The sequence below is a fragment of the Lissotriton helveticus genome, chromosome 11 (genome assembly GCF_964261635.1).
Source record: "Lissotriton helveticus chromosome 11, aLisHel1.1, whole genome shotgun sequence".
NCBI lineage: Eukaryota > Metazoa > Chordata > Amphibia > Caudata > Salamandridae > Lissotriton > Lissotriton helveticus.
Window position 1 is genome coordinate 1,125,147,561 of NC_136072.1, and position 144,179 is coordinate 1,125,291,739.

Here is a 144,179-nt window from a genome sequence, read left to right on the forward strand (position 1 = left end):
CCTTTTATGCTAACTCCCTCTGTACCTCTCCTTGCATCCTCCTCTTTACTTCGATTCCTGCCGTTTTCTCTCTTCTCCGGCTGTTTGCTTTGCTTCCTTGTTGTTGCTTGTTTGTATTATGATGCTCTTCATATATTTGGGTTCGCATTTTCCCCATGTCCCCGTCAACATCCCACAGTAAGAGTCATAAGCGATCTGGGGCTTCTATAAAACTACTGCGGTTTCATGCAACTCCTCACGACCTCGTGCTGAGGACTCAGCGCACGAGTCGCTCCATTGCTTCCCTGCCTTTTTTTGTACTCTTTATAATGAAATATCGCTGCCGCACATTATTTTTAACCTGTAGTTTGATTGTGTTTTCTCCACAGAGACAGGTATGCATGTATTGCGCAAATGTGTATTTTGAAGCTCAGCTGCGGTATTGTCTTAAAAATGTAAGTTTCCAAGTCACTGACTCACTGTAGGTAGCCTTGCCTGACACTGCAAATAGTCCCACTCGTTGCCTTTCAGGCTAGCTTTTGTTTCCGCTGTGCTTCCCCCCCCCCATCTCACGCCCGAGCACGTGCACACGTACTCCCTGTGCATTATTTCACTTCAAACAATGAGGCTGCTGTTTGGTTTGTAGTTTCATTACCCGTCCGCATGTATACGGCGTGGCCCCTTCTCAGCCTTCCGCAGTTGGAAAAGAAAATATGCTTGCCTTCATAAATCCAATTAAAAAGGAAGCAGCATTTACATTTCACCCCCACTCCCCAGACCCACGTATAATGGCGCACGATGTCAGAAAACATGACGCGTGTTTTCACTTTGTGACAGAAACCATTACATTTAAAAATCCGTTACAGTTAGCTTAGTTAGACACATGATGAATGCCTCCCTAATCCTGCCATATATTATTACAGCTAAAAGGCGCTCGATGAAAAATATTTTGCGGTTATCAGCATTTATGGGCAAATGTGTTTTTGCAGTGATATATTGTATCTTTTATTTTCTCTTCATGTTATTGAGATGAAGGAACACACACACCGATTTAGTGCTTTTTAAAGGCTAGCATTATAGACGTACATGTTTATTACTGCAGGTTCCTAAGTAATGCGGCGCAGTTTTACATATGGGTGTGTGGGTCTCTATAGGTGGCACAGGCTGATGGGTGCTATGGCGACATCTCTTTACCCTCGCGTCGTCACTGTCACTGCCGTCTCTCTTACCTTCTCCCATGCCTCTCTCTCTCCCACCCCTCAGACCTTCTCCCTACCCCCTCTCTGCCCCGGCTGCTTCACACCCTCATCGCCGCTCCGCCCCCAACCCTGCCCGCCTTGTCGCATTTCTCCTCCCCCCTCCTGTTTTAAACTCTTAACACGTTGCATTCTGGAACTTTAATTTCCGCATTCCCATCAGAGACCCTCAGGTCACAAAAAGCAGAATGTCTTTGGCCATCATCTTGATCGGTATATTGAGAGAGGAGCATACAGGCGCCGCGCTTATCCAGAGGAGGCGGAGAGCGAGGCCCACTGCCTGCATGCGCCATCCGTGAAACGTGGACTTTGGTCGCGGCTTCCCACTCCAACACATCGTGTGATTCTGAGCAAATCATTTCCTATTGTGCACTAATCTGGTAGCGAATGTGCCACAGATGTTTAAGAAGGTAGCAATTGGGGTCATTGCTGGGTGAGGTTGTTGTCACATTGCATGCATGAGTGAGTGCTGCAGATCAGGTGCAGAGCGTAGTGTACAGCATCAGACGCCAGTAGCGTCATAGTCGTCATATAAACATATGCAAGGACGGTACAGAGGGCTGGGTATAGCTCATCGCTTTATTGGCTTGCTGTCTGCAAGATAGCACAGCGAGTTGAATACTCCCTGCTGGCAAATATAGTGATCTGAAAGTCGCCATTTAAAATCCTGGCAATGCCGACCGAGCCTGTCATCCTTCTGAGGTTGGTAAAGTGAGTGGTAAAAGCAACATCTGTTATTTTACAGTGCTTATTTTATTGATACATTATTAGGGTGCTTTCAAACACCAGGTCTCGTATGAAACGCTCTCTCTATATGTGCAAGCATTATAGACATACATGTTTATTACTGCAGGTTCCTAAGTAATGCGGCGCAGTTTTACATATGGGTGTGTGGGTCTCTATAGGTGGCACAGGCTGATGGGTGCTATGGCGACATCTCTTTACCCTCGCGTCTTCACTGTCACTGCCGTCTCTCTTACCTTCTCCCATGCCTCTCTCTCTCCCAGCCCTCAGACCTTCTCCCTACCCCCTCTCTCTCTCTGTGTACCCTTTCTTTTTATGGCCCCTCTCAACGCTCTGCTATGTTGTCTCCATCCCTCAACTCTCTCACAGCATCACTCAGCTCAACCACAGCATCACTCAGCGCAACCACAGCATCACTCAGCATCACCACAGCATCACTGGTTCAAATATGTTCTCTCAATGTTTCAAGCTTTATTACAAATGTCAAAAAAGATGTTAATATTTCACTTCTGTTCTTGGATTTTCGTCACAATAAAATACACTGAACATAATCTTCACAAAAGTTATTTACAAAAGTTTAAGCTATTGCCATCATAAATTACAATAACTTTTTAAAAATCATTAATTATTGAAAAAAACAATTAAAAGCCATTATTATTTGTAATTTCAATACATGTAAGTCACGTAAATACAACACATATTGCATTACAAATGCTATAGGTGTCACATTTGCGAAAGTTATAACTTTTGGCATTTTAAATGACAAAGATATTAATTTCGCTATTTTCAAAACCAACACATAAATAAAAAATGTGTCATTTAAAATACCAATAGCTCAAACTTTCCTAATGCGAGACCTATTGGCAACGCCAGTGCTTGTTTTCTTTGACGTTTGGAATTCTTCCAGCAGAGGGAGACTTGGTGGCTTTTCCTCCTTCTAGTGCACCAGATGCTTATAGATGCTTTCAGAAATATAACTGTCTAATTGTGTGTCATGTGGTAGTGTGCGCCATCTTCCACAGCCACCACATTTAAATGCTTTATCATTGTAAACAAGGACGGCAGGAAGAGTCCACTTGGCATCTTAACTGTTGACCTTAATGGATTTGTTAAGGAAACCACAAAGATTGTTTCCAGGACATTGGCATACAGTATTTGGGGCATTGCCCAGGCATGTGCGTGTCAAAAATGAGTGCCAGGCAGGTCTTTGGGAACACAAATACTCTGCAGACAAATTGATTTTACCAAAAGTGATGCAAGATTGGAAGAGAAAGTTCTCTGCAATTTGTTCGCCTCGACATGAGTCGCCTGGTGCTGTGTTTTTCTCCCTTGCTCATTCTCCTCTGCAGTGACATTTACTCGCAAGTTGAAGCTTGGAGAGGGCCAGAAGTGGAGGAAGATAAGGTCTGCATCATGGTGAGCCTGTAGCTCTTGGTCCACATGCTTTTCTCCATTATCAACATTTCCTTTGGCCTTACTAAATTGTTAAACACTCTATTTGTTGGTCTTCCTACCTACAACTAAATTGCTCTCAGAGATCGAGTCTAGATCCAAAATGAATTTCACACCTGTAACTGAACATGCAACTAAGGCCTTGTGTCCACAGCACTTCCCTGACCTTTGCCCATTAATCAGAGGGCCAATGAACTGGAATAACAATGCTTGCACTGCTACATCTACTAAGCATCTACTGCAGAAGCCCATTCATTCGGTGAGCTGATATGGGCTTGTAGGGCTTTTAAAAGCCAGCAGTATAGTGCAATGAGCTATCCACTTGACCCTGAGAAATTCTGGAGGTGTTAAGCAACTCAGCCTTCCATCGTTCGAGGTCAGTCAGTTGTGTACCATAAATTGAGTTAATGACAACAGCAGTTATTTACAACACGTAGAAACGTCAGGAGTGGTGTATGAAATGCCAAACAAATACAAGTTATTATTGAGAACATCTCTGGGTTCTACACACTTGGAAGCCGTGCGATCCCCACCCATGTAATGATTCCCAGTGTTGCTCAAGACACCCCAGATCCCGGGCACCGCTGTGCCTCGCTGCTTGCTCCATCTTTTCCAGGCATAAGACTGTCCCTTAAGTAAATCCTCGCCCAAGTAACCCCTTAACCCAAGGAAATACTCTAAATTGTAATCAAGGCTTTATGTATAGGTGGCTGTTCTATAGTGCTTCTATGTGTGGAGGTGGATCTAGTGGTGATCACAGGCTAACCAGCAGAACAGCGATTAACTTGTTGATGGGTGACTAACACTGCAAAGATGAAAGGTCATTAAATGTGGGATTATTTGTAATCATGATCTTTATGGGGCAGGTGATATGGCGTGTACTTATATGGGAATAGCTTGCTTCTCAAAGAAACATCATGTTAAAGTCTCAGGCATACATGAAGTATTACTATTGTCAAGATACTCAAACATCCTATTTTGTCTAGGAGACAAAATATCTTTTTAGGTTGGGTTGCATGCAGAATGTGTATGTTGTAATGTTTTTTTTGAGTTCGACTTATTAGTATGTGTTTCATAAGCACTCAACAAACAGCCTCTTATAGTATTCTTTCTAAAATCAGTCATAAAGGCACATTAGATTCTACCTGTAGAGAGGACCACTGTGCACAGCTTTATGGTGTGATTGAGTTGGTTATATGAGGCGGTTTGGTTAACGGGCAAAGTTAATTTAGTCAAGAGTATCTTCAATGGTATTAGGCGAGGGCAGATCACTCACAGCAAATTCAACAATACAAGTCTAGACCTTTGTCAAAAGAAACAAAATGATGTCACTAAATTAGGTGTTTAGGGAAGTTGATAGTAATGGGAGACTTGCCAAATGTCATCTACAGCATAGGATCCCACATGGGCAGATACCAAAACCAAAGAAGTGAAATACATAGATGATTCCAAATTGGCCACTAATCACCAGGAGATAGAAATGGCTATTTTCTGAAGCCAGATATTAAAAGCAACTAGTAGCCTTACTTACGAGTATAGCAATATCATGAAATAAGGTTAGCCTTCAAAGGTGTCAGCAAACTGAAGGCTGGAAGTCAGCATACAACACACCAAAGATTTCTGCATTAATCAGCTAGCTGGAGTTGGAGCTGCTGGTGGAGTGTGTGGCCCCAGGGCAGGGGTAAAATGCTCCCTCTGCTTTTATATGCCAATGATGCAGTCCTTGTATCCAAAACCTACAGTGGTTTATAACGCCTAGTTTAAAGATATGTGGTATCCTTAGGCCTTGTCAATAATTTAACTGATCCGGCGGTAATGTGAAATGGAGGGTCTTTGTTAGATTTAAGTCAATCTGCATTAACAGCCAACCAGTAGAAACAAGCATTTACAATGCAATGGTTTTGCCTTTGTTAAAGTTAGAGCGATTGGCATTGCTCTTGACATTATTTTTATTTATGTTTTTTTTTTAACATAAATAAATGGCATTGTCATTTACAATGCCACTAGCTTTATCTCTCGCAAATGACACACACCAACACCCACAGAGAGCCCCCCCAACACACACAAACCCCCCCCACACACACACCCACACAGAGCCCCCCCACACACAGCCACACAAAGCCCCCCACACACACCCACACAGAGCCCCCCCACACACACACCTTCTGGCCCATGATCTTTTCTCCTCATCAAAATAACTGCCACACCCCTTTCTTTGTTCTGAAAATGTTAGGTAGCAAGCCATTTCAAATCCAGAGTCGGGCTAACGCCACCCCTGCGCAAAGCACAGTGAAGGGGCGCACGCCACAAACATGTGGGCCTGGCGTTCCGTTAATACCGAAACACCCACCCCCTTAATGAAAGTTGTGGCCTTACTTTGTTTCTACTGGGCCAAGGGGACTTCCAGCCCACAAACGTCTTTTAGCACAAAAAACCTTGTGTGTGTCATGGAGCTAGAGTTCAACCAGTATATCGGACTTGGGAGTGAGTCCGACCACCTAAATGGGGCCCCCACACCACATGAATGCCTCCTCAGATTCTCTCACAACGACCGGGCACAACTGCCCCATATCTCTCCAATCATACATTTCTGCTAAACGCAGCGCCCAGCCCTGAGGTCGGCGCCCCCTCCACAGGACATCGCACAGTGCGACCGCACCAGTGGCAATGCCCTAAAGCCGGCCCACGAGGGCCAGTGCCTGACTCCCGGCGCTGGTGCTTCTCCGCCTCTGACCCTGTGGGCTGCAGGCAGCGCCGCCCGCCCGGCAGCTCGCGCACACAGGCTGGTGGATTCTTTTCCGCCTCCGGGCAGCGTGTGTGGGGTTTTCTTTTCAACTTGAAGTTTCCTGTCAGTGAAATGAGAAAGGGGCGGGGAGGGGGCTGGCGCGGAAAAGGCTGCGCCGGGAGCTTGTTGCTTTGTTTTCGGAAAGCGCACGAGTGTTTCCCGCAGTCTTGGCGAGCTCTCTTCGCATTCAGTTTTAATTCTGTGTGCGAGACGTCTTGACTGGTGATGGCGCCGAGAACCTGACCCACATTTGAATGCACCAACAACCCTGATAACCCAGCTCTTTCTTTCTCCATTTTCTAAAAATGCCCTAAAGTGTCCTCCTTTTCGTCTTTAGACACGTCTACCCCGAACGCCCTGTCTTTAAATAAAAGATTGTATTGTCGCCTGCTTTTACCTCGCTCTATACAAGCAACGTTTAATTCTGCTCTGTAAGTTACTCGGTGCCTAATTTGACAAAGAATAATAACATTCGGTGCCACCCGAGGCTTACGGGTTTCATTGATGGGATCTGCAGAAGGGTAAACCTGTGTGACGGTATGTTTTGTGTCGGTTGTGGAACGGCAGAGAAAGCACGCAGTGACCTTGCCCAGAGAAGTTTGCCGTGAATCGTCTGCCCCGCTCCCGTGCTGCACCACCCCCTCTCCAGCTGCCTCTAAGATGGCGCGGCCGGGATCGGAAGCCGCGGATCTGTGCGCGATGAAGGGGCTGATGTGCCCGCGGCGGCGGCAGAAGGGAGGAGGGCGAGGCGCCTGGAAAATATTAAGAGCAGCAGCGTGTGACCTCCCGTGTGGCTGGCTGCCATGGCCGGCTCATCCCCGGCAGCAGCTCCTGCGGGGAGGGAGGGCGGGAAGAGGCGGGGGCGCCCACTCCCGTTCACCGTACAATGATGAAAGCAGGATGCGCGCGTGTGTGGCGCACACACCAATGGCTTTTAAAAGGGAACCGGCAAACATTTCGCTCACCTTCCGCACCCGACGCTTGAGCAGTGCCTCCGCTGCAAACACTCGCTCCCCAACAGCCGAGAGCTCCATGTCCGTCCCGTTCCCTACAGTGCCGGCAATGCCGGACCAGACTCGGGGGCGTTCCCGGCGTCGCGTGACGTCGGCAAAAGCCAAAGAATGTCGGGAACGCCCCCGTGTCTGGTCCGGCATTGACGGACAGGCCCCTCGTCCAATGGCAAGGCTCCATTTACGGAGCCAGCCAATGAATGAGGAGGGCCGACCCAAAGCACACTACAATTCTCATCAGGTTTTCGCCTGCGCGAAAAAGATGCGCAGAGCGCATCTTTTTGGCGAGGCAAAACCTAAAAATGGATTAATACCAAAATATTGAGGTCATCTTTGAAGAGTTAAATTGGTCCCCTCTCCGGGCAACTCCTAACATTGTGGGAGTCATTCCTTTGCAAGAAGGGTGGGCAATATGCACATGCTCCCCCTGATTAAGACTTATAATAACCCCTTCGCCGCGGGGGTAATTACCCCGCTGGGCGGGTGCACAGCGCCCTGGTGCTCGTGACGAGCTCAGCTCGTCATGAGCCACGGTGGCCATGTGCTCATGACGAGCTGAGCTTGTCACAACCACACCCGTTTTCATCGAACGCTCAGCACAGCGGGGAAATTATACCCGCGTGCGAGCGTTGGAGCCGTTATGACGAGCTCAGCTCGTCATGAGCACACGGCAAACGTGGCTCATGACGAGCTGAGCTCGTCATGAGCACCGATAAGGTTAAGACGATGACAGTTGCGGGTGCAACACACAGTGCAGATATTTGGGGTGGTATTAATTCAACCTTTGGAGACAACAGAGAACAAATTCCTGATGTTGGGTCTGTGCCTCTGGGCAGGAATCTCTATTTATAGCTGTCGCCAAGAGGTGGGCTCCAGTTTATCTCTCAGTGTTGCCTATATGGACGAACCCTTATGCTTCTTTATCGAGGGAAATTATCAGGCACGTGCTGAGGCTTCTAAATACTCGCTTTAGTCCCTGATTGGGTTATATTAGAAATATGGTAGTTTGATTAGGCTCCTAATACATCAGGGATACCTCTCTGCGCTTCCTGTCAAGGATATATATCTGACTACTGATGGGTATTGGGCTTATACCCATTCAAAGAGAGGGGAAAACGAGCTGCTTAAACCATTGAGGGCTTACATCATGACCAAGTCTTGTAACTGTATGTAGCCATTTCGTGAATAGGTCATGAATTTGTTTCAGTTTTATCAACTCGCTTTAGAACGGGGTTAGTGTCCGGTCAGCTCTGCTTTCCCGCAACCAGACATCCTGAAATTAATATTGTATTTTGTCTAAGTGATTTTACTTCCAAGCAATCTTGTATGCACTTTTTTAAAACAATTTTTCCAGTTCGCCAAATTAAGTTTTAGCGCCCACTTTCGGTTACAGAATTGATTTGGCATTACGGAGCACTTTTGTAAATTTGCTAACTTTATCCGTTCTATGTAAATGTAAATTGATACTTGTATAGCGCACTACTCACCCGCAAGGGTCTCAAGGCGCTTTTACGAATACCGCTGTGGAACCCATCCTGGCTTTCCCTGTGAGGTGTCCACTCCTGTGCACCCCCAAGGTGGAGGCCAGGCATCCTTAGTGTTGTGGGGGCCATTGTGGAGATTAAGCAAGCTATTGCCCAGCGTTGCAGAGTGGGACCCATGATTGGAATAGGCACCGAGGCGAGAATTATCAGGTCCGTGGAATTTGAGCCCAAGACCCGCCGAGGCGGGGAATTGAACCCTGGTCCCGGGCTAGACCTCTGCATCAGGGTCTGCCGCTCTAACCATTGAGCCACACTTCTCCACATTATATACATTTGTTTTGCAGTCTCCAGGTTTCTTTCAGAGGCTGTAAAGTCAAGGGACAGTTTAGAGAAATTACGCAATATATCAGATTGTAGTGTAGGCTTGTGAAAGCTTTACACTAGACATAAAATTAGGTTTTGGTTTCATTTGTCCTCTTATCAGATCACATTTTATGCACATCTTTATTTTTTCTTGTACAGTTATTTAACTTTGGTTGAAATAAACTAGTGATGATGAAAACAACATGACCAAATTAGAGAAAATGCAAAACAAATTCCAAAAATCTCCTTGGCGAAGCAGCGGTTTATTCCAGACTGTTTCCACTCACGAAAAGAAATAGAAAGCAACTCAAAGAACAAGATATAGGCCCAACCGCCTGTGCTGCCACAGCAGCCAGCTTCTCGTAGACCATGTGCGCATTATTCATAAAACAGATTTCCATCAACCCCGCTACCTGTTTTACCTAAGGCTTGTCCTTCCTCCCATCTGCTTATAGCCTCCATATCATCCACAACTTCATAAACACAAAGATTCAGTAGTCTGTCCGGTTGAAGCAGAGTGAAGAGAGAGGCGGCGGGACAGCCTTGCATTAGTCCAACACATCTGGCCAGGACTTAGACCTTGTTGGTCCTCAGAGACCAGGGTTTCTGGCTTAAAGTCAGACCCAAGAGCTCCACTCTTGTGCACTAGACCTTCTTTAGACCCATCAGTTCTGGTCCAGATCAGTTCTCTTCAGAAGAAATCTGATGCTTTCCGTCTTTTGGGCAGCTGCAGAAGGTTATCGGTGATAGATGCTGGATCCTGTGCCACAGCAGGGCTGTGAGTAGAGTTTCTTGGGGACGGTGTTACCGTAGGTGTGTGCAGCCTGCCTCCTGGGGTTTTAGATCCAGGAGTGCCTGGGTGTGCTGGTGATGGGGTGTAGCTCGCTCGCAGTGCTTTATCTGTGTATTTACTAGCAGTTCTATTGACCAATCGCTGCAAGGCTGGAGAAAGTGCTGGACTCAGTCCTTTTGGGGTAAGGCTGAAAGTATAAATAAATAAAAATCAATACAAACAATAACATATTAAGAAAACAATATATCAAAAACATATAAATGTAAGCAAATTGTACTCAAAGAACAAGGGCTCAAGTTAGTTCCCAGCAATAACAGACTTACAGCTTAATACCCTCTATAAAAATCAATGCTTTGCATTAACCGGTAATCTTGTAGTTAGATACGGAATTGTATGTAATATTTTTGAAAAAAAGTAAAACACTATAACTTGCCCATGGGTGTGTAATTAATAGGATTTCACCATGAAGTGGGCCATGCCTCAGCACACCCTTCAGACTATTTTTTCGGCCTCTTTGGTCAGCCTAATATCTTCAACACTGAAGATAAACAGATCGGATCCAGAGAGATATCAAAGTTAAAGCTATCCTTTTGGTGGTACTAGCCGTTTTACCAGACTGAATGAGAAACACATATACGGTTCTGTGCATATTCGGAAGCAGAGGATATGAAGAGATTAGGGTTCCCTTTTCTACCAAGTGTGTAGATCAGTGTCTTTAGATCAACCAGCAGGGTCTGTAATAGAAGTATTTTGTTTGTCACATAATTTCCCTACAACATTATGAAAATATACAAGCAGAACTGGGCATGGTAGGGTGAGACTTTTAGAAGGTCTTCCGGCATCAAACTCTTCCATCATGCTGCAGAAACTGGATACTCAGCAAACGAGGACAGTGCACTTCATTCAGGCGTAGTAGAGTCAGCGTTCTAAAGTTCTCGAAAAGGGGAATCTTTGTACCTAGCAAGTTGAAAGATTCAATTCTGCAAATCATATAAGCATACCAGCAGTCAAGAACAAGATTCAAAAATCTGTCTCACGGTCAACGTGAGCCCATGAGTTAAAATACATAGCTCCAGCTCTTCGGAGTCCAAATGGAAGCTATCTGCAGTTCTTATGTAGTACAAAAAAAAGTGACACGTTTACTTGGCACACTCACCCACCCACAAACAAAAGATTTTGGGATAATTGTTCCCAAAACTCAGACAGCAATGCCCCATAAATAGAAATAAAAATAAAATAAATCAATTCCTGCAAGAAGTCTCCAAATATATACCCTAACTCGGCGAGAGTAACACAGTATTTTCATTAAAAGCATTAACATAACACAGGGGGTGGACTGGTGTGCCACACAGAAACGGCCTCTTTATGTGGCATGGGGTTGTCCTAAGAAATTTCGCTGAATGTGGGGCAAATGGGTCGGAGTGATAGAAGACTGATATGATCTCTAGCTTAGAAGTGGGGTTTGCGGATATTGGCCATCTGTACATCAAATCTTTTATATCAATGTGATATGCGTGTGTCTTGGTCATGTTTTCTAAAAGGTATTTCTAAATGGTGCTGTGTTCTTTGTTGCAATCAAAAGTCAATAACATTGGTTATCAAACAAAAAGCATTAACATAAAAACTGGGAAAATGTTACAGTGCTTTAGCTGTTGGGGTGGTGTTGCGCCAACACAATGCACCCTGCGCTTCAGATTGGTCTACAGTTTTGCACTTCAAGTTGGAAGGCAAAACAGTGAAATACCACAGTTACACTGTGTGTGGACAATCTAATTGCACAGACACAACAGAAAAAGGCTAAAATGCATAATAATCAGCTCCAAGCAACAGGGATAAAGAACAACAGCATGCATCTTCCCTGTCACTATCCCGAGGGATGCTGCAAAATATGTAACCATTTCCAGCTTAAGCAACTGTCACTCAAGTCAGGAGTTATAGGCAACAAGCACATTCATTTATGCTACTCTTTTAGAACTTGAACAAGTTCTTTGGAAAAAATGATCTGACATATTCTCCAATTCTCCCCTCTAGAACCGCAAAAGAATTTAACAGAATTATATGCAGTTGTTTAATTTGTCACCTAATGAAACTGTGTCAACAGGGCAAACACTCTACAAAAGAATGAACGTGCAGAGCAGATCTTTCAGAGGGAGTGGGCTCCTGGAGCACCGGTCTGTAAACTGATTAAAACAAGGTTCCTAATTATAGATTAAATCAATGCATGAAAGGTTCTACTTTTAAGAGCAGCAGCCACACTGGTAAATAACAAGCATTTGCAGCAAAAGTACAATGGTTTGCTAATTAAGGAGGCAAAGATGTACCTGGCCAGATTTTCTGTGACTCGTCTTAAAGCCTCTTGTTTCTTAGCTCTGTTCTTGGCAGCTGCTTCATTGGCCATTTTCAAGCCTAGCCTCTCCCGGCGTCCGGGCTCCAGGATCTGAAAGCAAGGGAGGACAAGATGAATCCTGGAGTACTCCCTGTATAATACACTTCCATCTTCACAGTTTTTTGGGTATATACAAAATAACACATATGAAATAGCCACGGTTATTTGCATCAGCTAGGACACTGCTTTACTCTAACTTTCCACAACTTTGGATGACCGCAGATTGAGTTGCTTTTGAAACTGTGCCAGTGCATGGTTATGCCACAGAATTAAATATATCTATTTCTACACTAAGCAATCCTCTATCGCGGTCCATTAATTGAAAAGCATATGAAGATATTTTGTCCATGAGGTCAGTCTACCTTACAAGAAAAACCAATAAGACTCAAGGAGTAAAAAAAATAAATGGAATAACCTACCTTGAAGGCCGGTCCAGGTGACTTGTCCACATAAGGTGTCTCGGACCCCTCCAACCGGAAAGGAGTGCTCTCAATCTCACCCCAGGTCATAAGTGGTGAATCTTCAACACCTGCAAAAAAGGAGAATCATGTTAACATGTCTGAAATAATTTCTTCTAATAAAGCATACAATCGGTCAAATCCAAAGCTTAATGAATATGGTGTATCCGGACTCAAAGCCTCAAATCCCTCCTGATTACCTAGCTTGTAATCACTTATTCTTTAATTTATTTTTGGATTTTGTATTGTGCTAGATGTGGTATTTTGGTTACTTCAGAGCACCAACAGAGAAAACAAATTGGTAGTTTATGAGGAGAAAGGACAGTTACGGTTCCATCAGGTAGGGTGAGCATTTCCAATTTTCATTGATAATGACCCCTGTTATTTATGGAATTTTGTTGGATTCAAATGTCCTGAACATCTTATATTTGGATTCATATCTCACGTAAGAGTTAAGGGTGTTTGTAGTCTGGAGCTTTGAACACACAGCTATCTGCCTCCATATTTCATCATCTTGAAAGACTGACAGCATATCAGATGGGCGCACAGATTGGGACATGTGGTGTTAATTTGGGCTCTGCTATATTAATACTGCACAGAACCCTACATTTAATTTAATGTCACTCCACAAGTTAAGTCTTTCTTATGGGTGCAGACAACATTTATTTTAGATGAATTGAGACCCACAAACATGCAGACCCATATCTTTGTGAGCATATTAATGGAAGGAGCTTGTGTCCCGACTGCCCTCTTCACAAAAATGTTTGTCTGAATCCCTTTGCCCGAGAATGCGATTAAGGACTAGAAGGACCCATACTCTTCTTAATAATGGTAGTAACCACTTGAAAATGTATGGAGATACTTTTTGTAAACATCCAATGTTTCGTCCTCACATCTGAAGAAAGCCTGCACTCCTATTTCTTTAGTATCCAATTGTAGAAATCAGGAGGCTGAAATATTCAATGATGGCCACCACCTTTACCTGCTGAGTCTATCTATGTGTGAGATCAGTTGAATTTTTAAGGCTAATAACACAAATCGAGGATCAAGATTACCCCTCAAATGTTGGTATATAGAGGCTACAACTCCTTCCACCAATTCAATCAAAGCATAATGGACCCCATAATGTAAAGGGTGCACTTTCCCTGTTTGTGCCTGGCGCATCTTAAAACTTTGTGCCCGGCGCATCTTAAAACAGGTGTGCCGGGCGCAAGCAGGGAAACTGCACCCTATTACATTGAATGTGCTGTCTCCCCAGGGCGGCCATAAATTCGAGCTGCCCCCAGGGCAGCGCATTCATGTGAAAACCGAAGCAGCTGCTTTGAAGCCACTCTGTGTTTCACAGTGCAGGGGGCAGCTCCCCTGCACTTTTAAGGAGGATTAGAGATCCCCTTGCAGGCTGGTGCAGAGATTGACTGCACCTGCCTGCAAGCAGATGTTTGGGAGGGGGGGGGTCAATAGGACTCCTGTTACGCCTTCCAGAGGGCAGCCATCGGGGGGCACACTGGCAGTGCGCCTCCTGACTACTTCTTTGCCTCTACGCTCACATCTACAATACGGCACAGGCGCAGAGGCAAAGGGATTCCCTCATTTACATGGGGCCACGCGCTGATGAAAATGAGAGAAAGCCCTCTGAAGATAGCGCTGGTGGAAGATGTGCGCTATCGGTATTACAGAAGGGGACTCATAAGTGTCTACGGCCCCTTCTGAAATACCAAAGTACCCCAGGGGCGGGCAAAGTGGGCGCAACTTCTTGTTGCGCTCCCAGGGGCTCTTCCATAATACGGCCCCATGTATATGAGAACTGTACTTAGCAGTTTATTTGTGAACCTTTAAGCACTCCGCCCACAATACTGAAAGAATGGCCAGCGTGCAGTAAAAAACGCTTCTATCACCTGCTGCCACAGACAGTAGCACAGGAGAGGCTGGCATCTCTTGGGTATGTCTAATGTGCTGCCACATGAACTGTACTAGGGATCATGGAAGGGGAGCTCATGAAGGCAAAGTTTGCAACCAAGTATCACAAAGACAGATGGAAGCCGTTAATGTGGGCACTAATTAGCAAGAAATAGAGATTCCATGGCGAACTTTGAGACAAAACTTCTGAATCTCCCAAGTCCACACAGACACTATACTCAGTGAGTATACACAGTAGGCATAATCATGACTGATCACAGCTCACCCCGGAAGTATTGATTAGATTATCAGTTGATGGTTTCCATTTTGCTTATGTTGGTTCAAAATACTTTTTCACAAACAGCATCCAATTCAAAATCAATAATTCATTGGAATATCATTTTAATGAACCTGACTCCACGTCACTGCTATGAGGTTATTACCAAGAATACGAATTTTAAACCTATGAGACCTAAACATTTTTATAACATACTATGAAACCAAAAACCAAGTGGCCATTGAGCAACATGACCCCAATAACTGAGATTTCTTTCACAGAGTAGGCCTAAAGCAAAGCAAATGATTTCCTCTGATGTTACCAACGCCCTCCCGCAATCAAGAAGCGAAGGGACGATTTATATTTTGACCCGTCGCCTTAACTGCACCTCTCCTTGTCAAATTATGTAAGGACCACAAAGCTAGTGTTTGTTTCTTTTCATTGATTAAAGCAGTGCCAGGAAACCCTGTCATAGCGGTTCCCATAAATGCTTTCTGCAGTTTGGTGCAGGGCTCCGTCAACATGACAGAGCCCTGCTCCAAACTGTTTTCTTTTAAAAATGAAATCCTGCAGTGGGATTTTCTATTTGAAAATAAAAAATAAAACGCCCCCACCCCCTCCACCATGGGAGTCATCTCCTATGGTAAGGGGGGCATTCTTTGTGTTTTACTGCCCCTTACCGGCAAGTTGTGACTGGCAGTTAAAACAGCTAAATGTCCACCCTTCCTAATTGGACAGACAGACATCTAGCCAATTCACCGACCCTTAATCGTTTGAAGAAGTTTGCCCAAAACCAAGATGGAGTAGTCTCCGCCGTGATCAAACTATGGTCTGCCCGCTTTTATATTCGGCAGGGGAACCATAATGTTGGCGCCAAGCACACACTGGTGCCATTGTGACAGAGCATGCTTACCACCAAGGATGGAACAAGGTCTTTTGTGTGCATCTTTCCTGAATGGGATTGCCCAAGCTATCAAAAGTTACCCAAGTGTTGGATGTAAATTTTTTCAGACTTTCTTAAATGTCTTCATAATTATGTACTATACGACTTTGCATCGATTTACAGAATCAAATAGGCCTCTTTCAGCTACAAATGGTACCAAATTCTTTGGTGCAGAAAGAGGGATCTGGAATTTACAGGCGTTTAAAAGTCTGTTGATCAATATAGCTAGCCACGATGTTCTCACTCCTGTTAGGAGGTCATGACAACACACATAGGAAGCAGAACCATCCTTTCCGGGACATGTGTGTGCCGAGTAAATTCTCCGTGAATGAGGTTCTGTTGGATCACGCTTGGAGACAAGGCAACCAGTACCTTCACCACATCATTTATGAGTGCTGCAGGTATGGAAACCAAGCGCTACCATTGTAAACTAAGTGTGACGGTCTCAATAAGTGTCTTAATCAAAGAGTAACTAGTTATTGGGGGACATAGTGGCCAGCTGCAGGCTCTCTTTGGGAATCGATACCAAAGGGGATGATGGACGGAGCGCTTGAGCAAATCAAACACTCACCCCCAGTGATTAGCTCACTCCACCACCCAAGTTCAGACATGGCCATATGCAAATCAGTCTGACCCTGTGCCTCATGGGAACAGTCCAGTCGGGACTGCCAAGTCATGCCTTCCCTGGACCAGAAACAAGCATCCTGGGACCGGATTTTGGCTAATCAGCCGTCATCAGCCAGGGTATCTTGAATCCAGTGGCAAAGTGAGCAAGAGACCCATGTCTGGGCATACCGTGAACCCGAAACCGGTCCCAGGATGCTCGTTTCCGGTCCAGGAAAGACATGGCTTGGCAGTTCGGACTGGACTGTTCCCATGAGGCACAGGGTCAGACTGATTTGCATATGGCCATGTCTGAACTGGGGTGGTGGAGTGAGCTAAAGAATGATGATGGATTAAACCCAGATCAGTTAATTGGGGGTGAGTGTTTGATTTGCTCTAGGGCTCCATCCTTCATCCCCATTGGTATCGCTTTGTTCGCCTTAAGTTGGCAGGGTATGCCCAGACGTGGGTCCCTTGCTCACTTTGCCATGGATTCAAGATAGCCTGGCTGATGAGGGTTATGAAACCGGTCCCAGGATGCTAATTTCCGGTCCAGGGAAGACATGGCTTGGCAGTTCGGCTGGACTGTTCCCATGAGGCACAGGGTCAGACTGATTTGCATATGGCCATGTCTGACCTGGGGTGGTGGAGTGAGCTAAAGAATGATGATGGATTAAACCCAGATCAGGTGACTAGCCCTCCGTCCATCATCCCCTTTGGTACGGCTCTCTGTGGGAGGCAACTGAGGTGGTTACAAAAGTCACCTCTTTAGGCTTGTGTGAATTGTAAAGCTAGTGCTCAGTGCTGGTTTATGATTGCGGGAGACTGAAGCCCTTCATATGTTCCTAGAACACCCATAGAATCTGAAGTGCACCTAGAGCTTTCTTACACTATTAATTTCAAACTTGACGTAACAATGAACTGGATAGTGATAATAATTTCTAGGGCGTCTGTAATCCACCTAGGTTCGGACATCATCTCCCTTACAACATGGGTAATGATATTTCTAGTCTAGCAACTAATCAGGGCCAATAATCAAAGGACTTTCAGCAAAGGCAATTCTTGATCATGAAATTCCAGCGAGGCCCTCAAACAGAAGATGGCCAAACAACAAGGTCTTCCAGTCACAACCAAAATTATTATGATTTGTCTTGGTGATCTGGAACGAAAGGATTTTCTAGCCCTGACCAAAAATGGTAAACAATTGAGTTCTTTAATCTAATGACATAACTGTAGAAAGTGATCAGAGGCAAGTTACTGAAGAATAGAAAAGAGCATTTTAAGCACCTTGCTGATGCATGACACATAAAGTTACTTTTCTGCATTTCAATTAAATTCTTTGTGCATCTACACATACATCATAAATCAAGGTTTCTTCTCACCAGGAATGGGAGATGGTGTGCCTACAAATCCATATCCTTGGACCTTAGGAGAGTCTTGGGGGATCAGCTCCTTTCCATCAGGCCCTACCTTCCCCTGCTTGTACTAAACAAAAACAAAGAAGAGACTTCTTGAGCACAGAAACTGCTAAGAGAACATTCTATAAAATTCAGTTGTTTGTCATAGACTGAAATTATGCAACAATTGAAGGCCAAAGTATGTGACAGCACTATGCATCAAGAAAAGGCAAATTATGCCACATGATGTGGCAGTTTCTCCTGTTGTATTAGCTAGCTATTTCTACATTTGAATGCACGCTAATGTTTATAAAGATTTCACTTCATTAATAGCAATTTAAGATCTAAATAGAACAGTCAGGAACTGAAAGGTGGCCAGATAAAAAAGAGGAGGAAAAAAGATTTAACAAGCATTTGCAATGCAATAGGTCTCGCATTACTGAAAGTATGGGCTATTGGCATTGCATTATCATTTGCATCACCAATAGCTTAAACTTCCACTCACTAAGATACCTACTGTGCTTCGATTATACACAGCAGCTGGTTATGCCCTTTACATTGGTGTGCATGGAGTTAATTCTAGTCCCCCTTGCTGCTTTTGCACCCTGCTGGAAGCACTTGCAGGGTATGACGTGCTTTACAAAACCAACACACTGAGGTAAATAGGAAACAAATATATTGTGTGGGTTTATAAATTAAAAATGCCAAAAGATAACTGTGTCATAATGGGAAATTCCAAAATAACTACAATCCTACGATATATAAGACAACAGACACTACCAGCGTCCCATGCCCACACTACTCCAATGGGCAAACCCTTTAGTGATCTAAACGCTGTACATTAGTAGGCCTTATGCTAAGAACGGATGACATTTTAGTAACGAGGTGTAGGCTGGTGAACTAAATTCAAACAGGAACAAGGGTGTGGTGTGCAAAGAACCAGATTACCTTGCATGAGGAAAGAACCTCCTTAAAGGAGGTCCACTAAAGTTATACTGCGGAGAACAACCACACGTTGCCGTCAGCCTTCGTGAAGGTCCACCTCCACTCCTATAAATGTATCGGGAGTCCCACTAACATTTGTTGCCTGCTTTACTACCAAAAGTTTTCACGAGTGGGCTCACCCACTCTTTCAGATCCACGGCATGCAGGGGTGAGTTGCCGGTGAAGAAACAGCAGGGAAAGGCCTGTCAGCCCGATAATATCAGTGAAGTTGCCGGCTTAGGGACAGACACATGCATTGCTGTAAAGTAAAGAAGAGCTTCTTCTACAGCTACAAATGTGGATTATGAGTTATTATTTCTACTCACCGTGTACTCAGAAAGACACACAAAATAAACACAGTCTTAAAACGGAAGACAAGGAGTGAAAAACAAGCTGCAGAGCACTCGTAGCCCTACCTTAAAGTTTCCGGGATGATGTCAGTTTTTAAGAAACATGCACCTCTGCAGAGCCGTAATTTGTTGATTGGTTGGCATGCCTGTAATGAAGCTCATGGTTTCATAATTAGCAGCTCCAATTGACTTAGTTTCGAAACTCATACGTTGTTGTACAGAGATTGTCAGCTGCCATTACGCACCACAAATAGATGCTGCGAGGTATCCCGAGTTCCGTCAGAGTCTGCTCGTTACCATTTTGAAATCTGCCTACAATAAGCATGCCAAGAATCATTGTGTTTCATTATGTGGCTATAAACTTCAGGGCTTTGCATATCTATTCTCGCTGATTTCAAATAAAAAAATCTGCTTGATACCATTATTTTAAAACTAAGGTATTTTCAGGGGATGATGTAGTTGTCTGAAAGATTACATAAAATATTTTGTGCGCACAGCTTTCACCTGGCGACATGCATGAAGTGGCCCTTGAATAAGACGCAATATTTGAAAAGAATTCCCAATTTCTTGCCTGAATGGCTTTTCCAATACCTGATGGTTATTGCAGCCTCAAGTGGGCGGGCCGGGGTTTGACTGCCAGGGCTTCCACGAGTAAATTGTGGGTCAGTTTAGGGGCACTCCTGTGGGCAGCTGTAAGTGGAGCTCCATTAAGAAAAATAAACCTCTGAGGCTGCAAGGCAGCGCGCAAACTTCAACCTCTCTGTTCTCCACCAACAGCTGTTAACGAGAGAAATGCGATTTAAGCACTGTGTAAACAAGCAACGTCCACACTGACGAAATGCAGCCAGTGAATTGGAAAGCAAAGCCTGTGCGCCAAATAACCATCACACATAATTGAAGCTTGTATAATTTCCATAGGTACATGCCCAGTCTCCGGGAAGCTGAACATATCTGTAATTTAAGATCACTGGGAGCATGTTCCAGATGTGATTTTCCATCCTGGGGTGCCCTCGGAGTAATCTGCTTTGTCCCCTCCAACTGATGAATGTGCAACAGAGCCTTCGGCACAAAATTATCACTAGCCAGGGGGGTCCTACTTTGCTGAGTTTAATAGTCCACGACCTACGCCATTCTTCAGTGGCTGGTAACACCGTCCACGCTCACTAATCACAGAGCGACAAGAAACAAGAAACAAAAAACTGGGCAGAGGGCGTAGGGACTGTCAGCAGAAGTGAATGAGCCCAGGCAGGTTGTGATGGTGGGGCCAAGCAGCACTGAGAGGAACCGAGCAGAGCAGTCGGCCTGAGGGAGAAATTAAAACAAAAACACAATTGGGGCAAAGGGCATTGTAAATGTGACAGATACATCATGATTTTCAGCCCTGTTTACAGAAACAGCCTTGCTAAGCTCAGAGCAAGAATGCTCTGCAAAAGAAAAGGAAACCATCACTAAACACGAGTAGGAAACCAAGGAAAAAAAGCCCCTAGGGAACAGATAAACAGGACAAAGGGTAATGATACTGTAGTTAGCCCCTGCTGCTGGGAGGAACTAAAGAGACAAGTCACGTTTAAAGTACTTGCACGGGTGTCTCTGTACGTGACGCGGGCTGCATAACTAAAAGCTGCCTACGGAAATAATAAGCAAAGCAACAAAGGTGATTGGCCCATGCTGCCGTTTTTGCTGGGGTGCGTCCGTGCAGTTAAAATGATGGCGGACCAGAGAGGGAGCATGTCTTCAAGGAGTTCTGCCTCCTGATTGGCTGCTGAAATAAACACTGAATAGAAACCTGTGGTGCGCGCGCACCACAGAGGAGCCGACGCGGGAATCGAAACCAGTGGTGCGTGCGCACCAGAGGAGCGGGGGAAAGGGAGCGCGAAGACGCCGAGACAAGGTAGGGGATATGTGTGTAAGGGGGGGGAGGGGGTTCTCTGTGTATGTGTGTGCGTGAGTGTGTGTATGCTGGGGGGGGCTGTATGTGTGTTTGCACGTGTTGTGAACAGCCTGCTGGAATCAGAGCGCGTGTTGACGCGCGCGACCTGATCCCGGCAGCTGCTTCGTGCATGCGCGTGCCAGTCTCTTGTCCTCTCCCTTTCAGTCCTTGAAAGCGAGAATGATTGCAATAGTCTCGCTCTGCGACAGCAGGCCTTTGGCCTGCAATCGCAGGGCGAGACCTAAAAAGGAGTGGCCAAGGGAGTGCAAAAGTAGAAGGAGGTAACTGATAAGAAATGAGAGAAAGAAAGGAAAGAAGGGAAGCAGGGTGTGAAGGAATGAAATAAGAGACTGAGGAAGGAAGTGAGAAGGTTTGCGGCAGAATGACAGAAGGAGAAGGAGATGAGGAAATTTATGGCGGGACTGAGGTAGTTGAAGGAATTTATAAGCAAAGAATGAATACATTGAGGAAGGCAGATAGGGACTAAGGACAGACACAAGGGAGTTGAAAATGGAAGGAAACATTAGGTAGAGCAGAAGGAAGGGAGGAAACAGAGCACCAGAATAGAAGACCAAAAGTCAAGAGATAGACAGGAGGGATCGCAAAGAGTAACAGAAGCAAAAGTAAGCAGGGCAAAGCTTTGTGCTGTACCTGTGCATTGAGGGCAGCTGCTTGTTGTAACTGGGTTTTGCTCAAGGCTTGACTGAAGGGGTCTTTTAAGAAACGGGTGTTCCGGTGGATCACGTCTCGGGGCTTCTTGAATACATCATCAAGATCAGGCACACCTAAAATGAACATGAGAATATTCATAAGAACAGTATAAAGGGTGGCAAACAAGTGAGAGCGTTGTAGTCAGAATGCATCTATCCTGCAGACACTGCCAGCCAGTCTCTTCCCAGTCAACACTTGCTGACATTTTAGTGGCCAAAAAAAACACGACCCTTCACTACTGGTGTTAAAATGTGCATGGCTCACAACTCTCAAGCGAGGCCACGAATAATAATAATGATTATTGTTATTATTAATATTTATCTTACGCGATTTAATCATCCCCGAGGGGATCTTTCGGCGCCTGGGTAGCAGACATCAGGTAGAGGCATGCTTGTTAGTGACGGAACAGCCAGGTTCTAAACAGTTTCTGGAACTGTCCAAAGTTGGAGCATGCTCGGATGTCCTCTGGCAGTCTGTTCCAATGGACAGGGGCTAGCACTGTTGTATTGCCCGCTTCTTTATCCCTCAGTTGCACTATTGTCTCGTCCTATTCTCCCCGGTGCCCACTTTGCCTTCTGTAAACACCGCCAGCGCCCCGACTCACTCTTCCCGCCGCTGCGTCCCCTGCGGCCCACCCCCGCAATCCCATTTGCACCCCGCTCCCACCTCCAGCTACTCCTCCCTCCCACATCCCCACATATGGAGGCCGCGCAGCAGACACATGCAGTGGGCGCCGAAGGCACACCTAAGGCAAACCCGTCTGCGCCCGTCCGTGCCTGGACTGCGCCCAGCGCCAGGACTCCTGGACCCCGCAAGCGCGACGACACCCACATCCGCTACGACTCCAGCACCCTCAACGCATTCAACACCAGACAATCAGGCACCTGCTGCCTAGCCGCCCCGAAACGCACCCATGGACCCTTCTCCTGCCAGGACTGCCGCTTAACTAGCATCCGGCCCGCCAAACCACCTATCAAAGAACCCAACTACCTCAGATGCATCCTACTCAACACCCGCTCCGCATGCAAACACGCCATCTAACTCTGGGACCTACTGGACTCCCACACCCCAGACGTCGCCTTCCTGACAGAGACCTGGCTGAACCGCTCCTCAGCACTCGACACCTGCTTGCAGGACACTCCCGCGCCGCACGGCCACCAGCTGCCCCGGTGCCCTCTCCCCTTGCTGCTGCTCCCAGCTTCGCTCTCCTCGCAGGTCCGCCCTCCTCGGCGGCCTGCCCTGCTGCATAGCTCCGCTCGCACTCTGTGAGCGCTCCCCCCCCTGGGCCGGCTCCGCCGTCCACGGTAGGACTCTGCTGCCCGTTTCTCTGTATTTTACTGCTGACGTGTTTTTCTCCTTTTTCCCTCATTACTGTACCTCCCACTTGGCTGTCCCCCCTGTGCCCTCCTGCATTTTGTCTCCTTGTTGTGTATCCCACCTGGTTGTCCCCCTGTGCCCTCCCCGCCCCGCTCCCCGCTTCCCGCCGCCGTCCACGCGGCCACGCCCTCTTCCTTTCTGTGCCCTCCCCGCTCCCGCCTCCCAGCTGCCCTCCCGCGCTCCGCCCCCCCCCCCACTCTCCACTTATGGCAGAGTGGCAAACGCGCAGCGTGCACGCGCAGCGGGCGCGCCAAAGGCAAGCCTGTCTGCGCCCGTCCGCTCCTGGACCGCGTCCAGTGCCAGGACCCCTGGGCCCCGCAGACACCAGCCCACCCGCCGGACCTACGACGCCGCCACCCTCAACGCACTCAACACCGGCCGAATCCCTGGATGCCACCGAGCCACCCCGAGAGGAACCCACGGACCCTTCAGCTGCCACGCCTGCAAGTTCACCTGCATCCGGACCTGCCTCGCACCAGCACCCGCCAAGCCGAACACCAGCAGCAACCACCTGAAGTGCATCCTCCTCAACACCCGCTCCGTCCACAGACACGCCGTCGAACTCTGGAACCTCCTAGACACCACAGCTCCTGACGTCGCCTTCCTCACGGAAACCTGGATGAACGACTCCTCAGCGCCCGACATCGCCATCGCCATCCCAGAGGGCTACAAGATCACCCGAAGAGACCGCGACAACCAGACTGGAGGAGGCATCGCCATCATCTACAGAGACACCATCCACATCAAGACCAACACCGACGACACCCTGCCAACCGCCGAGCACCTGCACTTCCAGATTCACACGGACCCCAAAACCACCCTCAGAGGCACCCTGATCTACCGACCCCCGGGACCACGCACACAGTTCAGCGAGGACATCGCCGACCTCATCAGCCCGCATGCCCTCCCCTCCGCCGACTACATCCTCCTGGGGGACTTCAACTTCCACCTGGAGAACAACAACGACCGCAACACCATCACCCTGCTGGACAACCTCGCTAACCTTGGACTCAAGCAGCTGGTGACCACCCCCACCCACCTCGCCGGACACACACAACGCCGTCTTCTCATCCAGCAAAGACATCGCCTGCAGCCACGCCACCGGACTCCACTGGACGGACCACAGCTGCGTCCACTTACCTTCAAAAGAACGACGATCTACCACCACCAGCAACAGGTTGCTCGAAGAAGCTGGAGAAAGATCACAGCCGACCAGCTCGCCGCTTCCCTAAGCCAGCACCCTCCCACCAGCTCAGCGAACCCCAGCCAGGCCGCCGACAACCTCACAAAGTGGATCAGCAACTGCGCGGACGAACTCGCCCCACTGAGGACCCCGCCCAGCAGACCCGGCAGCAAGAAGGCCCCATGGTTCACCGACGAGCTCAAGAGCTCCAAGAAGAACTGCCGAACCCTCGAGAAAGCCTGGAGAAGGGAACCAACACCGAACAACATGACCACCCTCAAGCTTGCCACCCGGAAGAACCACCAACTGATCCGCGCCACCAAGAAAACTGCATTCAAGGACCGGATGGACAACAACGCACACAACTGCAAGGAACTCTTCAACATCGTGAAAGAGCTCTCCAACCCCAACGCCGGAAACAACGACATCACCCCATCGCAAGACCTCTGCAACTCCCTCGCTTCCTACTTCCACAACAAGATCGCGGACATACACAACAGCTTCAGCACTCAACCGACGCACGCCACGAACGATCCACCGCCCCCCCACCACCACCCTCCGCGCCTGGACGCCGATCAGCACCGAAGACACCGTCCGCATGATGAACTCCATCCACTCCGGATCTCCCACCGACCCCTGCCCTCACCACGTCTTCAACAAGGCCGACGCTGTCATCGCACCCCACCTGCGGGACATCATCAACACCTCCTTCAACACCACCACCTTCCCGGAGAGCTGGAAGCACGCCGAACTCAGCGCCCTTCTCAAGAAACCTACAGCGGACCCCACCGAACTCAAGAATTACCGCCCCATCTCGCTCCTCCCGTTTCCAGCCAAAGTCATTGAGAAGACCGTCAACAAACAGCTGTCTGCCTTCCTCGAGACGAATGGATCCCTCGACCACTCACAGTCTGGCTTCCGAGCCAACCACAGCACCGAGACCGCCCTCATCGCTGCCACCGATGACATCCGAGCCCTGATGGACAACGGGGAAACAGCGGCCCTCATCCTCCTAGACCTCTCCGCAGCTTTCGACACTGTCTGCCACCGCACCCTAGTGCAGCGCCTCAGCAACGTCGGAATCCAGGAGAAGGCACTGGAATGGATCATCTCCTTCCTCGACGGAAGAACACAGAGAGTCCGTCTACCACCGTACAAGTCGGAAGCCACCGAAGTCATCTGCGGCGTCCCTCAAGGATCCTCGCTGAGCCCCACCCTCTTCAACGTCTACATGAGCCCCCTCGCGGCCATCGCTCGCCAACACAATCTCAACATCATCTCCTACGCTGACGACACCCAGCTGATCCTCTCCCTGACCAACGACCCCGCCGCCGCCAGAGCCGACCTTCACGAAGGGATGAAAAACGTAGCCGAGTGGATGACGACCAGCCGCCTGAAACTGAACTCAGACAAGACTGAGGTCCTCATCCTGGGCTCCTCGCCCTCCGCCTGGGACGACTCCTGGTGGCCCCCTGCCCTGGGCCCCGCACCCAAACCGACAGACCACGCACGCAACCTGGCCTTCATCCTGGACTCCTCCCTCTCCATGACCAGACAAGTCAACGCCGTCTCCTCGTCGTGCTTCAACATCCTGCGCATGCTACGGAAGATCTTCCGTTGGATCCCCACCGAAACCAGGAAGACGGTCACCCAGGCCCTCGTCAGCAGCCGACTGGACTACGGCAACGCCCTCTACGCCGGAACCACCGCCAAGCTCCAGAAGAGACTCCAGCGGCTCCAGAACACCTCAGCCAGACTCATCCTCGACATCCCACGACACAGCCACATCTCCGGACATCTGAGAAACCTGCATTGGCTCCCCGTCAACAAAAGAATCACCTTCCGTCTCCTCACCCACAAACACAAAGCCCTACACGATCAAGGCCCGAGCTACCTCAACAACCGCATCAACTTCTACGCTCCCAAGCGCCATCTCCGATCAGCCAGTCACGCCCTCGCCGCCGTCCCCCGCATCCGAAGAACGACAACAGGAGGAAGGTCCTTCTCCTACCTGGCCGCCAAGACCTGGTACTCCCTCCCGACCGACCTGCGCCTGACCCAGGACCACCTCTCCTTCAGGAAGAAGCTCAAGACCTGGCTGTTCGAGCAGTAGCAGCACCCCCCCCCTCCCCCCCCCCCCCAAGCGCCTTGAGACCCTCTGGGTAAGTAGTGCGCTCTACAAATGCCTTGATTGATTGATTGATTGACATCGCCATAGCCATCCCGGTAGGCAACAAGATCACCCGCAAGGACCAGCACCAATGGAGGAGGAGGAGGAATCGCCATCGTCCACAGGAACACTCTCAAAGTCTCAACTAACACCGACGACACCCTCAGCACCGCCAAACACCTAGAATTCCAGATTCACACCAATCCCAACACCACCCTCAGAGGAACCCTCGTCTACAGACCTCCGGACCCTGAGCACAGTTCAGGGACTCCATCACCGATCTCGACAGCGCACACGCCCTCGCCTCCACGGACTACATCCTCCTCGGGGACCTGAACTTCCACCTCGACAACAACATCAACACCAACTCCACCACCCTGATCGCCAACCTCGGACTCAGACAACTCGTCACTACACCCACCCACTCCGCCGGCTACACGCTTGACCCCATCTTCTCCGCAAGCTCCAACGTCTCCTTCAACCACCCCACCGAGCTCCACTGGAAAGATCACCACTGCATCCACTCCACCTTCCGGAAACCCACCACGGACCACCGCACCCAACAGATGCTGCGCTGCTGCTGGAGCAAAGTCACCGAAGACCAACTTTCCACCACCCTTGCACGGAGCCCACCGCAGACCCGACCGACCCAGACACCGCCGCTCACAACCTCAGACAGTGCCAGCACCCTCGCCCCGCTCAAGTAGCCCTCCAACACCCACACAAGCAAGAAAGCCAGCTGGTTCACCAAAGACCTCCAGACCTCCAAACGGACCTGCCGAAAACTCGAGAAAAAAAACTGGATCCGTGAACGAACACTGGAAAGCTAGAACGCCACCTGCAAACACCACCACTTCATCAGATCTGCCAAAAGGACCTCCTCAAAGACCGCCTAGACAACAATGCACACAACAGCAAAGAGCTCTTCAACATCGTGAAGGAACTCTCCAACCCCAGCTCCAACACCAACGACATCCCACCTTCACAAGTCCTGTGCGACTCGCAGGCCACCTTCTTCCATCGCAAGATCGCAGACATCCACGAAAGCTTAAATGCAGGGACCACCCCGGAAGCCACTGAGACCCCCGCTCCTACGACCACCACCCACATCAACCGCCTGCTCTCCTGGACCAACATCAATGACAACGACCCATCAAGCTCATGAACACCATCCACTCTGGATCCCCGGAAGACCCCTGCCCACACCACATCTTGAACAAAGCCAGCAGCACCATCGCACCCCATTTCCAGAAAACCATCAACAGCTCCTTCGAGACAGCAACCTTCCCGGAGAGCTGGAAGTATGCAGAGACCAACGCCTTACTCAAGAAACCCAAGGCGGACCCCAGGGACCTCAAGAACTTCCAATCCATCTCCCTACTCCCGTTCCCGGCGAAGGTCATCGAAAAAGCCACCAACAAACAACTGACCAGCTTCCTCGAGGGGAACAGCATCCTGGACCTGTCCCAGTCCGGGTTCCGCAGCAACCACAGCATGGAAACTACCCTCATCGCCGCCACCGATGACATGAGGACCCTGCTAGACAACGGAGAAACCTTGGCCCTCTTCTTCCTGGACCGGTCAGCCGCATTCGACACGGTCTGCCACCGCACACTACGAACACGCCTCTACGACGCCGGAATCCAGGAGAAGGCCCTAGACTGGACATCCTCCTTCCTCTCCGTCAGAACACAGAGAGTCCCCCCTTCCGCTCCGAAGCCACCGGGATCATCTGCGGCGTCCCCATAGGCTCATCCCTCAGCCGAACGTTGTTCAACGTCTACATGGCTCCGCTCGCCCACGTCGCACGACCTCAACATCATCTCCTACGCCGACGACACCCAGCTGACCCTCACCAAGGACCCCCACACTGCCAAAACCAATCTCCACGAAGGAATGAAGGCCGTTGCCGACTGGATGAGGAACAGCCATCTGAAGCTGAACTCGGACAAGACAGAGGTCCTCATCCTCCGATCCACCCCCTCGGCCTGGGATGACTCCTGGTGGCCGACTGCACTAGGAACATGCCCAACACCCACCGACCCCACACGCAACCTAGGGGTCATCCTCGACTCTACCCTCTCCATGACGAAGCAGGTCAACGCCGTTTCCTCCTCCTGCTTCAACACCCTCCACATGCTACGTAGGATCTTCAAGTGGATCTCCACCGAAACAAGGACGGTCACCCAGACCCTCGTCAGCAGTAGACTAGACTACGGGAACGCCGTCTACGCAGGAGCTTCGGCCAAACTCCTGAAACGGCTCCAACGCATCCAGAACGCCTCCGCACGCCTGATCCTCGACATCCCTCGCCGCAGCCACATCACACCCCACCTGAGAGACCTGCACTGGCTCCCTGTCAACAATAGGATAACCTGCAAACTCCTCACCCACGCACACAAGGCACTCCACAACACCGGACCAGCGTACCTCAACAGCCGACTCAGCCTCTACCCCCCCGCCTGCCGGCTCCGCAGACCACGCCCTCGCCACCGTCCCCCGCATCCGAAGAGTGACCGCCGGCGGCAGATCATTCTCCCACCTAGCCGCCAAGACCTAGAACACCCTCCCCATCTGCCTGCGGCAGACCGAAGACCTTCTGACCTTCAGAAGACTTCTCGAAACCTGGCTCTTCGAACAGTAGCAGCTTCCCCCCCCTAGCGCCTTGAGACCCTCACGGGTATGTAGTGCGCTTTACAAATGCTATGAATGATTGATTGATTGATTGATTAGCTGTGAGAAAGCGCAGCCACCCATTTTGGCTCTCCTAATTCTGATGGGGCAGAGCAGGTGTCGGTTGCTCGATCTCAATTGGCATGCGGGGATATATGGTTTTAATTTCTTCATTAGATAGGTCGAACCCATCCCTTGAAGTGATTTAAACACTAGGCACAGGAGCTTTAAAACTGCTTTTTTCCTGATAGGAAGCCAGTGTAGTGGTCGCAGAATGAGAGCTGACTGAGTACGCGCAGGTTGATTGAGGGTTAGACGTGCGGCTGTATTTTGGACAACTTGCAGACTGGACAGTAGGTCTTCCATAATCCCTACCAGTAAAGAATTTCCATAATCTAGTCTACTGACAAGAAGTGCCTGTGTAAGGGCTTTTCTGGCCAAAGGGGGGGATCCAAAGAAAGATCTTTCTCAGCATTCGCGTCAAACAGAAGCATGTGCCAGAGATGGTTTTCACATGCTCCTCCATGGAAAGTCTGCCATCAATTATGACGCCCAGGGAGGAGGAGCTTCGCGCGTTTCCAAGATGGACGTGTGAGCTAAGGGCTCCCGAGACCCTTTCCGCCTCCCGCAACTGTCCTGCGATTGATCCTGATTTGGACGATGGGTACTTGTTATTGATGCCCTGCTGACGCCCACATTCTTTTCGAAAATCGATTTGGCCGCCGGACACCGGACTTACTGCACTTTGAACTTTGAGGCCCACATCGTATGCCAACCGGGGGCTCGAGTCCCCGAGGTACCCAGGTGGTAATCGAACAACAACGGCTGATACGCCACGCCCTCTACCCCTGGGTTACTTTCGGTTTCGTTTTCGGTCGTTGTGGTCAGCGACTTGCAGCCGATCGGCACACCGGCTCTGTTATTGTGGCCAACCTTCAGTCAGCGTTGGATCCCTGCCCTCTCGCCTTTACGAACTTGCCACGACGGTAATCACTTTGACCAGATCCTAAAGGTCCCGTCGGAGTTTGTTGCCCATCATGGCGGGCAGGGCGGTTGTTGAGAAGCGCACCACCAGAGGCCCGTCCCGGGAAGGGGTTGCCCAATCCCAGACTATCGATCGCTTTACTTGCCCTAAGGGATCCCCGGGCGGGTCGAGTGGGGCCCTCGAGGAAACTGGTGACGGTGCTCCTGAAATTGAGGAGCCAACTTTGAAGGACGTTATGGGCGCCATTGTAGGTGTCCGGACCACCATGGGCCAGCAATATGAAACCTTGGCAGCTAAGATAGACACGGTGGCGATCGAGGTCACCCTCATCAGGGCGGACTTGGGGAAAACTAATGACCGGGTCAAGTCCCTTGATATCAAGACTGCGAGTCTGACCGCGGATGTCTCGGATCTTCAGACCACAGTTCGCAATCTCCGGACGACTAATGATCTGTTTGCCCGTCGGAGGATTTCGAGGGCCGGGCCAGACGCAACAACGTTCGCATCGTGGGTGTTCCGGAGACCTCCGCGGCCCTGCCCGTAGACGTCCTGGTGGAGGACCTAGTGTTGAAACAGCTGGCACCGAAGGGCCTCAGTAAACTTTTCGCTGTGGAGCGGGCTCATCGAGTCCCTGGTGGGAAGCCGAAGTTGGGAGCCGCTCCGCGGCCGATAATAGCCAGGATTTTTAATTTCCGGGACAGAGACGCTATCCTGCAAGCCTCCCGCACGAATGGACCCACCAAATTTGAGAATGTATCGATCAGTTTTTACCCGGACTTTACTCAGGCGGTGCAGAAACAACGAATGGGCTTCATGGGAGTGAAAAGACGCCTTAGAGATATGGGACTGAAATATGCTATGCTTTTCCCGGCCCGCCTGAGGATCGAGCATGAGGATCGTGCGTTTTTCTTCGATCGCCCTGAGGTGGCCAGTGACTGGTTAGACACTTTGCCGACGCGCCATGATGGCCCGGAGAGCTCGAGGGGTGCTGAAGGCGGTTTGGCGGTACAGGAGTAGTGAGTCTGCATCGGCGAACCTGACTTCACAGCAGTGGCTCAGAAACTGTGTTTTTATAATATGGATACCCGGGGGTGGGGGGGAATGGGGAATCTTCCTCCTCTGGGGACTTTTTCTCTCTTTTTGTAGGTTAGTTTAATGGGGCGACAGGCACACTGCAAGTTGGGGTGGCTTTTCGGTCTACCGCAGGGGTGCAGGGAGGGGGGTTTGTGTTTTGTGGGTTCACTGGGGTTGGTGGGGGGGTTCTTTCTTTCTTGTTTGTATCGAGGCTGCGCTTTGTTCCATATTTGCTGCTATGTGCTTGTTTCATGGTGGGGGGGCAGACTGTTTACTTCTGGGATGGGGGGTAGGGGGCTGAGGATGTTGAGCTGGAACGTTAACGGTCTTGGTGACAGGATAAAGCGGGGGATAGTACTGCAGTATTTGAAGCGATCCTCCCCAGATGTGGTTTTGTTCCAGGAGACGCACTTGGTGGGTAATACGTGTCGGGCATTGAATAGGCGAGGTTACCGTTTGGTGGCCCATTCCGGCTTTACCACTGGATCGAGGGGGGCAGGTATCCTGGTTAGGAACTCCCTCCCCCTGTAGATAGATGGCACGGTGTTGGACGACAAAGGCCGCTACGCGGCTATTACGGGGAGGTGGGAGGGGAAGTTGATCTCCATATTGTCTGTCTATGTTCCGCCTGGTCTGCAGTCTACTACATTCACCGATTTGGGTGGGGTGATTCTGGGGCTGCCTGATGGTTTGTTGGTATTGGGTGGCGATTTTAATTCTGTGGTTAATGGAGAGAGTGACCGTAGCCCCCCCAGGCTTCTTCCCGCATCGCAGTTATGGCTGGGGAAATTTTTGGATGCTTTTGGGCTGGCGGATTGTTGGAGACAGCTGCACCCTGGACAGCTCCAGTACACCTTCCACTCGGGAGCTCATGGGAGTCTCTCGAGACTAGATTATATCCTCGTGCCGGTGGTGCAGTTGGTTTCGGTACGTGAAATCAAGCATTTGGCTAGGGGGATTTCCGACCACTCCCCGCTTTGGCTTCAAATCGATGTACAGCTGGGGGCTGGGGGTCGGATTGCCCCGATCAATCCATGGCATTTTCAGAATCCCAAAATCAGATCGGAGGTGGTCAAGTGTATGGACTTCTACTTTGCTGAAAATGAGGGATCGGTGTCCTCCCCGGTCTCCCTGTGGGAGGCCTATAAAACTGTGATCCGTGGTCAGACTCTGTCTTTGATCGCTGGCAAGAGGAGGCGCAAAAATGAGGAGGTGGTGAGCTTGGAAACTGAAATTGCTGGGTTGGAGGAACAGTTGGAGTCTGGGGTTACACCCGAGCGATTGCACTTTTTAGCTCTTAAGCAATCTGAATACAGGGCTTTGGTGACTGACGCGGCTGAGGCGATGAACTGTGTGCAACAGGGGCGTTTGTATGATGTGGGTGATAAAGCGGGAAAGCTGATTGCTTGGCTGGACAAACGAGACAGACTGAATCGAGTGGTGCCTGTGGTTGAGAAAGTTGACGGTACGCGAGTGGTGGACCTGATTGAGATAGTCGAGGTGTTTGCCCGGCACTTTCGGGTTGTATACGCGCCGGTCTCGAATATGCCAGAAGAGGACTCGCACTTGTTGCTTCGTGATCTCGTGCTGCCTAGTCTCTCGGAGTCGGACAGGGTGCTTATGGAGGCGGACTTTTCCACTGATGAGGTTGCACTTGCTATACGCTCCCTTCGCTCGGGGAAGGCCTCGGGTCCGAACGGTATACCAGTTGAATCATACAAGCTATGCCCGGACAAAATGGCGCCGTATCTTAGTCGGATGTTTGCGGCATCGCGAGACCTTGGGTCCCTTCCTAGGGACCAGAGGCTGGCGTCCATTGTGGTTATCCATAAAGATGGCAAGCCCCGCGAGCGCTGCTCATCGTATCGACCGATATCACTTTTGAATGTGGAACCCAAGATATTGGTGAAGCTTTTGGCAAATTGATTGGTCACGGTGATTAGCGATTTGATACACCCGGACCAGTCTGGTTTTATTCCTCGTCGGAATACTGCGCTCAATCTCCGCCGTCTTCACGGTGTCCTTGCGAGGGCGGGGTCTCTCAATGAACCGGCCATCTTGGTTTCCCTTGATGCCTCGATGGCCTTTGACACGGTCGAGTGGCCGTATTTGTGGGCTGCTCTTGCTAAATTTGGTTTCGGCCCAAAGTTCATCGCGTGGGTCAAGCTTCTGTATGAGCAGCCGTTGGCTCAGGCTGTGGTTAGCGGCAGAGCCTCGGAGCCCTTTGTTCTCGGACGAGGCACGCGGCAGGGATGTCCTCTGTCGCCGCTTCTATTTGCGCTCGCGCTTGAGCCCCTTGCCGCGTGGCTCCGCTGGGAACCCTCACTCATGGGTATTTGATGGTCCCCTGACTTCGAAGATCGCATATCACTATATGCCGACGACATATTACTGTACCTGACCTCCCCCCGTAAGTCACTAGGAGTCCTCTTCGACGTTTTGAATTCCTTCGGACGAAACTCCGGTTTAGTTATCAATTGGGCCAAGTCTTGTATTTTCCCACTGACTGGAGACTCGCCCTCTCTGCCCCGCACTTGCCCGATACCGGTTTCTAGAGGAGCTTTAAGTATTTGGGGATCTATATTTCGCTGGACCCCATGGTGCGCTACGAGCGGAATTTGTTACCTCCGCTTGTCCGGCTTCGGTCGGACGTTGCGGCATGGTGTAGTTTACCCTTGTCCCCATTGGGAAGGGCTGCCCTGTTTAAGATGATGTCTCTTCCCCATTTTCTGTATGCCGTCCAAAACATGCTTGATCTGGTGCCAGCCAGTTACTTTCGTGAAATCGAGGGCCTCCAGAGGAGACTAGTGTGGGCTGGACGGCCCCGCATTGCGTTGGCGAAGTTGACGTTGCCCTGGTACGATGGTGGTATAGCATTGCCTGATATTAAAAGATACTACTGGGCGTCTCAGCTGAGCGCTGTGAACCATGCCATGTACGGTCCAGCTCTGAATCCTGCATTTGAGATGGATCGGTGGCTGTTGCCCGGGGGTGATTATTATAGGGCGCTCTATTCTCGAGGCGCCAGGAGAAACCTGACGGGTCCCACTGGAGTGGCAGTGCGAGTGTGGGGTAGTGCGACCACGGCTACGGGGTGGGCGGATAAACTGACAAGAGCGACCCCATTGTTTGCCGCTGAGAGACTGGGGGAGCTATGGACGTCGAAGGGTTTTGATAGATGGGAGCTCATTGGCATTAGTAAAGTGGGCGATCTCTGGGCTAAAAATAGAGTTAAGACCTTTGCTGAATTGAAGCAGGAATATAATTTGAATGACACGGAGTATTTTCGCTACTTCCAGGTTCGACATGCCATTGAATCGGTTTTTCCAGCCGGATCTACTATCCCGGAGTGTTCTCCCCTGGAGGACAGGGTGCTGGACGGGCATGTTCCGGACAGCACTATCTCCCTTATCTATAAAAAAACTCATCATTGAACGTTCGGACCTGCTTGTTCAGCTTCGGAGTGCTTGGACTAACGATGGGCTGGAGTTGGATGATGAAGACTGGCAGGCTGCGATATCCTCTCCTAAAGAGGTCGCGATCCCGGCGCATCTGCGACTCGTACAGCTGAAGATTCTGCACAGAGTCTATGTCACGGGTCCACGATTGATGCATATGGGTTTTTCTGCAGATGGGCTGTGTAGGCGTGGCTGTGGTGTGCTTGCTACTTTCCTCCACATCATATGGGAATGTCCGGAAGTGGTGTCTTTTTGGACTAGAGTGCATGCGGTGATGGGTGAGGCGACGGGCGTTGAGTTGTTGCCTGAGGCCAGGCGCTGTTTGTTGAACATCTGGGAGCCGAATGACTGCACTGCTGCTCAGACTCAATGGGTCACGCTAGGGAACATGGTTGCGAAAAGAGACATTGCTCAATTGTGGGGATCTCAGAGGGCACCATCAGTTCGCAACTGGGAAGAGCACATGGACTGGTGCATGTTCAGAGAAAAAATTGTGTATGTCTCCCGTGGCAGGCCCAAGAAGTGGGGCAGGATTTGGGACCAATGGAACTCATATCGAGGGGGATATGTGATCCCCCCCTTACTGAACCTCCCGACACTCCTTGTTCTCCTTGACTGTACGTTTCGGTTTCCTAATTTCCCGTGTTCTACGATTTGTTTCTTGCTGTGTGTCCCCCCCCTTATTTCTGAATTTGTAGAGCGCATGGTTACACTTACAGTGTGTCCCCGCGCTGTCAGAAGAGCCATCTACTCCGTCAGTCAGACAGGACGGGTTAATCTTTAGGGAAGAGGAAAGTTTTGAGCTTTCTACGGAAGATGAGCTCCGATGTTTCCAGTCTTAAGCTCAGGGGGAGAGTGTTCCATTTCTGTGCCGCCAATGTACGAAAGGATCTTCCTCCCATTCTGGCTTTCTTATGTCTGGGGACAGCGAGGAGGCCTGCCCCTAACGAGCGGAGTTGTCGAGTGGGCGTATAGGGGCAGAGAAGGTTCCGCAGGAAGGCTGGGCCCTTGCCATGTACGATCCTGTGACCAATACAAAGGACCTTGAAATCAATTCTTTCATTGATCGGAAGCCAATGTAGGGTTTGTAGGGATTTTTTTGAAGGGGCTCTTCTGGGCAGCCGGAGGACCAGGCGAGCGGCAGCATTCTGAATTGTCTGCAGTCGCCGCCGGCTAGTGGCATTGGCTCCCAGATAAAGGGCATTGCCGTAGTCCAGTCTTGACGTGACAAGGGCGTGGACCAGGGTCTTCCTAGATGATTCTGGGAGGAGGTCGATGGTTTTGCGGAGTTTCCGTAGAATCGAGAAGCACGTCCCGGCTACCCGTCTAAAAAATTGTGTATGTCTCCCGTGGCAGGCCCAAGAAGTGGGGCAGGATTTGGGACCAATGGAACTCATATCGAGGGGGGATATGTGATCCCCCCCTTACTGAACCTCCCGACACTCCTTGTTCTCCTTGACTGTACGTTTCGGTTTCCTAATTTCCCGTGTTCTACGATTTGTTTCTTGCTGTGTGTCCCCCCCCTTATTTCTGAATTTGTAGAGCGCATGGTTACACTTACAGTGTGTCCCCGCGCTGTCAGAAGAGCCATCTACTCCGTCAGTCAGACAGGACGGGTTAATCTTTAGGGAAGAGGAAAGTTTTGAGCTTTCTACGGAAGATGAGCTCCGATGTTTCCAGTCTTAAGCTCAGGGGGAGAGTGTTCCATTTCTGTGCCGCCAATGTACGAAAGGATCTTCCTCCCATTCTGGCTTTCTTATGTCTGGGGACAGCGAGGAGGCCTGCCCCTAACGAGCGGAGTTGTCGAGTGGGCGTATAGGGGCAGAGAAGGTTCCGCAGGAAGGCTGGGCCCTTGCCATGTACGATCCTGTGACCAATACAAAGGACCTTGAAATCAATTCTTTCATTGATCGGAAGCCAATGTAGGGTTTGTAGGGATTTTTTTGAAGGGGCTCTTCTGGGCAGCCGGAGGACCAGGCGAGCGGCAGCATTCTGAATTGTCTGCAGTCGCCGCCGGCTAGTGGCATTGGCTCCCAGATAAAGGGCATTGCCGTAGTCCAGTCTTGACGTGACAAGGGCGTGGACCAGGGTCTTCCTAGATGATTCTGGGAGGAGGTCGATGGTTTTGCGGAGTTTCCGTAGAATCGAGAAGCACGTCCCGGCTACCCGTCTAAAAAATTGTGTATGTCTCCCGTGGCAGGCCCAAGAAGTGGGGCAGGATTTGGGACCAATGGAACTCATATCGAGGGGGGATATGTGATCCCCCCCTTACTGAACCTCCCGACACTCCTTGTTCTCCTTGACTGTACGTTTCGGTTTCCTAATTTCCCGTGTTCTACGATTTGTTTCTTGCTGTGTGTCCCCCCCCTTCTCCTGGTATCTCTTCTGTCTCTTAACACTGTTCTTTGTTCGCCTCTCCCCGCGCCATATGGAACTGATATTATATTGCAGGGTACAGCCTCGACTCTTTTTTCGATTACGTTTTCTTGTTTATTTGTATAAAATGTGAAACCTTTTCAACATCCTTTCATCCGTAGCATTTTGAGTAATGTCATGCGATATCGCTGCCGGACCTTCGGTTGTCGGCTGATAAGCTGTGTTCTAATGCGCTACTGTTATTTTGTGTGAATGGCCGGCCCTGGCGGTTGTAGGCCTGTAATTGTATTCCTTTCTTGCTAATAAAGGTTTAAAAAAAAATATATAATAATTATGACGCCCAGATTCTTCGCCCACTTTTTTGGTGTAGGAGATTCCCCACGCTCTACTGGCCACCAATCTGGGGTCCATAGCTCCTCTGTTTTCCCGAACAGCAAGATCTCTGTTTTATTGGAGTTAAGCTGTAAGAAGTTCAGACTCATCCAATTGGCTATTTTTAGCATGCAGAGATTTGAAGTCCTTGCCAACTCATTACTACTACGCAAGTTTTAAATGGTTGCTTAATGTAGGTGGTGTTAAGATGGCATTAGGGGCCCCTTCAAAAGAGAGGGCAATTAATTAATAGATATGAATGCTGGGTTGACCCCTCATTCCTACAGTGAGCACAGGGAATGATAGTGATCGTTCGCATTATCAGGACTCTGTGGTTCGAGTAAGGTGTCCTCGGCATGTTTCTGCAGAGGACATCCACCTGTCACTGGTGTTTTTTTATCCTTTTGTTGTAAATATTTTACGTTTTTTGAGCTGTCGGGGAGCATAAGACTCACCTGGGGGGTAATACATCAGGGAGTTCCTTGCCTGGTACCTCCATGTATCCACTCCTGCCTGAGTGCTCTGAATGGCCTGCCGCTCGGCTGAGGGCAGTGCCATGATCTCCTGGTGCTTCTGCAATTAACAAAAGAAAAGTCAGAATAACACATTCAAATCAAAACCTCTTGCAGCTAGACTCCATCTTCAAACTACAAGAAAACCAAGCTGTAGGGAAGAACACGCTTAACACAGCAGTAAGTTGTCTCCATTCATAGTGCCCTCTGAGAGAAGCATCTTGACACTCTTCGAACCCAGAAACTTTCTGTACTCCCAGAGTAAAGGGCTGTCTACAGTATCCAAGGGAAGATATATAGAACAGTAGGCAAATATGTCCAGAATCAACTATATTACACATGGAGGTCGATGTACATATGCCTGCAGTAGTAGAGTGACATCATATTAGCTTTAGTGCCCAGTGACATCGGGGAATTACCCACAACCCCATTTCCCCCAGGTATGACTGTTAGCCCCTCAACATCCTCCATGTTGCTGCTATCAGGCTAAGGGAAGCACAGAGAATTGAAATAGTTTGATTTCAAACTATAAAATTACAGAATTATCAGTTAAACGCAGACAACATACTGTGCATTCACTAACCCAAGTATTTAAAGTAAAGAAAGAAGGGCATGGGCATTCTTACAAGCAAGATACAATCCTTGAATGTTTTACTCCTCTGCCTCATGACCCCATGCACCCTAGGACAGCCACCATTTACTCAGCAGTCAACCTTCTTCCCTACCTCATTGACCCTTTACACTCAGCAGCGTCCCTATAAGTACGTCTTGCAGCCTCACTCAATAAGTCCTCCATCTTTAAGGGCTCCCTATCTGCCTTGTGCAGTAATGTCGACACTAGAATTACCCAAGGGAATATCACATATGCCAGGCAATGCCCCCTCCCGTGCTGCCTTCCCATCTGATACATGCAGCCAACCCTTGTGACAGTCCCCATATACTACGTGACAACCCCCAGCAAGTAGTACTTCCTATCTGACCCATGCAGCCAAGCCCACACAACAGCGTTTATCGACTCAACGATGCCCCCACCTGTAGGGACTCCTCCTCTGCCTCATGCAGCCAGCTGTTCCTCATTTTTTCACGGTCTTCAGCCACCTCCATGATTTGCTCAAAGGATGCATTGTCCTCACTGGTGTGTTTAGCTAAGAAGTCGTCCAGGCCTGGGAGGGAAGCCTTATTTTCATCCCTCTCTGCATCTCCTAGATGGAATATGAAGAAACAAGAACTGTCTATACTGCAGCCCCACTATGTTTTCATTGCTGTGCATTAATAGAAGGTCAAGGAGAAACCAGAAAATCCAGACATACACAAACGTTCAAAAAACAGACTTTCATACATCAAATAGAGAACAGATATGCCATGCAGTAGGCTATCATTGGGCTTAAAAGAACACTTTTCACCATGATGCCACACAGGCCTCTACCAGTTTCCAATGCGCAGAACTCCTAACATACGTTCAACATGACCCAAATACACTGTAGAGTCAGCGATGACATTACTCAAAAGCACTCGCCAACGAGAGGTTCCGCATACTTACTTTTATCCTTCAAGCATCAGGACTTTGTTTTCAGGCCAGAAGAAGCAGAAGTAGTTAGCAAACTCTTCCGCCCTTAACTCTTAAACACCACATCCATACACCCAAAGCTAAAAGGAAATGTTACTTCCATAGAAATTACAAAAGGAACACAACATAATTCTTGCAAGACATCATGACAAATGCAATTCGATTCTGGTCTCTAAAGGTAACCCGGAATCGTGTATAAAGTCATATGCCTGCTGAAAATGCTATACACCCAAACACTAGGCAGACCCAGCACAAAATATATTTGTATAAGGACTACGTAAAATACAGTACACTTCGCCCGATTCTAGAAAGCTCAATCGGGGGATGTCTACCATTCCATGATCATCACATTAATGAGTTCTAATAAGGGGATATTGGTTGAATCTTGAGTTTTTCTTTAAACAGTGGGGCTGTCCAAAATAATAAACCTGTAAGTGAGACAAGCCAGTCCATCCGGAAGCCAATGTAGCAGGCTAGCATTACTGGGAGCATCATTTTGCTTGTTGCAGGTCTTTCAAGTGAACTATATTTTGCAGGCAGGACAGGATACTATTATGCACCTTACATGTCTACATGCTGAGTTTATAATTACAATCATGTGGTTTTCCAGGGATGGCAGATAAATGGTTAGTCATGGAAAGTCCTTATCCTGCTTTAGCGTTTAATTTGATAGGCTCCATCAGATTTTGTTCCTCCACAGTACGTTTTAAAAGTTAGTTTCAAATAGACAGACCTCCAAGAAATGCAGCTGGGGCTTAATCAACTGCGCAGTTATTAAGGCTGACTTGATTAAAATAGGATTACGTCTGTCTTGAACAGAATCAGGTTCTGTAACACAGGATGCATACACTCGTCCATCTTTGGAAAGCTGGAAGGTGGGGCGTGGTATTTCTCATGTTGGACTTAAACTGAAGGAAAGCTTGTGTGTCATTCGGCATGCACCGAACACTTCTGATTAATCCTAGAAATGGGTAAGATCCAATGAAACTATTTATGTTACAAAACAAGGGTGAGATCCGGGACCCTGGGAAACACCACTGCTCAATGTGTTTGGTTCAGCAACAACGTTTCCTTGAGCATCAACACAGTGCAGGCTCTTCAAACACAGAAACGTTCTTTAATTGCTCTAGGAGAGTCCACAATATTGAAGGGAAGTCGTATGGCACAGAATCAACAATATTACACATGGAGGTGGATGTACAAATACACGTGGTAGTAAAATGATATCTTTAGCTCTGATGCCCATACCAATCGTGCGTCACTCACATGACTTCCACTTTTACAAAGAGTACAGCAAGCTGCTTTCAGTAGCAAATTAGCACAACATTGCCGTGCAGTGAGACGACACAGCGAGGTTGTTCCTGTTCTCAGGCAAAAAATAACATTTCCTGTTATTGCCACAAAGTCCGCTGCTGACAGCGGTGTGCGAATCTGTGAGCCGAAGTCACTTTCCCGTTTCCTGAAATACCGCGTTTTTACTGTCCAAGAAAAAGTAGCGCTTTTTATCGTCAGACTGACTCTAAAACACTCAACTGGAATCTAGGTTTACTGGTAACGTGCGCTACTTAACAAGCTATGCCTGCCAACAACTCTGTGAGGAACTTCCACCTTATGACCTGCCTAAGCCAATATTGTATAGAAATAAAATAACAAACATTATGTTAAATGAAGGAAAGGTCAGATACCACTATATTGTATTGCTCCAAGCTCCAGGGCTCCTCATAGTTGTGTTGTTGCCGGGCAGTGAGCAGCAAACATGTCCGCCCTTCTCTGTACACGCTGCCATCAGCGACGGGGGCCAGGGACAAGTGTTAGGACGTAAGTCCGGGAGGAAGAAACCGCTGTAAAATCGAAAGGAACTCTGAACTATGCGATTAGGATCTCTTTTTGTCTCGGGCCTGTCCAAGAGCGTTACAGATGGGGAACATAACTTATGTGTTTTCTCTGATGGAAGAAGCCCATTTATTTCTAGATAACATCAAGAATGAAAAGGGCAAAATGACTGTAGGGTGCAGACTCAAGCTCTATTTTGGAGAGGTGCAAAACCGGCCCCAGTAACAACAAGCGCGCACCATCTGTTTTCACTCAGCTGCGTGTTTATATTTGCATCACACTTTCACTTTAAGTGCAAGCGCGATGCATATATAAACACGCAGCTGAGTGAACACAGGTGGCCCGATAAAGATAAGAATTTGCTTTGCGACAGCAGCAAAGCAGACAACCCTGTCCGGATAGCCGGACTAAAGGGAGAAAGGGCAGTGGCCTAAAAACCTAATTTCCAATGGCAGGCCACCGTGTAGCATAAACGGTGACGCCAGCCAATGAAAATGTGGGTCGAGCTTCAAGTCCCCTTCTCAAATCTACTCTCTTACAATATCTCTCGCCCAGCGAGCAGCGCTTTGCGCTGCAACGCCAGGCGAGACTGAAAAAGGGGACATTTTAGGATAGTTTTATCTCTATCTCAAATACAGGATCTGGGTCTTAAAGTCCACGCTCCTCACAAATGCAAAAAGAACAACTGATGAACAGATTGCAGAACAATGTCTTACAATCACCTCAGTACAGAGATCTGGGCCTAAATCCATTGTTTTGTTGCTCCCCATGCCATTCCAGTTTGAACTCAATCATATGCAAATCAGTCTTGACTGTGCTCCCTATGGGAGCAGTCCAGCCCGAACTGCCAGGCCAGGTCCTACCTGGACTGGAGACAAGCATACTCGGGCCGGTTTCGGGGTTTCACCCCTCATCAGCCAGGCTAGCTTGTTTGAACCCAGCCATATGCAAATCAGTCTTGACTGTGCTCCCTATGGGAGCAGTCCAGCCCGAACTGCCAGGCCAGGTTCTCCCTGGACAGGAAACAAGCATACTAGGACCGGTTTCAGGATTTCACCCCTCATCAGCCAGGGTAGCTTAACTCCACTGGCATGAAGAACACGGGACCCACGTCTGGGCATACCCGTCCCACTCTTGGTGAGAAATGCAAAAAGAACAATTGATGGACAGAATGCAGAACAATGTCATCTCTATACTTCTTCCTTCCGTGACGTCAGACGCCGGAAGGCTGCCGACCGGAGCCGTGTCAGATCAAACACCCGCATCACAGTAACAATCCTGAACTTATGCCATTATCGGTCTGTGGTGTTTATATCGGCACAAAATATCTCGAGACTATCAACTATACATCTAAGTCTCTGAAACAAGTGCCGTAGCTCCGTGACGCTTGCCTTTATCTACATAAAGTAAGAAATCCTTTGGTCTTTATTTGTGACCATTTTTAATTAATCCTGTACCCTGAGGACACTAAATAGAAAGAACCATCACTATATAAATTATTATTCTCTCAAGTATTAAGGATCACATCGTTCCTTTCTTCATAGCAGAGCCATCCATACCTTGCTGTGTGTCCTTTCGGTTTTTAAGTGTGGTTATTTCCTGAAGAAGGCGTATGCTAGCCGAAACGCGCGTCGATAATTACTACTGTATTATGTATTTTTATTTTTAGATGATTTACTATGTGGATATTATGTATAGTTTGTAAAAATGAGATTTTATTTGTTTTATCTTTCCTACTTACTAAAGTTAGTACAGAACATATAATAAAATACGCTGTACTTTTTAGACATTTGTTTCCTCAAGTTTTTTTGTTGAGCCCCCCATGGAGCAGTCATTATTATTCTTAATTGCCTAGGAAATATATTTTCTCACATTGCAGAACAATGTCATACATTCACCCCAGTACAGAGATCTGGGCCTAAATCCATCTCCTTGTGTTTCTTTTGTTCACCCTACGTTGGCACGGTATGCCCAGGCGTGAGTCCCTTGCTCACTTTGCCACTGGATTCAAGCTAGCCTGGCTGATGAGGGGTGCTACCCCAAAACTGGTCCCAGGATGCTGGTTTCTAGGCAACGGAAGAAATGGCTTGGCAGTTCGGGCTGGACTGTTCCCATCAGGCACAGGGTCAGGACTGATTTCCATATGGCTGGGTCTGTACTGGGGTGGCAATGTGAGTTAAAGAACGATGATGGATTCAACCCAGATCTGTGACTGGGGGTGAGGGTCCTATCATCACCATTTGTTTGCTTTCTACGCTCGTCAAAGGCTTAAACAATTCTCTAGTTTCTCAATACCATGCGTGCGGAGGTCCTCCAGCATTGCCCCCTTTATTCCATTACAGAATTCAAAGATATTAACCTGACCTTCAAGACCTACACACACATGGAACCAGGAAACTTGAGAGCTCTGGAGAGAAAGGTTAGCTGCAATTTCAATAAATATTGTCAGTTTGTCCCTCGTCCAGGAGGCCTCCTTCCTTATTTTACACAACTCTGCAGGTGAGCTCACTTTGCAATTCACAGTGTGAGATCTCTTCGTTACTCGCAGTGTTCACAACCAGCCCTTTACACCGCAAAGCATTCCTCTTCAGAAGAATCCTCCCTCACCCCCACTCCATCAATCTATGCTCCCACCAGACATACCCCATAACCAGCCTCTCCTATTTCACTCTGTGCTCTCACTCTAACGGCTCTCTCCTCACATTGTCCTGAAGCAGCCGCACTTTCAACAATTTGGGCTTTAATGCCAATGTCTTCCTCTTCTCCTTATGTTCTCCCAGAAAGACCTCCAATTCCTCACTATGTGCTCTCACCCAATGTACATCTTCTTTTAACAGTTCACCTAACTAACACTTTCAACATCCATACAGTATCTTACAGCACTCCATACCTTCTGTCCCAACTTTGTTCCCACTTCTGAGTTTATTCATCAGGGATGGGGAGCCAAGTTCAGCCTCTGGTGTTTCAAAAGTGGCTGGGGTGACATCTGCATTGGGGGCAAAAAAGATTTTGTGAGCAATTTTTTCCAAAACTAGGACTAAACATTTGTTTTTGATGCAGACACCCGGTAGTAGATAGATCTGGGGTCTCCGACCTTTTCTGTAGTGAGAGTTACTTCTGATCAGTGAAAATCATCGAGAGCTACTGAAGGCTAAAAGACCTGAGCATCGTTACCAGACATCCTCAGCTGGGCTTCATTGACTTTAAGCCTAATTTCCATAGAGCCAGATATTATGGTTTGAAGAAAATACTTTGCCTAGGGGCACTATGACAGGGATGGCATGTGTGTCAGGTAGAGCGTGATCTTTGGGGATGTATGAACATGTGTGTGTTTGAATGGGATATATTTGTATGGGTGACTGAGAGCCTGTGTCTTATGTACATGCAGCACAGGGCATAGCGTTCCCCATATGCGGCACCGTTACATGCATCACACAAATATAAAATATATATTTTTTAATGGAAGAAATTGAAAGTGCAGAAAAATATTCAGTAATTGTTCTGCACTTAAAATTTCTCTCATTTAAAAAAAAAATGGCTGTATTTTTCAGTTATACTTATGGCACAGTGTCTACTTGCCACTGGGAGCAAGAGGCTTGCCGTTTGTAAATGCAACACTTTGAAATGAGAGAAAATTCAAATAAAGAATTAACTTAATCATTAAGGTAACTTTTCAATTTCTTTTTCTCCCAATTAAAAGCATTCATAAACATCATTTGTTCACAGCTCCAATATTGAGTTGACAAGAATTTTGTTTTAAGAGTTAAATACCTCAGCACTTCAGTTGTTCATCTCTGTGCCCCACCCCCAGCCTGGGTCATAAATCAGGCTGCGATCTGTAATAGGCCCTGCTATCTGTAATGTAAAATAACCACAGCCTTCCCTTAACTTTAAAATGAAAATAAGACCATGTGCTTATTTTTAATATTAACCCAAGGCTGTGAGTGTCTCTGAAGGTGTCTGGGAGCTTGCAATCAACTGGTTGTAGACACCCGAGATAGATACAACAGCAACAAAGATGCTAGCGAATTAATTACAGAACCCACATCAGTATACCAGTTGAAGCGAGCGTGATCTTTAAAACTCTACGTCTTATCTCTCAGGACCCCAAATACCAAATGGACAAGATCTGCCATTGCATAGCGAGAGGCCAGCTGAGTCTCAAAATCTTGCTTTAAATGGAGGGAGTTATAGATTCTCTGTGTTTGAGCTACCGTTCCAAAGCATGTTGCCCTGGGCACTCTGCAAATAAACAATGGCCTCTAATTATGGTATAATAAGACATTAAAAGATGGCCTCCAGAAACGGTCTTAATAGTGGTACAAAATGATTTCCACCCACAGAATACGGTATTAGCCATTACATGGTTGCCTCTAAATAATGTGCCAACATCCACTAAAAGATGATTTACAGTAACAGTCAACAAACAAGGGTAGCAGTTTGGTATACAGAGTATTTGGCCATACACTGGCACACCAACAGCTTGCCTTGTAATGTCCACATATTGAAAAGGGTACAACTGTTACTAATCGAGTCTTATCAAAGTCCAGATTAAATGCATGATCTTTATTTCTGTATATTATGAGTATAACACCTGTCAAAGTATGAGGCACTATACACACATAAAATTATCTAATCTGTTCATCCAAAAGGGTAAAAAGGGAATAAATAATGCACAAAATGTACTATGTAAGGGTGCTAAATATTTCCACAATCGTTTGGTATTTACCGCTGTAAATCTTTACTGTATAGCTTTATCCTCAGTAGATTGGCAGCCATAATTATGTGTCAAAACAGGAGGCTAGCATTATGCATGAACCTATATTCACTTCTTCTGAGCAGCAAACCATTAAAAGCTTCCAAATAGAACTTAAAACATCACAATGAGAACTAAAATGTTCAGTCCCATATATAGGGTGTGTCCTCCATCTTCCTCCTCTTTTGTTTGCTGCTTCTGAGCAGATCAGCGTATGGAGTACTTTTAAAGATTTGGAATGTATAGTATGCCTAAGAGTGTTTGATTCGGGGTGATATTACCCAATGTATGGGTATTTGAGTGTCTGTGTGTTGAATTTAAAGCTATTTGGGTGTTTGAAATATAAAAGAAATGTATTTCAGTTTAAAAACAGTATAGATTGGTTTTTCCATTAAGTACAGGGAGTAGATGTCTGTTTCTATTACAGAAAATATTTCAGTAAACTTGGATTCAAAAGCATATTTCTTAGTTGGGTAAACGATGGGGAGCGTATGGCTGGAGAGCAAAGAGCTGTTACATTTCCATGTAATTTCAAGGTGCGCCAGCATCAACGAGCAGGTATTTACAGCGTGTGAGCGTTTCAGATTGAGCAAGGTCGTGCTGACGTCAGAGCGTACAGTGTATTACTACACTGATGCTCGACGTCTATTTGCAATACTAAGCCTAAATTTGAAAGGAGATTGACCTTGTTTAGGTAACGCAGCTTGTTTCTGGCATTTGGTGTTGTTAAACAACACAGAGGCGATTTTCTACAGGAATGAGGGCCTGGTCAAACATTTAGGCTTGTTTTTGTGGGCGATAGGTGTGCAAGGCTGTTCACTAGGCAGCAAAGCGCTTAGTAGTATGTTCATTAGCCAGGAATGGTTACTCATGCATCGATATAGCGGAGGTGCATCGGAGAAATAAAAAAAGAAAAAGTGGAATTTGAGGAAAATACTATAAAAAATAGGAACGGTGTATAGTGGGATATTGTTGGTTTACAATCGAAAAGTTTGTCAATATCGAATAAATAATTATGGATGCAAATCAAAGGAAGTACAGGCAGCTGTATAAGAAACAATACAGCAGGTTTGGGTAAGAGAGAAAGGAAAAATGTAGATGAGGAGTATATTTCTGTGTCGGATGATGACGAGTCGAATAGACGTCTGGGAGAAAATGCCTCAGGAAAAAGAGACACATGGATGAAACATCCAAAAACAAAGGGGCCAAGAGCAGCATGCAAAAAGCAGGTGTCCGAAGCGGCACTTGGAGAGGTCAGTTGAACGCTGAGAATGGGGGAAATCTCAAAGAGGAGTTGAAAATGTAATGGGACAGATCAAGTGATGATCTGGATGTATATATTCTAGATCTGGAATATAAAAGACGGATTTGATGAAGAGATTGAAGTGGGTAGCAAGGAGTAAAGAAACATTAACAGTGGTAGATCCATTTGGAGAAAAAAAGTTTGACCCACAGGAAATAAGACATCCCAGGGGCAAAGATTGGTGGGCCTTAGACCATGTCTCAGAATACATAAGGGTGAAATTGCGTAAGTCCTTGGAGAAGGAGGAACTAAATATTATGTGGGCTGAGTGTTTTAGGGCCATCATAGAAGGGAAAGTGACTTTGACACCAAACATAGACCCCGATTTGATTAAATCTGTGTTTAAGATGGGAAAGGATCCCAAAAAGGGACTGGAAAAAGTGTTACGACGTCCTGGGCCTTTGGGAAAGATTTTTGATTCATTTTGTGGAGGAAACCTTTTTAAAGGGCACTGATGTAGATTTAACTCTTTCAAGAGAATGGTGTCAAAAGGCAATTGGTTTTCTGGGCAACACAAATGAAGGCCTGTTGGCAGAAAGGCGTAAAACCTTACTGATGCAGATTTATCTGAAGTTATGTGAATTGGCTAGAAAAGAATCATCTAAAGATGCAAAAGCTTTGCTGTTTGGGACGGCTTAGTGAAGTCTTTAACCAAATATGTGAAGACCTTCACAAGCTTAGACAAGGCGCAGTATTCCATGTGCAAAGTTTTTGCAAATACTAGCTTTTATGGCAGAGCTGGTAGGAGAGGACACCCGACTGGCCGAGCAGGCTTCAGAGCCTAATAACACATTACAACATACCAAGTGTAAAGAGCATACAGGGGAAACCATGGAGTGGGACAATTCTACTTGCACAAGGGCAGAAACCAAGATGAACAGGCAATTGCAGAAAGGGACATAACCCTAATCAAAGTCAAGGATAAGGTGAGTACGAGGATTGTTTCTGGGTTTATCTCATCAGGTATTTCAGAGATCAATGAAAGTTAATAAACGATGGACGCAAGGGTGTTACAGGGAATTGAGGGTTATAGAATAGAGAAAGATTTGGAACCATGCCAATCGTACGAGCAGAACGAGATGGTGTTCCAGACTACTTTATTCCTAGTAGAAAAGAAGGACAAGGGCTGGAGGCCTGTAATAAACTTACAGTTGAATCAGTATGTGACATATCGACATTTCAAAATAGAAGTGTTATGTGGGAATCTAGGACCCTATGTAATTTTCCCGATTCATGCCCATATATAGGTATAAATCACCCAGTCCTAATATAGGCATAGGAATCATTGCCTTATTTAGTCTTAGCCTGTGCAGCCCAAATATGGCATGGCTACTTCCACTAAACTCCGAGAATCCACAACGATTTCTTGGAAAAACCCGCCTTCAGCAGTCAGGGACTTCCCCCTGCTTGAATACTAATTTATCCAAGAACTCTAGGAGTTTTCAAGGAACTGAGGCACTAGTGACGATATTATGTCCAATCTTACGTCAAACTCGGCACCTTCAAAGTATAAATAGGCCTACATTTGCCCAGTTAAACACACGGTGGTTTAGGAGCAGATCGGCTAACTACTTGCCCGACGCCCTGCTGCTGCAAGTGCCGAAGGAAGCCGACCCTCCAACTGACGCACTGAGAAGACGCTGTCTTTTCTCTTGCCGAGAAATCCAGCTCCGGTGTTTCCAGGCTACCCTTGCGGGGTGCTGGGAGATCGAGTCCTGAGAGAGAGATACAAGACCTCTATCATTCTAAAACCAAGGTACGGAGCGGTTAAGACCCTTAGAGAATTCTTGGAACCGATTCTTGGCAGAAAATTACTAGACTTAAGCTACACCACACTTACTCCTCCCTCGTACTAGACTTAGGTTAGGTACACAGGGGTAGGCGTATTTTAGAAGCACCAGTTGAGTACTTTTAGCCACTATTTTATCACTGTATCTATTTTATGCATTTTATGTATTCTATGTTTATGGCTTAGAAACCATATCATGCTCTTACAGTACTATTTTATAATACAATTCGTATTATATGCATTGTACTTCTTAACTAGCATTTCAATTGTAGTAGTGCATTTCTTATGCTTAAGAAATAAGACTGTTCAATAAATACTTTTATTGAAAACGCCCGTCTCTCTATTTCTAAGCAACTCTGGTGAAACGAAGCATGCAGGATTGACTGAGTGAAATAGCCGTCTATTGTTTCTGTGACTCTAGAGATACGTTTCATTCTGGGGAAACAACGTTGTCATGTTATATGGTTGTCAGGGACTAATCCCTTCTTGTATTTTGAAGAAAGTTTCTAGTGACCTCCGAGTTAGCTGGCACTCACAATTAAGTCTAATATATTCGGCAGAGACCTAGTCGACTTAAGTCCTATGTCTAAGCTGCAGGATATATTATTCCAATGCGCAGAGCCTATTGGGAATATAGGAACTACACTACAGAAGAAATGTATTTATTGAGGGATTTGCTTCAGGACTTAGATTGGATGGTGAAAATAGATCTAAAAGATGCTTATTTCACGGTTCCAATAGCGAGGATGAGTCAGGGATACTTACAGTTCAGATGAAAGGGACAGTTGTATCAGTTGCAAAGTCTTCTTTTCAGATTGTCAGCAGCATCTTGGTGCGTCACGAAAGTGATGCGTACAGTGGTAGGCTTCTTGAGAGAAAGAGGAAGAAGAATGATTGTCTATTTAGACGATATAGTGATGATGAATCAAGATGTGGAGGAGTTGCAGAAGGAATTGGATGTCGTGGTAGTTAAGGGCGTTGGCTCGAGTGAATGGTCGCTTATCGTCAATTCAGGCACTATTTCCGGGGCCACTGCATTACAGGGTTCTTCAACAGTTAAAGACTCCTGGGCTAGCAAAGGGGTTTATGGTACGGAGATATGGTTTGTCTGAGTAGCGATGCGAAAGAGGAATTAGTGTGGTGGAAGGAAAATTTGGGAGCCTGGAATGGTCTGACAATATTCGGAGCAAAACCAGAATTTGTGTTGGAGACCTATGCAAGCAATCATGGATGGGGAGCGTCCTGCTTAGATCAGGAGGCAGAGTATGGACTCTGGAAGAGAAGATAGCACATATACATTGTTTAGAGTTGCAAGCAGGTTTGTTAGCCTTCGGTTTGAAGGAGAGTTCAACGCAATTGAAGATGGACAATTGGCAGCGGGTACATATATATACACACAAGTTGGGAGGAATCAGGTCAAACAGATTGTCTGCATTAGCAAAGGAAATGTGGGAATTTAGTTTGGAACACAAAATAGACCTGAAAGCAGAGTACTTGCCTGAAAGGCAGAATGTGGTAGTGGATTGGAGTTCCAGAAATGTGAGACTTCCTCAATCTTCCCCCATTATACCACTGCTCTTAGATTTAGGCTGCAGACCATTGGATGAGATGGCACAGTACCGTCTTGTAGCTTTCTGGCGTCGCCTCTGGACGACGCAAGAACTTAGCTTATTTGCTCACGAATTAGGCGAGGTCAGAGCACTGTGGGGTGCCCAGAAAATTCCATGGCTACGGGAGGTCAAACATATACTGTACTCTATGGGCCTCCCAGAACTATGGTTACATCCCGAATGCTCTAGCTTCCCTTCGAAAGTGGAATTGAAAGAGCTTTATTGGGCTGTTAAAAAATCTGTATTGGTTTCTAACTCCTCAGTAAATAACCTAACGGGACAGTTTCTTATGCATAAGATTACCCCATTTCTTGAATCTTATTGGGACTTGATAAGCAAGACACTCGATCGCAAGCTGTACCATCAGTTCCGGGTGGGAACCTTGCCGATCAAGTCCTTTACTGCAAAGTGGGCAATAAACTCAAGCAACAAATGCCCCTTCTGTCCTGATCAAGTTGAAAGTCTAGGTCACATCTTTTTTGCATGTCCTGCTTATCGATCACCTAGACTAAAATGGTTGAAACCAGTTTGTAAAACACTTAACTGTGGGGGTAGCCAAGCAGCCCTGCTCAAATTGCGAGACTCACGCACTACTAAATCAGTGATTTGTGTCGCTAAATTCTTAAGTTGGTTATGGCTAATTCGTGCAAAGAAACTGTAAATCACTTTTAATAGTAATTAGTTTTTAATGTTTGTATAATGTTGCACTTAATCTTTTATGTATCTGGGGATTTAATGTATAATGTTGTAATATTGGAAATGTTTTTTAAAATAATTCTGATGTCTTTTATGAATTTTTTTATTCGAAATAAAGACTAATTGATGATGATGATAGATTACAGAGATTGGAAATGGAGGGAGGACGTTTTCAACAAGATCTTGAGGCTGCTGGGTCATTTGGAGGCAGATCTGTTTGCTTACAGACTGACTTATCAGTTGACAAATTATGTGAGTTGGAGGCTGGATCTTTGGGGCAGAGCGATAGATGTTTTTTTGCAGAATTGGAGGGGAATAAAAGGTAATCCTTACGCACCCTTTTTTGATGAGTCAGAGAGTGTTGGTTCAGGTGAGGAGGCAGAGATGTCAGCTGGTACTAGTAACTCCTTTTTGGAAGATTCAACCTTGGTTTCCATCTGCAATGGAGTTAGTGGTAGAGGAGACATATTGAATAATATAGATCAGAGGCCTGCTATTAGGCCTAGAGGAGGAGGAGCTTCCTTTGGCAGAGTTGGGTTTTCTCAACCTACTAGTTTGGAAGATATCAGGCATTCTGGAAGACTCACAGGACTTTCGGAATCAGCTTCTAGTTTACTAGATGAGTCATGGGCTCCAGGAACAAGGAAGAAGTATAGAGGAACATGGAAGATATGGTTATGTTGGTGCGTGGAAAGGGGCTTGGATCCCGTGGAGGTAGATGTAGAGATGGCGAGATTTTTTAGCAGAACTGTTTGAGAAGGGAATGTCTACAGAACAGTAAATTGTTAAAGATTAGCTGTGCCAGCAGGACATTCATTGTTACAAGGTGTATCTGTGGGTAGAGCCCTTTCGTCTGCAGAGAGAAGGGAATTCCTTTGAAGGGACCACCTTTCCCAAAGTATCAGACTTTGAGATGTGGGTTTGGTTTTGCTATTATTTGAAGGTTGGCCAAGCAACAAACATTTGGAGGTAAAAGAGTTGATCTGGAAGTTGGCTACATTGCTGTGTCTTATTGCTTTTCGAAGAGTTTTGGATGCTAGGGCTTTGGAGGTGCCACAAATGCTTTTGTTCAACCAGATGGTTTTTGAGATTTGTAAGCGAGCTAAAACAATGCCTGGATCAATTTTTCACCAAGATTTGATATGTCACCTAATTTATGTGTGGTACAATGGTGGCAGGAGTATGAGACAAGGATGTTGGATAGGAGAGGTGAAGGGGTTGACCAGCTGTTAATCGCTGTTGTGACCCTTTTAAAGAGGTAATAAACGCTACAGTTGCAAGGTGGGTAAAATCAGCTATGAATGAAGCTATGTGGATGCGTCTAAGTTTACAGCTCATTCGGTTAGAGGAGCTATGGCAAGTAAATTCTGTATGATGGGTGGTCGTTTAGAGGACATTTTGAGGGCAGCTGATTCGTCATTTGCTGAAAGATTTAGGAAATTGTAATCTAAAGCTGTGATTGTGATTCCAAATGCTTTTTGCTTTTTGAAACACTTTGAACATGCATAATGCTAGCCTACTGTCTTGACATAAAATGATGATTCTTATAGGTTAACTTAATAAAGAATCAAGATTTTACCAAAGACTAGGAGGTTATCCCACCCACCCTGCCATACAAAGAGGATTGAGGGTAGGGGGTATATGATCATTTTATGGTTAGGTTTACTGCTACGAGTTGGTTTGGTTGTCATTTATGCTGTTGTGAAGTTTAAGGATTGGTTTTATATTGCAATTTCATTTTTGCAGATAATCAAATGGGGATAGAGTCGATGTGAAATATAATACAAGAGTGTTCAAAAGGAAGAACAAACAAAAGAGGAGGAAGATGGAGGACACAGAGTATAGATGGGACCTAACATTCTATTTCTCATTGTGATGTTTTAAGATCCATTTGGATCAATCAATCAATCAATCAGGGGTTTGTTAAAGCGCAACTACTCACCCGTAAGGGTCTCGAGGCGCTAGGGGTGGGGGGGTGCAGGTTCCATTCCATCAAGGAGGGGGTCTGTCGAAGGGCCAGGTTTTGAGGTTTCTTGCGAAGATGGGGAGCGATGTCGTCTGTCTGAGGTGGAGCGGAAGGGCGTTCCATGCTTTGGCAGCGAGGAAGGAGAAGGAGCGGCCTCCCGATCTGGTCTTTCTGGTGCGGGGGACCACGGCGTAGGAGAGCTGGGCTGATCGTAGGGTCCTTTGGGGTGCGTGGAATTTGAGTCGGCTGTTCAGGTATGCTGGTCCGGTGCCGTGGAGGGCCTTGTGTGCGTGGGTGAGCATCTTAAAGGTGATTCTCGCCTCGACGGGGAGCCAGTGGAGTGTGCGCAGGTGCTGGGAGATGTGGCAGTGTTTTGGCAGGATGAGGACCAGTCTTGCGGCGGCGTTCTGGATGTTCTGTAGCTTGCGGATGAGGTTTTTGTTTATTCCGGCGTAGAGTGCGTTGCCGTAGTCGAGTCTGCTGGTGACCAGGGCGTGAGTGACTGTCTTTCGGTGTTCGAGGGGGATCCATTTGAAGGTCTTATGAAGGAGGCGGAGGGTGTGGAAGCAGGAAGATGAGACCGAGTTGATCTGGCGGTCCATTTTGAGCTCGGAGTCCTGGATGATTCCCAGGTTGCGTGCGTGGTCTGTGGGGGTTGGCGGGTTTCCGAGGGGCGTGGGCCACCAGGTGTCGCTCCAGGCGTCGGGGTTTGGGCCCATGATGAGTACTTCTGTTTTGTTGGTGTTTAGTTGTAGGCAGCTGTTTTTCATCCATTTGGCGACGGCTTCCATGCCTTCTCGAAAGTTGCGTCTGGCGGTGTTGGGCTCGTTGGATAGGGAGAGGATGAGCTGGGTGTCGTCTGCGTATGACACGATGTTGAGTCCGTAGGTTCTGACGATGGGGGCAAGTGGAGCCATGTAGACGTTGAAGAGCGTCGGGCTGAGGGAGGAGCCCTGGGGGACTCCCCAGGTGGTAGGTGTGGGGTCCGAGAGGAAAGGGGGGAGTCTGACCCGCTGCGTCCTGCAGGAGAGGAAGGAGTAGATCCAGTCGAGGGCCTTGTCCTGGATTCCTGCGTCATAGAGTCTGCGTATTAGGGTGCGGTGGGAGACTGTGTCGAACGCCGCTGATAGGTCGAGGAGGATGAGGGCTACTGTTTCTCCTTTGTCCAGTAGGGTGCGGATGTCGTCTGTTGCGGCGAGGAGGGCGGTTTCCGTACTGTGTTTTTTTCTGAAGCCGGATTGGGAGGAGTCGAGGATGTTGTGTTCTTCAATGAATGTGGCGAGTTGGCTGTTGATGGCTTTCTCGATGACTTTCGCTGGGAACGGGAGCAGGGAGATGGGTCTGTAGTTTTTGAGGTCAGTGGGGTCCGCTGAGGGTTTCTTTAGGAGGGGGTTCACCTCGGCGTGTTTCCAGTCGTCGGGGAACGAGGCAGTCGCCAGGGAGCGGTTGATGGTGTGGCGGAGCATGGGTGCGATGGTGTCGGCGGCTCTGTTGAAGATGTGGTGGGGGCAGGGGTCCGTGGGGGCCCCAAGTGGATTGACTTCATTGTCTTCAGTGTGTCTTCGGTGGTGAGGGCTGTCCAGTCATCAATCGCTGGTTTCCGGGTGTCGGGGGTGATTGGTGAGGGTTCAGTGTGTTGGTTGTCTTCGTCGAAGTTGTCGTAGATGCTCTTGATTTTGTGGTGGAAAAAGGTACTGAGTTTGTCGCAGAGGTCTTGTGAGGGAGGGATGTCGGTAAACTCGCTGGTGGGTTGGGCGAACTCCTTGATGATGCTGAAGAGTTCCTTACTGTTGTGTGCGTGGGTGGAGATTCTGTCTTCAATCGCTTTTTTCCTCGTTTCTCTGATGAGTTGATGGTGGGCGTTGGTGGCGGCTCTGAAGTTGTTGTGGGCTTCTGTGGATTTGGTGTTTCTCCATGCCTTTTCGAGGCGGCGGCACGTGCGCCTGGATTCTTGAAGTTCGGTGGTAAACCATCTGGCTTTCTTGGCACGGGTATTGTTGTTTTTCTTGAGGGGGGCTATGGTGTTGGTGCTGTCCGAGATCCATCTATGCAGGGTTCGGGCTGCGGTGTTGGGGTCGTCGTTTTCCGCGATGGTTGGGGTGGAGTTGTTGAGGGAGGAGGTGAGCTGGTCGTCGGTGATTTTGGTCCAGTTTCTTTGTGGAAGCAGGTGCTGGTGTCTGTGGATGGTGGGTGTTCTGAAGGTGAAGTGGACGCAACGATGGTCGGTCCATGGGAGGTCGGTGGTGTGGCTGAAGGTGATGGAGTTTCCTGTAGTGAAGAGGGGGTCGAGGGTGTGTCCTGCTGAGTGCGTGGGCTCGGTCACGATCTGGCGGAGTCCAATGTTGTGGAGGTTGTCCAGGAGGCATGTGGTGTTGGGGTCCAGTTGATTGTCGAGGTGGAAGTTGAGGTCTCCCAGCAGGGTGTAGTTGGTGGATGCGATGGCCTGCGGGGAGATAATGTCCATGATGGAGTTGGCGAAGGGTCCGCGGGGTCGGTAGATGAGGGTTCCTCGGAGGGCGGCGGTGGGGCTGGCCAGTATCTTGAAGTGAAGGTGTTCCATCAGTTCTGGGGAATCGTCAGGGAGTGTGCTCAGGCGGAGGCTGGATTTGTGGACGATGGCGATTCCTCCTCCTGGGTGGGTGGGGCGGTCCTTCCTGGAGATCTTGTATCCTTGGTGGATGGCGATGGTGATGTCCGGTCCCGAGGTGGTGTTGGTCCAGGTTTCGGTGAAGAATGCTACGTCCGGGGTGGTGCTGTCAAGTAGGTCCCAGATTTCTGTGGCGTGTTTGTGGAGGGATCGGACGTTGAGGAGGATGCATTGCAGGGTCTTCGGTTCGGTTGTGTTCTTGTGGGCGGGTTGTGCTGGATCCGTGTTCTTGGCGGTGCTGCAGGTGTGCCGGCAGCGGTGACAGCTGAAGGGTCCATGGGTGTCGGCTGGTGATGCTAGCTTGCAGTTGTTGTTGCAGCCTGGGTTGAGTGCGTGGAGTGCTGCTGGGTCGTAGCGTTGGCGGGGCGGCGGTCCAGGGTTCCTGGTGCTGGTTGCGGATGGGTCGCAGACGGACGCAGACGTGCTTGCCTTTGACGCGCCTTCGGTGCACTAGCAGCGCGCCCGCAGCACGCGGCCGCGCAGTGGCCGCCATTAAGTAGGGGTCGGGGAGGGCTGGACAGCTGGGAGGCGGGAGCGGGGAGGGGAGCTGGATTGGGCCGGTCGCGCTGGGGGGGGGGGGAGGGGAAGATAGAAAGGGTAGAAAAACGAGTGAAGGAGCAGAGGGAGAGAAAGGGAAAATGGGCAGGAATAAGGCACAACAGAGCAGAGGTGCAGAAAGGTGAAAGATAGAAAGGGTAGAAAAACGAGAGAAAACGAGTGAAGGAGCAGAGGGAGAGAAAGGGAAAATGGGCAGAAATAAGACACAAAAGAGCAGAGATGCAGAAAGGTGCAGAAAGGTGAAAGATAGAAAGATTAGAAAACCGAGTGAAGGAGCAGAGTGAGAGAAAGGAGACAAGAGGTCCACTGGACCACCAGGGATGAGGCGCAGGGAAACCTGCGGGTGGAGGAGGGCCTCGATCACCAACACTCAAGAGTGCAGGGGCAGGGGCACCTCACTTAATGGTGGAGCTGCGAGGGTGGGAGAGCAATTTCACTGACAATGAGTCAGTGGTCTTGCTCGCCTGTCCCCGCAGTGGCCGCCATTAAGTAGGGGTCGGGGGGGCTGGACAGCTGGGAGGCGGGAGCGGGCAGGGGAGCTGGATTGGGCCGGTCGTGCTGGGGGGGGGGGGGAGGGGCCGCAGCGGCGGGGAGAGGTAAAGGGAGGAAAGAAGGGATACAGAAAAAGGGAAAATAAGCAGAAATAAGGCACAAAAGAGCAGAGATGCAGAAAAGAGCAGAAAGGTGAAAGATAGAAAGGGTAGAAAAACGAGTGAAGGAGCAGAGGGAGAGAAAGAGAAAATGGGCAGAAATAAGGCACAACAGAGCAGAGGTGCAGAAAGGTGAAAGATAGAAAGGGTAGAAAAACGAGAGAAAACGAGTGAAGGAGCAGAGGGAGAGAAATGGAAAATGGGCAGAAATAAGGCACAAAAGAGCAGAGATGCAGAAAGGTGAAAGATAGAAAGATTAGAAAACCGAGTGAAGGAGCAGAGTGAGAGAAAGGAGACAGAGGTCCACTGGACCACCAGGGATGAGGTGCAGGGAAACCTGCGGGTGGAGGAGGGCCTCGATCACCAACACTCAAGAGTGCAGGGGCAGGGGCACCTAACTTAATGGTGGAGCTGCGAGGGTGGGAGAGCAATTTCACTGACAATGAGTCAGTGGTCTTGCTCGCCTGTCCCCGCAGTGGCCGCCATTTGGAAGCTTTTAATGGTTTGCTGCTCAGAAGGAGTGAATAAAAGTTTATGCATAATGCTAGCCTTCTCGTCTTTAATAAAATCAGGATTCATTATTCAGTAAACCTATAAGAATCGTCATTCTCTCTATGTCTTTATCAGCCCCCAGACAGGCGCTTTGGTAGTATGTGGGCAGAAGACAAGCTTCCTGTGGAGTTTCTCGACTGCTAGTGATTTGGACTCAAATGCAGGCTGCGCAATGACGCATGCAGTTTTTAAAAGGGCAGGGTGGAACACATGGCTCATATGAGTTATCTTACAAATTCATTTTTAAAAATCCCAATTGCTTTTTTGCAGAGGGAGGAGAAGCATGATGGGAGAAAGGTCATTGATGTGAAGTTCAGGCTTATGTGAGTTGCCAAAAGCTGTGCTTACATGGGGCTGGGCTATCTCTGGAAATCCTCCCGAGCGATGAGCCAAACTTGATGGCAATTTGTCGCATTTTTTCCAAGTCTCCACACTCTTCGGCATCCAGATATTCATTCTGAGCTCGCAATTTCTCAACATCTGGGTAGAAATCTCGCTGGATAATCTTCTGCACGCTCTGTTCGTAGTAAAACAAAAAAAACATACACATTGTAACAGTCACTGTCATGATATTGATTGGGCAATACACATCTTTTATTCTATGATGAAGCTGTAACAGTCATATACCCAGGTGGGTTATGACCCAGCTGCTTGATTACATCACTAGGATTGACTGGTCATTGTTGAGGAATGTCACTTAACAGTGGCCCTGTGCTAGTGCTCAGCTTTTTATAGCACTTAACAATTCTATGCGACCACCATTTTGTGGATAGACAAGATAAATGTGACCCAGGCAGCAAATCATAGAATTTAGTAAGTCGGGAAAGCTTGACTTATTTACAAGGCTTACAGTTTTCTTTTTTTACATGTACCCCTAACTGTTTCACCGCCTCTATTTATTTCTAAAACAAAAAGGCAAACCCCAGATAGCAAGTGTTCTTTTCAGTGGCTCTTCAAGTTGACAGACAACGTGCACAGGTCCAGGCAAGACAAGTAAAAAATGTGTGGGGGGCGTTCCCTAAATAGTGGCAGGTGTGTAGTTAACTGTACTACAATTCTAATGTTTTCTGATGAGTGTGCTTTATACACAACTACTAAACCCGATTAGCGTCTAACTGTTAGTATACATTAGGAGCTGAATGGAAAGATATACTATCTGCAACTTCACTTTCTCTTACAAAACAGAATACATGTGTATACAAAGTCAAAATACTGAGTGGCAAACAAATTATTTTGGATAAATACAAATAACAATGTTTAAAAACATGAATCTCATAAACCTGGAAACCCCAGTTATATCTCAGGACTCCTGGAACCACCGTAACTAATTACACCACTGTATTCAGGCCTGAAATTAATGCTAAAGCAAGACAAATACATGTAATTGCTCACATTATCGACAGTTGCAATACCTTATCATAATAAAATACTTATTACAACCAGTGCCTTCACAGGAACTTCCTTCAGTTGCTATCTCCTTCCTTAAGTTTAGCCCCTGCACGCAACAGCTGCTCTCCTTCAAGACAACCTTTTCTTTATCACTGTCCATTGACTCACTGTCACTTCCCTTTCCCTTTCCCTTTCCCTAAAGGCGGTCTTTTAGTTTGAGTCAGGACCTCATGGCTTCCCTCCTTGCCATTGTAATTTGCCCCAGTGCGTCTTACCTGACCTCCTTGTCACTGTGGTTTGTTCCAGTCCTGCTTACCTGCTCTCTTTTTCCCTATGTTTTGTCCCAATACTTTTTACCTGCCCTCCTTGTCACTGTGGTTTGTCCCAATACTTCTTACATGCCCTCCTTGTCGCAGTGGCGTGTCCCAGTACTTCTTACCTGCCCTCCTTGTCACTGTGGTTTGTCCCAGTACTTCTTACCTGCCCTCCTTGTCACTGTGGTTTGTGCCAGTACTTCTTACCCGACCTCCTTTTCGCTGTGGTTTGTCCCAGTACTTCTTACCTGCCCTCCTTGTCACTGTGGTTTGTCCCAGTACTTCTTACCTGACCTCCTTTTCGCTGTAGTTTGTCCCAGTACTTCTTACCTGCCCTCCTTGTCTCTGTGGCATGTCCCAGTACTTCTTACCTACACTCGTGGAGAAGCGTGGCTCAGTGGTTAGAGGCGGCAGACGCGGAAGCTGAGATCGACCGTGGACCAGGGTTCGATTCCCCGCCTCGGCGGGTCTCGGGCTCAAAAATTCCACGGACTCGACAATTCTCGCTCCGGTGCCTACTCGAATCACAGGGTCACACTCTGCAACTCTGGGCAATAGCTTGCTTAATCTCCACTACGGCCCCTCGCGGCGGGATGCCTGGCTTTCACCTTGTGGACACCCTGCCGGGGTTTCTCACAGGGGAATACCAGGACGGGTTCCCTAAGCAAGCGTCAGGATGCCCTTTGGGTGACAGGTTTGCGCTATATAAGTACACCTACATTTACATTACCTGCCCTCCTTGTCGCTGTGGTTTGTCCCAGTACTTCTTACCTGCCCTCCTTGTCACTGTGGTTTGTCCCAGTACTTCTTACCTGCCCTCCTTGTCACTGTGGTTTGTCCCAATACTTCTCACATGCCCTCCTTTTCACTGTGGTTTGTCCCAATACTTCTTACCTGCCATCCTTTTCACTGTGGTTTGCCCAATACTTCTCACATGACCTCCTTTTCACTGTGGTTTGTCCCAATACTTCTTACCTGTCCTCCTTTTCACTGTGGTTTGTCCCAGTACTTCTTACCTGCCCTCCTTGTCACTGTGGTTTGTCCCAATACTTCTCACATGCCCTCCTTTTCACTGTGGTTTGTCCCAATACTTCTTACCTGCCATCCTTTTCACTGTGGTTTGCCCAATACTTCTCACATGACCTCCTTTTCACTGTGGTTTGTCCCAATACTTCTTACCTGTCCTCCTTTTCACTGTGGTTTGTCCCAGTACTTCTTACCTGCCCTCCTGGTCACTGTGGCTTGTCCCAGTACTTCTTAGCTGCCCTCCTTGTCACTGTGGTTTGTCCCAGTACTTCATACCTGCCCTCCTTGTCACTGTGGTTTGTCCCAGTACTTCGTACCTGCCCTCCTTGTCACTGTGGTTTGTCCCAGTACTTCTTAGCTGCCCTCCTGGTCACTGTGGCTTGTCCCAGTACTTCTTACCTGCCCTCATTGTCACTGTGGTTTGTCCCAGTACTTCTTACCTGCCCTCCTTGTCACTGTGGTTTGTCCCAGTACTTCTTACCTGCCCTCCTTGTCGCTGTGGTTTGTCCCAGTACTTCTTACCTGCCCTCCTTGTCACTGTGGTTTGTCCCAATACTTCTCACATGCCCTCCTTTTCACTGTGGTTTGTCCCAATACTTCTTACCCGCCATCCTTTTCACTGTGGTTTGCCCAATACTTCTCACATGACCTCTTTTCACTGTGGTTTGTCCCAATACTTCTTACCTGTCCTTTTCACTGTGGTTTGTCCCAGTACTTCTTACCTGCCCTCCTTGTCACTGTGGTTTGTCCCAGTACTTCATACCTGTCCTCCTTTTCACTGTGGTTTGTCCCAGTACTTCTTACCTGCCCTCCTGGTCACTGTGGCTTGTCCCAGTACTTCTTAGCTGCCCTCCTTGTCACTGTGGTTTGTCCCAGTACTTCATACCTGCCCTCCTTGTCACTGTGGTTTGTCCCAGTACTTCGTACCTGCCCTCCTTGTCACTGTGGTTTGTCCCAGTACTTCTTAGCTGCCCTCCTGGTCACTGTGGCTTGTCCCAGTACTTCTTACCTGCCCTCATTGTCACTGTGGTTTGTCCCAGTACTTCTTACCTGCCCTCCTTGTCACTGTGGTTTGTCCCAGTACTTCTTACCTGCCCTCCTTGTCGCTGTGGTTTGTCCCAGTACTTCTTACCTGCCCTCCTTGTCACTGTGGTTTGTCCCAATACTTCTCACATGCCCTCCTTTTCACTGTGGTTTGTCCCAATACTTCTTACCTGCCATCCTTTTCACTGTGGTTTGCCCAATACTTCTCACATGACCTCTTTTCACTGTGGTTTGTCCCAATACTTCTTACCTGTCCTTTTCACTGTGGTTTGTCCCAGTACTTCTTACCTGCCCTCCTTGTCACTGTGGTTTGTCCCAGTACTTCGTACCTGCCCTCCTTGTCACTGTGGTTTGTCCCAGTACTTCGCACCTGCCCTCCTCTTCACTGTGGTTTGTCCCAGTACTTCTTAGCTGCCCTCCCTGTAACTGCGGCTTGCCCCAGTACTTCTTAGCTGCCCTCCCTGTCACTGTGGTTTGCCCCAGTACTTCTTAGCTGCCATCCCTGAAGACATTCGTTTAGTTTGTCACTGTAGTTCACACAAGAACCTTGTGTCAGCCCATTCTGAAGATAGTCTTTTGGTTTATTACTCTGGGTAGCTCCTGTGCCGAGTGGCTACCCTCCACTAAGGCATTGTGTGTCATTACTGTACACCCTCCATGTGGGATGTGCCTGTTCTTTGTTGTAATAATGGTATTCAACTTGCACAGTTCAGGGTCAGAGACTCAACTGTTACTTTATTAAAATCATGAGTGATTAATTAAAACTACTGCATGTGTGCACTAAAATAATAAGTCAGTCCTGTAAACATTCATCAAAGTTGATAAAAGACAATAAAGAGTTAGTTCTGATCGCAGCTATCTTTGTATGGTGCACTGGGGCAGTTCCACAACTCGGTTTATGACAAACGTTTGAATGTCTCCCATAGGTCTTCCTCAGCACGGGATGCACAGATCGTATTACTATCTTTCTTATGCACGGAACATGTTCACGAATATTAAAACTAATTTAACAAATCCTTTGTTCAATACGGTATTGGTCGGGGTTAGAGATTCCATGCCGGCTTGTCTACATGTCTGCACCTTCAAGTTGTTAAATGATTTTCACAGTAAATGTCTGCCGGCCTCAAGAGGTGCAGTGCATAGACACAATGTTTAAGATGGTCTACTTTTCTTTTTACAAAGTCTACATTTTTTGTTGAAGGCTTGTTTTTGCCATTTCAGGACAAAATCCAATGATGGCAGTGCCCCCAGCCGGAATGCGGTGAACTTACTTCTTATATATTTTGAATAGTTGATGCTCAAGTATGATGACTTCCCTGGATCATTTTGGTGTTCATCACCGTCTAAGCCTGGGGGTGCTGCATCGTTCCATTTTTGTTCACATGCACCTCCTTTTTTTTTTTTATTCTGTTTGGCTAACATGTAGATTCCATACTTCCCATAAATGCAGTTTCTGGAGTTCTTCCAGATAAAGGCGGTTGACCATTTTGCACGTTATTTCTTACCATGGGGGTTTGTCTAGCGTTGCCGCATTTGATGCTTTCAATTTATGACAAAGTTCAAGGAAAGTGCCCTGTCTGGTATCTGACTATTTTAATAGGCCATATTGAAGCTGTACCGCTGCCAGGGTGGCCATTTTTGGGAAACAGAAGGTGGATTTGTTGGCTTTTGCTACCAAAGCATCCAAAAGCTTGGCATCTACTCCAATCATTATTTCACTTCAGTATGTTATTGCTTGGGAGGAGTTTTGCCTCCATAGCTTGAAGGATTGGGTCCAAGCTGTAGGCCCAAAGATTTTTGGATAAGGTTATGCATGCTGATAGTTGAGTGTAAGCTTTGATTTTGATGAATTATTTTTGCTGCACATAGTGCCTCTGGACTCAGTCCAGACACCTACTGACTTATATGCTGAGATTTTTTTTATGTATTCCCCCCCAATCAATCGTCAAGTTTTTTTACTCTCTTTCCAAAGATTAAGAATTTTGTTAACTTAATTTAGAGTTTGACGCGGATACTCATTGAGTTTATTTATCAGCCTCTGGAGGCCAACTCTAAGATTGTACAGCTCCTAGAGTGTTTCCTTTGGGGTTACTCGGTGATCCCTATGATAATGAGCTCACAATGCATGTCCCTAGAGTTACACCACTCCATGAGGCTATAGCGGTCTATAGAGCAGCTCTGATCACCTTCATGGTTTCAATGCCCATACCAAGCGGTTATCTTATCCCATAGAAGTGCGTGCCCTCTGTGTGCGGTCTCTTTTTTCCTGTGCTACCATTGTGAAGATGGGCTCCCAGTGCATGTCTCCATGGTTATCCCTTGTCCAGGGGAAGCTCTCCAAACGATGAGCTCATAGTGCATGATCCGATTGTGCATCAGCCGGCAATAACGATGGGTTCAAACTCATGTGCAAAGGTATCCTTGTCCGTGGTGGTGCCCTATCTGTGACTATAACTGTCTCTCTTGCTGCTGCTCTCCTAATGTTGACAGTGGCTCTCACATTATATATTAATGGAGTGCCCCCTTCATGTGTGGAGCACTACCTCCTTATGATTATTATAGTGTAGTGATTGCTTCCCAGTGTCCCTGAATTACCTTCGATTATGTTTACAATCTCACGATGCATGTCCCACAGTTATCTGTGGGAGAGCTTTCCCTGTAATAATGATGATGATGATGGTTAAACTGTGCATGTTCCCTGGGTGCTCAACACAAAATATACTGATGGTCTGTTGTTGGACGGTCTGCTCGCGATGACGATGGTCTAAGAGTAGATGCCCGTAGTACTCTTGTTTCTGGGGGCATTCTACTCAATATGTGATGTTAGTGTTCTGCCTTGTGGGTGCTCTCCCTTGTAATAATGTCATGTTTAATTTATCAAATGACAGCTGTACATGAATGGAAACTAAACAAAACCAATTTAGGAATTAGGACAATGTTATTAAATTAAGCCACGTTCCTGGGTTTTTCTACTCAACAAGGACTCTTGTTGATAGGTCATATCAACATAGCGAGAAATACTCAACGGCAATTGTGCAAAATGAACTGATCTTCATACGGTATTCCACTTATTAGTTATCAACGTACTAGACAATGGAATGGTCCTGTTCTTTCTAAATCTAGGCTGGTGCCTTTAAATTCTGCACTGCAAGGCAATGAATCACTAAGCACATCCTAGAAGGGCTGAGTTCTCCCAAATAGCACCCCTTTGTCAATCAAAGCATACTTAGGACAGCATGTATAACATAAAGCGTGTACACTACAACGCCCCAAATTACATACTGCATAAACTACATATCCAAGTGGAAAACAAAAATTACAGATACAAGGAAATTGATTAAGCAAAAAAAACAAACAACATCCACAATAGTTATTGTCTGGGGCAGCACCCAAGATGCTGGGTAACATACCTCTGGCGATGAAGATTCCCCTTCAAACACTGCGCTCAACAGAAAAATGAAAGTACTCCTGTTCCCAAGTAATTGTTTTCAAACAGAGTTTTGGCTGCCTTGCTGCTCAATCTGTTCTATGACGAGTATTATCTGTACGACTGAATCTCATAATGTAAACTAGGATTCGGATTATAAATACTTTATATAGACGCACGTCCATTAAAGTGCATAACAACATAGCATTTCGACGTATTTCGTTAAGGTCATTCTTAAAATGCAATCATGATAAAACATGTAAAACACTTAATGTAAACACATGAGACTTAAATCAGCTGGGATGATTAAATCATACAGGTTAAAATACATCACCTATAAGAAGGTATAGTCTACGAATGTTCATTAAAGCGCCAATAGCTGCCAGCGATGGTTCCCATGAATAAGTCACTTACACGAAACGGATAAATCTCAGTAACAACTGAATAAAGTGCTTCTAAAGTACAGAATAAAGTGCAAATGCGTATCAGGGGGGCGCTTAGGCTAATAATGTAACCCACAATCTGCTTCTATCTCTATCTATGTATAGTCTAGCTTCGCTTCAATGTAAAGCGTGCTGACATCAACTGTGGTCCACTCTATATGAAACTTCAAAAACATAAATAGGTCTTTGCAGTACATGTCAAGGGTTACCACGGTCAAATGGGGTGTTCTGCTCAGTATATCATGATGGTCGGCCTGCTGTACTCTCCCTTGTTACAGTAGAAGGAATAGGGAAGAGTTTTACCTACAAAGATGAAGGTGTCAGAGAGCACGTCCAGCTACCCCTCCAGTGGCTGGATGCTAGCTGCTCCTGTGAGGTCTTCGGACATCTCATGGGACGGAAAGGTTTAAAGGGAGTTCTCTGCAATGTGAACGGGGACTCACAGTGCTTAGCTGCCCATAACGTCTCCCCTGAAAGGGAAAGGGTTAGAGAGAATGCCCTGCCTTTCAATGCTGCTTGTTTCTGGTCCAGGGAAGACCTGGCTTGGCAGTTCGGGCTGGACTGTTCCCAGGGGAAGCAGCGTCAAGATTGATTTGTGTTGTGGGATCTTTCCTCCTCTTCCTCCTTTCCATATGACATCATTGAACATTCTAAATGTGCCCAGACTGAACAAGAATGGAAGACAGGGTGGAAAGGAGGAAGAGGAGGAAAGACCTTACAACAATTTGCATATGGCTGGGTCTAAACTGGGGTGGCATGGGGAACAAAAGAACGATGGATTTAACCCAGATCTCTAGACTGGGGGTGAATTTTTGATTTGTTCCGCATTCCTTCCATCATTTGTGTGTCTTCTGCATACAGTGCAAGTGTGCAGATGCCCCTGTGAATGTTCCCTTGAGAAGGAAAGGGGAGCTCTGCTGACAAAAGTGATGGTGTCACAGTGCATGCCCCTGTGACTGGGGTTGCCCTTGCAATGTCTCCTTTGGAGAGAGGGAGATGGGGGGGGGGGGGGTTGTGGTGCTCACCTAGTGGTCGCCTCTATGAGTTTTCTCTTAGCTGCAAAGTGATGGTCTCAGAATGAATGCCCTTGGACTACCACTGTGGCTGGGGCGCTCAGCTTCCTCAGGTGACAGGTCTCGGGGTGCTCAGTTCTATGAGTGTCTCTTGTAACGACGATAGGGTGTTTTGGGGGGCAGGGGGTGTAACTCTTTCTGTGGTGATCCTATAGTGCCTGTCTCTGGTGATGCTGGCTTCTTGTGGCTCTGCTGTCTAACCGTTAACGGCAGTCTCTCCTTGGGGCAGGGGATGCTCTTCCGGCCACGGCAGGGGACTCACGGTTCTTGTCCCCAGGACACCCCATGCCCTGCCAGGCAGTGCTCTGGGCTCTTCCTGTGCTTCCACAGGCTGGTGCCCTCCTCACTCACCTCGATGTAACTCTCCTCGTCCAGCACCTTCTTATTGTCCCGAGTCGTCTTCTGCTCTTGCCCCCTCACGGCCACCGTCGAGTCCGTTGCCTTTACGGCCACCAGGGACAGGGGTACGGAGGCCCCACCCGAGCCGGTGAGCTCCATCACGCGAGGCCGGGGATCGAGGGAGGTGCTAGGCCGGGGGCGTGAAACAGCGTTATAAGCGAGTGGTACGGACCGGGAGGGGAGCGGATCAGACTCTTCTACACCCCCGAGGTCACTCGTCTGGGGAGGGAGACCGAACTGCGACGTGGAACGGGAGATAAACCGGTCATCTTTCCTTCCCGAGGGCTCCAAATCAAGCAACAAACTACAAATCCCTTGATCCTTAGCGCTGTCATGACTGACTGGGCGGGGCCGGCTTTAGTGGCTACGACTGTTGGGATTTGTAGTTTAACCGTCATTTTCTCAGCGCTGTCAGTAGTTGGAGAGTGGTAAAATAATTGGATGTTACGAAAAGTAAAAGTGTAACAGTAAATATTTATGCATTTTAAACAGTACCATTAAATTAAATCTAAATAATAAAAAGTAAAATAAAAACGTAAATATGCAAAATGAGACATTTCCTAGCTGTAGTGAAGGAAACTTTTAATTCTATTAAGAACTCCGAGGCGAGGATTATGCATTTCTTTCTTCACTTTTTATTACACCAGCATTTCAAAGTTAAACACAAAACACAATAAAAAACTTTAAGTTCCATGAGTCCCTGGGAAGTGTCCATAGTAACCATCAACCAATAACAGCACATTCCGACCATTATATATATAATGGTCGGAATGTGTGTGTGTGTATATATATATATATATATATATATATATATATCACTCGCAACTTGCCTCGTCGCAGGGGGAGCGCTAACGTGCTGGTGCCATCGTCGGGATCAAGGCAGTATCCCGTCAAACATCATCGCACAAAGTTCCAAAGGAATGATGGCACTCCACTCGGGGAATTTTAAGGATTTTATTTCATCAACTGAGATCGCCATCTCAGTTGACGAAATAAAATCCTTAAAATTACCCGAGTGGAGTGCCATCATTCCTTTGGAACTTTGTGCGAATATATATATATATATATATATATATATATATATATTACCTACTGGCGGTCGCCAGTAGGTATATATAGTTAGGATTTTTTCTCTATGGGTTTTTTGAAAATTCTATGTCTAATAACTTTGGCGTTTGTGGACGGAATCGGCTGAAATTTTCAGGAAAATGGCACATTTTGTTTCTGAGCAGCCCTTGAAAATTTGGGGGGGGTTCGTCCAGTGGGGGCCGAGAAAAAAGGGGGGTCCCAAAACGTGTTTTTAACATTGAGTTTTCCATAGGGCGGTTGGCCTCACTTTTAGCCCGAACGGCTGAATGGATTTGCACGAAAATTGGCAAAATTGTAGGGACTGGTAGCCCGATGTGCCTTTTGTAGGTCTCAATATATGTGCTCCAGTGGATTTTGAGAAATTAACGTTTAAAAAAAGATATATATCTGTAACAGCGGACCGGTTAGCGCTCTGGTTCGCGGACTTTTCGCGCAACGGAGCTTTGTGAAGCGAAGCTGATTGGTTCTCCGGCGTCTGTCAACATTCCAAACAGTCCGTAGCGGCCGCCATCTTGTCTCTCGGTAGGATCGAGAGACAAGAGGAGGTCAAAACAAAGGGGGAAATAACTATAAGGGGGCATAGTAGATCCTCGCTGACCCCCTAGGTTTGATGTGGAGGTTTTAAAAGGGCCCCGCGGGGCAAAAAAAAAACAAAATAATAATAATCGAACGGCTGAATGGATTTGCACGAAACTTGGCAAAATATTAGGGACTGGTAGCCCGATGTGCCTTTGCTAGGTCTCAATATATGTGCTCCAGTGGATTTTGAGAAATTAACGTTGAAAAAAAGATATATATCTGTAACAGCGCTCCGCTTCGCGTACTTTTCGCGTTACGGAGCTTTGCGAAGCTGATTGGTTCTCCGGCGTCTGTCAACATTCCAAACAGTCCGTAGCGGCCGCCATCTTGTCCCTCGGTAGGATTGAGAGACAAGAGGAGGCCAAAGCGAAGGGGGAAATGACCATAAGGGGGCATAGTAGATCCTTCCTGACCTCTTAGGTTTGATGTACCATTTTGCCAAGTTTGGTGTAATTCCGTTCAGCCATTCAGGCTGTAGACGTATGTAAATGTCCTATGGAAAATTGCATGGGGAAAACACATTTGAAAGTGTTGAAATTTAGAACCAATTAAAATGTTACTTTGGTTTTGTATTTGTGTGTGATGAAAGTTAATTGGTTATGTATATATGTCAAATGAGAGGAAACCACAGCCATTTTGTGATACTACTGTCTGAGGTACATTTGTGAGGAATTTTTGGTGGTGAATTTCTGGTGTTTGATTTACACAGTACTAACACTTCTGCTACTTTTAAAAAGGTGAGTTGTTAATTTGTATGGGGAACTATGTTGTACACTTGAAGATAATTTGAAAAATGTTTTCTGTTATTTATTTGCAGTCCTTCTGTTATACTAAATACTTGATAAAGTTAGTTTTATATTATGTATTACTAAAGACGATAAATGAAAGTGATTATTTTTTTCTGCAATTTACAGCAAGCAATTTCAAAATAAAATGGCTCACAATGAAGAGACCGTGGCAATTTCTTTTGAATTGTCCACTACATTGATTGAAATTGAGAGCACCAATAATGAAATATTGTCACAAGGAGGACATGACTTGTATGATTCCATTAGATTGATTGAAATGGACAGCACCAAGAATGAAATATTGTCACAAGGAGATGACTTGAATGATTCCACTACAGTGATTGAAATTGAGAGCACCAATAATGAAATATTGTCACAAGGAGGAGATGGCTTGTATGATTCCATTAGATTGATTGAAATGGACAGCACCAATAATGAAATATTGTCACAAGGAGGAGATGACTTGAATGATTCCACTACATTGATTGAAATTGAGAGCACCAATAATGAAATATTGTCACGAGGAGATGACTTGAATGATTCCACTACATTGATTGAAATGGACAGCACCAATAATGAAATATTGTCAGAAGGAGGAGATGACTTGAATGATTTTTTTGATCAATCTCTTGATGGCGAATTTATCGAGTGTTTGGAGACCATAGAGTTACAAGAATCATCATTGCAGACTTTTAATGAGGAGATTCCAGATGAGATGATTGAAGAGGAAATTACTGATGAGGACATGTTACTAGTTGTTTCAAATTTAGAAAATTCTGAAGAATAAATTTATATTTAGAAATCAAAAATTGTTTGAGACATTATTCATTTTTATTTTTAATTTATGAGGTTGTAGCGAAGTGATTGTAGTATAAAATGAGACTTATAGTATAGAGTGCAACATTTTTATGTTACATGGTAAGTTTACTCATATTTACTTCCCTTCTGCCACTATATTATCTCCAATGTGTATTTGACATGTCTTCTTCATCTCCGGCCTCCTTTCTCTCACTGTGTGTCTCCGATGCATCTTATCGCTGGTATTTTGTGTAATTACAGAAGAGAGTAAAATAAAATAGTTTGGAACGTGAAAAGGGGGCAAAGTAGAGTACTCCTCACCCCCTAGGCCTTTTTAGGCGGTCCCAAAAGGATCAGTTTCTGCTTTCCTGAGAGATTATGGTATGAGTTCCATATACCACAATAACTTGCATTACAACATGCAAGATATCTATCTCCTATTACCAACTTTTGGAGATATTCGCGGTAAGCGCGAATATCTCCAAAAAGTAACACCTGCCCTGAGCAGTTCTTAGCCATGTTATCCAATGGGAGGTGGATAACATGGCTAAGAGTATTAGCTCGGTAATGCATGAATATCGCTGAGTTTTTAGCGATATTCATGCATTGCGGGCGTTTATTATCGCATTTGCGATAAACCTTGATAATAGTAAGGTTTATCTTCGATAATTTCTGACGATGCTTAGTGGTAAAAAATTGGTTGGTAAGCATCGTTAGCGATAAATATCGCTTAACTTTGGTAATATGCCCCAACGTCTGTTAACGTTCGATTCGAAGGAAATGAGGAAGTGTTGAAAAACATTGTCTGCGCCATCTTGCCTTTTTTGAAATGCCACACTTTTGTCGTGCACGGCAGCCATTTTAGATGTCTTGACCAGACCCACTCTCTGCACGCTGTCGATTCGTAGCATGGCTCCTCACCCTCGTAAGCATCTCCCCCAGGCACTGGTCACCACCGCTCTCTGTCTTATGCATGGGCAATAAACCTTCCCCCATCTGCGCTGCTCTTCCCTGAGAATCACACTCTGTGCCCGCCCGACACCTCCCTTTCGCCCTATTCACTACCGCACCCTCTGACACTCCTCTTCCTCTGTGTCCGAATGTCCAGGCCGGTCCTAGGCTATCAGCTAGCCCTGCAGATGTAGTTTATGGCCCCAGCTGTAAAGAATCACCCCTCTTCAAAGGAGTTATAGTAGATCAAGGCCCACACCCGATGTGATCCGTCACAGCACACGCGTTCCTACTATCTGAAAACCATCCTGTATTGTGATTGGGGAGGGGACCGAGCCTGAAGCGGAAGATTCCAGGAATGACTCTTTGTACATCAAAGTTTTTACAATTATGTGTCACATTAAAAATATATAGCACTCCAACAAAGTAGTAGGAATATAAAACTTTAATAACATATAAATATATACAACAAAACAAAAACAGTAAAAACATTTAAACAACGAAGAGACCGTGGCAATTTCTTTTTAATTATCCAATAGATTTATTGAAATTGACAGCACCAATAATGAAATATTCTTGTCAGTAGCGGTCTGTTGTGCGAATAGTTCCAAGGCAGCAGAACGCGCTGAAATCTAGATGGCACGAAAGTGATGTCTAGTAAGTTGCCGCCCAGCAAAAAACGGCGTGGGGCGCCGCGGGGGTGAGTGAGTCCAGTAGGCACCACAGCTATTCTTACCGGCATTGCAGAATTACTGCTGGGGACAATGCCTGTGCTGTAGCAGGGTCACAGCAGAAACAAAAAGGATTCTGTTGAAGATGTTGTTGGTTTTCAATTTGAAAACAGTTCTGGTGTCAACTGCTATGCTAATGTAGTGGTTAATGTTTTGTTTTCTCTAGAAAATGTAAAAGAGGGGGAGGCAGTCCAAAGTTCCGTTAAAAGGGCAAAGGAAAGGATCGGTGGTTTGAACTATCAGTCAAAAAGGGGAGGGGGTGCAATAATTTTTCCTACCGGGTCACACTGTGCTTTCACCGGAAGTAAGGTCTGCAGGATTGTAGTAATTCAAAGTGAGGCTGGCGCCAGCATGGGAGCGCCGACGTCCCGCGGATACAGTTTCGTCACTCCACGGGCGATCATGGCAGTCATTCCCCATCGGGGGTCGGAGACTCCCGCGGCTCCTCTAGAATCTTCAAGGTCGTGGAGGACTACGGTGGTGGAGTCAACCAGTGACCGGGCCATTTCTTTATGTTGGGCCCGCTCTTGCCAGGTCGACCGCCATTTTGAGAGTTCGGCAGCTACCGGCGATCGCGGGGTCACATGAGCGGACGGGCTCCACCCTGCCGGGCGAGACGTTGCAGCATGGCCACAGTGGAAGAACCGTTATCTAGGTCGTTCCGAAACTGTGCAGCACTGTAGTTAGGATGCCACCGCCTGGAGCGCTGAGGGTGCAGCTGGGAAGCCTCCACCTGGGGAGGCGGGAGAGGCCTGTTCGCACCGTCTCTCCCTCCCAGTGCACCCCACGGCGTCTCGCTTGAGATTTGTTATGGCCGGACCAGGCGATGAGGACGAGGGGGGGGTCGGAGGCATGTGCAAGACATCCCCCTCCAGTGTTGTCGCAGCCATTATAAAAGAAAGAAGTGTCCCGTCCGTCTTCGGGCCGGGCTTCCGGTGGATGTCGGCCGGACGCCCCTGGCTCTGGCCCCATGAACGGGTTTCTTGGTTTATCGGCTGCAGCCGGATCCCGTCGGCCTCGGCCCCCCGACCGTTGGTGGTCGGACCGGAAGAGCATGTGGCGGGACTACCTGCAACTCTCAAGGGCCACCGCGGCCGGACTGGGAGAGAGAGGGGAGGGTCGAGGAGACATTCCCCCCCCCTGCAACTGTTCAGCGTTGTAAAGGCAATCCCCTGGCCGGGTCCCGCTGGTCTCGGCCTCTCCTCCGGCTACACCCTACGTTAGGATCTCCTGGCCGAGGCGTGGCAGCAGGACCTGCCTTATATGGGCTGCTCCCGGCTGGGCGTAGCCGGAACCCTGCCCCACCTTGGAAGTTTCCAGAGTGGGGGTGGATGTTCTACTGACTTGCATTTTCCCTAGTCTATCGATTTTTTTGGCGTGGCAGGCGGTGGGACAGCGAGGGGTGATTTGGTTTCTCTTACTGTTTTTCTGGTCTCTCACCACTGGCATATTTTAACGTTTTCTTGTTTCTAGGACATTAATAGGTTTTATCATTACGTTATGTTATCGTTTCTTTGTTCGTTGTTTAATAAAAGTTCATGTTCATCAGTGGCCTACTGATTTTCGTTTTCCTATTTTTTTCTTTCCAGGTTGTTTCATGGTAAAGTTTCTGTTAACAGGATACAGTGATCACTTCGTTATTATTGCATATGTCCTTTTCACTAGGGGTGCTCTCTGGTCGGGCCAGATGACGTATCTCTAGTAAATGGTCCGGGTGAAAAAGGTGCATCAATCAGTGGGGAGTAGATAGGCATGACAGATTACAACGGGGGAGAACGGTCCGCATTACGTACCCTTTCACTACTTGCAAAGATTTTCCTACGTTTATTTGCAAACAGGGAATACCTCCAAAAAGAACTAATTCCCAAACAGTCAATGTTCGGACAATCAATCAATCAATGAGGAATGAAATAGGTACGACGTGTTAAAGGCTTGCGTTACCTACCCTTCACTATCTGCAAAGGGAGATAGAATATTCCTATTCTTCCTCGTTTGCAGGTAGAGAAGATCGTTAAGAGAATTAACTTCGAACAATTCAATGCTCGATTGAAACAATCAACAAGGGGTACTGTGAACACAAATGAACGCCGCTTATATACATACGCATTGCTATTTTCAACAGGTTGTTCCTAATGTTTCTATTTTAGCGAGGTCAAAAGAGATCCCATTAGTGGCCTACTGATTTTGCTCGATTCCTTTTGTTTTTTTACACGATTTTTCGCTATCTGCAAAGACTAAACAGAGTATTGCGACTCTGTGCTTGTTTGTAAATAGAGAATGAACCAAAGAGAACAATCAATCAAATGGAGAGAGAAGCAGGCACGACGGATTACAAAGGGGGAAAGGGCTGCGTTAACTACCCTTCACTATCTGCAAAGAGAGAGTACTCCTAATAGAAATGAGGGGTGGGGGGCAGCAATCAAAGCAGATCAGTGTGCATAAACACGAAAAAAAAAAATCTTACCACGTACTTGACATTCGACAGCTTATGATATTTGCTATTAAAAAACCATTGAAATTCACTGAAAAAACCATAGGTTATAGACCATATATAGTTAGGAATTAGCATTTACAAAACCTTGAAAATTCACTGAAAAAACCATAGGTTATAGACCATATATAGTTAGGAATTAGCATTTAAAAAACCTTATTTTACTCACACAAAACCATTGAAATTCCATATATAGTTAGTTGCACTAACTATATATTGCGCACCCGCAATCCACTGCTGATGATGTCACATATTACATCATTCATGACATGGTCAGTGACATCACTGATGACATCTCAAATGACATCACTGATGACATCTCACTTGACATCAATGATCACATCACTGATGATATCATTCATGTGACAATACAATGCATCTCCTCACATTTTAATATAACCTCTGTTTCACCCAGTGTTAAAAACAGAGTATAATTTTTGAAACCATTGACACACCAATACTAGTTACTACATACGTACTCACTGATTCCTACGTCTACACACACATTCACTCATTCACCCATACAATCATTCATACATACAATCACTCATGTTTACAACACAATCATATGCACTCATACACCTATACAGACACTCACACTCTGCCACTCATCCATGGAGTTACTCACACACCTAGTCAGTCCTGTAAAGAATCAATCACACTTCCATTTTCTACTCTATACAGTTAAACATAGAGCACCTTACGTTTTCAACCATATACTAACACATACTTACTCTCTTATACAATCATTGATACAAGTACACATTGATCTGTACAGAGTCACACACCTCCCATCCAGCCACACACACACTCAGTCTCCCATGCAAATACTTGGGCAATCAATCAATAACCCATATAGTTACTCATATAGCTACTGATCAACACATGCAGCAGTTTACAGAACAACAGACATAATGATGCACAAATTAAGACAGTTTAGTCACTAACCCATGCACTCAGTGAGACACATTTAATCACTCACTCATACATTCAGTCATGCACCTACTAAATCCTTCGTCCAGACACTTATACATCCACTCATTCTTCAATATGTAAGACATATTTTAACTTTACAGAAACATAGTCACTGGATGTTGTCATCAGTGATGTCATCAGTGATGTCATTTGAGATGTCATCAGTGATGTCATCAGTGATGTCACTGACCATGTCATGAATGATGTAATATGTGACATCATCAGCAGTGGATTGCGGGTGCGCAATATATAGTTAGTGCAACTAACTATATATGGAATTTCAATGGTTTTGTGTGAGTAAAATAAGGTTTTTTAAATGCTAATTCCTAACTATATATGGTCTATAACCTATGGTTTTTTCAGTGAATTTTCAAGGTTTTGTAAATGCTAATTCCTAACTATATATGGTCTATAACCTATGGTTTTTTCAGTGAATATATATATATATATATATATATATATATATATATATATATATATATATATATATATTACCTACTGGCGGTCGCCAGTAGGTATATATAGTTAGGATTTTTTCCTATGGGATTTTTCAAAATTCTATGTTGAATAAATTTGGCGTTGATGGACGGAATTGGCTGAAATTTTCCTGAAAATGGCACATTTACTCTCCGGTCCTTCCCTGAAAGTTTGGGGGGGATTCGTCAAGCGGGGGCCGAGAAAAAAGGGGGGTCCCAAAACGTGTTTTCCCCATGTTAATTTCCATAGGGCGGTTGGCCTAACTTTTAGCCCGAACTGCTGAATGGATTTTCACCAAACTTGGCAAAATTGTAGGGACTGGTAGCCCGATGTGCCTTTGCTATGTCTCAAGATATGTGCTACAGTGGTTTTTACAAAAATTAACTTTGAAAAAATATATATTGGGCTACATTGGGCTATATATATGTTAGAGCCCAAATGTAGCCCAATGTAGCCCAATGTAGCCCAAAGATGGCCACCAGAGACAAAAAAAACCAAATGTAGCCCAAATATCAGCCAGATGTAGCCCAACTATAGCCCAATGACAGAATGTCCCAGAGTGTTCTAAAGAACAACTAGAGCGCTAACAGTCTTACTTATGACAAAAGTATGGCACACCTGAAGTCATCTTGATTGGAATAAAGTGTTAACACTTAAAACATTTAATTTGCAAAGGAACAAAATGAGGGGGTTCATTTTGCCATAGAAATTATGATTAGTGTTGAAGAAAGAAAAATTAGGGCACATTTTGAGGGACTTCTCAAATCCTCTTATATTTCATTAAAAAAATTCTGATATGCAGTCTCCCAAGATGGCCACCAGAGACAAAAGAGCCCAAATGTAGCCCAAATGTAGCCCAATGTAGCCCAATGTAGCCCAATGTAGCCAAAGATGGCCACCAGAGACAAAAAAAACAAATGTAGCCCAAATATCAGCCAGATGTAGCCCAACTATAGCCCAATGACAGAATGTCCCAGAGTGTTCTAAAGAACAACTAGAGCGCTAACAGTCTTACTTATGACAAAAGTATGGCACACCTGAAGTCATCTTGATTGGAATAAAGTGTTAACACTTAATACATTTATTTTGAAAAGGAACAAAATGAGGGGTTTCATTTTGCCATAGAAATTTTATATATATATATATATATATTCACAGAAAAACCATAGGTTTGAGACCATATATAGTTAGGTATTTGCATTTACAAAACCTTGAAAATTCAATGAAAAAACCATAGGTTTGAGACCATATATAGTTAGGTGAATATTTTAATCATACAAAACCAATGAAATTCCCATATATAGTTAGTTGCACTAACTATATATTTCGCGCACCCGCAATCCACTGCTGATGATGTCATATATTACATCATTCATGACATGGTCAGTGACATCACTGATGACATCTCAAATGACATCACTGATGACATCATATATATATATATATATATATATATATATATATATATATATATATATATATATATATATATCCCAAAGTTGCCCAAAAGCATGAGAACGCACACAGCAGCAGCAGCTCCACAGCTTGGACTGCCATGAATAATGAATGCCAAAGTTGCCCAAAAGCATGAGAACGCACACAGCAGCAGCAGGTCACACTAACCTTTATTTGAGGGGAACAGGCAAAGCAGTCCTGATTTGTTGTGCGCCTGACCGGTTTCGGAGCCCCCTGCTCCTTAATCATAGGCCTGGCATCACTGATGTCTGCAGGTATTTTCAAGCGTTTTAAACAAAAGCCGCATGCGGATTGGTTTATTGCCCCCTCGTGGGTTGCTCCGGTGCACATTTCCTTACGCGGCATGTTGGGCCTTGTAGTTTGCTTGAAAAACAAAAATCACTACCCTCCGGTGGGTCCTGCATGAAATCAGTTTTTTAATCCCTTTTTCATTACCCTCTGGTGGGCCTCAGGGCGGCAGATGCGCAGTTCATTTAATGTTGGCTGTTGCTCCACTCAGAGGCCTGCATGATTCAAGCCCCGTGGTCCTTGACGACAGTGCGATCGGCGGTGCAGTTCTCCACGTGGAGAACTGCACCTGTCAATCAATCAATTAATCAAATAATTTGTAGAGCGCACTACATACCCGCTAGGGTTCCAAGGCGCTGAGGGAGGGGAGGTGGGGGTGTGTGCTGTTGCTACTGGTCGAACAGCCAGGTCTTGAGTTGTCTTCTGAAGGTTAGAAGGTCTTCGGTTTGTCGTAGGATAAGGGGGAGGGTGTTCCAGGTCTTGGCGGCGCGGTGGGAGAAGGATTTGCCTCCGGCTGTGGTTCTACGGATGCGTGTATAACTTTCTTGCCATGATCGGTTGAATATCATCCAGAAAGGGCTCAATGTGGTACTCAACTTTATATTTAAAAAATCAGCTGTGAGGTGACCAAGTTTAGTGTTCCACTGTATATCAGCTAGTTTGAGCGATCTATAGGCTCTTACTAGTTCTAAGCGTGGAATTGTCGGGCACAGTACCTCGGGATTGCTCCATAAGTTTGGCATACCTATCCTATAGCATACTTACCTTATATGTAAAAAACATGGTAAGATGCCCAACATCTCCTTTAGTTCTGACTGGTAGACTGCTAGTTCCGAGGTCACCCACAGTCTACACCAAAAGGTTAGCGATCTAAGTCCAGTCTCCTCTGCAATAGGTCTAATTCCTCGGTCCAGGCATAGGGGGATGAGGGGGGTACTTGTTGGAAGGCCCAACAACTGTCTCATGAAGTTATTCTCTGTTTTAGGCAGTCTGCCAGAGGGACAATGACCCCATAGTTCAGCCCCATACATTGCAGCGCTCCTGGCTTGCACTTTGCAAATCTCAGTCGGGAATTTCTGTATATTTTTGTGATTCCTCCTGCCATCTGGGATAACTTGCGGCTTGCTTTGGCTAGTTGCGGGCCCCACTCAAAAGTTTCGGACAGCGTGACACCTAGATAGTCAAAGACTGTCACCCTCTCTAGCAAGGTACAATTTAAAGAGTGGTTTGGGCGGGATGTTTTGGCAATGTTGAAGACCATAAATTTGGTCTTTAATGTATTAATCTCCAGCCCCCTGTTTTTACAGAATGTAACAAAACTGTTAAGAATCCTCTGGATGCCCATAGGCGACTTAGATAATAACAAAGTGTCATCTGCAAACATCATTGATGACATCTTACTATGCACCAGCTTTGGCGCATCGTTGTCTTCTACCTCATTTAGTTGGGCAACCAGAGCATTGACGAAAAGACAAAACAGGGTAGGGCAAGCACACACCACTGCCTTACTCCTCTGCTAACTGGGAAGCGAGGGGTTAATTCCCCAAATTTCCCGTACCTTACTTGGGCAAAGTTGCCCACGTGCAATCTCATGATCAATGTCAGAAGGTAGGGTGGAGATTCCCAATTGCTTAAGAACCTCACACAGTTTGTCTCTGGTGACCAAATCAAAGGCCGTTTTCAGATCGACGAAATTCAAATAGAGGCTGCCACCCTCTATTAACACCGCCTTCCAATATAGTCATTGGAGCCTAAAAATATGGTCAATGGTGGAGATGTTTTTTCTAAAACCGGCTTGATAGGAACTCTGAATTTCACACTCCTCCATCCACACATGAGGGCAATCAAGGAGGATCCTTTCAGACAATTTCTGTGTGACATCCGTCAAACTGATCGGCCTATAGTTGGTCGGGAGGAGAGGTGAGCTCTTTTTGAAGACTGGGAAGATTGCAACCCCATGCTAGGTGCCGGGATCGCCATACCTCTCAGGCTAGCATTAAAAATTGCCCAAAGGTAGGCTCCCCATATTTTTGGTTCTGCCCGAAATAGGTCCCTAGAATCTTGTCTAATCCCGGGGATTTACCAGGGGGAAGCTTCCTGATTGCGTTTAAGACTTCGGTTACTGTGAACCCTTGGGGCTCTTCAAAACCAATCCCCTTGAGAGGAATGTGAAGATTAACTTTTCCCCTGCACAACATGGAATTTACTCCTTTAAGGCGAGAGAAAGTGAGCATTTTGTTTTTAAGTTTATCTACTCTGGCAGATAACCATAATGAGATTAAATTAGAAGGACGCTATGCCGTAATTTTGGAATGCAGCCGCTATGCATTATGGATATTGTAGTTCTTATATGAGAGTAACTGGGACAAACTGCATAAAAGGGTTCTTGACACAGTATCTTTTGTAGAGGGCCTTGCAAGAAATGTGACTGGGAACCAAAAGGAGAAAGAACCCTAACAGAAAAGGAATGTTTTTCAATGTTTTTAGAACCCAGGGTAGACCAGATGACCTTCATGTTCTCTCAACTTGACAGCCTGGTCGTTCCAAAGTCTAGGACCACAAGGAGTCGCGTCAGGAACATTCCCTCCTAATATGTGATAGACTAATTTTGCATATATTTTCCAGCCACAAGTATCGGGCTTAAGCATAAGATTCCAAAAGATTGGGTACTTTTTATTTTTCGTGCCCTTAAACAATGGAGTTATTCAGTGCATAACAGGGGAAGTGATAGGATTCAAGATATAATCTATGTATGTTATATCATGGGAAATATCGTTCTTCACATATTTGGAAAGAAATAGATTTTTTTGTGAATGGGCTTTAGAAACCAAGTGTCTAGCCAGTAGTCTATTTCATTATAGCTTCCTCATCCAAACTTTATCGGAATCCCAAGTTGTTCCCTCTACCAACAAAGGCTCTGTTGGTGCTAATAGGCAAAGTGGTGTAAGAGGTTGTTCCGCATCTTCGCAGTATTTAGCTGTAGTTGTGAGGTTGTCAAATAATCAAGTTTGAATCTGGAAGGAATATGGTATGAAGGTTTAGGTATAAGTAGTGTTTTTATCATGGATGAAGTTGGTCTAAGACAGGATATAGAGGTGAAGTGGCAATTGATTATGTACTGATAACTAAAGTACATTCACAATGGGTATAAACTATAGACTATAGATCTAGTAGTTTTGAAACCTCACTGGTTGTAGTAGGCAATGAGTGGGTGGTTCTCTGCAATGGTGTTTTTGTGGTTCTTTCTTTAATTCCAAGTTCTACTATTGTGGGTGGTGAGAGTGAGGACCCAAGTGCCTTCTCTTTGTTTTCATTTGTACCATTTGTGTCACAACATGATTGATAGTGTTTAGCCTTGAGAGACTGTTGCTGCTAGGTTGCCACAATGGTTAAGCGTAACTGGCTGAAGTTAGTGGGAACCGACATGCTTTGAGAATTTTGCGGAAAGTAAGGTATTTCTCAATAGATCTTTTTTTCTTGGGGAGGATGTTCTAGAGATTTGAAGCATTTACATAGAATGATTTTCTCCCACTTGTTTTTGGAAAATCTGTTTATTAAACATCAGCTTGGCAAAACATAAGGAAAGCATCATCGTTATACGAATATCCATGACCTTTTACATTATCAGGTTTCGTTACATTATACATTTGCCACAACAGGTTCTTATTAGTCCTGGTTACAGTTTAACATTCTCTTGATCCCCTTTCTTAGTCTAATTCAAACTTCTTTGTTATTCTTTCCTGGGTTGGTGTTCCCCCGTCAATGGTTCTATAATCGCCTGGATCTCAGTGTCCTCTGTAAGCCAACTATCTGTCCCAAATCTTATCCCACTTCTTGTGGCATCCCCTGCTTTAACACACCACTTTTTCAGCGGTGCAGCACCAGTCTAAATCCTCTTTCCATCTAGTAACTAACCCCTGGTGATTGGGTTACCCCCATGTTCGTGCTATGTTTCTTTTGGCTACCATATCATCTATCTTATGATAGATGATATAATCTATCTTATGATAGATGATATCATCCCATCCCCATGAAATACGTTGTGTATTTAGGCATCCATTTTCATCTTCCACACTCAGTATGTGCCATCTATCCTCCCTCAGGACTTCCTGGCCTTCTACTTCAGCCATTACCCATATGGTTGTTTCTTGATACAGCTGAATACTAGAACAGGCCCACAATATGTGGTGAAACGTGCCATATTCCCCACATCCCCAGGTACATAGGTCCATTCGGTGGAGATTGCCCTCGGCTTAGGGACAGTGTAAGGCTATAGTCAAGATTAGTGTTTGTTATCAACACTAGTGTAAGAATAGGAATAATGGTTCAAAATTGAGCAAGGATGAATGGTTAGGATAAAGTTTGGTATTCAATTTGAAAGCATTCCTTAACATATTTTAGAAAAATATGCAAAACAAATTGTAAAAGAAGGAAAAATGTTTCCTTGAAAATAGATAAAGTTTCACGCAAGTACTTTTCATTAAAATGTCCATTTCAATGCAAAATCTGACTTTTTCTATGAACGATTTTTCTATGAAAAATAATCTCTGAACTTGTATTCCTGAACTAGAATGGCGTTTTGTCATCTGCCTTAGGTGGCTTGTACTAGGTTTCTACTTTGTCCACTAGAATGGAAGTCAGTCCTAAAATGATCATTCAAAACAATGGAAGTTTCTTTTGGAATATTTAGTTAATTGCCAGGACGCATCGTGTCTAGCCAATTTAGTATCACCTGGCCTTTAACCTGTGATAGACAGCTAGATGGTGTGATAGAAGAGACTTTTGATCTATGTAGTATCACACAATGAGTGAACCTACTAGTATGAGATATTTCTAACATTCAGTAAATACCAACACCGCGAATAGTGGTACTTACCTGGTCAGGTAAATACCTCTTGTTCTGAGCTGACACTCAGAAATGGGATTTGCCTGCATAACTGGCTGCTTATTGTACTTGCTTCCTCGTGTATTGAGATTTTCATTATTGTTTTCCCCTGGTAAACTTCAGGACAGGCGGCTATCATGACACGATTCATAATTTCATCGCCCTATTAGCAAGCTGTCGCTAACAGCAGTTAGCAACAGCTTGTAGGCGATAGCGAGCTGTTTGGGGCCCGCTTTGCATGTCAGCGATATTTATCGCTAATGACATGCAAAGTGGGCGTACCCAACCTGTTAGCGACTGAAAACAGTCGCTAACACAGCTATCGCCTATTACCAACGCAGGCGTAGCGATGGAAATATTCGCACTAGGCGCGAATATCTCCAAAAGCTAACACCTGCTCAGACCACTTCTTAGCCATTATATCCAATGGGAGGTGGATATAACGACTAAGACCCTATTGGCGTTAATGCGTGAATATTGCTGTATTCTCAGATATTCACGCATTTCGCCGCTATTGCCGGATATTTTATTGCTTTAGAGATAAACGTTGCTAATAGCACGTTATCTCGGCGATAATATCCGGCGATGCACAGCGATTAAAAAAAACCTCGCTAAGCCCATTTAGCGATAAATATCGCTAGTTGTTGGTAATATGCCCCTCAATTTGGCTACACTCTTTACTATGTAAACATCTCCTGCATATGTGTAATAAGGTAGAAGTAGGAAAAGATCCTTGTTGAACATGACAGGTCATTTTATTATTGGAGGATACAAAATAAACCTAACTCAAATGCTGAAAGTCCCATGTGAGATATGGTTTAAGAAAATTGGGAGCAAAGTCTGGGGCACTAATCTAACGCTCTTGCTACTTGACTAGTACATCTGCTGATCCAGAATTCCCCCGAAAACCTCCTTGCAGGGATCAAATTCCGGTGACAAGGTGAGCTCCTTCCAAACTTCTGGGTAGCAGAAAAGTTGTTTTTGAGGCCTCATTTTCCATAAATGTATCTCTTATGGTAAATTAAAAACTTTGTATTCATTCATTAGATTGAGATTGGGTTTTCTGAGTAGTGGGGCAAAAAGCTGCTTATCATTTTCATTATTGAAACCCCTGTTCTTGACCCAACGGCCACTGACCAGTTTTGCAAAAGTTGAAAAGTTCTTGTGTGAGACAATGGTTGGTTTGCTTTGATTTATTTGGCTGTGTGGTGGCTGACATGTCTCAAGTCTTAATAATATATTGCCTGTGTGTAGCTGGTTGTGAGCTTGTGCTGAGGGTCACTGCGGATCTGATGTTTGTTAGGATTCCAATGGGAACATACCGATATATAAGGACAGGTGTGCAAGTGAGGGTTTCCAGCCAGAAGTATTTTGCAAACTGGCAAACTTCAAGAAAGCCTGTGAATCTTTTGATGCTAGTCTGGAGAGAACTTCCATCCTAGTGTATGCTTCCCATCCCAAAGATGTAGCCCAATCAGTTTCCTCACAGGGTGCGGTGCTGGTCTTGGCAGACAGACGGCCTCTAGACACTTTGCTTCTCCTTGCAGGGTGCTCTGGTCTTGACAGGCAAGCAGAGGTCTGGTGCTCCAGGCTCAGGACAAGTGGCCTTGACCTCACCTAGCAGGGAGACTAGCAGACCCAAATCCCCAGAACTGGTTCCAGCAGCAAACACATCTTGGCAGTCTTCTCTCTCCCTATGGGATGGTGCTGTTCAACAAATTAAGGGGCTCATACTTCCACCTTTATAATACAAATTCATATATATATGTATTTAGTATCTGGCATTATTCGCCTTGGGGATGGCAGCTCCTTTGAAGTGCTCTCTCCTCTGCACTGCCTGTTGGCAAAGGGACAGTCTGCCTCAGCAGGAGTGTCTCCAAGTCTGAGTGACCCTCAACATAGGCAAAGATAGTAACCGGGGATCACACCTGGCTGTCAGCCTCCACTAAAATATACCTGTAAATGTTTGAAAGATTTAGCCTTCCTCTCTATCAGATTCCCAGGTAGTGCCAACCTTATCAGTCCCACCAACCTCCTGACAATACGTCCAGGCCCCCCTGATCAGTATCTCTTCCTGGAATCCAGAGCACTTTGATATACACTTAGGATGATCTGTTCCTCTCCCTTCAGTGTGTGTCCCCGAACCCAGTCCTCAGGAATATCACTTGTACACATCTTCTGTCTGTGGGCTGCAGTCCTCACCTGTCTAGCTTCTCCAGGCCCTGTGCTTCCAAAATGGACCCACAGCACTCCATGTTATGTACCATCCACGGGCATACACATGTAACCCAGCGTGCAAATGCAAGTATCACATGTTGTGCAAGCACACACACAAGTATCAGGTGCTGTCCGGCACTGCAATCAATCCATGCTGGCCAAGAGTGAGTTAAGTACACAGCCACAGAACTTTACCTGAGTGCGCCAGTAGGCCTCACTCCTATGGCACAGGTAAAAAAGCCTGTTCACATTAGTGATTCAATTGAACCCAATAATAATTAGGATGCCACCACTGTGCTCATGTCCCTTCACACACATCACCCATCAACATAGGAAGTGACCTCACTGGATCTCCCACAATTCACCTACACAAGAATTGACATCACTGAACTTCCCATTGCTCATTCACACAGGAAATGACATAACAACACCATGCAGTCCTCACTCCTCCCAAGACCTACTTAATGGCATCTGCAAATAGACGCACAGCGGATGCGTGCAGCGGGCGGGCCACTAGAGTGCCAAAGGCGAACCTGTCTGCGTCCTTTCGCATGTGCACCGCACAGAAGGAGGACTCACTCTCATCTACAAGGAATCCATGAAATGCACAACATCCACAGAGAATGCCACCCCTTTCATGGAACACCTGCACTTCAAGCTGCAAATCTCTAGAAACTTCACCCTGAACGGAACCCTCGCCTACTGACCACCTGAACCACGAGCCACTTTTACCAACCACATCACCAGCTTCATCACGCTGTTCACCATTGATTTCAGAGCCTATATTCTTCTTGATGATCTAAAATTTCACCTGAAAGATTAAAATGATCCCTTCTTCACAGCACTCCTCCAAAGCTTGAGCAACATCATACTCAAGCATCTCATCCCAGAACCAACACACACCGCAGGACACACTGTGGACCCCATCATCACCACAAGTGACAGCATCAAATACAATTCCATCACATCACTCACAAGGACTGACCACTCCATCCTACTCTTCCAAATTAACACACCTCAATCTCACACCCCACCCAGGTTCAGCATTCCGAGCCACTGCCTGGACAAAATCACGGATCAACATATCTCCACAAAAAACCTTCACAAAGACATCAACTATCTTGGCAACTGGACCTAGAACTGCGTGTACTGGACTCCCTTGCACCCATCAAACCTAATGAGCATAGTAGATCAAACAAGCAGGCTAGCTGGAACACAGAAGACATTTAAGACACCAAATGATACTGTAAACAGCTAGAAATTAAATGGGGAGTCATCCATGACACTACAGACAGAACTACCTACAAGGCTATATTCAGATGCTGTAAACAGCAAATAGGAGACACCAACAAAAAAACACTAGTGGACTGCATTATAGGAAGCTCCAACAGCTGCAAGGACATTTTCTCAATTGTTATGGATTTCACCATGCCCTTACCACTGCCAACAACATCGCTGCCTCCCAACAACTCTGTGACAACCTATTCAACTTCTTCCACAGCAAAATCACAATTATCTACAGCAACTTCGCACACCAACACAACCCCAGAGAACTTGTTGCGAGCTTCCAACCACCAACTAAGATGGCCACCTTACTGAATGGACTAGCCTCACCAGAAACAGAACTGCTGCAATCATGTGGACCGTCCACTCCGGGGACCAAATGGACCCATGCCCCCACTAAATCCACAATCTGGGACCAACACAAATCAGCACCACCCTGACACTGTAGGGAGCTGGCTTTTTATGTGATATATCAAAAATCTGATGTGCTGTGTAAAGAGTCCAGGGGTTCCCTTATGAGTGGACAGGGGCTTGCTGTGCAATCCCAAAGTGGTCTATTAGGGGGTAGTGTGGTTGAGCAGCCTTAGACTTAACACAGAGGCGTGCAAGACATTTGCACATACACACACAATGATTAATAAATGACACACACCGCATGAAGGAAATCCACATCATTTTCTTAAAAGAGCAAGTACCTTTATATATGTACAGGCATCAGAGAAAAATCATTCAGCTAAGTATGTTTTTAAATATAAATTCTTTTCACTTTAAAAAGTGGACACCGTGCAATTTCTGAGTTTTGCAATGTTATCCTATGGAAGCAAGACAAGTTCTGCAAACCGGTATATTAAAGCCACTTACAAGACCAATCTCGAGGAGTATTGGTGAGAGGTTGGCAAGGCACTACGCAGCACCAGCAGTAGACAACCAGCTGCAGGAGGGCAGCTGGGTGCAGGGTCTCAAACAACGTTGATAGCCCAATAGGTTTCTATGTAAATTGGTCCCTGCGAATAGAGGCTGTAGGCTGTGGCTGGAATTCCAGTCTTGGTGAACCAGCAGTAGGGTTCAAGGCTTATGATGCATGTGATGTAGGGGCACCTGGGGTCCTCTTCCCCATGGCCCAGATGCAGAGGTGTCTTTAGGTGTCGTGTTTCTGTACTGGGAGCAGTCGCGGTCGAAGGGGCCCGTGTGCAAAGGCTGCAGGCGTCGTCGGGGAGTCCACAGGGAGGGAAACCACAATGGACTCGATCTCTGGAGGGCTGGAGGACCTTGTTGACACTGGTGGCCCACTTCAAGGAAGGAAGCGACGGCTGCAGTGGTGGCTTCAGGTGTCATTTTTTCCCAGTTCTGCAGGCCTCAGAGTCTTTTCTTTTGGATTTTCTACAGGAAGCAGGAAGCAGTTCCTCTGTTCTTTGGGAGGTCTGGGTCTTTATTGAAGGCAGGCAGTCCTCCTAGGTTTACAGATTCGACAGACTCTTCAGTTTTCTGCTTTTGCAGCTCTTTGTGTCCTTCTTCTTCGTAGGTCATCAGGATCTGCTTCTCTGGTGCTAGGGGCTCCACTAAATATAGAATTTAGAGGCATTAGGAGAGTTACGGATAGTAGTAAATGGGCTACTGACCCTTGGGGTCACTACGCCCCTTATATGACTACTTCCTGTGGGAAGTGGGCATAACCCTGTACCAGAATTCCTATGTTTGACATCACAAAGATGACTACTTCTGAAAAATTGTGTCTACCTCACAGTAACCCACATTAGGGGTGGTACTAGTCTGGAGGCGGCACACCTACCTGGCTAGCTAATTTTCCCACCTGTCTAGATGCTAAGGGGGTCCTGTGAGGGGGAGCCAGATTCACATTTTAAAGGTGGCAGCCATTTGAGGCTTACCGCCCAAGGAAGGCTAATCAGCAGGTCATCCTGTGGGAGTGGGTGTTACACCCTCTTTCCAGCCAGGCTTTTGATCTTGATGTCCTGAGAGCAAAGGCTCTCACCCTGGGAGGTCAGAACAGTGTCTCGAGTAGCAGGCTGATAGTCAGCAAGTAAACCAGGGGATGGTAGATTTTCGGGGGTAACATTTAAGGTGTCCTCTGGGTGCATGTATTGGTAAATCCAACACTGGCATCATTCTAGGGTTATCAATAGGAAATGTTTGATACCAAATATCCCTATTTCCAGTGAAGCTATTATGTAGCTGGGAAACTCCTTTTCGCCAGTGTCCAGCACATGTTTTAAAAAATGTTTCCCTGTCCACTTGCACTGGCAGTTTTACGACTGACCAGCACAGGGGCATATCTGCTCATGTAGGTATGCCCTCACATGTAATATTTAGCACCCTAATGGAGGGCTCTCAGGCTTGCTGCAGGGGTGAATTACAAATATCACATTCAGTGGTAGGGGACATGGCACACAGGAATGTGAGACATGTCGTGTTTTCACTTATGTCTTCACCAAGACACGCAGCCTGCAATGGCAGTCTTGCATGTGCTTGGTAAGGGGACCCTTGGGATGGCACAATTTGTGCTGCTGCCCTTAGGGACCTTCTTTAGTACCTCAGGCCCTAGGTATTGGGGGTACCATTTACTAGGGACTTATAGAGGGTGCTAAAGGTTTTGCAGATTGGGAAACAATTGTGCAGTTTTTAGGGAACGAACAGTGATACTGAGGACCTGGTTAGCAGGAACCCAGTACACTTCAGTCAAAGTTGGATCAAATACCAGTCAAAAAGTGTGGGAGGGGGTACTGCAACACAAACCCAGTTTTCTACACTCACGTCATCAACACCTCCATCACGTCCACTACATATCCAAATGAATGGAATCCTGCAGAAATCAACGCCATCCTCAAGAAGCCCACAGCCGACCCAAATCAACTGAGCAACTTCTGACACATCTCCCTGCTCCCCTATCCAACTAAAGTGATTGAGAAGGCCATCATCAGCAACTCATAACCCACCTTGACCTTCACCATCTTCTAGACAACATTTAATCAGGATTTAGAAAGAATCACAGCACCGAAGCAGCTCTCATCATGGTCACTGATGACATCCAAAACATCTGAATCATCCGGTACTGAGGAGAAACAGTGGCGCTCATCTTGCTTGACCTCTCCACACCCTTCAACACTCTGTCCCAAACCACCCAAAACAGAATACTCCACGAGATTGGCATACAAGGATATGCTCTCAAATAGATCTGTTCCTTCCTCACTGGAAGAACCCAAAGGTTCATGCTACCACCCTTCACATCAGAAACCAAGAGACTGATATGTGGAGTCCCACAGGGATTGTCCATTAGCCCCACGTTTTTTAACATTTACATGACACCACTCGCCAACATCATCCGATCCCAAGACATCACTGTCATCCCCTGTGCCGACGGCACCCAACTCATGCTGTCCCTGACGGACAAGACAACTACCACCAGGACCAACTTCACTAACTGCATGACCATGGTAGCAGACTTAATGCAAACCTACTGCCTACAGCTCTACTCTGACAAAACAGAAGTACTGGTCTAGGGCAACAAGGCCTCCCCATGAGATGCCACCTTGTGGCTGTCAGAGCTAGGACCAACACCAACACCCACAGACCATGCAAGAAACCTTGGGATCATCCTAGATGACAAGGTCAACATGACGGCTTAAGTCAAGACATTGTGCATCTCCTACTTCCATAACCTACGTATGCTACAAAAGATCTTCAGATGGTTGCCTCAGAACACCAGAAGGACAGTCAGACAAGCACTCATCCCCAGCAGGCTGGACTATGGCAATACTATACACCTGAATCTTCAAGCAACTCCTACATAGGCTCCAGACCATCTAGAACACCGCTGCAAGACTGAACCTCCCACGCTGTACCCACATCATGCCACACCTAAGGAAGCTTCACTGGCTCCCTATTCACAAGCACAGCCAATTCAAACTTTTCACACACACATACAAAGTCCTAGGCAACACAAGACCAGAATACCTGAACAGCCACATACACTTTCGGCCACCCACCTGACTCCCAAGCTCTGCCTCACTCACACAAAATGCCTGCTACTGCAAAAGTAAAACTGGAGGTCGCTCCTTCTCCTACATTGCACCCAAAACATGGAACAACCTCTCTCAACATATCCGAGTGTTGTATAAATGATTGAAGTCACAGATGTATTAATATATTTAAGAGGATGGATTTAATAGAAGAAGACCACACGTCCACCTCGCCTGCTGCTGGACATCCAACTGCCAGAGTCTGGAACCCTAAACAGCAGAGGTTGGACATAGAACCATACATACATTCTACAAAGGTAATCAGATACAGAGAGAAAGGGCTAAAGGCTATTTACAACACATCTCCATCCCTTCAATTAATGAACAAACAAATTAATATTAACAAAGCATTAACAAAGATAATCGTTTAGATAAGTAGGTGGTCGTCGACATTTAGAACTTCTTGTACCACAATGAATAGAGGAAGAAGTATCCAATGAAGTACCTTCAGTAGAGGGTAAAACATTATCCTGAAAAGAAGAGTCAATAGAAGACATGTGTTGAGAAGCATAACCATTACCTACTTCCCTTCTAAAAAACTTGAAGAAATTGAAGGTCCTGGCAAACTCTGATCAGAATACATGTAACCACTAATGTGTTCTGATTGAACAGTCGGTTCTACTATATCTTTGCACTTTTGAAACATGGCAACCCTGCGCAAATTCAATTTTTCACCATTGTCTAAAACAATGTAATGTTGAAATACACTCTTGACCCTATAAGGACCTCTACATTTAGAAAAAACCTCTTGATACTCTTCCTGGTTTAACATTTACTAAATCCCCAACACCAATTTTGCTTCCCAAACAAATTTGATTTGAATTAACAGGGAAGTTGACTTTACAATTGTTTAACCTAGAAGGAGTCAGTTTAGTTCCTGGACATCTGCTCCTCATAAGTTCAAAAGGTGATTTGGTGTCCTGTTTATGAGCCGTTTTTCGATATGCCCGGACCATTTTGTGGACAGTTTTGTGTGAAAACTAACCACTGGAACATGTTAACTGATAATCCCTTTCACTAATCTATTGTCCCTTTCACAAATGCCATTTCCCTGAGGGTTGTATAACGTTGTGCGATGATGAGATATACCACAACTTGCTAAAAACTCTTTCATTTTGGCAGAAATTAGTTGTGTACCATTGTCTGTTATGAGAATTTGAGGAAATCCTTCTTCTTGAAATACATTTTTTTTTAAATCAATTGTACAATCAGTTGTTGTATCCTTAACAAATTTAACTATAAGCCATTTCGAATAAGCATCAATGACCACAATAACAAACCGATATTGTAAAGGTAAAACATCCATAGGACCAATAAAATCTAAGTATACTGTGTGCCAAGGTTGATCCACACTGCTAATATAATTTTCACCTTACTTCAAACCAGAGACCAACTTAAGCCTTTTTTCACTATTCTTGCATGCATCACAATTTTCAACCCTACTAGCTGCCTGCACATCTATTGAAGGCCACCAAAAATATTCTTTTAACCTACGTTGAGTAAGGGTCTGTCCTAAATGACCCTCATGTGCAATTCTGATTAGCTTAGATCTTAATGAGTATGGAGGAATATATTTGTCCCCTTTCATAACAATAGACTTGTCAATTACTGATAAATCATCTAAGACTTTCACAAAAAGGCGAACTGAAAGCTCAACACACCCTTCACGCCTTGAACCTTTGGAAATTAAATCCATCACCTTCTGAAGAACAACATATTGTGCCATGGCAGAACACCATTCTTCTCTTGAAAATGTTCCATCACTCAAATCCACAACATCTTGAATAAAAACAACTGCATTATCCTCTACATCACCACCAGATTCATTCTCAAAATGTTCTTCTTTAACAGGCAAACGTGACAGACAATCTGCCTGTACATTTTGCCAGCCAGGTACATAGCACAATTCATATTGATATTCGTGTAACTTCAAGGCCAGCCTAGCCAACCTCGGAGATCCTTTCCCAGCACCCCCTGGAGCTAAAATATTGACCAAAGGCTTATGGTCAGATCGAATCTTAAATTTCAGACCCCAGAGATACGTCCTAAAATAACTTACACCCCATGCTGCAGCCAAGGCCTCCTTTTCGATAACCGAATAATGACTTTCCGAAATAGTTAAAGGCCGAGAAGCAAAAGCTATAGTTTTTTCACACCTATCATGCTTTTGTAAAAGTACAGCACCTAAGTCTACATTGCTTGCATCCACCATCAATATGGACTGCAATTTGATATCAAAAGGTGTAAGTACTTTTGCTTCCACCAATTCTTTTTTGATATTATCAAAACACATGGAGCATTCCTCTGACCAACACAATTTTACTCCCTTCTTAAGCAATGCCCTTAGTGACGCCATCTTGTCAGAAAAATGTTGGATACATTATGCATAAAATTCGATTAGGCCCATAAAAGATCTCAACTGATCCTTATCTTGTGGACACGGGGCCGATCATATTGCCTCTAATACATTTTTCTTGGGTCTAACACCCTCAGCAGACACAATATAACCCAGATATTCAATCTCTTGGACCAAGAATGAACACTTTTCCTTTCGTAGAGTTAAACCAGCTTCAGCTACCCTCTGCAAAACTTCCTTCAAAATCTGATTAAGTTCATCAACAGAATCCCCAAAAATCAAAATGTCATCCTGAAAATAAACAGCCTTACTTATGCCTTTAAATATTTCACTAACCATGCGTTGAAAAACACTGGCTGCCGATGTGAGCCCAAAAGGTAATCTAGTAAATTGAAATGTGCCCTCCGATGTAATGAAGGCTGTATACTGTTTAGAATCTTTGTGTAATCGTACCTGGTGATATGCATTCTTTAAATGAAGCTTTGAGAACATTTTTGCACCTTTAAGAGTTGAAATAAGCTCTCCTATATTAGGTAAAGGATAAACATCCGCCACAACACACTTGTTCACAGACCTCAAGTCCACACAAAATCTTATTCTTTTATCCGCTTTCTGGGTGATAACTACCGGAGAAATCCAATTGGAGGCTTCAACAGGTTCTATTATCCCCCCTTGTAAATATTTAACCAATTACTTTTTTAACATTATCCCTGACAGAAAGTGGCACTCTGCGTAATTTGTGCTGAACAGGTGTAACATTATGTTTTAGAATTATTTTGTGCTCGTAACCTTGTAACTCACCCAATTCCTCTCTAAAAACATTTTTGGCGTTGCTCACGATATCAGTAATAGTCCATTCATCTACGACCATTACTTGCTCAGAAGCCCTGGGGTTCACTATTATATGTAAATCATACTTGTGAATCCATCCTAATATGGCAGGACCATCTAAAGATACATACACTTTTCCTTTAGTAGATCTATGCATAAAACATATTTCACTTTCAAAATACCCTACCATATCTATCTTTTCACCTTGATAACCTGATGGATTGATGTCACTTTCCAACAAGGGTTTAGAGCCCCACACCTTGCTAAATAAAGACTGAGGAATTATGGTCCACCTTGAGCCAGTGTCGACCATCAATGAGACATGTTGACCCCCTATTTTAAAATCAGCTTTAGGTCTGATTTCCCTTTTTTCTATGTACATTTTGTTGCCATTATCCTCATCTGACACCAACATTTTATTTCTTTCCCTTCTTATTTCTATATTATTATCCTCCACAACAGCTATTCTAGCTTTCCCTTTAGATTTAAACATCCTTGAAAAATGACCTATTTTCCCACATTTCAAGCACTCTTTGTTGTTGGCGAAACAAAATTTAGCATCTGCAGTGTGCGTATTACTACCACATTTTGTACATATCTTATTACTAGATCTATTCAAATACCCTTTCCTTTTAAAAGTATTGCTTTTTGTTTTAACCACTGCTATTTCAGCATCTTCATCATCCAAATTTTCCTTTTCAGATACCTCTGTTACCTGTTGTGAAATTGCACATTTATCTAACTCTTTCATACACTTTTCAGACTCCTCCACCACTTTTGCCAAATCTATAGCTGGTTTTAGTGGTGGATATTTCGCTGCCCATAACCTCTCCTGAATTTTTCTATTGTTACATTGAACAATTAACTGGTCTCTAATTAGTTCATCTGTCATCTGCCCAAAACCACATTTAACAGAAAGTTCACGGAGTCTTGCCACGACGTCCTCTATTGATTCATCAACCCGTTGTTTGTTTTTATAAAACTTGTACCTGTTCATGACAAGATTTTCTTCCTACGCAAACCTTGTCTCTAGTCTTAACACCGCTTCTTTAAATACATCCAGATCAGCTTGAGAACTGGACTGAAGAACATGCGGCAAATATTTAAATAATCGTTGCCCCTCTTTCCCTAGAGCTGTTAACAGTAGTGCTTTTTTCCTTTCAGCTGAAAAGTCTTGACCATCCAATGCCACAATGTAATTGTCAAACATGACAATCCAATCTTCCCAAGTTATCAGAGGTGAGCCCGGTTCACACAACAATGGAGGAGGTAGCTTCACATTCACTTGTTGTGCCATGGTGTAATTGATGAATAAGTTAAATTGAGGCTGCAATGGTAACTATTTTCTCTGTGCAGTTACACTATGCTGGTCATCAGTAATAGTCAAAGTTATAAATCACTGTTCACTATTACGTTATTAATGTCCAATGAGCAATGTCCGATCCTAATCTCAAATGCTCTTGTGTCCAAATACTATAAAGTTCAACCAACCAGCACTTTTTACCAATATTGTTAAAAAACAATGTAATTCACAATAAAAGCTTACTTATAAAGAAGATCCAGGTGATGCCAATATTCCGATCTCACTCCGATATATATATATTTTTTTAAATACATTTCGGCACTTTTTTTCTTCTTCCGATCTAAGCTTCTTTCCAATACTTGACATTTACGTCATACAAAATGGCTGCCGCGTGATTATGTCACGACGTTGCGTTATTGATAGCCAATGACAAGGCCGCTTGCAAAAACTCAACTTTAAAGGGCACGTAGATGACGTCTCTGTGCACGCAGGTGACGTTTTCACTCACGAAGAGATTCACTCACAAGTTGACATTCGGATGACAGAGTGCATCCTGGAATTCTAGTGTTGCCGTTGGGTATGACGTAGGTAAGCTTTACGAATTACATTTAAAAAAATAGTTTAAAATAAAACTCACAATATTGGTTCCTTCGTATCTGAGGCACAATGTTCATAACGCGGGTTCGTTTCCAAATAATTGAGATGTCGCCCATCTTCTTCTTGTGGTCTACTCGTCTTTCTCGCAATTTTTTTTTTTACAGGTGACAGCAGGACACCAATATCTTCTTTACGAATCGTCGCCAAAGTTGTTGTATAAATGATTGAAGTCACAGATGTATTAATATAGTTAAGAGGATAGATTTAATAGAAGAAGACCACACGTCCACCTCGCCTGTTGCCGGACTTCCAACTGCCAGAGTCTGGAACCCTAAACAGCAGAGGTTGGACAAAGAACCATACATACATTCTACAAAGGTAATCCGTGACAGAGAAAAAAGGGCTAAAGGCTATTTACAACACAGAGCCTCCTCCTCACTTCTTGAGTTTCGTAAGAAGCTGAAGACCTTGCTGTTTGTATAAGCAACTTGAGATCACACACATACACACCTGGCCAATCGCCTGGATACTCTCTTGAGTGATTAGTGCGCTATACAAATCAAATCAATGTGACATAGCATAACTCCAGATTAGGGCTGTAGCCCTCTATATTTAAGAGGGTAGCACTTGGTGCACTCTCTCCCCACCAAAGAAGTCCACCTGACCACGAGACAGGCCTACGTCATGACACACATGCATGATTCTTTTTCGCCCATGGCCAAAAATCAGTACCACGGATCCAGATATCGATGCAGCTGGGGCGCTCAGGGTAGGGTTGTGTGTTGATCACAGAACAGGGGAGTTTTCTGTCCTAACAGGAAGATATTATTTTTTACTGCTTGTCCTCTATTGAAGCCTAAAATCAGAGGTTACCAAACCAGTTTATTAAAGACCAGCCTCGGTATTTAGTTGGAGGGAGCCAATGTAAATGGAGTAAACAAGGGCATCCCAGGTTTTAACCTTTTAAAAAGCTTGAACTAACCCCTTATTTAGTGGGGTCTTTGTCATTAGGGCCAGACTGTTGTACATTGTGGATGTGGGGACTACAATAAGGGTGCTCCTGCAACTCTCCTAGGTGGTATATTTGTTGGTGTTTCAGATCAAAGCGTTGGATTAGAGGGGAGACATTCTTCTACTGCCTGTGGTTTGCCTGAGAGGCTCAGAAACACACCCTCTGAAGTGAGCTGGGGGGAGCTTGTGTAGGGCCTGAAACCATAGAGCCGGAACTGGACCACAGCTGGAAGTCTGAGAGGAGCAGGACAACCGGACCTGCAGACCTGTCTGGTGCAGGCCCTGGAAGCCGACCGAGTCTGCTGAACTGTGGATGGGAGTTTGATTTACGCCTACCAATATTGTGTTGTGTTGTGTTCTACAGGAGATCCATTGTTGGTTGATTCCCCAGTTGGCTCAACTGGACCTCCCAAGACCAGCCAAGGACTCTGCTTGTGAAGCAGACTGATTGACCAATTGTAACCAGTCTACTCTGGCACTGGACTTGCTTAAGAATCATTTTTGGAACTGGACTTACTATTACTACTGTGAACTTGTATCTAGAAATGGGACCCCCCAGATAAAAGTGAGGATTTTGGCGTCAACACCAAGGACTGACCTGGGAGCCGAGGAAGGAGAGGAGGGTCCTGGCTACTGGCTGTGGGAGAGTGGAAAAACCAGACAGACTATGTCATGGAGTTGCAAGCCAGAGACACTGCCACAGGAACTCTAAACTTTTGAAGCTGTGAACTGTGACCCTCTGCATAAGGTGGTTCACTCTCATCCAGCCTCTCCGGCCTCACTGATAGCTGTGCAGGGGTAGAAGAAACCTCCTGCGGCCACGGTAGATTACTGTGCAGGAACATTCATTGACTATCCATGCAGAATGGAGAAGCCATGTGGAATGGAACTGTCATTTTAAAAGCTATAACCTTCCAGTGAGTGATCTAGTTTTGTCCTTTTGGCCTTATTTTAATTATCAAATACTTTTTTGATTTAACAAAATTGGTCTGGGTGGTTTCCTGATGTAAGTGTATGCTGGTACTGTCAATCCGTAACACGCATTCCCTGAAATTGCATTCAGTTTCAATCCTTCCGTATGAGGAGATAGACAAGGCTGTCTTAGAGAAACAGTGTTTGCCTGATTAGGAGCCAGATATGCATGGTGGGTGGAGAATTTGCCCCACTGCACTGAGCAACCAACTTCCTACATTGATGTTTCCAATACCATATATGAATATATGATGTTACAGCGCATGCAATTACAATGCAGTCTTTACATCGCAACTACCATTACATTACATGATTTTACAACACATGCCATTAGAATGGATTTAAAAAAAACTACCATTACAATGCATTCCATTACAACACATACCATTACAACGCATAATACTTTTAGGGCAAACAGTAGGGTAAGTGTTGGATAGTGTAGGGGTAAAAATGACTATTCCCACTCCAGTGAGTGCAACAGTAGGTTAAGTGTTGGATAGTGTAGGGGTAAAAATTACTATTCCGACTCCAGTGAGTGCAACAGTAGGGTAAGTGTTGGATAGTGTAGGGGTACAAATTACTATTCCCACTCCAGTGAGTGCAACAGTAGGGAAAGTGCTGGATAGTGTAGGGGTAAAATTACTATTCCCTTGTACCCCAAAAACCATACCCACCCTAGTACAAAAAAAATCACCATTAATTACCTTATAATGCGTTGTAATGGAATTTGTTGTAATGGTATCCGTTGTAATGGCATGCGTTGTCGTGACATGCGTTGTGATGACATGCATTGTAATGGCATGTGATGTAAAGGCAGTTGCGTTGTAAAGGTAGGTTGTTGTAATGACTGCGCTGTAATAGATGTTTCCCCTCTTATATCTCCCTCCTCAGAACGGTCTCTGTTGCTCAGAAATAAAGCCATCGTTCCTGGCTGACTTGTCCACAGGAAAGTTCTATTTATTGAAGATGTTCATTGAGGCTCACAGAACTGATGTAGGCAATCAAGGCCGACCGCCATGTGCATTGCGTAACCTCGTGTTTCTCAAAATATCTCATGGAAAAGCTAAATATCAGATGGATATGGTGCACTCCAAGAGAAGAGCTCACTTTCCAGATACAAAATGTGCCCCCCAAATGTAGAACCTCCATGTCAAATGTCAATAGGCCCCTCGTAACACAATCATGTAATATTACTGCAGTATGACATAAAATGACATACCATAAATTCAGGAATGCAAAAAGCATGTAAAAACACAGCATGAGCTATAACATGATATTTTTGAATCCCTTTATTTTAATTTTTAGTAAAAGGCAAAAAAGCAGTTTAGCACTATTCCATGGGGAAATACAGCCCAGATACAAAACACATCACCAGGCATAGAATCGTGGCAGCATCCCATAATCACGGTTACAGTTACAAAGGTAAGGTGCAAACAGGGACAGGGCGCAGCAAGTAGAAGATGGGTCTTAAATCACAGATTGGAAGACTGTACAAAAGGCCTCTTTTGTTGAATCTTGTGTTCAGTAGTGGCACTTAAGGGCTATATTTCAGGTCAATGCTGTTGATGTTGTTTTGGTGGGTGAGGAGCTGTCTCAGTCCTACTGATTACATATGGATTTTGTTCAGCTGGTTAGTGGTGCATGGATGCAAAGGGATCAGCACGTTTCTTGCAGCTTGTAGCACCGCTTACCAACTTTTGTCGAAGGTGGTGGGCAGTGAAACCACACAGTTGATACTCTGGGGCAGATTTACAAGGCCCTTGCGCCACTTTTGCGTCACTTTTCTCATGTTAAAAATGACGCAAAAGTGGCGCATGGGCCTTGTAAATAAGCCCCTCTGTCTTTAGCTAATAGTGGTTGTCCGGTCGTTAGCTCCTAATATTAAGGAGAATCCAAGCATAGGGTCCAAGGAGATGGATTAATTGGGACATCTCAAGGTGTCTGATTGTAATGTCAGAAAGTGTTTCGCAGGTGAATTTCCAGAACTCATGGTTTTTGCGACATTTCCAGGCAGGGTGGTGGAAACCGCAGTTGGGTGTGTGCAGCGATAGCATGCAGACCTTATGTATGGATGAGCTTTGTGTAGATTCTGAGTAGTATGACACAATTATGTTAATTTATAATATATAGGTTTATGCCAGTAGTTCATAGAAATGTATTGTGTTTGTGTACAACAGTTTGTCCATGTCTCATCCATGCTACGACCAAATCTAATCCTCACCACTCCCGAGCTGGGTGATCTGCGTTAGTGAATGCTTCAATATATGAGCAGGCGCATATATATGGAGGCATATATCCTTGCCTGGACACCCGTCATCTGCTGGTGGAGAAAGCTATCATGTGCTGAATCAGAGTAAAGTTTGATCATTCACTGGGGCATGTGGCTGAGGTACTTGGCTACTTGCGTATTATTCTGTGGTATCCGAGCCTGTTTAGGATGGAAGGGTGCCTTAGGCATTTATCCAGTTGAGTGTTGTAGACTCCCCATTTATAACCTGCATTAGGCATAGCCAATAGGTCTTGCCTTTTGGACCTTATAAGTATTTCGTTATACAGCACAATATCCTTGGTGCAACAACATCAACTGTTGCATGGCTAAACACTTATAAGGTCCCAAAGGCGAGACATACCGGCTATGCCAGTGCTTGTTTACTCTGCTGGCAGTTCGGTGCTTGCAATGCATTATGTGTAAACTGGATTTACCAGTGCTTGTTCTCAAAGTCCCTAATCGAGTTCAACGGAGACTCAAGCCTGGGATGCCACGGACGGCTAACAGAGGCCTTCAATGGGGGTTATAGCGTCACGTAGAGCCGAGTGGGGGATTGTGGGAAATGTAGGCACATTTCAGTTTCTGAAGAGCACAGACGTTTTACTGCATTCACGTTTCGTGTTCAATAAATTCTATTAAAATTAAACATTCTTATTCTAGTTTGGCCTTCAAAACTGACCCCAAAGTTCTCCTCCTTCAAAGACACTTCCAAAGTTAATTCATGCCCTCTCTATTATCTGAAGGAAGTCCTTTTAGTATAGAACATTTCTCTTCTCCATGACTATGGAAGTGCCTTCCCAGTGTGTTCTTGTGGTTTGAGAGACTGCCATTTATTGCAGTAATTCCCTTTTACCTGTGTTTGGTACTCTTTTGTAACATGCACACGTCACTTTTCTCTTGTAACACACACTGTTTGCTACCTCTTACATTTTGTTTGCTTTCGATACTTGCACAAGTGCCACCATTGCCCACGTAACGTTTGTTCTTGTGTTTGAGTGTCCTCCGTCTATTGCAGTTATTATACCTCTACTTGCACTTTGTACGCTTTTGTAACCTGCACATATCACTGCCTCGTGTAATGTAACTTTTTGCAATTTGTTCACATGTAATTTCCTCATGTTTCAGTTCCGTTCCAACTGAGCAGCGCTCTGACACCTTCTTGTAAAGTCCGCGCTATGTAGAAACGCATGCAGAAGCAGTTTTAATTAAGAGATCTGTTTGTTAACCAATCTATCGAATCTTCCTTTCAATGGAAAGATCTTTCATAAATTTAACCGAATTACTACATCAGTGCTACGCAATGCAACTATCAGGCCCATCGTTGTCTAAGATTTACAACGGCCAGCTTGTGCTTAACACGAACCCTTTATTTTTGTTTTACCTGTTACAATTAGAGCGGCCGAATTCAAAGTCCTTGGGTACAACAAAAAGACCGAGTTCTTATGTTACTAAACAGTTTCAAAATCAATGTCCAATAATTATCGATAACGGTTTTTCGCTGCTGCGACAGTTCTATGCTTTATACAGATGCATTATGGGTATGCCGGATTCGCCATCTCTTCTATACTCTGGCCTCATTTGAGAGTTCCTTCAGACTATAGACTGCAATTCTACTGACTGCCGACAGAGGGCCACGCTCCGGTTTACATTGTCAACCCGGCTCACAGGCGATCCTCGAACTTTGCCTTATTAGACAGACAGCTGTGACAATAGGAAGTCACCAAATGCACTGAACAGGGGGGCGCTGTAGCATCAAACCCCGATGAAAAAGATTAACACAAAACAACCAGAAATTGCGCAGGCCCGGAGAGATCTCGGGGCAGATTTACAAGCCACTTGCGCCACTTTTACGCCGCCGCTGCGTCACTTTTGTGATGCAGCAGCGGCGCAGAAGATACGCAAAAAATGCGCCGCGGGGTATCTACAACATGACGCATCTGGGAGATGCCTCACATTGTAAAGCCCTGCGCCAGAAGTAGGTGTTCCTGCGCAGGGGGGGGCGTTCCGGCACAGGAACGCCTCCTAAAAGTGGCGGAGTGAAATCTACAAGATTTCACTCAGTCACTTTTGAGCCCATGCTGCATCAAAACCCTGCGCCTGCTTGAAGCAGGCGTAAGGATTGACGCAGAATTGTACAGATAGGGCCCCCCAGAGCATTGCTGGAGCTGCGTCGCGCTTGCGACAATGCGCCACCTTTACGGCACAGATGCGCCACGCATCTGTGCCATTTTTGCCTCATGGCGCGCACCCATGTTGGCGGAGCCGCGGCGCACAATAACTGGCTCATCCCTGCTGATATGCAGGGATGCGCCAGTTAATGTAAATCTGCCCCCTCTAGTGCAAATCCCCCTTCTCCCAGCTTCAAAGGACGGACCCGCGCCACGGCGCAATTGCACTCTGATACTGCATCTTGGTTCAGTCAAAGCTGCCTCCAAAATTTATTTTTTATTTTATTTATTTTATTTGTTTAGTGCATTTTTATAAAGCGCGCACATTACCCGAAGGTGTAAGAGCGCTGTACAATAGAGCCAGTTACGTTACAAGAGACCAGTGGAAACACAATGCAGTGAACGTCTGAGCATGACAGCATTAGTTCTGAAAGTGTCTTTGAAAGAGGAGCGATTAGAGATCAGCTTTGAAGATCCGAGTAGAGGAGGTGGCACGGAGCAATGGGGGGAAGTGAGGGGCATATTAGCAAGGAACCTCGTTAAAATTATCGCTGTTTTATCGGCAGGAAACTGCCGATTAAAAGGCAATAATGGGCTTGCTAATATGCGTTATAGAATTCCTATAGAATCCTAGGTTAGATGTCCTGCAACAGCAAAGTAAAAGATTAGAGAGAACTTGGAGGAAAGACTTTTTACCTGAACAAAAATTTGAATACAGGGGGGCCATTGTAAGATACAAAGCAGAAATAAAAAGAGCCCACGCATCCTACTAAGAGGAAAAGATCTTATTATCAGCCAGTTCCTCCAGAGAAATATTTCTCATTGCCAAAAATCTTCTTAAAGTCCCCGTCCCTCCGGCGGCTCCAGACGTATCTGGATGCCGCTGTAACGAGCTCTCAGAATATTTTTCTACTATTTACTATTTACCTAGGTACCCCAAGCTCAGTGGTCGCAAAACGACAGGTTGTTCAAAATTTTGTAGAACGACTGCTCATGAACATGAACAATCGCTGCTCAGCAAAGCCCGCCCTGCGCTCTCTCCACTGGCTCCCGGTGCAGGAGAGAATCCATTTTAACTGAGTTGCACACAAGTCTTTAGAAGGGAATGGGCCACCCTTCATCAGAGCTTTGATTAAACCCTACAAAGCTACTAGAAGACTTCGCTCTGATGAGCTTCACTTGGCAGAAGTGCCCAGAATCAAAAGGGCTAGAGCCGGTGGACAGCTTTTTTCATATAATGCAGCCAAGCTCTGGAACTCCCTTCCGCTCTCCCTCCGTAGGGAACCTAAACATCTCATGTTTCGAAAAAAGCTAAACACCTGGGGTCTCATTTATGAAAAGTGACGCATCGCTGCGTGAAAACAGCGATGCGTCACTTTTCACTGCGCACTCCTTGCGACAATCCTGATGCGTCATATTTAATGTATGACGCATCACGTCGCAAGGAGTTACAGATACGTCAGTATTTGTGACGTATCTGTAAGCGCAAAAGTGACGCATTGCAAAAGTGACGCAACTCCAGCAATGCATCCTTTCACATGGGGCAAGCCCCATGTGAAAGGCCTCCGTCAGTCTTACGCCTACTGTGAGGCAGGCGCAAGATTTTGACGCAACGGCGTCCTAAAAGTGACGCAGTGAAATCTCATAGATTTCACTGCGTCACTTCTACGACCCTTCCTTGCGTCAATACGCCCCCCCTTGCATACATTATACCTGGCGTAGGTATAATGTAGCGCAAGGGTTTACAAAGTGACACATCTACCTAGATGCGTCACTTTGTAGATATGGTGCAACAAGGCACATTTTTTACGCTGCTGGTGCGTCACAAAAAGTGACGCACTGGCGGCGTAAAAGGCACGCACGGCCTCATAAATGAGGCCCCCGGCTCTTCCCTTGACGAGTACCCCCTCTCTACAGCGCTGGGAGGCCCCCTGGTAGCCATGCGCTACACAAAAGTCTATTTCATTTCATTTCATTAATACAGGGAAAGTCGTTCAAATTCATGGCCTCTGAGTAAAGCCCCCACCGACAGGCACCAATAGTAGGTATTTATGGCCCCGGTTGGCCCAAAGAAGCGCATAGACAGCTAGAAACAAGCTCTCATGGATTCCAATAATGGACCTATGCACAGTGGAAGAAGGTTGCACATTGTGATGACCCTCAAGTATACACTTAGCATGCTGGATGTACTCACGGTCAGGGGCCACATAGGGCTTTAAACGAAAGGGGGAGCAGTGGCCCACAATAGCCCACATACACCCTAGAAGTGCTCATACTGCACTAAGATTCGTGTTCATACCTCACTAGGAGCCGGGCTCATACCTCACTAGGAGCTGTGCTCATACCTCACTGGGACCCATGCTCATACTGCACTAAGATTCGTGCTCATACCTCATTAGGAGATGTGCTCATACCTCACTAAGAGCCGGGCTCATAACTCACTAGGAGCCAGGCTCATACCTCTCTAGGAGCCAGGCTCATACCTCACTAGGAGCCGGGCTCATACCTCACTAGGAGCCATACTCATACCTCACTAAGAGCCGGGCTCATACCTCGCTAGGAGCCGGGCTCATACCTCACTAGGAGCCATACTCATACCTCACTAAGAGCCGGGCTCATACCTCGCTAGGAGCCGGGCTCATACCTCACTAAGAGCCGGGCTCATACCTCTCTAGGAGCCAGGCTCAAACCTCACTAGGAGCCATACTCACACCTCACTAGGAGCCATGCTAATATCTCACTAGGAGCCAGGCTCATACCTCACTAGGAGCCATACTCATACCTCACTAAGGAGTCAGGCTCATACCTCGCTAGGAGCCAGGCTCATACCTCACTAGGAGCCATACTCTTACCTTACTAGGAGCCGGGCTCATATCTCACTAGGAGCCGGGCTCATACCTCACTAAGAGTAGGGCTCATACTTCACTAGGAGCCATACTCATAACTCACTATGAGCTGGGCTTATACCTCACTAGGACCTGGACTCATACCTCATTTGGAGCCGTGCTCATACCTCACTAAGAGATGTGTTCATACCTCACTAGGAGCCATACTCATGCATCACTATGAGTCGGGCTCATACCTCACTAGGGGCCATACTCATACCTCACTAGGAGCCATACTCATACCTCACTAGGAGCCAGGTCATACCTCACTAGGAGCCCTACTCATACCTCACTAAGAGCCAGGCTCATACCTCACTAGGAGCCATACTCATACCTCACTAAGAGCCAGGCTCATACCTCACTAGGGGCCATACCTCAATATGAGCAGGGCTCATGCCTCACTAGGAGCCGGGTTTGTACCTCATTTGGAGCAGTCGCTAACATCGCTATCGCCTATTACCAACACAGGCGTAGCGTTGGAAATATTCGCGCTAAGCGCGAATATCTCCAAATACTAACGCCTGCTCAGACCAGTTCTTAGCCATGTTATCCAATGGGAGGTGGATAACATGGCTAAGATCATTTCGTCACAAATGCGTGAATATCGCTTCAGCGATATTCATGCATTTCGCCGCTATCGCCAGAAAATGTATTGCTTTGGAGATAAACGTTGCTAATAGCACGTTAGCTCAGCGATAAATTCCGGCAATGCTCAGCGATAAATAAATCGACGCTAAGCCTATTTAGCAATAAATATTGCTACTTGTTGGTAATATGCCCCAAAGTTCGGTATTCAATTTGAAACCATGTCTAAAAATATTTTCGAAAGATATACAAAACAAATAGTAAAACTAGGATTTTTTTCCCTTGAAAATAAATACTTTTTTTCGACAAAAAAAGTTTCACGGAAGTAGTTTTCACTAAAATGTCAATTTCAATGCAAACTATGGCAAACTCTGGCTTTTTCTATGAAAACAAATTTCTGAACTTGTATTCCTGAAATAGAATGACGTTTTGTCACCTACTATAGGTGGCTTGTTCTAGGTTTTCACTGTGTCCACTACAGTGGAAGCCAGTCCTAAGGTGATCATTCATAACAATGAAAGCTTATTGTGGAATATTTAGTTAATTGTCAAAACGCATGATTTTGCACTGTTTCTGGCCAATTTAGTTTCACCTGGCCTTTAACCTGTGATAGACAGCTAGATGGTGTGATAGAAGAGACTTTTAATCTATGAAGTATCACACAATGTGTGAACATGAGTAGGATGAGATATTTCTAACATTCAGTAAATATCAACACTGTGGATAGTGGTACTTACCTGGTCAGGTAAATACCTCGTGTTCTGAGCTGACACTCAGAAATGGGAATTGCCTGCAAAACTGGCTGCTTGCTGAACTTGCTTCCTCGTCTATTGAGATTTTCATTATTGTTTACCCCTTATAAACTTCAGGACAGGCGGCTATCATGACATGATTCATAATTCCGATTTCTTTGCAAACTCCTCTTTGGCTTGGCGTTTATCTCTGTCTTAGTAATCAGGGCAATTGCAAAAACTGAGTTTGGTCAGCATAGATCAGGAACTTGATTTTGTTACACTTGACTATATAAACGACTCCTGCATACGTGAAATAAAGGAGCGGTAGGAAAAGATCCTTGTTGAACATAACAGGTAATTTTATTCTTAGAGGAGGCAAAATAAACCTAACTTACATGTGGAAATTTCCATGTGAGAGAAGGTTTAAGAATACTGGGAGCAAAGCCTGGGGCACTTATCCAATGTTCTTGCTACTTGACTAGTACATCGGTTGATCCAGAATCCTATGGAAACCTCCTTTCAGGGATCCAATTCCAGTGACAAGATGAGCTCCTTCCAAACTTCCTGACTTCTAGGTTGCCGAAAAGTTGTTTTTGAAGTTATGGTAAATTAAAAACTTTGTATTTGTTCATTAGATTGAGATTGGCTTTTCTGAGCAGTGGAGCAAAAAGCTGCTTATCATTTTCTGTATTGAAACCCCCTCTCTTGACCGAACCGCCAATGACCAGTTCTGCGTAAGTAGAAGAGTTCTTGTGTGAGACAATGGTTGGTTTGCTTTGATTTATTTGGCTGTGTGGTGGCTGACATGTCTCAAGTCTTGAAAATGTATTGACTGTGTGTAGCTTGTTGTGAGCTTCTGCTGAGGGTTACTGCGGATCTGATGTTTGTTAGGTTTCTGACGGGAACATGTCGATATGCAAGGACAGTTGTGCAAATTGAGGGTTTCCAGCCAGAAGTTGTTGATGCTGGCCTGGCAAACTCCAAGAAAGCCCATGAAGCTTTTGCTGCAAGTCTGGCGAGAGCTTCCATCCGAGTGTATGCTTCCCATCCCAAAGATGTAGCCCCAAGCTGTCTGTTGTCTCTGCATTACCAATCAGTTTCCTCAAAGGGTGCAGTGCGGGTCTAATCAGACAGACGGCCTCTAGGCACTTTGCTTCTCCTTACAGGGTGCTCTGGTCTTGGCAGGCAAGCAGAGGATTGGTGCTCCAGGCTGAGGGCAAGTGGCCTTGACTCCTTGGGTGATGTTCCCTCACCTAGCAGGGAGACTGGCAAACCTAAATCCCCAGTCCTGGTTCCCGCAGCAAACACATTCCGGCAATCATCTTTCTCCCAGTGGGATGGTGCTGTTCAACAAATTAAGGGGCTCATTCGTCCACCTTTATAATACAAATTCAGATACATAAGTGATTTAGTATCTGGCATTATTTGCCTTGGGGATGGCAGCTCCTTTGAAGTGCTCTCTCCTCTGCACAAAGGTAAAGTCTGCCACAGCAGGAGTGTCTCCAGTTCTGAGTGACCCAAAACATAGGCCAAGATAGTAACTAGGGATAACACCTGGCTGTCATCCTCCACTAAAATATACCCATAAATGTTTTAAAGATTAAGCCTTCCTCTCTATCAGATTCCCAGGTAGTGCCGACCTTATCAGTCCCACCAACCCCTGACAATACGCACATGCCCCACTGACCAGTATCGATACCTGGAATCCAAAGCCCGTTGAAATGCACTGAGTATGCTCTGCTCCTCTCCCTTCAGTGAGTGTCCTAACCCAGCCTTCAGGAATGTTACTTGTACACATCTTCTGTCTGTGGGTTGCAGTCTTCACCTGTCCAGCTTCTCCAGGCCCTTTGCTTCCAAAATGGAACCTACAGGACTCCATGTTATGTACACACACATGTAACCCAGCATGCAAATGCATGTATCACGTGTTGTCCAAGCACAGACACAAGTATCAGGTGCTGTCTAGCACTACAATCAATCCTTAAGTACACAGCCACAGAACTTTACATGAATGCGCCAGTGGGCCCCACTCCCATGGTACAGGTAAAAAAGCCTGTTCACATTAGTGAATCAATTTAACCCAATAATGGGTAGGCTGCTACCACTGTGCTCATGACCCTTCACGCAAATCACCCATCAGCACAGGAAGTGACACCACTGGATCTCCCCATCATCCACCTACACAGGCAGTGACATCACTGAACTTCCCATTGCCCATTTGGACAGGAAGTGACCTTACTGGTTTTCATGCCAAAACTGTCTTTAAATGAAGAAGCCAAGCAAGAGGACTTCATTTCCCATCATCCATCAGCCCAGGAAATGACATAACGGCACCCTGCAGTCCTCGCCCCTTCCACGACCTACTTAATGGCAGCTGCAAATGGACGCTGAGCGGATGCGTGCAGCGGGCGGGCCACTGAAGTGCCACAGGCGAGCCTATCTGCATCCTTTTGAATGTGCACCGTGAACAGGAGGAGGACTCACTATCATCTGCAAGGAATCCATCAAATGCACAACATCCATAGATTCCACCCCTTTCATGGAACACCTGCACTTCAAGCTGACAATCTCTAAAAACTTCACCCTGAACGGAACCCTCGCCTACTGACCACCTGGACCATGAGCAACTTTTACCAACCTCATCACAAACTTCATCACACTGCTCACCATCGACTTCAGAGTCTATATTCTCCTTGATGTGCTCAAATTTCACCTGAAAGATGGAAACAAACCCTGCTCCACAGCACCCCTCCAAAGCTTGAACAACATCGGACTCACCCTTCTCGTCCCAGAACCAACACACACAGCAGGACACACTCTGGACCCCATCATCACCGCAAGTGGGTATACACCCGTTACAACTGATCTTTTACTCCGCAGACCCATTACAACGCGACCATTACTCCGCATACCATTACAACGCATTGCGCTGGGGGGCGCTCTAGGATAGGGAATAAGTATAATTTACTATCCAACACCTTCCCTAGGGTCCACGGGGACTGGAGTTAGAATAGTAAATTATACTTACCACTATCCAGCGCCCCAAGGCGCTATGCGTTGTAACGGTATGCGGAGTAAAAGTCGCGTTGTAATGGTCTGCGGAGTAAAAGTATGCGTTATAACGTCATACATCCCCGCAAGTGACAGCATCAAATATAACTCCACCACACATCTCACATGGACCGACCACTCCTTCATCCACTTCCAAATCAATACACCTCATGTCAACACCCCACCCAGGTTCATCATTCCAAGCCGCAGTTTGGGCAAAATCACAAAGCTGACTGGCTCAGCGCCCTCAGCGTGGATCAACCTAGCTCGACAAACAACCTTTATAAAGACATCTGCTACCTTGACAACTGGATCTAGAACAGCGTGGACTCCCTTGCACCTATCAAATCTAACAAGCATAGTAGATCAAAAAGCATGCCAGCTGGAACACAGAAGACCTCTAAGACACCAACCAACACTGTAAACAGCTAGAAAGGAAATGGGGAGCCAGGCATGACACCACAGACAGAACTACCTACAAGGCTACACTCAGATGCTATTACCAGCAAATAAGAGACACCAAGAAAAAAGTGCTAGTGGTCCACATCTTAGGAAGCTCCAACAACTGCAAGGAGTTTTGTTTCCGATCGTTAAGGATTTCACCACGCCCCTAGCCACTGTCAACAACATCGCGGCCTCCCAACAACTCTGTGACAACCTATCCAATTTCTTCCACAGCAAAATCACAATTATCTTAAGCAATTTTTATCACCAACCCAACACCAGAGAACCCATTGCTAGTGATGAAGCAAGGACTCGTAAAAAGGAGACTTGCTCGGAAGCAACCCTCTCATTTAACTCCCTAACATGCTAATTAATTACGTTTTGTGTAAAACTAATGCGCACCACATAAAAACGAGGGTTAGTGAAGCTTGTGTATGTGTTTACTAACGATGACCATTCGAACAAATGAATAAAACCGCTTTAACAGGGAAATCTTTACTGTGCATTCGTCAACTGCATCTACGTAATATGACGTATTAAAGCTTGGAGGGAAATTCTTGCGCATGAGCAAAAGGCACTAACACGAAGTTTTGAAGACTTGCGTGCATTGCACCTGCTTAGCTGAAACGAAATCGAGCTATTTAACTAATGCTAATGCGGGCAAAGTATTAATAAGTAGAGGGGGTTAGAGTAGAGATGGGTGGTGTACAGTGAAACCATTTATTTTTAAAAGTAACATCTGTCTTTTCTGACTTTGTCACTAGTGCGCATTTGGGCCTCTCGTGTATGTCTGAAGTCAGCTGAGTCATGTGGGTTTCGCGCATGACAACTGAAAATTATCCCGGAAGAATGACTTGTGGGTCAAGAAGAGTACAAGGCCAGAGTCTGCCCGAAGCCTGAGAACCGGCAGTGAAAGACCTGAATGAAGGAGACCACATATTAAAGTTAAACATTTGTTACAGATGTAATGTGAATGCAGGTGGGAAAATAAAATAGGAATAAAAATTAAGGGGATGGGTTTGTTACCAAAGAGCTAACTAAAAAGAGTGATATTTAAGCATGGTGTGATGATCTCCCCCCCTTGCCTGACCAATCAGAATTATTAGTTTTACAATATTGAAACTATAGTGGGTGGTACATGAGGAACGAAAAGGTATATTTGAGGTAGATTTTAGTTAGAGAGATATTGATGCTGAATGCTGCAGAGCTTGGGATGCTGTCGGTGTCGCGGGTGATGCTGGGAAAGAGGCTGTAAGATGCTGAAGAACCGAATGTAGAACCTATCATTTTAACTTAATTGGGTTAGAAAGAAGAACGCAGAAGAATCTCGAGGAGGAAGAGAGTGTCAGAGAGGGGTGCGACGGGATCGTCGGTGTTCGAGAGGTCATCTATCCTGTCCTGAATCCTGTCCTGAAGTCTTTTTCTCCTGAACTATCCCGGGGGACCCCTACCAGCCCTTTAGCCAGGGGGTTGGTCTTCACACCATCCTAGGTAATTATAAATTAGTGAATTTGCAGATGTTCTTTTCTCTCAGTCCTCTCCTTTCTGAGCATAAGTCATTGCAAGTTTGAAGTATGTGTTGATGATTTGATTAATTGAATCTTCTCTCTATGAGTGACAGTGACTGTATTGTACTTTTAAGTGGTTCACATGCAATTAATTTAGATAAAGACTTAAAACTTACCTGAGTCTGTGGTTATTTACTTTAAGATATAAGAGTTAGAATTAAGTAGATTTTCACCATCAACTAGTTCAACTAATGGTCCATCGACCAGAGGAAAGAACTTTTTGATCAGTGAAAGGTTGGTTAAGAGTAAGGAATAATCAATCTGGAAGGGTGGAAAAATCATAAACTTTGACTCCAGCGGTTTACATAATTGTGTATGTTTATGGGCCCAGGTGAGTATATGGGATTGGAGTATCTGTTGTTGGTACGCCGCTGGATCACTAGCTTCCCACCACCAACCAAGAAGGCCACCCGACTGAATGGGCTACCCTCACCATAAACAACACTGCTGCAATCATGTGGACCATGCACTCCGGGGTCCGAACGGACCCATTCCCCCACTACATCTACAACATGGGAACATCACCAGTCAGCACCACCCTGATACTGTAGGAAGCTGGCTCTTAGTGTGATATATCCAAAATCTGATATACTTTGTAAAGAGTCCAGGGGTTCCCTTATGAGTGGACAGGGGCTTGCTGTGCAATCCCAAAGTGCTCTATTAGGTGATAGTGTGGTCGAGCAGCCTTAGACTTAACACAGAGGAGTGCGGGACACTTGCAAATACACATAATGATTCATAAATGACACACACGACTCAAGACGGAGATCCACATCATATTTTTAAAAGAGCAAGTATCTTTATATATGTTTAGGCATCAGAGAAAAATCGTTGTGGCAAGTACGTTTTTAAATATAAATTCTTTTCACTTTAAAAAGTGGACACAGTGCAATTTGTGAGTTTTTGAATGTTATTGTTGGACTTTGGCCCTTAGGGCAGGTTCACCCCTAGACTTTTTGCCGTTAAATGGTGACCTGGTGATGGTGATTTTTGGGTTCTGCGCACTTTCACTGTGTCCCAGTGGAAAGTGCGTGCGCACTGTGAGTGCATGTGCTGAGCTAGGCCTGCCCGCCCATAGGAATGCATGGGGAATGTATGTGTCCCTGGTAGTTCCTGATGCGTGGGGTGTACAGGCTTGAGTCTGGTATGTGTAAACTCGTGAGAATGAATGCTGCGCAACGGTATGTGCGGCTTGTATGTGTCTAGTGGGGAAGTATCATTCCTAGACATGGCTGTATGTGTGCAGTGAGGGTGCTGGAGCGTGATTGGCTGGAGCTGGCTGGCATGCCAGGCTCCAGGAAGTCTGGATGGGTCTGCCCGGTGGTGAGTGTGAGATTAGCATGAGTGATGTGTGGGAGGAGTGTACCTGTGCCCTGGATGGGCTGGGTTTTCCCCACACAATGCTGGCTCCGCCCCCCTGTGGTGTGTCTAATGACCCAAGCCCTGCCAGTGAATAGAGAGGGTGGTTGAGGTAAACAGAGTACTCAAGAACCAGCTGCGACTGGTTCCGCCCCCACCCTGCACCTTCAGACAAAGGAATATGGTGTATAAAAATGGGGCCGTGTCCCCACAGAAGTTGTTCTTTCCTGATCCTACTTGAGGGGGCTGCTGCTGCTGGGGCCAGGAGGAACCGCCACTTGGACTGCCTCCCTGCCTGGAGGGCCAGTGAGCTGGCCCCTGGCCCAGCCTTGCCCCCCCTGCCTGCATACAAGGACTTTTGCTGGACTTTGGGCTGTCCTCTAGCGCTTGAAAGTGCTTCATTTCCTCCCCTAGCGCCTGAAAGCGCTTTTATTTGGCTTACAGCGCTTGGGAGCGCTGTATCTTCTCTGCCGGTGCCCACCCGGCATTTGGCTGCTTAAGTGCCGCCCTCGAGGGATTCCCCGGCGTGTGGACCCCCCTTTTTGCCCATTTTGCGGCGCGGGAGCTCACCCCGCTTATTGCCGATTTTTAAAGTCCCCTGGCAGGTGCCCACCCTGCCAGGGACCTTGCGCTGTGTTTGAAGAGCCGGTGCCCACCCGGCATTGCCCCTCGAAGATCACTGCCGCAGCCCAGGGGCATTGGGATCATTGCCGGGCCGCTGCCTTGTGCGACCCGGAAGTGCCGCCTCCACGTCTCCAGGGCCGCGCTACTACTGGCTGCCCTCAGCAGCGTGACCCGGAAGTGCCCGCGGCTCGCCTGGTTGTAGGCGGGGCTTCAGGACAGGAAGGAGGAAGCCAGAAGCTGCCGGGAGCCGACCCCGGGATCTGGTAAGCGAGGAGAGAGAAGCCGGCGTCTTCCCTTGTCCCCCCCCCCCCCCCCCCCGGGCTCCCAAAGCGAGGGAGAGCCCAGGAGAGAGGGGGGAGAAGTGCTGCAGGGAGCGAGGCTCCCGTGTGAGGAGGAGAGCCCCGCCCGTCCGGAGGAAGCCGGTGAGTGGGGCCCCGGGGGCATTTCCTTGTCGAGTCCCAGAGAAGGACTCCACTGTTGGGCTGCATTTCTGTTGAGCCGGTCGAGGCTCCAACCTTCAGGTGGCACCTTTGTGCATAGAGCCACGAGGGCTCTAGTGCCTCCCTGTTCCGCCGGGTCCCCTGAGAGGGACCCCCCGACCCATTTGGTTTACGAGCCCAGAGAAGGCTCAAGGTGCCCCCTTTTGTTTTAGAGCCTAGAGAGGCTCTTTGGGGGCCATGTGTGTTTAGAGCCCAGAGGAGGCTCCAGGGGGCATTTCCTTTTGCCCCACCAGTGTGCTTGAGCCCACAAGGCTCCATCGTGTTGCCCCATCTTCACCCAGCTGCCCAGCACTTTGTGGGCAGCTGCCACGTTTAGGACCCTGGACACTGGACACAGGGCGTCCTAGCCCCAGAGAGGCCAGTTGGCCTAGGGACAGTCACAGGTGGTGACTTACGTGAGTTTGGCGCAATTGTTCATTTTCTGCACCTCTGAATGTATTGTTGATGCATCATGTGTTTTCCTCCCTTACACCTCTGAATGAATGTTATGCATTGCATCATGTGTTATGTTCTTACACCCCTACAGGTATCGTAATACTTAGGTGGTTGTTTTCTCCTTAGTACAGGTGGAGCTAGTGAGGTCCTGGTTACCAGTAGTTACTGGTTGTGTGCTCTATTTTTATATTTTGTGCTACAGTGATTTACATTCTAAGTGCTATTTCTGAAAGTGTTACTTCTGATTCCTGACAGTGGTCCAAGTGGCCCTGTCTTGTAAATAATCCCTTGTAAATTCTGCCCGTGCCTCTGGCACATTGTAAAGTGTGTGTTTTTTATCTAATGTGTTTTGGTGTAATACAAAGGCTATTTTTTGATATAACCTTGTGCGGAGTTTCCTTTGTGGTGGGCCTGGGTGTTGTTGCTGGGGTGCGTGCGCAAATACTTAACTTACATCGCCTCCAAGTTTAGCCTTGCTGCTCGCGCCACGTTACCTAGAGGGTGAGCAGGGGTTATCTTGGCGTGTAACTCCCTTGCCCTGACTTGGGAGTGGTGGTCTCTGACTGACTTTGGCGAAAGCCCTGGCCAGCCAGGGATCCCATTTCCAACAGTTATCCTATGGAAGCAAGAGCAAGTTCTGCAAACAGGTATAGTACAGCGACTTCCAAGACCAATCTCCAGGAGTATCGGTGAGTGGTGGTCAAGGTCCTAGGCAGCACCATCAGTAGACCCCAGTTTGCTGTTTTGCACCCAGACACAGGAGGGTGGCTGGGTGCAAAACAGCATTGATAGCCCAATAGGTTTCCATGTAAATCGTTCCTTGAGAATAGAAGCCGCAGGCTCTGGCTGGAAGGCCAGTCGGGGTGATCCAGCAGTAGGGTTCAAGGCTTGTGATGCTTGGGGATGTAGGGGCACCTGGACTCCTCTTCTCCACAGCCGAGGCGCAACAGATGCAGAGGTGTCTTTAGACGTCGGGTTTCCTTACTGGGAGCTGTCGGGGTCAAAGGGGCTTGCATGCAGAGGCTGTAGGCGTCAAAGGGGAGTCCACGAGGAGTGAAACCACAATGGACTCGAGCTCTGGGGGCCTGGGGGACCTTGTTGACACCGGTGTCTCACATCAACTCATGAAGGAAGCGACTGGTGCAGTGGTGGCTTCAGGGGTCAGGTTTTGACAGTTCCGGAGGCCTCAGAGTCTTTTCTTTTGGAGTTTCTAGACAAAGGGGTTGGCTTCCTCTCCTGTGAGGGGGATCCAAATTTGAATTTCAAAGGTGGCATCCCTTTGAGGCTTGCTTCCGCAGGAAGGCTAATCAACAGGTCATCCTGTGGGAGGGGGTGCTACACCCTCTTCCTGCACAGGAATTTGTTCTGGGTCTCCTGAGAGCAAAGGCTCTTACCCTAGGAGGTCAGAACAATATCTCAGGTGGCAGGCTGGCAGAAACCAGTCCACAAATACTCCAGAAGCTTGTAGGTTTTCAGGGCAGACCTCTAAGGTGCCCTCTGGGTGCATGTTTTGGTAAAGCAAAAACTGGCATCAGTGTGGGTTTATCAATACAAGATGGTTTATGTCAAACATCCTTATTTTCTGTGAATTCATCATGTAGCTGGAGAACTCGTTTTCACCGGTGTCCAGCACATGCCTTAAAAGGGCTTCCCTGTCCACTTGCACTGTCAGCAATAGGACTGACCAGCACAGAGGCATATCTGCTCATGCAGGTATACCCTCAAATGTAATATTCAGCACCCTGCCTTAGAGCTGTTAGACCTGATGTAGATGTGACTAACATATATCACATGCAGTGTTAGCGACATGGCACACAGGAATGTGTGACATGTTGTGTTTTCACTTTTGTCTGCACCAAGACATGCAGCCTGAAATGGCCATCTTGCAGGTGCTTGGTAAGGGGTCCCTTAGGGTGGCACAATTTTAGTTGCTGCCCTTAGGGACTTGTTTAGTACCTAGTAGGCTAGTGCAATAAAAACACTGTTTCCTACACCCACATCATCACCACCTCCATCACGTCCATCCCTTATCCAGATGAATGGAAACTTGCAAAAATCAACGCCATTCTCAATAAGCCCATAGCCGACCCAAAGCAACGGAGCAATGTCAGACCCATCTCCCTGCTCCCCTATCCAGCGAAAGTGATTTAGAAGGCCATCACTAAGCAACTCACAATCCACATCAACTGTCACCATCTTCTGGAAAACACTCAATCAGGATTCAGAAAGAACAACAGCTCTGAAACAGCACTCATCGCGGTCGCTGATGACATTCTAATAATCCTGGACTGAGGAGAAACAGCAACACTTGACCTCTCCGCTGCCTTTAACACTGTCTCCCACAAAACCAACATCAGAAGACTCCACGAGGGTGGCACACAGGGATCTGCTCTGAGATGGATCTGTTCCTACCTCTAGGAAAGAACCCAAAGGGTCACATTTTCACCCTTCACATCAGAGTCCAAGAGATTAATATGCGGAGTCCTGCAGGGATCGTCCCTTAGCCCCACCCTTTTCAACCTATACATGACACTGCACGCCAAACATCATCAGATCTCAAGACATCACTGTCATCTCCTATGCTGATGACACCAGACTCATCCTCTGCCTGGCGGACAAGACAACCACCACCAGGACCAGCTTCACCAACTGCATGTCCATGGCAGCAGACTGCATGCGAACCAACTGCCTACAGCTCTACTGCAATAAGAGAGAAGTACTGGTCTAGGGCAACAAGACCTCCCCATGGTACTCCTACCTGATGGCTGTCAGAGCTATGATCAATACCCACCCCCACAGACCACGCAAGAAATCTAGGGATCATCCTAGATGACAAGCTCAACATGAAGGCTCAACTCAACACATTGTGCACCTCCTGCTTCCATTTCCTGCGTATGGTGCAAACGATCTTTAAATGGTTGCCTCAGAACACCAGAAGGACCGTTACACAAGCACTCTTCACCGGCGTAGAGTGTGTTGCCATAGTCCTGCTGTACTACAGCAACACTCTGTACACTAGAATCTTCAAACAACTCCTACACAGACTCCAGACCATCCAGAACACAGCTGCAAGAATCATACTCGACCCCCCATGCCGCACATACATCGCACCGCATCTCAAGAAGCTTCACTAGTTACCCATTCACAATCGAAGTCAATTCAAACTTCTCACACACACAGAGCCCTACATGACACATGACCAAAATATCAGAACAGCCCAATAAACTTTCACCAACCCACCAGACACCTATGCTCCACCTCACTCTCACACATTCCCCGCATCCGCAAAAGCAAAACAGGAGATCGCTCATTCTCCTACATGGTACCAAACACATGGAAAGACCTCCCTCAACACATCAGAGCCCCCTTCTCACTTCTTGAGCTCCGTAAGAAGCCGAAGACCTGGCTCTTCGTATAAGCACCTTGCGGAACTCACACCTACACATCTGATCAAGCGCCTGGATACGCTCTCTGGTGATTTGTGCGCTATACAAATCGATGTAACATAACTCCAGATTAGGGCTGTAGCCCTCTACCTTTAAGGGGGTAGCACTTGGTGCAATCTCTCCCAGCCTGAGAAGACTGCATTACCACGAGACAGGCCTAGGTCATGGCACAGATGCATTGTCCTTATTCACCCATGACCAAAAATCAGTACCACGGATCCAGATATCCATGCGGCTGGGGCACACAGGATAGGGTTGTGCATCCCTCACTGAAAAAGGGATCTTTCCATCCTAGCAGGGAGATATTATTTTTTCAGCTTGTCCTCTATTGAGGGAATTTATTCAACAATTGATTTTCAGGAGGTTGATCTCTCAAATTTTTTCACTTTTAGATCAACTAAAATGAATCTTTACCTGCCTATATTATGATTTTTCCATGAATTGGAATACAGTAATCAAAATACTACAAACGGAAAGCTACACGGATTTTAGAGTTTTGACAAATTCTCTTTATATAAACTTGTTTAAAAGGGTACTGTTACCAAAAATAAGATTTCATTAGAAACAAATGGACAAGAAATAAATGAATTGCTCTTCACTTCCACTTGTGTTGTAGTCCACTCTTAAATCAATAGTTAACAATGAATCTTGAATAATATGAGGCAATGATTCAAATGTCAAAAATTATTTAAATTTAAAAGAAATGGACAAGAAAGTCGATGTTTCGGCCTTGTAGTCGTTACATCCTTAAGGCCATCCTCAGGACAATTCAATCTTTACAGAGTAGAGACCCCCTGAAAAAGATACAATATATATTTTGTTATCTTTCTACAATTATAATAAAAAGGCTTATCTTAAACCGTGTGCACAATAGAGCGTCATGCTCAAACATAATACAAATTTAGTATACAATTTATAAGGAATGAAGCTGATTCCATTTTCACTTAAATATATGCTGTATAACCTTCATCTAGCCTAAAATCAGAGATTACCAAACCAGTTTATTTAAGACCAGCTTCTGTATTTAGTGGGAGGGAGCCAATGTAAATGAAGTAAAAAAGGGCGGCCCAGGTGTTGAACTTTACTAGTGTAGCCTTTTAAAAGATTGAACTAACCAGTGGTGGCTCCTCTGCTAAGGCGAAGGAGTGTCACACCACTCCCAGGAGCAGCAAAGAAAGGAAAAAATAAAATGATAATAAAGGAATGTTATTATAATTTTATTTTGCCCTCCTGCTGCAGCTGTGTGTGAGGGGGCGGGCTGAGCTACAAGGGAGGAGTGGTAGATCCTGTACGCAAAGACTGTTTGGTCGGCCCTCTCAGGCCGACCAAAACATTCATGCGCACTCCCCTGTTCTCCATGCAGGCTGTGTTACAGCCTGCATGGAGAACATGCCCACCCTCTAGCCCGTGGCTGAGCACGGGTCACGGCTCTCAGACCTATCACAACGCTCCATTGGAGCTTTGTGATTGGCTTAGGGATGGGAGCCTGGCTGTCTATTTCCTGTTCCGGCCTGGAGTCGGACACAGGCAAGCAGGAGAGAAGGCATGGGACCCAGCGACGGCGGCGGCAAGGTAAGTTAATTTCTTTTTTTTTTTTAAGCAGCCCGTGCCCCTTTCCCCCCTTATTTAGTGGGGTATTTGCCATCAGAGACAGACTGTTGTACATTGTGGATGTGGGGATTACAATAAGGGTGCCTCCACCTCTCCTAGGTGATATATCAATTGGTGTTTCAGGTCAAAGCGTTGGATTAGAGTGGAGACATTCTTTTGCTGCCAGTGGTTTGCCTGAGAGGCTCAGAAACCCACCCTCTGAAGTGTGCTGGGAGAGCTTGTGTAGGACCTGAAAGCCGTAGAGCCGGAACTGGACCACAGCTGGAAGTCTGAGAGGAGCTGGACAATTGGACCTGCAGACCTGTGTGGTGCAGGTCGTGGAAGCGGACCGAGTCTGCTGAACTGTGGGTGGGAGTGTGACTCGCGTCGACCAAGACAGTTGTGTTGAGTTCTACAGAAGGTTCATTGTCGGCTGATCCCCCAGTCGGCTCAACCGGACCTGTAAGGAGCATCCAAGGACTCATCTTGTGAAGCAGACCAGTTGACCAGTTGTAACCAGTCTACTCTGGAACTGGACTTGCTTAAGAATCATTTTTGGAACTGGAAAGTAAGTGGGGAAGCTGATTTACTATAACTGTGAACTTGTTTCTGGAAATGGGACCCTCCAGATAAAAGCGAGGATTTTGGCGTCAACACCAAAGACTGACCTGGGAGCTGGCAAAGAGGTGGAGGGTACTCTCTACTGGTTGTGGGAGAGTATGAAAGACCAGACAGACTCCGCCTGTCGTGGAGATGCAAGCCAGAGACACTGCCACTGGTGCTCTGAACTTTGGAAGCTATGAACTGTGACCCCCTGCACAAGGCGACTCACTCTCATCCAGCCTCTCTGGCCTGACTGAAAGCTGAAGGTAGTCTGTAGCTGGGAGTAGTGCAGGGGGGACAAGAAATCTCCATTGGCCACTGGAGAGTACTGTGCAGGAACTTTCATTGAGGGTCCATGCAGAATGGAGAAGCCATGTGGAATGGAACTCTAATTTTAAAAGCTATAACCTTCCAGTGAGCGATTCAGGTTTGTCCTTATTTTATTTATTAAATTATAAAATACCTTTTCATATAACAAAATTGGTCTGGGTGATTTCCTGATGTAAGTGTATGCTGGTACTGCTAACCCCTAACACGCTTTCTCTGAAATTGCCTCCAGTTTCAGTCCCACCTTACGAGGAGGTAGAAAAGACTGCCTTAGAGAAACAGTGCTTGCCTCCTTAGGTGCAAGATTTGCATGGTGGTTGGAGAATTTTCCCAACTGGGCAATCAACTTCCTGCATCAGGGTTTCCAATACCATAAATGTACCTCCTGAGAACTGTCTCTGTTGCTCAGAAATAAAGCCATTGTGGCTGGTTGACTTGTCTACAGGAAAGTTCTATTTATTGAAGATGTTCATTGAGGCCCACAGAACTGATGTAGACAATCAAGGCCGACTACCATGTGCATTGCGTAACCTCGTGTTTCTCAAAATATCTCATGGAAACGCTAAATATCCAATGGATATGCTGCACTTCAAGAGAAGAACTCAGGGGCATATTAACAAGGCGGTGATATAGAATTATCGCCGCCTTTGCGGCCGAAAAGCAGCGATAATTTTATCGCCTTATCAGCAAAGACACGCTATCGCGTGTTTTGCTGATTTTGCTCCCGTTTCCAGCACACCTAACTTCGCATCACTAATGAGATGCAAAGTAGGCGAGTCTGTGGAAACAATATGGGTAAATATCGCAAAGGCAGCTTCGTGATATTTACAACGCGGGGAAGCAATTATTTTAATCGCGCTAAGTATGCCTTAACGCAGGAATTTAACGTCTGTTAAATCCCTGACTAAGGCATACCTAACATGGGAGGTAGATTCATGTGATACGACCACAGGGTCCTATAATCAACCATATCGCCGTTTTACATGGAACATTGCTGAAAGACCAGCGATGTTCCATGGAAAAGGGCGATATTGCTGGAATATTCATCGCTATGGCGCTAAACGTTGTTAATACAACGCTAGCCTGGCGAAATATTCCAGCGATAGAGGTATAGAAAGTCAGCGATAATTATCGCTGCCTGTTGCAAATATGCCCCTACCTTTTCTGATACAAAATGTGTCTCCCAAATGTAGAACCTCCATGTCAAATGTCAATAGTCCCCCATTAACACAATCATGTAAGAATATTGCAGTGTGATGTAAAATGACATACAATCAATTCAGGAATGCAACAAGCATGTAAAAACACAACATGAGCTATAAAATGATATTTTTTAAACCTTTGTTTTAATTTCTAGTAAAGGGCAAAAAAGCAGTTTAGCACTATTCCATGGGGAAATACAGCCCAGATACAATACACATCACCAGGCATAGAATCGTGGCAGCATCCCATAATCACGGTTACAGTTACAAAGGTAAGGCTCGAACAGGGACAGAGCGCAGCAAGTAGAAGATGGGTCTTAAATCACAAATTGGAAGACTGTACAAAAGACCTCTTATGTTGAATCTTGTGTTCAGTAGTGGCACTTAAGGGCTATATTTTAGGTCAATGCTGTTGGTGTTGTTTTGGTGGGTGAGGAGCTGTCTCAGTCCTACTGATTACATATGGATTTTGTTCAGCTGGTTAGTGGTGCATGGATGCAAAGGGTTCTTGCAGCTTGTAGCACTGCTTACCAACTTTTGTCGAAGGTGGTGGGCAGTGAAACCACACAATTGATACTGTGGGGCAGATTTACAAGGCCCTTACGCCACTTTTGTGTCACTTTTTCTGTGTTAAAAATAACGCAAAAGTGGCGCAAGGGCCTTGTAAATAAGCCCCTCTGTCATTAGCTAATAGTGGTTGTCCGTTCGTTAGCTCCTAATATTAAGGAGAATCCAAGCATAGTGTCCAAGGAGATGGATTAATTGGGACATCTCAAGGTGTCTGACTGTAATGTCAGAAAGTGTTTCGCAGGTGAATTTCCAGAACTCATGGATTTTGGGACATTCCCAGGCAGGGTGGTGGAAACCGCAGTGGGGTGTGTGCAGCAATAGCATGCAGACCTTTTGTGTGGATGAGCTTTGTGTAGATTCTGAGTAGTATGACACAATTATGTTAATTTATAATATATAGGTTTATGCCAGTGGTTCATAGAAATGTATTGTGTTTGAGTACAACAGTTTGTCCATGTCTCATCAATCAATCAATCAGTGACACTTATAAAGCGCGCTACATACCCGTAGGGTCTCAAGGCGCTGGGGGGGGGGGTGCCGCTACTGCTCGAACAGCCAGGTCTTCAGCTTCTTCCTGAAGGAGAGGTGGTCTTGGGTCAGGCGCAGGTCGGACGGGAGGGAGTTCCAGGTCTTGGCGGCCAGGTAGGAGAAGGACCTTCCTCCTGTAGTCGCTCTTCGGATGCGGGGGACGGCGGCGAGGGCGTGGTTGGCTGATCGGAGGTGGCGTTTGGGAGCGTAGAAGTTGACTCGGCTGTTGAGGTAGCTCGGGCCTTGGTCGTGTAGGGCTTTGTGTGCGTGGGTGAGGAGGCGGAAGGTGATTCTCTTGTTGACGGGGAGCCAGTGAAGGTCTCTCAGATGTCCGGAGATGTGGCTGGATCGTGGGATGTCGAGGATGAGTCTGGCTGAGGCGTTTTGGATCCGCTGGAGTCTCTTCTGGAGCTTGGCGGTGGTCCCGGCGTAGAGGGCGTTGCCGTAGTCCAGTCGGCTGGTGACGAGGGCCTGGGTGACGGTCTTCCTGGTCTCTGTGGGGATCCACCAGAAGATCTTCCGTAGCATGCGTAGGATGTTGAAGCACGCCGAGGAGACGCTGTTGACTTGCCTGGTCATGGAGAGGGAGGAGTCCAGGATGAAGCCCAGGTTTCGTGCATGGTCTGTCGGTTTGGGTGCGGTGCCCAGGGCGGGAGGCCACCAGGAGTCGTCCCAGGCGGAGGGTGAGGAGCCCAGGATGAGGACCTCCGTCTTGTCCGAGTTCAGTTTCAGGCGGCTGGTCGTCATCCACTCGGCTACCTCTTTCATCCCTTCGTGCAGGTTGGCTCTGGCGGCGGCGGGGTCGTTGGTCAGGGAGAGGATCAGCTGGGTGTCGTCGGCGTAGGAGATTATGCTGAGGTGGTGTTTGCGTACGATGGCCGCGAGGGGGCTCATGTAGACGTTGAAGAGGGTGGGGCTCAGGGATGATCCTTGGGGGACGCCGCAGATGACTTCGGAGGCCTCTGACTTGTACGGTGGTAGGCGGACTCTCTGTGTTCTTCCGTCGAGGAAGGAGATGATCCAATCCAGCGCCTTGTCCTGGATTCCGACGTTGCTGAGGCGCTGTACTAGGGTGCGGTGGCAGACAGTGTCGAATGCCGCGGAGAGGTCTAGGAGGATGAGGGCCGCTGTTTCTCCGTTGTCCATCAGGGCTCGGATGTCATCGGTGGCGGCGATGAGGGCGGTCTCGGTGCTGTGATTGGCTCGGAAGCCGGACTGTGAGGGGCCGAGGGACCCATTTGTCTCGAGGAAGGCGGCCATCTGCTTGTTGACGGTCTTCTCGATGACTTTGGCTGGAAACGGGAGAAGCGAGATGGGGCGGTAATTCTTGAGGTCGGTGGGGTCCGCTGTTGGTTTCTTGAGTAGAGCGCTGAGTTTGGCGTGTTTCCAGCTTTCAGGGAAGATGGCGGTGTCGAAGGAGGTGTTGATGATGTCTCGCAGGTGGGGTGCGATGACAGCGTCGGCCTTGTTGAAGACGTGGTGAGGGCAGGGGTCGGTCGGTGATCCGGAGTGGATGGAGTTCATCGTGCGGATGGTGTCTTCGGTGCTGATCGGGGTCCAGGCGTGGAGGGTGGTGGTGGGGGGGGGTGGCTGGTCGGTCGTGGTGTGCGTTGGTTGGTTGTTGAAGCTGCTGTGTATGTCCGTGATCTTGTTGTGGAAGTATGAGGCGAGGGAGTTGCAGAGGTCTTGCGATGGGGTGATGTCGTTGTTTCCTGCGCTGGGGTTGGAAAGCTCTTTCACATCCATGCTACGACCAAATCTAATCCTCACCACTCCCGAGCTGGAAGAACTGTCGGCCTTATTTATGAAGGCCTTGCGCCGCCGGTGCGTCACTTTTTTCCATGTTAAAAACGACGCACCGGCGGCGCAAGGCCTTCATAAATTTGCCCCTGTGTTTTGACAATGCCTCAATATATGAGCGGACGCATATGTATGGAGGCATATATCCTTGCCTGGACACCCGTCATCTGCTGGTGGAGAAAGCTATCATATGCTGTTAGAAAGGCGAACCCGGGGGAGGCAGAAGGAGTCTGACTGACCACCCCTAGGTCTACCCCTCCTTCAGAGAAGGGACCGAGCGATGTCGGGAGGCCTCCGGCGGGAGGGCCCTCTCCTAGAATCGTACAGCAGAGTAACCACACCCCTACAAATATACACCACACGTTGATAGAGTTTTCAATCTTTATCTGGCAATAAGTATTGTTTCAATGTATACAGCAGATCCCGAGATCTGGAGAGTCTCGTGACAAAGGGGCAAGGTAGCGGGACAGTCTTATAGATGGTCGGTTGCAAGGAGACTCTATGCACAGCTCTCAATCCTCGAGCTGGGGAGCTCCGGGAGGTTGGGCCGCGGCAGCGCCAGCAGGTTCCAAGATGGTTCAGCGAGTGTGGACCGCGGCAGCGCCAGCAGGTTCCAAGATGGTTCAGCGAGTGTGGACCGCGGCAGCGCCAGCAGGTTCCAAGATGGTTCAGCGAGTGTGGACCGCGGCAGCGCCAGCAGGTTCCAAGATGGTTACAGCAACGATGGACCGCGGCAGCGCCAGCAGGTCCCAAAGAGGTTACAGCGAAGATGGACCGCGGCAGCGCCAGCAGGTTCCAGGTAGAACAGCAAGGGGAGTTCATCTCATGGTCAGCCGCGACAGCATCAGCAGGGCTTCTCGGGATACAACTGCCGTCCTACTCCGGGGCTGGCCCAGATATAGGTCTGGAGTCCTTTGATGTCCGGACCCTCTCGCCTGGGGGTCAGAGGGGCCGGGATGATGGTGTCCAGACACCCAGCAGGGGGGTGGAACCACAGCCCAGGGAGGCCGGAGGGTGATCGAAACCAGGCATCCGGGGATGGCTCGAGAGCCATCGAAACTCCCATCTCCTTGTCTCTGGTTGAGTGGCCCCTCTACCACCCGGAGGGTTCTTGGTGCCTCGATGGCGGGCTCGCTGGGGCTGTGGCCGCGGCTGGTCCGGGACCACGTGTCTGTGACGTGATGGGCCCAAGATGGCGTCGGGCCTGGAATGAGGGTCCGGGGTGGGCACCGGACCGGTAATGCTGGGGCGGCCCGAGGGTGCCGTGTCAGTGGTTGTGGGCCGCCGGGTGGCGGATCTGGTGGTTTGGAGGGCGTGCAGAGGTGTGCCCGAGGCCGACCCGGGCTCGATGGAGGGCCGATGTCGTCCAGGGCCCGCCATGCGGGAGGGGTAGGACCACGCCACGAGGCCGGGTCCAACATATGCTGTATCAGAGTAAAGTTTGATAATTCACTGGGGCATGTGGATAAGGTACTTGGCTACTTGCCGTATTATTCTGTGGTATCCGAGCCTGTTTAGGATGGAAGGGTGCCTAATCGAGTTCAACGGAGACTAAAGCCTGGGATGCCACGGACGGCTAACAGAGGCCTTCAATGGGGGTTATAGCGTTACGTAGAGCCGAGTGGGGGATTATGGGAAATGTAAGCACATTTCAGTTTCAGAAGAGCACAGACGTTTTACTGCATTCACGTTTCGTGTTCAATAAATTCTATTAAAATTAAACATTCTTATTCTACTTTGGCCTTCAAAACTGACCTCAAAGTTCTCCTCCTTCAAAGACACTTCCAAAGTTAATTCATGCCCTCTCTATTATCTGAAGGAAGACCTTTTAGTATACAAAATTTCTATTCTCCATGACTATGGAAGTGGTTTGAGAGACTGCCATTTATTGCAGTAATTCCCTTTTACCTGTGTTTGGTACTCTTTTGTAACATGCACACGTCACTTTTCTCTTGTAACACACAGGGGCATATTACCAACAACTAGCGATAATTATCGCTATGTTGGCTTAGCGGCAATATTTTTATCGCCGAGCTGCGGCGATTTGTATCGCTTAGGAACCTTGCTATTATCAAGGTTTATCTCCTAAGCGATAAAAATCGTCCGAAATGCATAAATATCGCTGAAAAGTCAGCGATATTCATGCATTACCGAGCTAATGCTCTTAGCCATGTTAGCCATGTTATCCACCTACCATTGGATAACATGGCTAAGAACTGCTCAGGGGCAGGTGTTAGCTTTTGGATATATTCGCGCTTAGCGCGAATATCTCCAAAAGTTGGTAATAGGAGATAGCGATGTTAGCGACTGTTTCCAGTCGCTAACATCTTGGCATGCCCACTTTGCATGTCATTAGTGATAAATTTCACTGACATGCAAAGCGGGGCTCAAGATGGTCGCTATCTCCTACTAGCTGTCGCTAACTGGTGTTAGCGACAGCTAGGTAATAGGGAGATAATTTTATCTCCGCTTTCTTGGCTTTTAAAGCCAAAAAAGCGGAGATAAACCCCCTTGATAATATGCCCCACTGTTTGCTACCTCTTACATTTTGTTTGCTTTCGATACTTGCACAAGTGCCACCATTGCCCACGTAACGTTTATTCTTGTGTTTGAGTGTGTCCTCCATTTATTGCAGTATTATACCTCTACTTGCACTTTTTACGCTTTTGTAACCTGCACACGTCACTTTTTCCTCCTGTAATGCACCGTTTGCTACCTCTTGTATTTTGTTTGATCTCGATTGTCAATTTTGCCTTGTGTAATCTAACTTTTGCAATTTGTTCACTTGTAATGTTGACATGTTTCAGTTCCGTTCCTATTGAAAAGCGCTCTGACACTCGTGTAAAGTCCGTGCTATATAGCATCGTTTAAAGAAGTGACAATTTCTGTTTGAGTGATCTATTTGTGCACTAAATTATCGGATCTCCGCAACTGTACGAAGATCTTTCAAAAATTTGATCAAATTACCATCATCAGCGCCACACGAAGTGCAAATAATTTAAGTAATTTGACGCTTCATGTTGAATATACATGGTAAAGTTAGAGCGGCCGAATTCAGAGTCCTTGGGTATTGCCAAAAGAACCAGTTCTTATGTTACCTAACAGTTTCAAATTCAATGTCCAATAATTATCGACAACGGTCTTTGCTGTTGCGACAGTTCTATGCTTTACACAGATGCATTATGGGTATGCTGGATTTGCCATCTCTTCTATACTCTGGCCTCATTTGAGATTTCCTTCAGACTAAAGACTGCAATTCTACTGACTGCCGACAGAGGGCCACGCTCCGGTTTACATTGTCAGCCCGGCTCACAGGTGATCCTCGAACTTTGCCTTATTAGACAGACAGCTGTGACAATAGGCAGTCATCAAAGGCACTGAACGGGGGGTGTGGGGGGCGCTGTAGCATCAAACCCCGATGATGTAGATTAGCACAAACAACCGGAAATTGCGCAGGCCCGGAGAGATCTTTTTTGCAAACCCCCCTTCACCCAGCTTCAATGGTCGGACCCGCGCCACAGCGCACGTGCGCTCCGATACTGCATCGTGGTTCAGTAGAAGATGCCTCCAAGGGTTCGAGCCTCGGGGTCGCCTCCTCATCCTGTGATTCTGGGCAAATCACTTAGGGCCATATTATCAAGAAAGGGCCTGAATGTGTAATGTAAATACGGTGCTCATGTAAAGCGTTCCAATACCTTCGGGTCCAGTTCGTGCTATATAAATATGCCAACAAAAAAAAGAAATAATAAGGCCAGGGCTGAAGGGAGTGCAAGGAGGGTGGGTTAAAAATAGCATGAAGGGTCTGCACAGAGCCCTGCCTGCTGGGAAGGCACCAGGGGGCATATTATCAAGGGGGTTTATCTCCTCTTTTTTGGCTTTAAAAGCCAAGAAAGCGGAGATAAAATTATCTCCCTATTACCTAGCTGTCGCTAACACCAGTTAGCGACAGCTAGTAGGAGATAGCGACCATCTTGGGCCCCGCTTTGCATGTCAGTGATATTTATCACTAATGACATGCAAAGTGGGCGTGCCAAGATGTTAGCGACTGGAAACAGTCGCTAACAATGCTATCTCCTATTACCAACTTTTGGAGATATTCGCGCTAAGCGTGAATATCTCCAAAAGCTAACACCTGCCCCTGAGCAGTTCTTAGCCATGTTATCCAATGCTAGGTGGATAACATGGCTAAGAGCATTAGCTCGGTAATGCATGAATATCGCTGACTTTTCAGCGATATTCATGCATTACGGCCGATTTTTATCGCTTAGAAGATAAACATTGATAATATCAAGGCTCCTAAGCGATAAAAATCGCCGCAGCTCGGCAATAAAAATATCGCCGCTAAACCATCATAGCGATAATTATCGCTAGTTGGTGGTAATATGCCCCCAGGGCCGGGAGGATCGCAGACGATAAGAAAAGAGAACAGGAGGAGTATGAGCTGATCAGCCAGACGTGTTCTCGGCCTTTTTGCATGTTGGCCACTGGAGGGAGCTCACAAGTTGTGTTGGAGCCAGGAAACGCCATTCACGGAGAACGCCTCACGGAGAACGCCTCACCGAAGTGCTGCTTTCGCTCCTGCTCCTGCTCGCTCCTTACACTCCATCATCGTACCTTCGTATCCATCAAGGAGCAGCGGAGCATACGGACCATACAGGGCACGAGCGGCTCGGGTGCCGGGATTCACTGGGCTCGACGGACAGCCCTCTGTTGGTCTGCTGGGTGCTTCACATTCATACCACGGCAGGTACACGAAAAGAGTGTGGGAGGAGCAGGCAACGTGGGCAGGCGCAGGCGTGAGCAGGTTGTGGCACTGTGGAATGGAGGCCTAGCACGTGGTGAGTAACCACACAAGAGATGACACGGGCACTGGATACGGGTTAGCTGGAAAGACCCCGAGCGGTCTTCCGCTTCTTTATTTATATCCCCGGCGCGAGCCCGCCCCGGGGTGTGCATGCGTGCGTGGGGGAAAAGATACAATGTATTGGAGAGCCCGAGTGGCTCTCTACATCCCTCCTTTAATTTAGTTCTGATCACGCAGCAGATGCCGGACCACTGTTCATGGGGATGTCCACACAAAGTCTCTCATCCGCAGGTTGGGTCTAGGATTGGGCCTTAGACTGTATCTTGGGTTCCTGGCACCAGTTGGCTCGGCAACCCCAGCCGGGGCTGCCTCGGTACCTTCTTCTGCACCCGTGGCTATAGGTCGGCCCTGACCTGTGACCAGATTCGGTGATGTCGGCCTAGGTGGACTTGCCCCATGTTGCTGGGCTGCTGTTGACCAGTCCGGGCTTCTGCCGCCTTCCAGGTTTTCATATTCTCCTTCTTCTATCCCTTCTTCAGGTCGTGATCTTCCTGTCATTCCGGTGACTTTCTTGAAGCAGGACACATTTCTCGTCACCGTGTGTCCATTTCGTTCCGCTGTTACCATTGTCCCCTGTACCTTGTCCACTCTCCACACTTCCGACTCGTAGGGTGTGCGGAACTTCCAGCCCGGATGGCGGTCTTTGACAACTACCAGGTCTCCTTCTCTCAGGCTAGGTTCTTTGGCATGACGATGCTCACTTGCTTTCGCGTTGGTGTTCTGCCTTCTCGCTTGAATGGTTTCGGCATCTCTCTCTGCTGGCACCCACGTGCTGTCGGTCGGGATGCTGTCTCGGGGTGCCCGCTTGAAAAGCACATGGGCCGGAGCACATTTTGTCGTGGAGTGAGGCGTTTGTCTATAGGCTCCCAGGAATTGGTCGAGGGCTATTTCCAGGTCATCCCCGTTGTCCGACGCAATTCTAAGCGCTCTGTTCAATGTTCGCATTAGTCTTTCGACTTCCCCATTGGCCTGCGGCCACAAAGGGGTGATTTTCCTGTGTTTGATTCGCAGGCTTTCGAGGTATAGCTGAAACTCCCTCCCTTGAAAAGGGGGTCCGTTATCCGACTTGATTTCCTCCGGCAGCCCCATTGTTGCGAAGACGCGGCTCAATACTTTTCTGACTTGTGGGAATGCAGTGGATGATATGACTTCAACTACTGGAAACTTTGAAAAGGAGTCGACCAGGACAAGCATATGTCTCCCGTCTGGAAAACTGCCAAAGTCTATGCTGAGATGTGTCCAGGGCATCTGGGGCGCCTCCTCTGTGATCACCGGTGCTGGGGCCGGATCGCCGCCAGTGATGGTGCAGGCATGGCAGGCCCGTATCATGGCATCTACTTGGCTGTCCATGGCCGGAAACCACACTTTGCTCCGGAGACGTGCTTTCGTCTTGGCCATGCCTTGGTGTCCTATATGCGCCAGACTTAGAGCTCTTTGTTGGAGACTTTCCGGTACGACGATGAGATGTCCTCTTAGGATGATTCCTTCATCCCCCATGCTCAGTTCGTTGCGTATTTGCCACAGTTGCTGTCGGGCATGGCTCACTTCCGGACGGAGGTTCGAGGCGCCATCAAGAAAATGGGCCCACCTATTTCCTTCTAGAGCCTGGCGAACTCTCACCAGTGTTTAGTCCGTGGCGGTAGCTTCGCCAATCTCTTTGAGTGACATGTTCTCCGGACAGGCCGCCTGTGAGATCATGTGGACAAACTCCTCAGCTTCTGTACCTTCGTCTTTGGGAGGATACTGGTTGACGACATCCGGGTGCCGGGACAGATAGTCAGCTGGGTTGTGGGCGCCTGGACGGAATGTGGGCGCCTGGACGGAATGCGATCTTGAAATGGTACCCTTGTAGTTGAACCGCCCAGCGTTCGATGCGCGGGGGCGCCAACCGAGAAGATCCTGCAAAAAGGGGCAGCAGCGGCTTGTGATCAGTTACCACCGTGAACTCTTGTCCGCAAAGGTATAGGTGGAAGTGTTGACACGCCCACTTGATGGCCAGGGCCTCTCTTTCAATTTGGGCATACCTAGTCTCGGTGTCTGACAGTGCTTTGCTAGTGTATGCAACTGGTTTCCACTCTTCCGGTCCATACTCTTGCAGGAGGACCGCCCCAAGTCCTACGGGACTGGCGTCAACAATTAGCTCAGTCTTGCGTCGTGGTTGGAAGTAGGCCATGGTGGTGTCCTCGAGAAGGCTGGCCTTGACTGCTTGGAAGGCCTTGTTGGCTGATCCTGTCCAGTCCCACTTCTGATCAGCTCTGGTGAGGGCTCTGAGGGGCTCCGCGATCGCGGCCACGTTGGGTATGAACCGACCACAGTAGGTTGCCATGCCCAGAAAACTGCGCACCTCTGTGGGGTTCCTTGGGGTGCTGGCCGCCTTGATTGCCTCTGCTTTCTTGGGGTCTACCTTCAGACCTTCCCGCGTGAAAACATACCCAAAAAAGTCAATGGACTCCTGGTAGAAGGAGCACTTGGCCCGATGTAGCGTTAACCCGCTGACTGCGAGTCTTTGGAGAGTTGCCCTCAGGTTGGTGTGATGTTCCTCCAGAGTCGCCGAGTACACCAGGATATCATCGCTGAGGTTAATCACCCCCTTCAGGCCTGATAATACCTCACGAATGGCATTTTGGAAGACCTCAGCCGCTGAGGATACGCCGAAGCTGAGTCGGGTGTAGCGTCTCAACCCCACGTGGGTCGAGAACGTGGTGATGTACCTGCTGGTTGGCTCCAATTCAAGCTGGTGGTAGCCCGAGTTGAGGTCCAATTTTGAAAACCATTTCGCTCCATTGAGGTCCGCGACAATATCATCTATGGTGGGGGTGATGTGCCGTTCACATTTGACTGCGGTGTTGGGTAGCCTCATGTCCACACACAGTCGGATCGCCCCTGGTTGTTTCGGCTTTGGTGCGACTACCAATGGAGAGACCCAGGGTGTCGGGCCCGACACCTTCTCGATTACTCCCAGGTCTTCAAGCTTCCGGAGCTCCTCCTCGACTTGTGGCCTTAGGTTGAAAGGCACCCTCCGGTGGCGGAGCGCCATGGGTTTAACTGACGTGTCTATATGCAATTTAAACTTTCGCCCTTTTAGTTTCCCTAGGCCCTTGAACAGCTCCGGGAAGTCCTTTAGCATGAAGTCTGCGTGCGCCTGATGCACTTGATTGGCGAAGAACACCAGGCCAAGGTCCTCTGCTGTGTGACAGCACAGAAGCGTACCTTTCTTCCCTTCAGTGATGTGGAACTTGGTTTCAGTGGAGTACTCGCCGTTGACTACCGTTGCTTGAATCATCCCTCTAAGCGGGAGTGGCTCAGTGCCCCCGTACGTGTAGATCCTTGCTGCTGAGGGCGTCAGGATGGGTTTCGGAGACATCATCTCGTATTGGTCGGAATCCATGACGTTCACGGATGCCCCCGTGTCGATCAGGGCTTTGACTTCAGTGCCATCGACTGCAACGGAACACATGGGCGGCGGCCTTCTTCTTGTGGACGCTCTGCTCACGTAAGAGATGACATACACCTCGTCATCCTCGTCATCCTCATATCTCGGCCGTCTTTCCTGGGCCTGGTGATCTGGAGGGGGCGGTTCTTGGTCGAGGGACAGCCGTCGGATATGCTGCGTCACTGCTTTGGCACGCGGTCCGGCTGACCGGAATTTTCCTCCTCGACAGACAGCGGCAAAGTGGTTCATGCGCCCGCATTTGAGGCACGTCTTTCCTTTCGCGCTACAGGTGGCAGTGGCTGGGTGATCCGCTCCGCAATACCCGCACTGGCTTCCTCTTGGTGGAGCGTTCCGTTGTCTCGTTGGCGGGAATCTTCCCTGTATGGCATCAATCCTTTCTTCCTTTATCGGCGTCATCTTCACCGCAGGGGGGGGCAATCACTGGCGTGCGTAACGCGGCCTCCATCTCCTCTGCCCTGGCATCCGACAGTTTGTGCGACCTAGCTAGGATTAGTATCTCATCAAGCGATATGCCTGGTTGTCTGAGGATCAGCTTTCTGAGCAGTTTTGACCTGCACCCCACGATAATCTGGTCTCTTATTTCATCCCGGGGGTTGGTGAACGGGCACGTGCTCGCAAGTCGGCGAAGACGGGCATAGTACATGTCAACCGACTCCACGTCGGTCTGCCAGGCTCGTTTGAATTTAAACTTCTCGAAATCGTTATTGATCTGGGGGTCAAAGTGCGCATTAAGGGCTGCGACCGCAGCGTCGTAGTCGTGATCAAGGCCGGTGTTGGGGAGGGACTCAAAGAGTTCGTAAATCTCGGGCCCCCCGTACAGTATGAGGAGTGATCTTTTCACAGTTCCGTCCGTTTCTCTTGTGCCTCTGAAATAGAGGTTGAGCCTCCCGACCCACGCCTTCCATCTCTGCGCTGCCGTAGCCGGGTCCGCCGTTTCGCTGAAGTGGGGGATGGGCGCTGCGCCGGAGTGAAGGTGGGCGGGTGCCGCCTGCTGGGGTGCTCCTGCCTGAGCCTGGGCCTGTTGCTGGGGTACAGGCATCACTGGTGGTGGCTGGACGGGCGGTGGCTGGACAGGCGGTGGCTGGACCACTGGAGGTGCGTTCTGGCCTGCCCCATCCTGGGCCGCCCCCGTCACTATGACCGACATCGGTGGTATTAGTTTGCCTGCGCTACCAAACACCTTTGTGTAGCGAGGAGTTCCTTGTCTTTACTCGTGCTTATTGGCGGCACAGGCAACTGGGTAGGGTGGGATGTGTGTGGTCCACCTCCCTTTTTAGGTCCGCCAATGTTTCTCCCTTATTCTGTAGGCCAGGAACGTGGGGCACCCGGGAGGCCAGTTGCAGCAGCCAATGTTTGTTTCTATATGTCTTGTGGGTGGAATCGTCGTCACCTCTACAGACACTCGATGATCAGGCCAAGGGGGGCCGCCGTCGGCGCGCCGAGCGTGCGCTCACCTTGGGGGAGGCTGGGGCCGAGGAAGCCTCGCCAGGCCACGTGGTGCGGCCGCTTAAGGAGCTCCTGCTCCGCTTCCGCTCCTGCCGGGAGGGGGGGCTCGGTGACGGATTGCGCAGGCGGGGCAGAGAAAGGCACTCACCCGCCGGGATCAGCAACCTGCACACCGACTCCCCGCGAGCCCCGCCAGCTGAAGGCGCTCCCTCACGGGAGACGCGTGGGCGGGCCTTGGGAGTCGGGACGACACAGCAGCGCGGGTGGGCACCGCAGCTGGATGCAGGCGACGCGGCGCCGCCGTCTGCTGTGGGGCACGCGTGGCTAAGAGCCGGCCTCGTCGCCAATGTGGCACTGTGGAATGGAGGCCTAGCACGAGGTGAGTAACCACACAAGAGATGACACGGGAACTGGATACGGGTTAGCTGGAAAGACCCCGAGCGGTCTTCCGCTTCTTTATTTATATCCCCGGCGCGAGCCCGCCCCGGGGTGTGCATGCGTGCGTGGGGGAAAAGATACAATGTATTGCAGAGCCCGAGTGGCTCTCTACACAGGTGTGAGCGCTGCCTGGGCTGGGCTGAGTCTTGAGGCTGAGCGCTGAGATAACAGCACCCCTCTGCCTCCGCCTGTGCCTGCTAGTGCTGCCTCCGCCTGCGCCAGTGCTGGTGCGAGCCTGCTCTTCGTAACCTGTAACCTGGGACTCTGCAAGAATTGAAAAGGGGATCGTTTGGAGTCCCGTTAGACTGCTGCTGCCGGTGAAAACTGCCTGTGAAAACAGCACTGCCAACCAGGGGGGGGGGGACCTGTTTTTTTTTTTTTTTAAACATTTTTTTGCCTTTGACCTACTCAAGGATCAGACCACGGATTACGGACTACGGACTGCATTTGCGTGACCAAAACTACATCTGAAGAGGTAGGGGGTTTCGTCTTCCATATATATCTCCTACCTCTGGGTTATTGGGTTAATAGGGTTAATAGGTCAACGGTTGGTGGGGCGAGGCGAAAAATTTCACATCCATAGCCTCTACCCAGATTTGTGGATTTGAATACGCTCCAACCCTAACCCGCCCTTACTCCGCCCTTACTCCAGTGCTGCCCCCTGACGGCAGCTGCTCCTGGCTCTGTTTAACCTGTCATGTGGATCAGCAAACGGTAGGGTTCCAGAGCCCTAAAAGGAGTAGACAGGCTTGGTAGTGCACAGAGAAGTTTGGAATTCTTATGTTCTAGACTCGTGTCTCTATAAGAGGGGAGTATAAAGTCTGTGCTAGTGTACTATAACGTACCAAAATCGTACCTTAATGAGCTGACTGATCACTACATAACCTCGATCGGCAATATCGTCGATGATACCATGCCCCTAAAACTGAAAAAAGTATCAGAGAAACCAAAAAATCCTTGGTTTAATGAATCATTGAATGAGGACAGGCGCAAACTGAGAATGGCCGAAAGGAGGTGGAGACAACATCCCTCCTCACCGGAGCTGAAAACACTCAGGAAAACAAGAAAAGAATACAACAAAAAAATAATCAACACCAAAAAAGAATTTTTCAGAGCTGAATTGGACAGTGCCATAAACAGACCACGAAAACTCTTCGAGATGTTAAAACAGCAGTCAAATAAAATAGCCAAAACGGTTCTAGAGAATACAAAAACCCCCATAAGCTGCGAGGAATTCTCCGCATTTTTCACCGAAAAATCTAAATCGCTCGAAGTTGAACTCACAATTGCAGCAACTGACCTTAGGACACTGCCTCCACCTGAAAATGAAGACAATATCTCACCAGAGAGTCTCCAAACTAAAAACAAGGCAAAATGGGACACATTTGAATTATACGACCAAGAAAAGATCGCCAGAACGCTGGCGGAGATTAGACCGAACAACCACTATCAAGACCCTCTACCAGGAAAGTGTGTAAGAGAAATCGGCCACACTCTAGTGCCAATCTGGACCGAGATAATAAACGCCTCACTTGCACAAGGAACCCTCCCTGACTGCTTAAAAACAGGGCAGGTGATGCCCATCCTCAAAAAACCGACAGCTGATGCATCAGACCCGAACAACTATCGACCAGTGACCAACATCCCTCTACTGGCTAAACTCATTGAGAAATGCGTGCAGGGCCACTTAAGTCAACACATCGCTAAATTCTCGCTACTGGACGATTGCCAATCAGGATTCAGAACAGGGCACAGCACTGAAACTGCGATCCTGCATATTGTTGACGACGCCCTACAAGCCCTAGACCGAAATCAAACTTGCCTACTGATCCTACTAGACCTATCATCAGCATTTGACACGGTAAAGCACGAAGTGCTAATGACCAGACTACAAGACAGGATGGGTTTATCTGGAAACGTGCTGAAATGGTTCAATTCTTTCCTACAAAACAGGACTCAGCGTTTCCTGGTGAACCAAGCACTCTCTTCCCCGAGCCCCAACGCAATCGGGGTCCCACAAGGCTCAACGCTATCTCCAGATCTATTCAACTTGTATGTAGAACCTCTCACGGAGATCCTTCAAGAATCTCAGGTATCCTATCATATGTATGCAGACGACACGCAACTATACATAAAGATCGCCTCCCTTGAGGACATTGACTTAATGAACAAGACACTAAGGAGAACTTTGCAATGGTTAACAATGAACCATCTGAAACTAAACGCCCAGAAAACAGAATTCCTGCTAATTTCACCGACAAGGAGCCAATCTGAAGTTAAAGAATGGACTAAACTGGTGACAGCGCTAAACTGCACCCCGACTCTAGTTAACTCAGCCAAATCACTAGGAATTACACTAGATGAAAACCTCGACATGAAAAACCATATTAGCTCAATGGCCAAGAGCGCACGCTTCCACTTGAATTACTTAAGAAAACTGAAACCCTTCATCTCTGAAACAGATCTAAAACTGGCTATCCAATCACTAGTCATCTCGAGGATCGAATACGGCTGCACCACATTAGCGGGCCTACCGAAAACATCCACAGCACCACTAAAAGCCTGCCTCAACGCAGCGGCGAGACTCATTACGGGAACGAAGAAATTCGACCACATATCTCCTCACCTGAAAGCACTAAACTGGCTACCTTACGAGGCAAGAATTCAAATGAAGATGGCCTGTATTACGCACAAAGCGGTTCACTACAACACGCCTAGATACCTAGCCAAGAAACTTAAGCTCTCAGGAGGTAACAGAACAACTAGAAGCGCAAAAGATCTACTATTACGACCAGCCTTTTTCCACAAGAGAAAGACCTACAACCGAGCATTCTCCGGAGCTGCCCCCAGAATCTGGAACTCACTACCTCCAAACATCAGGAAAATTCAAAATACAGTAACATTCAAGCGAGAACTGAAGAGCCACTTGATGAGTAAAAACCCTACTTAGAGAAACCTACGGATCACTGGGATGATCACTTTTCTAACTGAGGACTGTCCTCTCCATGGAAAATTAGAAGATCTGTATCTGAGAATGAACTGATGCCGGGCTCAAGCCGAGACTTAACACATTACTGCTACCTCATATAAGTGTGAACTTTTAACTATATCTCACGGTCAGACTATATAACTTCTTCCTCACTTGATTTATTTATCCATATAAGTGTGAATTTATAACTATAGCTCTTAGTCATTCTATATAACTTCTACCTCACTTGATTTATTTATACATTTTATCCTTTGATATGCACTGGAACGCCTTATAACCCTACCTCAATGATCATGGTTTGTTAGCACGACACAAGTCAAGCCGTGCTCGCCATATAACGCTAATTGCACAGTCTTTATGAATATATATATCTAATTTCATCCAGGCAGTATACTGCCTTCTACCTCATTATTCTTCTGTGGTTAGTACTGCTACTATAATGTCTATATGCAATTCTGTTCTGTTAAGCGCTCTGATACCCACGGGTCTTGTTCGCGCTATACAAAACACTATAAATAAATAAATAAAGTACCTACAAGGAGCAAAAGCAAATATATAAACCAAAGGCACAGTCCTAGACATGAGATCAGGAAAGGTAAGGACTGTGGGAACAGCAACTAAACGCACAAAAAAAACTGCAGCAATCAAATGTAGCAAAAAAACTAAAAATAAACACTACAGATCAGAACCAATCTCTTATTTCCCCGATTGCGCGGATGTTCGAGAAATCTGGTAAATTACCAGACAAATTCCAATTTTTGAAGGATCCAGTGGTGGTATGATGTCAATGATAATGGAAACGAACAAGGACAAATTACAAACACCCATGAAACCTATTAAAACTAATACTAATACTAACACTTAGGCCTTAAATCAGTCACAAAACAACAAAGAAATTAAAGAGCTGGACCAAATAGAATATATCTGGAATGAAAATGAATCTATGGTCCTAGAAACACAAACTGGAGCCCAACAGCCGTGGAAAACTCAGGAAGAACCTGCAAAAGATATGAGAAATTGCTATATAGCAACGACGAAAGAAACTAATATGTCTGTAACGTCTAACCTGGATGCCATCACCGCAAACAAATTGCTGTTGCAATCAATGGAATCCAACCAACAAGACTGCCAAGAAAGGACTGAGCAAGTAGGGCAAACAACACAAAGGATCCCTTTTGAAGTCAATGTTGAGATAATTAAAATGTCGGGCACAAGCCCTGAGGAAACTGAAATACACACAGATCATCATCAGGAACCCCAAAGGAGCACTCAGACTAATAACATACCCAAGGAACCGGCTGACAACGGTGGTAAGATGGTTGAAACTAGGGAGCAAACTATAGACTCCGTGGAAGCTGAGCAATCCAAGTATGAAACACTAGAAATAGGAGCTAAACATCAGGGTGGAGTCAAACCATGGGATATATTCTACCAAACATCAACCCTTACGCTAGAAGCCCTTCACTACCAATCAAATAAAATGGATATACAAATTGACCTTCTAAAAATGATGGCAAACAACGTGGCGGGGATTGACAACAAACTGGCCCAATTAAATGATCTGATAATCAGAGCACAAAGAGATAATGAAAAAACATCTTCTGACTGCATTTATGTGCCTATCATGGATAAGCTACCAGCCCTACCTGCAGTACTAACAAGCATAATAGATGACGCTAAAAGAACCATCCATCATAGTAAGGATAACTCTAAAACGAACATCGCCAGTAGGATGGGAATGGAAAAAATTACACCTGGGGTTGGCACGGACAACTCTAATCCCACAGAATCACAACATCTAATAAGACAATCTGACGATACAGTTAACTTACATATCTCACAGGCAAAGGATCAACTGGAAAATGAAATCCTATGTGAAGCTACGTGTACAGTCTCCAAAAACGACCAAAATCTGAATGACACTGAGTCAGATGGCTTCTCTACGATGACAAAACGCCAAAAGAAAAAGCTGCGCAAAGCAAGAAAAAATGAGAAACCGAAGCTGATTATCACAAGTAAACCATCTGAGGAACTCAAATTACCTAGCTCCGGATCTAACAACTTCTTCCCTATCTTCGGAAAAAAACCACTAAACGACCGTGGTTCAATAAAATCTGACAAAATAAACGAATCACAAATTCCGGTATGGGAAGAAAATAGAATAGTGGAAGTACGAGTAAAAAACAATATGCCAGAGAGTCTGCAAAAGGAACCTAACCAGGATGAAAACCAAAATTAAAAAGAAAGAGATCAAATTACTTATAACCCTGATACAACGAATGGAGTCATATCTATTAACGAGACGGAAACAATGATTCCTCATCTTAAGGCAGGTATGAAGGAAGATACAAAAAAAGACATCGTCCTGTTAGAGAGAAGGGCAGTAAATAGCCTTGATATAACATCCGAACGTGATTATTTGCAGATTAAAAGCATGGATGGGAATAAAACAGTAAGCTATACAACGAAACAAACTAAGATAAAGGAGGCTGCAAATCAACACACTACTGAAATTAGTGAGAAACTTAAATTTACACCAGAATTCCGCTCTAGAGGTAGACACGACATTCTTAATCGAGGGAATTTACTGCGACTTTTTAAATGCATACCTTCACTCAATAACATTGCAACTAAAGACATTATATCTGTACAATTTATGGAGGATGACCAGAGTAGCCAGACCCCAACCTTAATCTCACTATCATCAACATTCATAGCTGACCAGATAATGAAGGAGCATAAGATATTTAAATCCTGGGGCATAATACTCACCAAACAAATCCCAGAGGTTTACCCTACCCCTTTTATAGAAGCTGATACTCCACTGGATCAAAAAAAGGTAGGGACAAAGACTGTATCAGTCCTTAAAAATGCACTTGGCAGATCACCAGAAAAAAATGAATGTCACACCTTGCAAAAAGAGGTAGAAAGAAACACAGAAATAAATGAAAAATTGATTAACTTGGCACTCCATAGTAACCAGACACAATGATACAGTAGTCAACTACAAATAGGAGCTAACAGCATAAACAAAGAAATAATAAGTCTATGTTCCTGGAACATTAACGGTTTGAGGGGGAAAATTAACAACGCATATATAGACTCGATAGTGGGAAACCCTGATATCGTAGTGCTGCAGGAAACATGGGAATCTAACCCATTTATGCTACATGGTTATGCAGGTTACTATGAAAACGCAAAAAAAGACCAAAAGTTTGGGCGAGCCAGTGGGGGGCAGGCTATATTCATTTCTAATGCGTTGCACACTGACCATGAGCTAGTGGAAATAGATGAGTCGAACATTCTGATGTTCAAACTTACCTATAAAATAAATAATCAAAAACCTAGAACAATATATTTGATTACTGTTTATATATTGCCCACTAATAAGAGTAGGGAGAAAACATGTGGAACGCTGAACAATGTACTAATTAATAGAATGCTCGAGGACCCAATAGCAGATTTTTTGATTACCGGGGACTTTAACCTCAATTTAATGTCTCAACACTTAAGAGATGAAGCCACGGAACTGCAAAACCATCAATGGTTAATACCTGAGCAGGATCTAGGGACTAATAATAACTCGAATAAAAACAAAATGGGTCAGAAATTTGTAAAGGATATGGAAGCTATGGGTCTTCGAATACTTAACGGCAGACTAAAAACGGATGTTCCACCAAGATACAGTTATTTTGGGCACAAGACAAAATCCAGGATTACACCATGACAACCCTATATATGTTCCAAAGCATCACCTCATACCAACTAACGAAAGTAAACGTGAGTGATCATGCCCAGCAGACAATACTAATGGATATTGGAATAACTATGAAAAAGACCTATCAGATGGTCCAAGGGCATTGCGGTACTACTAACTATAAAAAATTGATTTGGAATTTAGGTAATAAAGATGAAATTAATGAGCAAGTGGAAAAGTTAGTGGAAAAATGCATGAAAGATACTGCAACAAAAACAGCAATTGAACAATGGAAAAACCTGACTGGGATGTTGACTACATCACAAGGGCAAACAGGAAAAAAGGTCTAAATATGGGAATGTCCAGAAGAAGGAAAACAAAGCTTATTTAAACCTCCCACATACAATAAGATCACTGAAGAAAGAACGAAATAGGATTATCAGACTAAGCAAAAAACCGTATCTAAAAACGGAAAATCTTGGAAATCTAAAGTTACTAAACCAGAACTTGAAGAAACTAATATGGAGCGAGAAAAACAAAGCGAAACAAGCTATTTGGGCAAAAATATTCCACGCCAGTAAACTGAAGAACTCAAGAGACTTTTGGTACATTATTAATGGCCTTGCTAGACCCAACAAGCAAGTAGTCTCATCTCCCTTAACTGAGCAGGAATGGGTCAAGTTCCTAAGGAGACATCTGAATCAAGAACTTATACACACTTCCTCAATGGAAATGCAACAGGGGCGTAAAACTGACAATGTGAATGACTTTATCTACCAAGATAGTGATACGGATATGCAATTTCCCATAGAAAAAGAAGAGCTAATTAAACTTATAAAACGACAGAAGAATGGCGCCCCAGGACCAAATGGAATTCCATTTGCACTTTTGAAAGAAAATCCGGATCTATGGGCAACAATCCTACAGAAGTTGTACTTAGAAGTTGTGATGACTGGTAGGGTACCTAAGTCATGGAGTGGATCCCTAATAACTCCAATATTTAAAAAAGGAAATTGGGCACTGCCGGAAAATTACAGGTTGATAACATTGCAATACTCGGATGCCAAGCTATTTGCCAGATTAATACTAACTAAACTAACTGACTGGGTGACGGGTGACGGAAGAAAAAAGAATGCCTTTAAATCAAACAGGCTTTATTCAAGGACTAGGAACGACTACTAACATAATGATTCTCGCCTTACTTATGAACAAATCGCTTAGATTAAATCGACCTTTATATCTTTGCTTTATAGATTTCAAATCGGCATTTGACTGCGTAAATCGAAAATTACTCTGGGACAAACTAGAAAAAATGAAAATTCCAGCTCCATTGCTCAAGCTAGTTCGCCTTCTATACTCAGAGACATGGGTGAGGGTGAGGATGGGTGACGGGCACACACTATCTACTGAGATCCCAGCAAATGAAGGATTGAAGCAGGGTTGTGTTTTAGCCCCCCTTCTTTTTAATTTGTTTCTTGCTGACCTACCAGGGTTATTGGACAATGAAAATGCCCATCCGCCGAAATTAGCTGATAGATGGCTCACAAGTTTGATGTATGCCGACGATGTCATACTTATGAGTCACACAAAAGTGGGCCTTCAGCGATTAATGAAAAGGACCTATACCTACTCAAAAGAGAATGGAATGGTTATAAACGAGAACAAAACTAAGATTATGGTAGTTGCTAAAAACGCAAAGACAAAACAAAAAAGTAAATGGTGCATGGATAAAATCGAGCTTGAACAAGTTGAGGTTTACAAATACCTGGGGGTACTATTCGATGCAAAGGGCAATTACCATCTTCAAAAAGCTGATGCTAATTGGAAAGCAAACACATTAATTGCTGCATTTAGAACTGTGCAAAAGTCTCCCCCTAGCCTGACCTATGGTCCTCTTCTGAGCATTGTTGGTGCAAAACTCCTACCCACTATTACATATGGGAGTGAAGCACTTATGGGTAAAGATAGTGATACTTTGAATAAAATTATGACCAGAGTATACCGAGCGCTTTTCCATCTCCCAGTGAACGCTTCCCCAGCACAAGTAAGGATGGAGTTCGGCCTAACAAATCAACACGGTACAAGGCAAGGCCACTTTATTAAAGTTTGGAACCAAATAAAAAGTGACCATCAAAATGAGATATCTTTGCTCCTATGGAGAGAAATTAAGAAGGACACTAACTCTAGTGCAGCTCTCTACCTTAGAGATGCGATTAATGAATTTGGGGTTATGCCGATATGGGAAATGAACATAACCAAGTCTTCATTTAAGAAAATCATTAATAAAGCTGTAGACCACCTATCCATTTTAAAGGACAAGGCTACCCTCACCAACAGAAAACATGCCTGGACGGTGCTAAATGGCTATAAAAAGAAGGAGATACAACAATATCTGAAAACCCCGTGGACGGAAAAAAATAAGCAGGTGCTCATTAAAGCAAGATATGGATCCCTGCCAGGCCGATGCCATCTTCGGCCATGGGAATTTCAAGAAACTCAAACGAAATGTAGATTATGTAACATGGGCGAAGAAGACATTCAACATCTTTTGTGTATCTGCCCTGCACTCCTGCAAGAGAGAAAATCAATGCTCAAGTTTCCTTTAAAATCACGAGGCATACGGACATGCAGGCAGGCAGTGATTAAGTGTATGGACCCTAACGATATTGCTCTTAACGCATTCTTCGTAAAGTTTCTGCTGCTGGTTAAAAGGAAACTAGAAGACGTTACTACTGTAAAAACTTAATTGTCTGTAAAGGTCCTGCAATGATAATTTTATGCGATTTTATGCTGTAACATATATTTTAAAAGTCTCTTTTATATGCGCTATGTTGTAAGATTTTAAATAATCATCACAATAAAATACTTTAATACTTTAATACTTCTCGGCCTTTGAATGGAAGGAAGGGGTCATCAACTAGAGTTTTAAAGCACAATGTCACGCCTTCCCCTTAATTACCACAGGAGCCCGGAGTAGGGTTTAACACGTCTTTATTCTTACGTGCCTACCCGTAACTAACTTCCCATTCCCCGTTTCCTACTCCTCCCTTACCTGCTCCTCCCACGAGTCTATCCTAAACACTAGACTGCTGCACACGATACTACATCTCCCCCTTTCTTAACAAAATAGAGTTAACTTCAAACATGTTTATGGTTTCTTGACTGGCCGCACAGGTCTGCAGATTGTCCATATGGGTCATAGACACGTTGCCGTTCCAGGCTTAGGCTCAGTCAGCTCCTCAGGCGTTGGCAAGGTATAGTCTGTTGAAGACACTGCATTGTTCGAGCTGTCGGCTGCCTTGACAAGAGTATCCTTGACTGCGGGAGTGCGCCTTTGAAAGTGCGAGACATTGTGTGTGATCCTCTGGTTCTCATATTCGTTGCGATTTCCAATAACCTTCCGAGTTATCCACTCATTTACAGATTCTCACGCGATCGTGGTTGCCT

At 46.5% G+C, this 144,179-nt stretch overlaps 1 protein-coding gene across 1 annotated transcript; it reads right to left on the bottom strand.

The window, feature by feature from the left end:
- Positions 1 to 9,317: 9,317 nt before the first annotated feature.
- On the bottom strand, positions 9,318 to 67,352 carry ESS2 (ess-2 spliceosome associated protein). The gene is made up of 10 exons (XM_078667854.1): positions 66,976 to 67,352; positions 58,257 to 58,425; positions 44,272 to 44,367; positions 39,014 to 39,183; positions 37,925 to 38,042; positions 21,742 to 21,875; positions 17,812 to 17,914; positions 12,672 to 12,781; positions 12,188 to 12,303; positions 9,318 to 10,053 (listed from the first exon to the last, which is right to left on the bottom strand). Exons 1-10 carry the CDS (start codon positions 67,120 to 67,122, stop codon positions 9,765 to 9,767), a joined length of 1,452 nt encoding a protein of 483 aa, XP_078523980.1. The 5' UTR covers positions 67,123 to 67,352; the 3' UTR covers positions 9,318 to 9,764.
- Between the last annotated feature and the right edge of the window lie 76,827 nt (positions 67,353 to 144,179).

Bases quoted from the DNA above. Each gene is read 5' to 3' on its own strand.
- ESS2 (XM_078667854.1), bottom strand. From the start codon at position 67,122: ATGGAGCTCACCGGCTCGGGTGGGGCCTCCGTACCCCTGTCCCTGGTG. The intron at 21,876-37,924 runs GTGAGTCTTATG...TGTTCATTTTAG, and splicing joins CCTGATGTATTACCCCCCAG to GTGTGCCTGATCTTGATGAT. The intron at 10,054-12,187 runs GTACATCTTTGC...TTATACTTTCAG, and splicing joins GTCACAGAAAATCTGGCCAG to CCTTACCCCAAAAGGACTGA.